We start from the raw sequence: 115,996 nt of genomic DNA, 5'->3' as shown, positions 1-115,996 counted from the left end.
CTTTTAAGTTAATCGATAAAATTAAATCGATTACAAACGGCAATACTATATTCATTCATTTGTAGCAGTGAGTACCTTACTGACAAATAACTCCTAATTCCCATTAGGAGCGATTACATGTGAATGAAATGAATGAGCATGTACAATAGATACGGTCTTTTGTGGCGAGGGCCACTCGGGCCCATTGATAATGTGACCGGCGATAAATCTGTCGCAGCGCGCCGTAACGGGCGCCCGGCCGTCTTGCGCGTGCGCACAATATGTAAATGTCGCCGTATCACTTCACTTGGCAATGACGGAATAGCTTGGAGTTTCGTCTCGTCCCGGCGTCGTGCGATGACGACGTGTATTAATATAGCAAGTTCGCTGTTTTGAATGGATTTCGTTTGACTGATAGTTCTACCCTATATACAGTCAACACGATTTCGATTCACAAATCGTGAAGCAACAAACAACACTACATAGTGAATTGCTGTGTTTTAACTATTCAACACAGGTATTTCATATCACAAAAATATCGTAATAAATCAATTATTACAAGCCTTCTAACCTTTGCTTCACAGTAAATGTTGTTTTGTAACAGTCTCAACGTATTTATAGCGTCTGCTCGATTCGATTTGAAGGAAAGATACGATTAACGGCCGAAAGTACATGACCCTATTTCTATAAGCATGTATTTTGGTATTGAACATAATGTAGGGCTCGAGAAAGTAGAGAACAGCTCAGCACGCGAGCACAGGGAACACAAATCATAAAGGCCGGTACGCCCCGGCTGGCGGCGCGTTGCCAGCCTGTTACCTAACTATTACGTAACATGGATGATGCCATGAAATCAGCTCTAAATTTCACTGAAGTTTAAGAGGAGTTTTGAATATTGTTACAAAAAAAAGGAAGAGCAAAAGTAAACAACAACAACAATAGCAAAAAAATGTTCACCTGTATATATAATAAGTTAATCTTCAAAATAAAAATAAAAGAAGTTAATGAATGCAATTTTAAAGTAGTATAGTATTAATAAATGTAATACCTATGAGCAAATATAAATAGACTATAAAGGTACGAGATTATATTATTTATATAGATCGAGTATTAAATATCAAAAACGTGTCAAAATTTACTCTGCTAATTTGTTTAGTTAACAAATTTTTTTTTTTATATCCAAACAATATTTACTATTTTCAGTGTTGTAACTAATTGAATTAAAAATTTCCCAAATCAGGTCTTTTTTTTTAATTTGAAACTATTTAATAATTTGACTATTTTATTTATACGTTTATTATTCAAAATAACGGCCATTTACAGTGACTTAAAAACGAAAACATATTTTGTATCTATACTTAGATATAAATCATCGTATTCAATAAAGATATGCATCGTTACGAATCATTATGCACTTGCTTAATGCATCTTGTTCTTTAAAATAGATTCGTATAAATTTAGTATCGTTTTTACTTTTCAATTAAATCTTATAAATATCTCCTATATAGTTAAACATAAATACTGGTAACCCGATTTATGCAGACATGGATAAAAAAGTTGACCTGTTTTGTCACTCTATGTATTCGTATTCTAGGTACAAGGCATAACTAGGTTATGAAATACTTGCAATGAGAATGCCTTAGACTTAAATGAATATCTTATAAAATCAAACATTTTCTAATGCATAAATAAAACTACTCATATTTGTAACTGATTTATACGTTCTCAAAATAAAGACAATTTAACAAGACGGCAGTTTGCATATTTGAAGTTTTTTTTTGTCTTATTATTTTGCTTGTATATTTACAGGCATAATGGCCAAATAATGTAAATACGAGTGGTACAGCTTAAATTTATTGATATGAACTTGTAAATTTAACTGTGCGTTTTTAAATAGCAACTTGTCTTATATATTTAACGCCATATTTATTATTTATTACATCTCATTGTGCCTTTAAAGTAAAGGGTTTCGATGATAGTACGGGACCATCGACAACTATGATGTAACATTTATAAGTCAAGGCGATCGCAACGGTCCCGTCAACGCTCCATCGAGAATTATGAGCGATTTATGGTGAGAACTAAATGTTAAACTCTCACAAATGTGAGAAAATGTATTATAATGGAATTGTGTTGGTAATGTAAACGTGCACAGTATGGTTGTTCTGCGGTTTCAGTCGCAGATTTAGTTATTTAATCAAAAGTAAAAATGTTTAAACCACAATACTTCATACATTACACTTGGTACTTAGATTATATAGATAGAGCATCGAGTCTCAAAACCGGGTCAACTTTTTGTCACCTAATTGTCAAATTAGCTGACTCGTTTCTTTATCAGTGTTTTATAAACTTATATACATTATGGATTTTAATTTATCTATATTTAATTATTTAATAAATAAAACATGTATTTACTCATTAAAAAAATGCAAAAAAAAATGCAGAAGTTATAAAGGAAACACTCAATACTGTTTATCACGCAAAATTATATGAATAAGTTGACCCGCTTTTCTTGAAACATTTGTATGGAGATACTATCTATGTTATATAACTAACGCTTGGATGGTGTGTTTATATTTACTATACGTTATTATAAGCTATTTTTGAAAGTTTCTGGAATTACTAATTACTCTGTCAGGACAAATATTCAATAATATAACTTTAAATTATTAAAAAAATATATTGAAACCATAAATATGACCATTTAATTTTAAAAGACTCCAAAAAATAATTCTAAAATATTTTTTTAAATAATAAATATTAACCTGGTAAATATTAGCACTTGATAAAAAAATATTTATTTATTTATTAAAAAAATTACATTGTTGTGAAAAATTTAATTTAGCTTTTCAGATTTTTTTTATTTTTAGATAAATATATTCTCTATTTGTCCTGAATTGAAAACTTGCATAAGATAATTAAGTAGATCACTAAAATAGCGTGTACTCACCGACCAAATACAAAATAGGCAATCATTATAATTTATTCTTTCGAAATTTAAATGATCTCTACCTACACCTTTTCCCGTAATTATAACAAACTGGGAAAATAATCAAGAGCGTGCTCAGAGGTGCATGTGAGCACATAATAATCAAAGCCAAGATTATACCTAACGAAACCCTCGGAACCGGAACACTACAGTTATACCGCTCTTCTCTAAATAACGGTACGGCCATTTGCAGTACTTTTTCTTTGTGCTCGTAGTTGCATAGCTACTGTAGACAACTCGATACTGTATCACGTGGAATTCGAACGTGATTCGAATGAGATTATGAAATCGCATATTAAAGTCGTCCAGATTTCACCGATGCATTATTGAAATGAAACTTCTATAAAGTAAATATGCAATTCTATTGAGCGATATATAAAAATATATTGATGTATTGCGAATGAAACTAATAGATATCTTTATATAATTTTATTCATATGTTAACATTTACTAACTGAATAATAATAATTAAATGTTGTGTTGTGTCTTCAATCGTAACAAAACCAATTATTTTAATTTCAAAACTAAACTGCTGAACCCATTTTGATAAAATTTTACCAATTTGATCAATCTGCAAATTAAAAAAAAAAGATCCAAATCTGTTTGTAACTGATAAGTATAAAGTAACAAACATAAAAAATACAAATGAATTGAGAACCTCCTCCTTTTTGAAGTCGGTTGAAAAAATACTCATTTGAATAATTTAAAAAAAGGATACCTGTATCTGTAATATTAAATACAATCAATATATTATGATACTGACGATGACGTAATAACGGTGAAATGCCACTGCTCAAACAAGTCGGCCCGACCCTTTCACTACACTTTTTCAGAATGACATTTGGAACACCTCTGTATAGCGAGAATATTTTTTTTTATAATAATATCATAAAAAAGTAATCAGTGTGTTTTCATATTCTTCAATCTTGAACTCTCCGGTCAATTTTGTTACTATCATAACAATTACTGATGTATCATTTTGTCGGGTACCAATAAAAACCAATGAGAACGGCTCACTGATTACTAAATGCAATATTATTGTTACAGATTTCGTAAGTACACATTATCCCTAATAGTCCCGATACTAATCGAGCTGTCTCGACCAAATTATACATACATTTAGTCGGTAGTTATTACATTAAAATACAATATTATATTATTTTAATAAAAATATAAATTATATGTTTAAATGGACACAGGCTAGCCGTTCATAGGCTACGGTGACCGCTTACCATCAGGTGGGCCGTATGCTTGTTTACCCTCTTAGTGGTATGAAAAAATATTAAATATGTGATATTTACCGATTTTTATTCGAGTTGCAATGGTAAAGTAAAGCATCATCACTTCGGGTGCATTAACCACGGTGGCTGCCTCCTTGTAAAATAAAATTCATTCTTATCAAATATAACAGCATTCGTTTCAATTCAAAAATACAATAAATATCAATGTAATACAATACATCTAGGTAATAAAGAAAAACATTTATAGAATATTTCCGAAGCAATTTGGAAAATAACATGTTTCTGGTCGATTGTGACTCGATCTGCGGTTTGACCTTAATACAATTTTTATTATAGTTTTGAGCCACAATAGCTCACTTTTGTTAGCAAAAGATTAATAGCGTTATAATAAATCTCAGTCCATTTGTAATTTGCTTCTTAAAAGTAGCAAGGTAACATACGATTACAAATGGTGTAATAAAATATAAAGATTGGCAACACACACGTGATATCCCTAGTGTTGCAGGCGTCTATAAGCTACAGTACCTGTTTACCATCAGACGGGCTGTATGCTTGTTTGCCAGCAAAGGAAGCAAACATTATGGAAATACGGATATCCTAAGAAAAAGAGATTTTGGAATTGCGAATAGTAAATGATTATAGACATTTCTATAAGATAAAATTTTTGAAAATATTATATACCTAGTCAAAATAAACATGCTGGCGCATTCAAAACTAATATCAGTAGAGCCTTTTTTTATTTTCTTTGCCTCCTGAATCTTTCTCTCCTATTATTTTATTATGATTTATGCTATAAAGTATGTTTATGAATATACTTGTATATTATTATGTGCAACAACACTTTGTTATGTTATATTTATTATTTATTTTCTATTTGTCCTCTATGCAAAGTTTATCTAAAAGAGTTTACTTAGTGATAAGCCTTAATTTAGTATGGCATCACCTTAATTGTTTACTGTAAACCTTACATGTGTACCTAGTGAGATTAATTATAAGTCATTTACTTCTTACAAACCTTCTTTGATCGTGTTTTATTTATTGATTGAAGATATAAATCTCTCCTTTCATATGTTTGTCAATACTATATAATTTAAAATTTTCTTACCGACTTCGCTAATAGAATATTACTTTATCAAAGGGATTTATCGATCGTTTATCGACTTACGTTTGACCAATTTTTCCCTTAGATAATATCAGATTGATACCATTTATGTGGTCTAAACATGAAATTAAGTCATTAGTGCTCTCCATGCTGTCCGCTAGAGGTGATTGGATGCCGCCATAAATCAGATTCCTATCATAAAATGTTCAATGAGCCTGGACTACCTACCTGAGTAACTTTACCTTCGTATAATAAAGTATCACTATGTAAAGTGTTGCAGTAATTTATTTTGTTATCAGCGTTTCCGTTCTATTGCTCCAGGGATTCGTAGATCAATAGATGTCCTATAGAGATTCTTTGGCCGATAAACAATTTGCCATGGGAAGACTATACATTTATCTGCATGGGCACCTTAATTCCTTTCTTGTTTCTTCCGCTGTGCAGCTGTGCGTGCGATTTCATTTGTTTAATACGGTTTAGTAGAGAAATTTCCAAATATAGAGACTTAACATATGTTCGTTAGGATTAGTAATTACTTTGCCATTTTTAAGTCCTACAGAATAATTAGCAAAAAAATATTAATTTCAACTAGATGTAATTACAGTAAAGACTTAAATTTGTGAACTTTTTCAAAAATAGAAGAGTAATAGAGTTTGTGTATATATTTAATTAACTGTATCCTGCGTCTTCGCTCGCGTGTAGTAGTACATAAAGTACCCTATATACCTACTAAATTGTAACATAACCTACCCATGTACCAATTTTCATTCAAATGCGTTTAATAGTTTTAGCATAAAAAAGTAACAAACATCCACGTATCCAGCCATCGTTACAAACTTTTACATTTATTATATTAATAGGATTTTGGCAAAAATTAAATTGTTTCTGCATTAGCGTTAATCTCCTTACCAGCATCAGCCTCCTAATTGATTATGCTATTGTAAAATAAGGCAAATTAATAATCGATAGCAGAGTTCGACGAGAAGTAATGGCGCAGTAAAACTTGATTATATCCAACGAGCACATACAAACGAGATCTCGATCAGAACTTATGTTCTGCATGCTTATGCATTGTTTCTAATAATGAAATATTTTATATTAATCCACATTATTTTTATAACAAAACATGTGAATTCTAAAATGGAAGGATTCGTTATGGGCGGTGACTTCACAAAAATACACCAATATCCGCATTCGATATATCTCAATATAGCATGCAAAGCGAGTTTTATATGTGGAGGTTCCATTATCAATCAGGACCTCATTCTAACAGCTGGGCACTGCCTTGAAGAATGCAAGGGACAGGTAGATGAATTTTTACAAGTGAAGTATGGTCACGAACATTTGCATTCAATGAAATCAACGTCAATAAGCAATTTTATAATACATGAGAAGTATGACGAGTTATCCTTACACAATGACATATGTTTAGTGACAACCATGAGGCCGATCGCGATGGGGAAGTTTGTGAAGCGAATAGCCATTATGAGAAGTCCGAACCTCGATAAATGGGCTTACACGGCTGGATGGGGAGTCATGAATGTAAGTTTCTTTTTATTATACTTTAAGTCCATTTATAAATGTACACTAACTGCTACACAACAATACGCATGAATGACAACATTCTGATAAAAAATGATGTAAATATCACAAGAGAAACAGTGGCGTGAAAAAATAGAAATAGAGAGGACTTTTTATCCTATATGCATATTGAGTATTCTATGAGTCAATATAATTAAGAATGAATCCTATTTATTTCTTCAACACTAATCTAATCTTTTATTTGCGTATGGGATCAGCTAAGTCGTTGCACGTCAACCCATCGAGATCTCTTGTGCTTCCTCCAGCCTTATACCATCATTTTATGGATCCTATGTCGACATCCCGCGGTTTAAGATATTCTATAGCTCTCTGGCTCTGGATAAGCCGTTCTCAGTAGACTCATACGCATACATGCCAACGAATCGCAGTCGCTCAGCACTAATAGTCACGTACCGATACTGATGCTCTAAAAAGAAATACAAAATGCTACTACACTAGTATAATATTATTCAATATTACATATTTAAACCTTTGCCTTATACAGTATATTATAATTTTATTCTGTGGATGCAGTTAAAAAAAGATGTATCGACGGTATTGAAACATACCGCACAGAAACTACAACCAGCAAACGTGTGTAGGCTCCTCGGGACTATTCCACCAGGAACCTTTTGCGCTGGACCTATTAAAGGACAAGGAGCGCCTGATCAGTGAGATATAATTTTGTTTCTTATTTTTATTATACATATTCGTTTACTTATTACCTCTTAATACCATATCGACTTAACGACATCAAATTACTATAAAATTTGGTATACTCGTATACGTACTATATAAAATGGAGAAGGACATAAGTTATTTATTAATGTTCTTGCATTATAATAGGAACTTACCTTTACCTTAAAGTCGAACATATACGAGCATATTTATAAAATTATATATTACAATTTTTTCACATAATTTACAATACATTTTTTTTAGAATTAATTTATTCCTTTTTTTAATTTTACATGTTATTCTAATTTTGTTTCTTTGTAATTAATGTAAGTTGTTTATCCTCAGGGGTGATTCAGGCAGCGCGTTGATAATATCCAATTACATTCAAATTGGCATCGTTTCATACAAAATTAAGAGGTACAGCCTAGTCGTGTACACCAACGTCTCTTATCACTACAACTGGATTGTAAGGAATGCTGCAAGACTGATCTGCAGGAGTAGAAATAGAGGATAATGTATAAATAAAGAAATGCGGTTTTATTCAAAACTCAAAACCCCATAAAGTCAAAAAAGGTTCCAATTTTGAATGTCTTATTGTTCACCTTCATTTGTCATTCCTCAAACCTCAGACGGATCTCCTTTGGGGTGAAACGTTTGAATGAAAATAATCATTGGATGCTATAAAAGAATTTAGAAGGTTTCTTCCGAAAATGTAAAAAATCTATACTTAAGGCATAATTCTTTTCGATAACAAAGTTAAGATGCCAGTCGCTTTACTTTTAGGCTGAGTAACCAAATATTAATATTTATTTTCAATACCTTCTGAAAATAAAGTCAACAACGATTCATCTTTTAAGAGCATAGATAAATTTATGCTCTAGATAAATCTAGATATTTATATAGTGAGCATTTACATATAATGATATTTAAGATAATTCATTTATTTCGGGTATAACCCATATGGTGTAACTATGTTAATATGTACAAAAATATGAAGATAGCCAGCCCGCCCGCTTACGAACAGCCTGTGAAAGATAGTTTTTTTTTATAAGTAGTAATGGAATTGTAACCCCGCTCGCGCTATCGGTATACTCTGGCAGAGCGCCAGTGGAAGATGATAGGTGAGAATAAATGCAGGTCAGTTGGCCCACCATGATGAATTCGACAAAAATTAACCATGATGGTATCCAGGGGAAACCGCCTAGAGGTCGAACTTAGAGAGTATATTGCTAGTAATGGGACTATTAGACCTCATTACTAACAATTATTTTTCCCCCATGAAAGATAGGTTCACCTAATGCCACACTGTGGGGCTATCCTCACGTGAAATATTGATGTTTATGACTGTGCTGCCGCTTTCGCACATGCGGCGCAACAGCGAAACAGTCTATACATATTATCGCCTTAAAGCCACCTATGCCTTCAAAAAACCGCTTTCTTTTTGCAAACATCCCTGATGCACTACAACAGTGCGGGAACCCCAACAGTATCCTAAACCAATTATTATATTGTACACGCAGGGCTCTTATGGTCCCAGCATAGAATAGGCCACTCCTTTTCCCGTGAGTGTCATAAGAGTCGACTAAGAGAGGTCGAAGTATAGGCAAAAGCGTCCCTCTTAAAACATCTCCTAAGCCTAATTACGGTTGCCAATCCGCTTGCTAAGCATGGCAACTACTGGCAAAATCCCCCATGGGCTTATGTTCAGCAGTGGACAGTTAAAGGCTGATATGACGATGATGATTATGACCCAGTGTTTACTTTTAAACATTGTTTCAATAAGAGTCTCTATAATCTTCCTTAAAATTGTATCTTGGCAGACTTTTACAATGGTCGTGGCTCTTTTATCACGAAAAAAGAGCTCACAAAGTCTCGAATAACACAATCTCGACCAAACCGTCACCGATGACGAATAATGACCTCGTTAAAATGACAAGCTTCTTGGCTAGAGTATATATACACTCTGTCGGTTGTCATTGTATCTGTTGTTCTTTTCCTCGATATTATTTTTTTTTTCATCTGAAAACTGATTCATCGTATTTCAAGATGCTTGCTTTTAGCGTACTGCTTTAACAAAGCTCGATATTTCTTGACTCGTAGTTCCATTAAGAGAGCATTTACAAAATGATCTCTCTTTTTTTGGAAGAGACGTAGTCCAAGGTTTACATTTAGCACCCTCTTTACCGTATTTCTGCGTAAACTAATTCGCAGTGCTATCAATTTCCTTTATCTAGCGGGATTTCTTCTAATTCGAGCTTTAATTGTCTTGACTACAGCTGAGGTTCGAACAAAGGAAGGTCGACCCGATCTCTTGCTGTCACCGATATTAGACACCTTACGGTATCATTTAATAGTGTGTTAAAGAAATCTACGAGTAATATTTAATTTATTAAAAGTTGAAAAATTATGGCAGAAGAATGTCCACAACTATATAATGTAACATCAGCCACGCTGTCAACACTACAAAAAATTCTATAATATCGATGTTGTAAAAAACAAAAGATAAAAGTTTTCAAAATCATTGTTCGCAATTCAAAATTTGACCTATGCGACAGTGCTTATGTACCGAATAAGTTTGTTTATTTATATCCTGACAAAAGTAAATACATTGTTAGACATAAATAATATTAGATACAGCGATGATAAACTCAATTTATTTTCAATATATTGAAAGACACCTTACTCTTCAAGAATGGCAACACATGAGGGATACTGTAGGTTGAACACAGTAGATTCTGTGATCTTTACGGCGCTGTTTAAGCTTTATTACCAACAATAATAGTTAAAAAAAAAAAACAAGAGTAAAAAAAAAATACGACGGTTACTACTTTTCTATTAGAAGGGCTATCAAATAATCATTTAATATTAGCCATCCCATATTAACCATCGCATACTGTACAAAAAAAAGAAAAATTATGTTCTATCTATAAAATATAACTGTTTGAGGCCTATGCCTATTTTCCATATAATGGTAAAACTGTAATTAAAAATATTCTATCCATTACAATTCACATACAATGTTAATTTCTATCGTAAACCCTAATAACCGTGACCATCGTTCCAACAATCGATAAGCGTAAATCTTTCAAAGTGTACTAGATCATTGTTAACGTGTGGAGTATGTTAATTATTCACCATATTACAATTAATTTTATGTCGATATGTCTTATAAGTTACGTGTACGGAAAAATGGAACCTTTTATTGTAAATGGCGACCATGTCTATATAGAAAAATTTCCGCATTCGGCCTTCCTCAGTGCATACTGTGTGACGAGATACAAAACGACCATTCATATTTGTGGCTCGTCTATCCTGAATCAGGCTATTTTGCTGACGGCAGCACATTGCGTGTATAACTGTAGAAGGAATAGTCATTTTCATGCTGTTGTCGGAAATGAATATAGAGACGTGGGAGAGTCAGGGCATGTATTTTCAGTTTCCAAATCTAAGATACATGATAATTACACAGACACGAACTCTCAGCACGATATAGCACTCCTTAAACTGAAGAAGTCGTTGTTACTAGGTCCAAGGATAGCAAGAGTATCAATTACAAATAACCCACCTAAGAATGTAGTGGCTTTTGTTGCTGGATGGGGTGTAATAGACGTAAGTTGTATTTAAATATCGAAATCAAATTTAATTGTTATTAAGCTAATGTAGAGAAATATGGTTGAGTAGTAGAGAACATCGTCCGGTGTTAAGTCTGCCAAATGTATTGTAACTCTCTTCCGCTGCACATTCGCGAAAGTTAATCACTGAATATTTTCAATATTTTAAAAGAACATCTTTTGTCCTCATAAACTTATTACGTTTTTGTATGTATATGTATGTATTTTGTATATGTGGCGATAATTTTTTATAAATATGTATTATTATATACAGATATGTATGAATTTTGAATGTAAGTATATAAGTTATTTTGTATTTAGGTAAGCACATTTATTTTTTAATAATAGAACTAACCATACTGTTTCCTCTTCTTATAGTACGCACACAGCCTGCTGGTAATTGATGTTTCTTTCCACTCAGGGTTTGCTGGAAGAGAATTCATACAGAATTAAACTCGCCTGTTGTACATCTTTATTTAATATAAATTACTTTATTATACAAAGTAATTTTTTGTGTAAAATAAAGTATAAATAAATATATTACTGTCTATCCTATTTACGAGCTGCGCTCATGTCGGTGGACCTCTTGCCACTCACTACGATTTTCAGCGAGTCTCTTCACTTCTTGATACGACACGACACCAACTCCTTCCTTGATCTGCCTGATGTAACTATGCCTTGGTCTCTTTTCCTCCTTACTTCTATTATAATGTTCGTAAGTTCATCGTGTCGTATCAAGTGTCCCAGCATTTATTCCCTTCTGTACTTAATAAATATATATTATTAATATATTACAAACCACAAAAATTCTAATTTAGGAAACACGTGACTTGAATACGATGTGGTTAATTTCGGCCGCACAGAGAGTTTGGAATAGAAAAGAGTGCATGAAAAAGCTGGGCAAAATCCCTATTGGCACTTTTTGTGCTGGTATTACCGACAGCAACAGTTACCCTGCACCGTAAGTATAATTATATATCTATTTTTTATGATACTTAGCATACATATATGTTGGTCCACCTAATGGAAAGTGGAAATCGTTGCCTATGGACATGAACAGTAACATGGATATTATAGAATGCAATATAATGTTTTCTTGGGGATTATAGCATTGTACCTCTGTACCCGGTAATTCCACTGCCATACTCAGCCCTTCAAACCGAAGCATAGACTTGTAAGCACAACTGCTCCACAGTTCATTTTATTCCATATATTTCAGGGATCGTCAACCGAGCCAAACGCGGCTCTTTTAATGTGAAACTGCGGCTTTTTAGTTCCATACGCAAATATTATTTTACAAAAAAAAAATTAAAAATCATTCTGATTCGGTTAATGACGACTAGTCGTCGTTTAATGCCTAAGCATTAAACTCTACTTATTTTTTAATACCATTTATTGTTAGAAGGAAAAAAATTTCTGACTAAACTTTGAAATTTTGTAAATTTTAATGTTTGACTCTTGTGTCTCAAACAGTTGCCGACATATATAGGAGGTATATTCATGTAGTTTTTTTTTTATCTTATGTTTTAAATTTAGAAATTAACGTTGTGTATCTAATTTTGTATCCCATTACAAAAAGAGTTTGAATGTATTTTTTTTTTCTTTCTTTTTGCTTACACTTATTGTGAACAAATTTTTATAACTTTTTGTTTATCGAAAGAGTTTACTCCAGTGTTAATTTTGTCAAGATTCCAATAGTATTTTTCGGTAATTTTTTTTTTCAAAAAGTAGGATGTAATTTGTATTTCAACTTTAGTTCTCATCTATATTAAGCAAAATACTTCTACCAAATTTAAGCTATATTCTAGCAACTTTATTAGCTGCGTATTATACGCAATTCATATCGTCAATTTTGAAGCACATTTTGGTAATTCCTCATGTAATCGGCTTTATTTAATCTCGTCTACCTTATATCAATTTCATAACTACATTTTAATATAATAATGACCAAATTAACTTACGTGTGTCGTGAAAACTTGACTAGTTTTGGGACTATCCTGGGCCCTTAGTCATGAGAGGCCATGTCGAGCACAAGCGTGACTGCGCGCCTTAGAAAAAACTACTCGAGCTTTGTCGACTAAAATACACGTAATCTAATTCGGTCGTTATTCCATTAAAATATTATGTGTACTTAGGAGTTTTTCGCGAATACAATTTTATGACTGTTTTAAAATCTCAATTGAAGTTTAAAGAAAATATTAAATAAATCTGAAAATCTTAATTATTACATTATTTTCAGGGGTGACTCTGGCAGCGCTCTCATAGTTAACAATTACATACAAATTGGTGTGGTTTCTTATAAACTACCAACAATATCAAATAACATCACTGTATATGCGGACGTCGCTTATTACTACGATTGGATAGAAAAAAACTCTAAAATACTTTATTGTATATAGTATGTTATTTAATAATTTTTTTATAATTAAAATAGTACATTTAAATAACATTTTTGTTACAAATCAGCTTCAAAAATATGATTTATTTTTTGTTAATGTATTACATACCACAAATGTACCATTTTAGAATGATGATGTGATGTATTTTTTTATGTAATTTACATGCCACATAAGTGAACAACCTCGTATAATTAGTAATTTCCATTCATCTCTATCAGTGGAAATAGGTGAAATAAAACTTCATTCTTACCCATCAGTAGGAAAACGTTGGTAGGAGCAAATAGAACTAGCCATATTAGGCCTAAAGATCACTGGCTGCATTCAATGACTTTTCCTGTATGAATCAGTTTATAAATTACTCTTTCTGTTCATATGGTAATATGGCCCATCTGTGTAAATTTCATTCAAATTCATTCAGCCTTTTAACCATTATATTATTTCAGCCCTTAACTGTCCACTGTTGAACATAAGCCTTCCCCATAAGGGGATTCCCATGGGGTGCCAGTAGTTGCCACGCTTGGCAGGTGGGTTAGCAATCGCAATTAGGCTTTTACAGATGTTTTAAGAGGTACACTACTGCCCATCTCTCCACCATAAGCTTCCTTAGTCGCCTCTTACAACACCCACGGGAAAGAAAGGGATGGCCCATTCTATGCCGGAACAGACACGGCGATTTAACCATGGTTGGGAAGAAATATACAATCATTTATTTATTTACACTTTATTGCAATATTTATAAAAATAATAAATAGAGTTAATTTCAATGTGAAGTGATACAAAGTGTCATCAATTTTATGAATTTTGAATATTATCTAGATATCCAGAATTCATAAGAATTTATATTATAAATGTGCCAGAAATTAACTAGAATTTTTGCTACTTTTTTTATCAACCCAAAATTTTTTTTTTGTGATTTTCTTTAGGTGACTTTTTATTTTGTTACGCATTCATATACCTTCATTGTTCAGAAATCCATTTTTATGTATTTTTTTTTTCAAATTAATAAAGACACACAGTATATTGAATAATGGAATCCATTTCTTAAAACTAATGTTGGTATTCATCGATAGAGTATCAAAGAAAGTGTTTAATCCAGCAAAATAAAAGTACCAAATACTTAAATATTAAATAAAATCCTCAAAAACAAAGAACAATCTATATCTGTATCAATACATCCACATAGTACAATGTAGGGAGAAAGGGATTATTAGTAACGCGGACTATTGGCCCCATTACTAGCAAGACCTCCACGCGGTTCCCCCTGGAAACCATTGTGATTAATACTTGTCGCATTCGTCACGATAGGCTAACTGACCTGCTAGATTACGGTCCAATATTATTTTTATTAAAATTTAAGTCTTATTAAGAAAACACAAAAAAAATAAAGTTATATTTCTTCTGCATGCTACAAGATCTGTTTTTACATATGACGAAGGTTGTAAACAAGCATACGTCCCGCCAGATGATAAACGAATTGCTAGTCGACTACCATCTGCTCACAGAGCAAAATTAAGCACGTAAAATAACATTAATTCATAATTTAATTTACTATGCAAATGTTCCTCTCATCTAGCGTGACTGGTTTCTTAATTACCAATCGATTTATATCAAATTCCATCTAATTGGCCCGCGGAAATTCAATTAAACACCCATAAACTTTCCATTACGACCATTTGCAACTTACAATTAAGATTTTCCTATATTAAGATATGAAATATTACATTGTAATAGGAATAATAGCTTATTTACCCCAAACTTTTACAATTTCAAATTCTTCAGAAGTTAAAAACATAACGTCACTTATCTACAAGGGATATGAAATTGGTGTCCATCCATATTCTTATACCGCGTTCGTACATTTCGAAACGACTCAACCATCTTCGTGTGGAGCATCCCTAATTATGGTGCAGGCTATATTAACAGCGACCCATTGTATAGATGAACTTAGATACAATAGAAGAAAAGCGTTCGTATACTTTGATGTATCTGTACCAAAGTACTTGAATATAATACGAGAAGTGGTAAACTATGAAATAAATCCTAAATATAATGAGGTCAATGGACGCAATAACTTGGCTGTTGGGTTTTTGGATGATCGAGTGATATTAAAATATCAAATTAAGAAAATACCAGTAGCAGAAAAGCGCTTATTCTAGATAATGAAGCGTATTCTGTTGGTTGGGGTAAACAATTTGTAAGCAATCATATTAATATTATAAATGGGGGGAAGGGATTGTTAGTAATGAGGATTAGTAATCCTATTGGGCCAGAGTGAGACTTTGTTCAAAAGTCGTTTGCTTGGGCACCTCTGTCTCATTCGTGTTACTACCGTGAAGCAGTTGTGTTTAAGTTTGCAGGATAGGATATGACAGTAAATTTACAGGGTACAGAGAAATAACACCTGAGTCCTTAGAAATAGCATCGCATGGGAGGTGTCATGGGCGAAACAGTACACTCGATTATGTCCATGATACTTATAGGCGATAGTTACCACTTTCCAACAGGTGGGTCGTCAGCTTGTTTGTCATTCTAAGTTGCATAAAAAATATTGCTAGTAATATACCCTATAACATCAGGTGGACATCCTCGCGATTCCCCCTGGAAACTAACGAGATTGATTTATTATTGAATTCATCACAATGTGCTAACTTGCTTCATCCTCACCTATCATCCCCATTGGTGCCTCGCCAGTATATACCGATAGCACAGGCAGAATTACTATTCCATTATCATCCATTAAAAAGAATATTGTAAATGCGAAAGTTTATAACAATGGATGGATGTTTGTTACTTTTTCTCACAAAAACTACTGAACTGATTTGGATGAAATTTAATACATTTGTAGTTTATATCTTAACTTAGTACATAGGATACTTTATGTACATAAAGTATTTAGTAATACACGAAAATATGGACACAGTACACGCAGTGGTACCATTAGTAATAAGTATAGGAGAAAAAGTTCTCATCGAATTATTCAAATTTAACACGAACGACGTCGCTGGCAACCGTTAGTTTTTGTAATCACAAGATCTAATTATGGATCTAGAACTAGAGTACTCGTAGTTATGATTGTACGTGATCTATCGCATCGCTTATTTGTACATATGCTTAACTACCATGGAACAACGGTACCCCTACATTTTATTGTAATTATACGTTTATAAAAACTGCATTAAAGATTGTGTCCCACAAAAACTAACTTCAATTATGACAAAACAAAGTTATTTTGATCTGAAGACTACTAAACTATTCAATCGATTTTTATAAAATTTCTATAATACCAACCTGTATATCCTTTCACTTTCAGATAAAAAAAGGAGTTTTCTAAATTGATTTAGAACTGATGAAGTAATGAGTTAACAAACATAAAAAAACATAACATTTTTTTTATACAACTTAGAATGGCAAACAAACTGACGGCCCACCTGATGGAGAGTGGTAACCGTCGCCTATAAACATGAGCAGTACTATGGATATAACAGATACATTAATTTCTAAATTAGATATTCAGAAATACAATTGTGAGAACCGTATCTAATTCTCTACAGTAATTTTTGCGTGATACCAAAACAAACATACAGATAGACAACATTTCTAACTTTTTTTTATTTTGAGGTCTTATAAAGACCCCTCATTAATTTTCTCAACATTTCCCATGTACAGACATCTTCTAGTTACAATTTTATTATATTAGTGTAAAATATTATCGTGGGTCTAAACCGCTGTATCTAGTTAAACATACCTGGAGTTCCATATGATGACGTAAGTATCTATTGAGAAAGAAGTTTTCAAAATTCCTACAAAGCAAGTATTTAACAGGTTCACAAGCGAAGACGTGTGTAATAGATTGTAAGTAAAAAAAAACATATCGTATTTACTTAAATTATATAGATAGACTCCATAGAAATACGTTGAAAAATAAACGGGTCAACTTTTTCATACAATTTTGCGTGATAAATAGTTGAGTGATTCCTTTATAACTTATATATTTATTTTGTCTTTATTTAAAGCGTAAACCCTCATTTTAAATATTAAATAAGACGTCAAGATAGATTTTATGCGTAAGTATATAGAACACTGAAATACGAGAAAAAAAAAACGAGTCGGCTAATTTGCAAATTAAATGACAAAAAGTTGACCCGTTTTTGAAGCTCGATCTACAATAGTATAATCATAATAATACAATATAATCTAAGCCTATATACAATATATTTTAATATCTTTTTTACCGACAATTTCTTTTACATAGAAATGACGCCGGCAACGGTCTCGTGATAAAGCATCCCTCGTTACTCTTGGTTGGTGTATTGTCCTTCGTGGCCAATGGCATCAGTATCTATACCAATTTAGTCGCGAACAGAGTCTGGACGGCAACCGCCTGTAAATTCCTCTACCTAAAGACCTGTGGAAAAAATAAAAGAGGCAAAAGGAAGTAACACTACGTTAATTGAAATACATACTTGTAATAAAGTTATTTATATAAATTTATCTTTAGCTTATTCCCTTCTCCCTTTTCTAGTCTCATTATTTTTACGCCTTGACCAGACATAATTTTAATTATTCTTCTCTATTCTGCCTGGAAAAGAACACTATTTAGCGATACAGCCACCCATTATTGCCTCTTTATCTTGCTTTTATGTAATTAAGCTTATATAATTAATTATTCATTTTATTTGTGTACATATTGTTAATCTTTATAATCTGTAGCATTCTTTGTCGAGAACAATAAAGTTTCATTCATTCATTCATTGGTTTTTGATTAAAATATATTATATATTACGTCTTTGTAGCTCTAAAATATTGACCTAAATTAGACAGTAGATGCAACTGGAATATAAATATATACAGGGTGTCCGGTAATGAATGGATAACCTTGAAACATCTTATAGTTCAACTTATGGGCGTCCTAAAAAAAAGACAAAACAAAATATATTTTTATTTATTTATTTAACACTTTATTGCACCAACATAACATGATTTGTTAAAACAATTTTCAATACGTATAGTGTAGTACAAAAGGCGATCTTATTGCTAAGCAATCTCTTCCAGACAACCTTTAGGTAGAAGGAATTAAAGCATAAATAGGTAGGTGGCGCGTTAAAAAAGATAGATTTGTAAAAAATAATAATATATTATAAGTAGTACCTTTGTTATTTAAGATAAGATATTTTTAATTATATGAAAATATAATGCAAGTCAGTAACTAACGCGTCACAAATCTATTTTTACTATGTATATTTATGTCTAATACCTACTCTATAGTAATTAATATTAGGAAACCTTTTTAAATTTAGAACATTCAGTAGACACTTCTCTAACTACATAGTACATATGTGGGCACCTTAGTGGGTACATAATCACCCATATCGTATCATGGAACACGTGCGTGGTGATGTCATGCGGAAGGTTCCCCGTGGGCGCCTTTATCGTTTCTTACCAGTAGATGCCCTGATATCTACGCCATTATCCCTTTTTACAAGCTTGCATTTAACTTGCAAATAGTCGGATGTTGTACTTCCGGTTCGGCATATGCATGTTTTTATAATAAACTGTAGAGTTTATAATAAAAAACATGTACTATATAGAAATATGTATATATTCCCTTCAGAATCCCCGATCCCTATATGCGTTGTTTTAAAACATCATACATTGAAATTATCTTTCCACAACTGCCCCTCCTACACCAAATTATTTACAGTGCAAGCTGCATAATCTTTTTACAATTCAATTGAGAGTTGGGTTGGATATAATAGTTATTCTGTTTATATGTGTTGTATGCTCTGTTGACATGACTATTGACCATGTTCCATGGTATGCTCATGTCTACAGGCGACGGTTACTATTTCCATCAGGTGAGCCGTCAGCTTGCTTGCCACTCTAAGTTGTATAAAAAAATATATTTAGTTACTTATATATATATGTAACAAAACAGATTTTTTACAATATATAATTGACAGTTGAGTTAGTTATATATATTAATGTTTCTGTTTATATTTAGTTATTTTATAAACATAAATAAATTTAGTGTATTTATTTAAAGTCTGTTATTAACTATATATCTATTGCCAAAAATGCAATCAGTAATTTTTTTTTCTATCTGTCTGTCTGTATGTTCATTATAGAAACAAATACTGACGGATTTTAACGATGTCAGAGCAGGTCTTTTCATCACGTATGATCAATGGAAACAGTGAACGGAAATGTTGGGAAAACTTCTATTTGAAGCTTCCGTCGGCTACTTTTTAAAATGTAAAAGTGTCCACTCGTGCGAAGCCGGGAGGGGCCGCTAGTAAATAAATAAATGTTCACTAACTGGGACAAAAAGCCTATGTCCTTCTCTATTCCATATATATATATATATATATATATATATAATTTCATATTCATTACAGCATTTAAAGCAAATAAACTCAATGTCACATTTATAATTAATAAGTATTGATTGAATGTCGCCACATACAAAAAATAAATACCAATATGTGCTCGTACTAAAGTATAGCTTTCATAATATACTCAGACTACATTCAGAACTCATTCATTGTGCCGTATTTGTATTCAGTGTCGGCCCCTGGGAGATCGCCGGTGGACACACACAACGGGGAATTGTCCCTTTTGGGAAGGAAAGGAAATACTAACCGGTGCAGCACTTTCTTTTTGGACCTGTCTGAATCCTTATTGATTTAGTCATGCCAAGAAAATTGTGAAACAATAGAGCATCAAATATTATAATCATAATAATACTGTACCGAAAGACGACCTCTGTTAGAGAAGTAATGTTTATCAAATACATATAATAAAATCGTAACTGGTCGCTGTCTGTCTTGGTAGATATATAAGAAAAACTATTATAAGAGGCCCAAAACTATTATGAACCCAAAATAATGATTTTTAGAATTTATTGTCTTTTGTCTGTATCTTTATGCACGCTAATCCCAAAAACGGCTTAACCGAATTGAACACTAATGCGTTGCGGTTTACTACTCTTAACATTTAGTGTTTATTTTATTTCAGTCGGTTCATAAATAAAAAGGAATATATCGATCTAAAAATCATATATAAAATAATTGGTCAGTTGAGTTGGCTGAAACTTTATGAAGGTGTTAGATACGTAATTATCATTTAAGTATATAATACAATATAAGACCGGATTCATAAAGACTTCCAACGGAAATGATACACGGGAAGTATATAGAAGCGGACAATATCACGGGAAATGGCTAGTTATACTAATAAATATAAGAATATGACCCGATGAACTTCGTATCACCTACAACGCCATCTATTAAAAGGAACTGAAGTAGCGATTCCCATACAAAATTACTTATTTTTAATATTTCGATTTTCAACTCAATTTTAGATTATTCTGACCTTTTTTCTTTTACATACCCTATATTATAATGAACAAAAAATATTTTTTTATTGAAAATTTTGATTGAAATTGAAATCGTTCAAGCCGTTTTTAAGTTATTGCAAGACTAATGAACAGCAATTGATTTTATATCTATAGAAGATACTAAGTACAAATATAAAATAAAGTTTTCTTAATTTTTTCAATTGACTTCAAAAAGAAGGAGATTATCAATTTGGTTTTCTTTTTACTTGTTACTTCATAGCTCCATCAGTTGTTATTGTTATTAAATCAAAATAATTAGTTTTGCCACAATTGAAGTTAGTTTTTTGTAGAACATAATTTTAATTTTTGCCTCACGGTGCCTTAGGGGCTCACCCAATCGTCGTGACATTTGGTATATACGTAGTATTTGAAATAAAGAGGGGAAAACAATTCTACTTTTTATTTAAATAATTAGAACAAAGTCAGACACGACTCAAAGTCAGACATGACTAGTAAGCATGGCGATCATTCTTTTTAAAAAATATATTTCATGCCAGTATTTTTTTTTTTTTTTTTACCTTTAAGCGACTAAGGAAACGAAGAATATTTAATATTTAATACGAAGGAAAATTTGAAATAAAACCCAAGACGAATTCGCTTGACCAGCTTAAAGTTAATGAGAAGAAAAAAATATCCTTTTCTTGCCAGAAATTATTCGAAATTTTTTATATATTTCTCAGCATGAATGAAGTTCTGAATTTGATGCTCAATCAGGGCATTTTAGAAAGTTGACTTGATTCGTGTCCGGTTGTTTTCAAAATTTATATGTAATTTACTACAGACCTTGTTTTGAATCTACCTATACAATTGATGTGTTTGTCTGTTCTCTACGATGGCATCGTAATACGATAATGACAATAATTTTATCCCATAATTTTACACACTTCTGTAGGTACAAGTCGCGTTTTGTTTTCTCATGAGTTGATACACCGAATATGAAATGAAGATTACGTCTCACAAAAAATACCAAATTCAGTTACCAGTCATTTTGATTTAAAAATTAAACTACTAATCCATTTGTGATTAAATTTCTATGGGACCATGATAAAGTTATAAGGTAACAAACATAGAAAATAACTTCTTTTTGAAGTCGGTTGACAATTTAAATCTCTTGAAATGCACATTACTGCATCAAATTAAAATCGTTACAACATCATGAAAACGACACGTCTTTTTTTTATTTTTGGTCCAGTATTCCAAGACATAATAAATAGATAGGTACATATATCGATACATATTAAACAGGAATAACAAATACCACGCGGACAAAGTCGCGGACATCAGCTAGTAATAAATAATGTCTTATCAAACGGTGGCCACTACATGTTGACAACACGTGTCTGGAGCGATCTACGAATATAAATGAACGATCGGAACGAAACGACACGAAAGCCCCGAGCTATCGGACTTTCTACCAATATCAGATTTGACCGTGGTCGATTGTCCTGTTTCTCTATCAATAATTGATAGGGGTCTCATTAAGGTCCTCTTAATGGGCCCTTACCTTCTTGCATCGAGCCTTTGATTAATCGCAGGCATACGCGAGTGCCGTAAGTATATTCCGGTTTTAGTCCGCATCATTAACAGTCGCTTATATCTACTATGAATTGATCACGTGGTAGGCTTAAGTATTAAGAAACCATTTTGCTGAGTATTGCGCACCTAAATGAATCCTTTATTTAATTTATTATTCCACTATACCTGCGACGTTGATTGTTAATTATCTCACCTTAATGGATTACAGGAATCAATAACTATTTAAAGAAAAATTTGTTTATCAATACAGGATTGTTACCATTTGTAAAACTGTATTCTCCGTATATAATTTAAATATATTGTATACAGATATAGCTTATATATATTTGTTTACTACCCATAAATTAAATTATCTAGCGATTATATATCTGCTGCAGATTTTCACCATCGTACTACCTGCCATAAACTAAAATTTCATCCCATAATATAATAAAACTGTAACGAAAGATATCTGTACATTGGAGTAATTTAAAAAAATATAGCAAAAGTCTTAGTATGACTAATAGCTGCCAAAACAATAATTTATAGAAAAATCCGTATATCTAATTTTTTTTCTTATACCATGAAGGTGGCAAACAAGTATACAGCCTGTTTCATGGTTTACGGTCACTGTAGCCTATGAACGCCTGCAACACTAGGGGTGTCACATGCACATTACCGACCCTGAAAAAACCGTAATACGCTCTTTTTAAATAGCCTTATACTATAGTCTCTATCGAAAACCCCAGCAAGAAGCTCATTATACAGCCTAAGCGTTCGCGGAAGAAAACTCCTCTAAAACTGAACTGTAAGCGACCACTCAAGTTCTAGCTTGTGAGCGTGGATTTCCTGCCGATGACGAGCAGTGCGCTGTTAAAAGAAAGCTATGGTCTCCATTTCGAAAATTACCTCAAAACATAATTCGTAATACAAGTATAAGTAGTAAACGAATTGGACTGTATTTTGATCAAGCTGATTTTATATGAAATCTAGACATTTACATACAAATACGCCTACATAAATAACAAAATTTTGACAGTATTTAAGTAACAACAAATTGAGACTTAAATAATCTATAATTAACGACGTATTTAACGTCACTGCATTAGGCACACTTTCACCAGAGAAGTGTCTAACTAGGGTTTTTCATTTGTTGCAACTTGCAACATGTTTTGCATGTTCGCCACCCACACGCACAACTGCACCATAACTATCCCTTTACATCTGATCCTTTAGGCGTACATCACACTGTCATATTGTTATATCAGCCGTGAATTGTCCACTGCTAAATATAACCTCCCCCATAAGAGAGGTCTTGCCAGTAATTGCTATATTTGGAAGGCAGGTTGGCAACCGCAGTTTGACTTTTGGTAATCTTTTAAAAGGCTCTTAGTTGCCTCTTATGATACCCACGGGAAAAAAAGCGGTGGTCTATTCTATACCGGGACCTACACACCTACACTGTCATATATATAGAGGGTCATATCTCTTTTTTTATTACGGTGGTAAACAAGTATAAAGCCCGTCTGATGGTAAACAATCACTGTAGCCTATGGACGCCTGCAATACTAGGAGTATCACATGCGCGTTAACGACCCTCATGAAACCTTAATACACCCTTTTTAAAGAACCGTATGCTGTCTCTAGAGAAAACCTCAGCAGTGAACTTATTCTACAGCCTGAGGGTTCGCGGGAGAAAATTCCTTTGAAACCGCACTGTACGTGGACATTATATGAGAATAACATACCATAATAATTACCATATTATATAAGAATATGATTGTCCCTTTAACCCTTCTTTGCATGATTTTTTTTATTGTTGAAATCAAAGTCATATAATCAAAGTGATATAATTCATGTTTAAAATTAAAGAAAAAATGGTTAAAACAATAAATTTGACAGCTATGTTTTTTCTTTCTGCAATGGACATTAAAAAATTATCCAGACACAATCAACTTAAAGTGAACTTCGTCTTTTATATAAGTTTTAGGCATTCAATGTTATGATGGAAATTTCCACCAGTATGCAAAGAAGGGTTAAATGACAATTAAATATATACAAAAATCGAAACGTGACTCTATAATTTTAATAAACTGTACAGTGAAAAAAAGTTCTGAAGTGTTTATATGTGTACAAGCAAAATTAGATGGTGACTGATTGACGACTTCTAAAATGTACCCAGAGATATCTTCAATCGATCCTTTACTTGTTACGATCCTGAGCCATCTGCGTCAATCAGGTTACAGATGGCAATCATTTTTCGCACCTGCGTTCCGTATACTACGTATACGCATGATAGGTAGGTGAAGATGAAGTAAATTGACTCATTGCAGCGAATTTATTAGGAACTGTTAGTACCACTATTACATTAATAAAAGCTACTAGATAGTCTAGTGATTCAATGCGGCCAATTAAAAATTATTAGTAATATACCCTGTTAGATTAACCTCCATGCGTCCCCACTGGAACTACTTGTTCATCATACAGGTTTTTTTTAATCGGTGATAATGGTATGGTAACACCATCTGTGCTATTGGTATACGCTGGCGGGACACTAGTGAGGGATGACAGATGAAGATGAAAGTAGGTCAGTTAGCCCATCCTGACGAATTAAACTAGAATTAGTCACGATGATTTCCAGGGGGAACCATGTGGAGGTCGACCTGACAGGGTATATTGCTAGTAATAAGGCTATTTGACCCCATTACTAACAATACCTTTCCCCCCCATCATACAGGTTGGATAGTGTATTACGGCCCTTAATAACACGGTTACTAACTCAAATAAACTTGTCGTGTTGAATAAAGCCCTCGAGTCTTGAGTAAGTTTGGATTTCAGGCCGGCGAGCACATTGGTGTTAACATATTAGGAATTTGTGTCAAGCGCACCATAGAATAATGATATTCTTGCGTCCGTCGTAGTACTTGTTAGTTTAATATATTGCAATAGAATAAATGCATAATATATTATTTATAGTGATACATTTTCCTACAATTTATTTGAATGGAACTGAATGAAACTAATCAAGTTTTGTTGAATATTGCAGACACATATTCTTAATTATTAAAAATAAAAAAAAACATTCAATTAATGTTTTGTTTTTGATTGCTACTAATATATAATAGTCGTGTAGGTCCCGGCATAGAAAAGGCCACTCATTCTTTTCCCGTGGGTGTCATAAGAGGTGACTAAGGGAAGGCAAGGGATGGGCAACAGCGTCCCTCTTAAAACATTCCAATTTTCACCCGGTTGTTGCCAACCAGGTGGGTTGTGGCCAAGCAGGACAACTACTGGCAACCCCCCACCCCCTTATAGCTATGTTCAGCAGTGGACAGTTAACGGCTGATACAACATCTAATATAATGATGTATTATTCTCAGCAAATGGTCTTATGGGGGGACAAGGATTGTTAGTAGTGAGATCCAACAGACGCATTAATAGCAATATATCCTCACAAGTCAACCTCCACGCGGTTACCTCTGGAAACCATAGTGGTTATTTTTTGATGAATTCATTACGATGAGCCAACTAGTCTGCTTCATCCTTACCTATCATCCCTCACTGGTGCCCCGCCAGCGTATCCCGATAGTGCAGGCGAGATAACCATTCCATTTTCATCAATTAAAAAAAAACTGTCTTATGGTCTATTTAATTATTCCTTTGTTTACATTTATATCAGGGAGCACCCTCATTAAGTTAAACACAACCGTATTCTACCAATAAAATACTTCATACTCAAACGCACTGTTTAAATTTACTTAATAATCAGAATAGTAGATGTTGTAATAGATTATTCTTTTATAATTATGGTGCTGTACAATTGCCAAGTCATTATATATATTTATAGACATTTTTATCAGAAATAAAGATGTCTAATATTGATACGGTTACTATAAATGTTGGCAAATAATTGATTAGATAATAATTTATAACAAAGTTATTGAATAGGTGTTTCCATAGACACCAACTAAAATAACTTGCTTTTACATGAGATCTTAAAATGTTTTGTAATAGAAAAATTGCTTTACGAGACTTGTAATTTTCTTTCATTTAACTTTTTTTAGTAATTGAATTGATGATGAAGATACTAGCTGTAAGACTATCTCTACGTGAGCTAAAATAAAAAAATATATGTATATGTTGATTTAAGATATGTTTCTATCTGTATACCGAATTAATTTAAATCCATTCAATTGTTTAACTATGATTGAGTAACAGCTAAACATATAGTTACCTACAAATTTTACTAACTTTCACATTTATAATGATGTCGTAAGACTTTAATAATAGTTTAGTCATATTATTATCTTACTTTTGTAAGATATAATATTAAACATTTAAACATATTTGAATTAATAAATGAATATACTCGTATTTGTGTTATATAAAACAGGTAAGAAAACACAAATAATGCAGGTATGAAACATGGCATACATTAAAATTTATGTAAATGATCTTTTTGAATTCATGCTACTGAAGTTATAGAATATTTTCAGTGGCTATTGTATGAATTATATTCAATTTAAACTTATTTTCATTAAAATACAGGATAACTTAATCATAGTTATGGAGCAGTTTAATTTATTTACTATTTCCTAAAATATTATTATCTGTTGCCGCTATATAATTAGTACTAAAAGCAATAAGTTGTCGAAGGAGAACAGCGATCGTATCTAAAAATTCTATTTGTAAAATCACTTGACTGCAAAGATTAAATCGACTAATAGAACTGAACACGTCAACTGTCCATTACCAAGATTTTACTTCGACATATTATTACAATAACGATATTATACATACTGTGATTGATACATTTTTTTTATACCACTGAAGTGACAAACAAGCATACGGCCCACCTGATGGTAAGTGGTTACCGTAGCCTATGAACACCTGCAATACCAGAGGTATTACGCCTGAGTTGCCGACCCTGAAGAAACCTCTTTACCCCTCTTTTGAAGAACCCCATGCTGTTGTCTCTTGGGAAAACCTCGGCAGGGAGCTCATTCCACAACCTAAGTGTTCGTGGGAGGAAACATCTTTGAAACCGCACAGTACGCGACCATTGAAACTGTAGAATATGAGGATGAACTCCCTGTCGATGGCGAGCCGTACGGTGGCAGAAAGTGGCTGTGGACATCATATTGAACAATTCCTCTGAGCACAATCCATTTTACAGGCGGTACAAAACGCAGAGTGAGGCAAAATCTTTTTTAAGACTTAAGGGTTCGATACCGCTTGTGAGCTTGGAATCATCGACAATTCTTATAGCTCGTCATTGCAACGAGTCGAAAGGTTCATATTTAGATTCATCTGTCTCTCTATTAGGTACTTTTATAAGTTTCTATAGTACGATACAATATAATATTATATCGTCACGATATAATAGCGGAGCAAATTGTATGCAATTGAATGGGGAATATGAGACACTTTTAAATATTTACCACGATACCGGTAAAGTGTGCGTATTCTCGATATCATCACGGAATATAAAAAAAACTTTTTCATATGATTGCATATATTTTGCATTCTTTTATAATCTACTATATAAACATAATATAAATCAATTGTTGGATGTATAAAAACGCATCATTTCAGAACGACTTTACTTATTCGGGAAATTCTTTTTGTGTGTTTCTAATTAACAAGGCAAGGATTGTATGGAAGAAAGAAAGAAAGAAATCTTTTTATTCAAGTAAACTTCGATTTAAGCATTTTTTAATAGTATTTTTTTATGATTCTACAGACCATTAGATAGAAAATATTTAAATAATCTTATGAGAAAGAGAAAAATTTTGGATTAAAACGTCTTATTATAAAAAAGTGAGTGAATAAGAAGTTCGCTGTCATTTTCTTTATTAGTACCTCCACACGAGACCGAAACGGATGGCTAGTAAATAATATATAGTTATATACATTTATACGTGTTAAATAGCGTCATTTAATCCCAAACTAAGCTGAGCTTATACTGTGATTTCTAGCCAACTAATAGAAATACTTTTTTTTATGAATACATATTGTACATAAAAAATACCTAGATCAATACAAACAGACATACTAATGAATACAAATGTTTGTATTATGCGGAGATCGAATCCTCGATCATCGGAAGCTAAGACGCTGTAAAATGGCAGCAGTTTAACACACCATGGTATTCCAATTATATTGTCCATAATATCATCGTGAAAAATAAAAGTGTCTGCATACATTCCGTACTCGTATTATATCGTAACGATAAAATCGTACGATGAAGTACGATATATGTCGTGCTACGGTAAATTATAAAAAATGGTCATTACATGTAAGCCTGCAGCACAATATCGAGTACTCGCTGTAGGTATTTGATGGCTACATTTGTAATCGGTAACGCTGTCAAACAACTAGACATATAATATGAGTAATTTGACAGGCCACCGGTACATAAACATAATTATTTAAATTATTACCGCTCTTGTATTTTCAACAGTCGTTATCTCAAAGTAGGGAGACCATCTATATGGGTTTTCTTGTTTGAATTGAAATAATGTACGAGAACAGCAAATAAAAGTATCGTGTATGTTAACAATGGTACTAAGTTATTAATGCAACAATTTCGTCAAAATCTGTAGTTTTTTTTTGCGTGATAACTACATAGAAAAAATATTTTTTTATTATAGATTACCTATTAATTAAACGTATTTTTAACACGTCCATATTTATTGTCCCTTCCCTTGGTGGGTCAGACTCCATGACACTGTCTATGTATGTGTAGGCATATCTTTGTCGTATATTTTCTTGTAATATAGGTAGTAAATATAATATCTATATAACATATTTTAGACCATCAGTTTTTTATGATAGTAATGAATTTTAGATATATGTTATTTATATAATTATGTCTATATTAAACGTTTTTTTTTTTATACAACTTAGAATGGCAATCAAGCTGACGGCCCACCTGATGGAAAGTGGTAACCGTCGCCTATAGACATGAGCAGTACCATGGACATAACAGAGTATACTGTTTCGCCCATGATACCCCCATGCGTTGCCATTCCTGAGGACTCAGGTGTTATTCCTCTGTACCTAGTAAATTCACGCCATATCCCACCCTTCGAACCGAAACACAGTCATGTAAACAAAACTGCTTTACGGTTGAAACACGAATCGCATGTGGACTAACGTATTTCACGCGACATCTCCGCCTAATTTTTATTTTTGCGATGAACAATGTTTATTGACATCAAATACTTCACTTATATATTACTTATATTTATATATAATATGTGCTTGCATCTTAGTCCTGTACTAATTTTCTCCCAATTGCAGTTACTTTTTATAGAACAAAATCTTAAATTATTAAATTTGAATGTCCTAATTTGTTTTAGATTTTATAGATGGTAACCTGCAGCAATTTAATTGCTACAGCGCTGATCTGTGGTGCCCATACGTGACATTACGAACGACGACAGCAAACATACGCATATATATATATACATATATATATATATATATATATGTATATATATATATATATATATATATATATATATATATGCGTATGTTTGCTGATTGATATTTTACAGATGGTAACCCTATTTCATGATGTTTACCAATGTATTTAAACGGTAACCGACTCAAATAAGAACACAACCATTGTGGTTAACCATGATCCGACAAAAAGAGCGCAGTCAGATGAAATTATAACGGTGTCTAACATCAGTCGTGTCATTGAATCGAGGGATCTTGAGAAAGACAGTATCTTTTTACCAGCATCGATTTCTGTAAGACACGCAAAAAAGTAATCGATTCAAAAAACAGTACGACCAAAGAAATAGACGCAAACTGTCGCCGTGATTGTCAAATTACATGCAAAAAAATGTTGAACAATGAAATCACTATGTTAAAAAGTTTAAATAAAAACTTTGTGAAGTTTCTAAATCGTAATTTGTACATTTTTGTACGAATTTATTGTAAATTCTAGTTCATTGCCTATGTACAGTTTTTCTTGAATAATTTTTTTAATCAAGTTATATATTTTAATACTTAAAACAATTTAAATAATGTAAGGATTATTATAAGGATTTTTCTATAATCTTTATATGTATAAATATTCAAAATTTACTAACTGCATTTATTTATTTTTTTTAATTTTTATCATTGACATATCCAATAGATTTTTAGACCATTAGTGATATTTCGATGTACCTTTGGGCCTAAACCCTAGATATATTGAAAATAAATCCATACCAATTTTCATTACTACTCATATTTGTAATTAAATAAATTTACTTTATGAAGTAATATAGTATTTAACGAGAGTTGAGTTCTGTTGTCAAAGATACAGGTTTTATAACCTAATTCAGATACAGATGTATAAGTTGAACCAAATGTACATATGAATTTAAGTACTTACTATTACTTTATTACTTTTTATTGTAACTACTAAGTACTACTAACTACTAGTATATATGTGTGTGTATATATATATATATATATATATGTGTGTGTGTGTGTATGTGTGTGTGTGTGTGTGTGTGTGTGTGTGTGTGTGTGTGTGTGTGTGTGTGTGTGTGTATTATATTATATAATTATAAATATATACACTTGCGTGAAAGATTTTAACATTTTGCACGACGATTACAGAATCGTATAAAGAGATATTAGTCGACAGATTATTGTACGAAAAAATGTGTACGCTTCATAAAAACAGCTTTCTACGTTATATGTGGGACAGCTCGGTTATAAGCATGTAATTGAAGAAATCTCTCCACGCCACAGCCTACATTCGTATACAATCATTGAAAAGTAACTAAGTGTAAGTCGAATCTATTTTTTCTTGGAATATTTATTTTCTAAAAATTTGAGTCAATTCTCTCTCGTATTTTTCTTTTTTGAAATTTTTTTCAAATGGAAAATGAACGTGATAGCAAATTTCCTAGTTTTGCTTTTCAATACCCTAAAATTTGCTACCATTCTAAAAAACTTGCCACGTGGTCCCGGCATAAAATAGGCCAACCCTTACTTTCCCGTGGATGTTGTAAGAGACGACTAGAGGGCGAGTAATGAGCAGTAGTATCCTTCGTAAAACATCTCCAAAGCTTAACTGCGATTGCCAATCCACCTGCCAAGCGTGGCAAGTACTGGCAAAACCCCCCAAGCTTATATTCAGCAGTGGACAGTTAAGGGCTGACATGATGATGATGATTCTAAAAAGCTGTTATACTTGTACATGAATAGTAAAAATTTATATAGATATATCAGAAGTCCACAATGCTATTATCTATGCAACATGAAAATAGTTCAAACAATAAGTAACCAGAGGGAGACTTTGTACAAAAGTCGATTGCTTGGGTACCTCTGTCCCATTCGTGTTTCAACCGTGACGCAGCTGCGTTTGCATGGCTGTGTTTCGGTTTGAAGGGTGGGATATGGCGTGAATTTACTGGGTACAGAGGAATAACACCTGAGTCCTCAGGAATGGCAACGCATGGGAGGTATCATGGGCGAAACAGTATAGTCTGTTATGTCCATGGTACTGTTCATGTCTATAGGCGACGGTTACCACTTTCCATCAGGTGGGCCGTCAGCTTGTTTGCCATTCTAAGTTGTATAAAAAAAAACTAAAAATGTTTTAATTAAGTATATTTATTTAATTATTCATTATAAGAAAAAAACAACAGCTATAAAATTAGATTATAAAAAACAACAAAAAAGGCAAAAGAAAGATTTCAAAAATAAAAACAAGTTTTAACTAAATGATAAAATAATCATCTAAATCAAACTTGAACTAACAAGTACAAACATTGGAGATAGGCAGTTACGAGTGTTTATTTTATTTATTACAAAAATCCGTATATTTTGTAATTATCAAACTATGAAGCTGTTTATTGGTAAGATGAAAGGCTCGTTTATATCAGTTCATAGCTTACTATCTGTATCACGCGGCTTTGCTTAAAGTAGCCTGTGTAAATATAGAATTCTAGCGGCCCGGTACGTGCTTCGCTACGTATAAAGTGCAATAATAAAAAAAAATTTAACATCAAATTCATTCTATTTCAAACAAAAAATATTTTATTAATTGCTAGCTATTTGTGAATGACCGCATGAATGACATAACAACATGTTTGTACTGTCAACATTGAAAAAAGTTTCAATTTGACAGCACAATCCCCATCTTAAAAAGTTTGAATTTGACACAAAAATCCTTATTAACAAAATTATCCGCCATTTATTGAATTCATTTGTTACAAAAAATGTAATAAATGAAGAACCGCTCGACCGATTTTGTGCAAACTTCACATAAACCATCTACTAAATAGTCCGAAGAAAGCCTAAAGATTTGGTTTGGATAGGTGAGCCCGTTCTTAAGTTATAAAATGACAACGAAAAGTGGCATTAATTTATATATATATATATATATATATATATATATATATATATATATATATATATATATATATATACCTAACCTACCATGAATTTTCTTCGAATACATTCAGCGCTAGAACGTTTTTAAATGTAATTTAATAACAAACAACTAAACGTCTTTACAAACTTTTATATTAATATATGCTATGTAATTTCATAGGATATTACATACATATATGTATATGTATATATTATTAGAGGACACCAAATATTCCCTACTAGCTTTTACAAGTGACTTTGTCACGTGACCGGGATATGTTTAATACCCGCAATTAAAAGTAGTCTATATCCTTCTCCAACTCATATATTGTAGTACATATTTAACAAATTTCATAGCCATTGATTCAGCCGTTAAGGCGCTATATTGTATCAAACCAACACGGGAGGAAGGGATTGTTAGTAATGGGAAGGTTAATCTCCATTGCTATCAATATACCCTACCTTTGGGGGGAAAGGGATTGTTAGTAATGGAGACTGAGAATCCCATTGCTAGCAATATACCCAACCAGGTCGATCTCCTCGCGGTTCTCCCTGGAAACTATCATGGTCGATTCCTGATGAATTCACCTTGATGGGCTAACTGGCCTGTTTTCATTCTCATCTATCACCCTTCACTGGTGCTCCACCGGCGTATCCCGATAGCACGAGCTGAGTCACCATACCATTTTGACCAATCAAAAAAAAACAATATATACCCTACCAGGTCGACCTCCACGCGGTTCTCCCTAGAAACCATCGTGACTAATTTATTGTTGAATTCGTCACGATGGGCTAACTGATTTGCCTTTTCATCTTTATCAATCATCCCGCATTGGTGCTCCACCAGTGTATACCGATAGCACATGCGGGGTCACATAAAAAAAAATGAAAAAACCCTTTCATATTTATACTATTATAGTAAGAATACTAAATGCAATTTAGTGATATTAAAAATAAAAGTCAATAAATAGTTTCCTATTCAATTCAATTCATCAATCAAATAAACAATGCTCTTTTTCAATTTTGAATTAAAACAATACCAAAATGTATTAAGCGTTTTACACTTAATACTAAATATTTCGACTCCACTTTCATTGCTTGATTTTCTCTTCTTGACAAAATTGTAGTATCGCCCACCACCAGTGATGCCACTAAGAGACCACGGGATTGTTTAATTAAACCCGTGAATTCTTCCAGTGCCATTGCCTGTGTATGGTGCGAGTTTTTCATTCTTCTAACCTCGTCGATACAATCTTCTGAGTTTCTTGTTTCTATTGCCCGTGTATCTTGTTAATTCTTCTTTCTTCTTCTCTCGAGGATATAATTAGTCTTCCAAAAAGTTTTCTGCTGTTTTTTCTTATACTACATTAACCTATATTAATACTACAAAGAAAAACGATTTGTTTTTTTTTTGTTTGTAATGGATAAACTCAAAAACTAGCAATCTTAAAAATTCAACCAGTTTTAAAAATTCTTTCACCAATAGAAAACTACATTATTATCATGTAACATAGGTTATATATTATTTTCAAAATTCTATCTACATAAGCAAAGCCACGCCAGATCACTAGTTAATTTATATATATACAAATTGATTTATCGCCCTTTTTGATTAATGGCTGTTGATACTGAAGTCTTTTAGAATATGTATTGTTTTTTAAATTTGTTCTATGTCAATCTTTTATTTATTTGTTTTATTGAAAAAATTATAAAATATGTGAAATTGAAAATAAAAAGAATATACCTAATATCAAGAATTTATGAACATATGATAATATGAAAATTCAAAAGAAAAACTATCGATAAAAAGTTTTGCATATATGTTGGTAACTGAGTAACAGGTAGGTACAACACAAAATACTCGATAAATGTAAGAATACTGTTTACACTTAAATAAAGAACAAATCTTTTTAGCAGTAGCATAAAGATACGTTTACGATGTACAAGAACTACGCACGGTGCGAGCAATAAATATGCGGTGGTCGCTGCGGTTTCATTAGACGATGGCAATCGTACGCGAGCACCGCGCAATTAAAATTAATGAATAGCACGAAAGTGACTCGGCACGTACTAGTATCGGATACTATGTGATTTTATTAACGTGATACTAGTTCCATGTCACTTATGGAACGAGATGTTAATGTCAGCGAATCTATACACAGATAGTCAATTTAAGATTAAAATTCAAATGGATGGGTCGCCATTAAAAACTTATAAGTTAGATGAAGCTATTAAACTAGCACTCCTAGATGTCGCTGATTTCTATATAACGTTATAATAATCTTGTCCAATGATGTATGTATCGATACTCGTTAAATAAGCAATAACATCTGCTTATTTGATTCAAACTTGATTCAAACTTTATGTAGTTTATTTGTATGAATAATTTCATTTTCCTATATGTATTGTAGAGTAGAGTATAAGAAATTAAACATCTATTTTATTAGAATATCATAGGTGTGTATAAATATTAATTAAATGCTGTTCAATGGTAAATGAATCACTCGAAAACGGATGGTTCGGTTTGGCTATTATTTTAAAAATGGCTTCAAAACAGTCCCATTAAAGTTTTTAAGGAATAAAAAAATAAAGGAATTTTGACAGAACACCGTCTGTGTGATTGTAAATATTGTTGTTATTTATTTAAAATCCGCATTTTTATGGTTTTTAGTTTTACTAGCTAACTGTCGCATTTTATCATAGAAAATATGTTTTTGGTAATCTACTCTGATGGAAAAAATTTCGGGAAAATTATTTTGCATAAATGCCCTATTAATTTGTTTTAAATTTATATTATGTGTTTAACAAAAGGGCAATGAATATATTGTAAAATGTACGTACAATGCACACTACGAATATTCATTAATTTTATTGATTTAATGTTTCTACATATATGGTTGCATAGATTCATTTTCCAGTTTCGTCAATATAAGGGCGATGTCGACTCTCATATACTCTAAAATAACAAACTGATTACTTATTTAGCGTACTAAACATCATTAATGTGCAGGTAAAAATCCACTGAAACGATCAGCGTAACTGAAAGCGACTAATTAAAACGTCCATGTGGAATAAGCATCACGTCCGAGTTCCGATGCTTAGAAGATCGTGATTAAAAATTTCTTCCAACTAAAATAACTACACGCAACAAAATGTAACATCGCCAACATGCACAACGCGGATGAGTTATTCAATAAATTATAATCTATTCAATGCATTTCAATATCGTGTATTACTAAGGATAACTCACTTACACGTCATAAATCTGCGGGCAGCTGCGACACGTGACAACTTCACAGCCTTTGAGCAATCATTGGTGATAATTATTGGCTTTCAATTCTCTGTCTTCAGAGTGCATATAAATAAATACAAGTGACAGTATCGATAAATTAACTTGTAGTTTCTATTTGTTATATTAATTAACATCGTTATTTCGCGAATTGAATCTACCATTCGTGGCGAGTGGTGCTCGTTTATAGAGATGAGAATGAGCGAGTTTGCTGAGTGAAATCAGATCGAGTATTAATGATAAGGCTTCATATTTCGTTTGACACTGTTGAATCATTCTATGTTGAATTAGAGCTGGCTAGACTATCCGACTGCTTCTCATTATCTACCATCAGATCTCCACAACATGTAATTGGGTCTCAATTCTATCTATTTATTTAATAATACACTTTGGTTTCCGCCGACAGCATCTAGAGAGATCGATCTGAGAAATGCAAATGGCCCATTTGGTGTTAGAGAAAATTTACCTCGCAATCTTAGCAATTTATATGACTGACAAACATTTCTGTGGAGTCGTATTTATGAATTCATGAATTAATCATTTATGACGCTGTATGATAACAAGAGGGCTCATTCATTCTATGGAAATAATAAACATTTACATACGTATTTATTATACATTACAGTATTTATCATTTATTAAATTCAAAATTGAGGAAGATCTCGATTTGCGTGTAATTGTTTTGTATGTTACGTCCTAGATTATATAGATAGAGCATCGAGCCTAAAAGACGGGTCAACTTTTTGTCAGCTAATTGTCAAATTAGCTGACTCGTTTTTTTGTCAGTGTTTTATTTCGCACACAATGTATCTAGACGTATCTATATTTAATTATTTAATAAATAAAATTAATTTTTATACCTTAAAAAGAACCAAAAATTATGAAACAAAATAAATATAGAAATTAGAAAGGACCCACATATACATGAATAGTTCATCACGCAAAATTGTATAAAAAAATTGACCCGCTTTTCTCGAAGCATTTGTATGGAGACTGGAATCTAAGGTTACGACATATCTTCGTCTATTTTACAGCGATTTTGACAATATTTTTTACAACCGATGAGGGTCTACTGACCGACTGATTTTGCTAGTCAATAGTACTTTTGACTGGTTAAAAGTTTTAACTGCAACATTTACATAGTTTAAAAGTAAGTCGCTTTGTACTTATATTACTGTTAAAAAAATCATTAAGATTTTTAATGCCTTATCTACTTGTAGAAAATTAAAAAATGATTCTAATGATTGATTGAATAATTAAGAAAAAAAATTAAAATTCCAATGAAAATTGAATCTTTTTCTCAAAACAAAGTTGATTAAAAAATTATAGAAAGGCATAGCATTTTTTTTGTATTAATAATTTCCAATAGATTACAATGACAACGTAATAACCCATTATCGCCACCATACAACAATTTATCATAACACACTTTATGACTGATTATAAATGAATTTATTACCTCAATCTAAATTCAAAGACAACAAAGCCATAACATCCAAAACAATTACAAGTGATCGAAATAATTTCAAATAGTGCGATGGGAATCGACATACCGTCAGATCCCATCAGACCGTCCGCTCTCAGCTGAGGTTTCACAATCTCCAGTCATGCCGAGCTATAACGCTCTGCCTCCCGGCCCCCGCCTCGCCGATACTCACGACTTATGCCCAAATATCGTCTTGCTATACTAAAACCTATTATGCAAGCAATCAAATTGCCTACAGGAGTCATTATCTAATTATGTTGTTGTTGGGTATATTTTTAAAAATATTTTCATACATATAATATCAGACACACGCTTTTACCCACAACTTCGTTCACGTGACCGCGATATGTTCATTGACCGGAATAAAAAATAATCTAAGTCCTTCTTCATGACATATAGTATGTATATACTAGATTTCATAGTAATTGATTTAATCGTTAAAGCGCTAAGAGGACAAATAAACAAACTCACTTTCACACATTTATTAAAGTAAGGATTCTCACATATACGAGTATTTTTTATAAAGTGGAGGACAAAAAAAAAAAAGATACATGTGGATGAATAATTAAGATTGTGTTCCACAAAAGAAAAACTAGTTCAATTGTGACAAAACTAGTTATTAACTAGTTATTGTAACATCTATACACTTACCACGTTTCTTGTAAATAAATAAATTATCATTTAAAAACTACTCAATTGATTTTAATAAAATTCTATTCTATGGGACCATTCTAACCTTTAGATAAAATGTTTAATCCTTTCAAATTTTCCAAATAAATTTACAACTGACAAAGTTATGAGGTAATAAACATAAAAAAAAAACAAGCTAAATGAGAACCTCTTTCTTTAAAAAGTCGATTCATGAGGTGTGAGCCCAAGTTAATAGCTGAAAAAAAATTATGAAACAACCAAACATACTGTGCTCGTAGTCCTCAAAGACATGATAATAGATAATTTATAATAATTTTAATTATTAAAGAGAGAGTTATAGTGCAATAAAATATATAATTCACTGTCACTACACATATGTATATATATTTAGTAAAATAATAGTATCGTAAATAATAGACAATTTTTATAAACGCAAAACGTATCATCTCTGATATGTTCTGATACAGGATGACTTCCCAAACCACATATATATTTATTTAAATATACATATATACTTATATCACTGTTTACTTTTTAATTTTTATTTTTTTAATATAACTATAGACAATTTTAGTTGACATAACAGAGAACAGCTATAACGACAATCGTATTCCACAACAAAATGTAACTCACACAAAAACAGACTAACGAACGGTGGGAAAAAACAAAGCGCCAACTCGATTGGATAGCAATAACTAAGTGCGAATTTGCATTGTACCGAGTTGTCTCCGATAGTTATAAATAGTCGGCGATCGTAATAAATAAGTGTTCCAGATAGTGTATCGACGAATTGAACGGTGATAAATCTGGGAAGTATCTGATAATGGTCGTATTTATCTCTATACCTGGTTATCATTCATAATATCATTAGTTTATAATTTGAATAAGCTACAAAACTATAATTGCTCGTCATTAATCCTATATGAATGATTCTAGTCCTTTGCCTGTCAACTGTGGGAAAATAGTACTCATAAATATAAATCGTACTCAGGTACTATAAATACTAAAAATTGGGGGGAATGGATTGCTAGTGATACGTACTACCAATCCCATTGCTAGCAATATACTCTATCAGGTCGATCTTCACGTTGTTCCCCATGGAAACCATTGTGCTGCATTCCAGGTGTACTCATCACGATGGACTAACTGACCTGCCTTTTCATTGTCACCTATCATCCCTCATTGGTGCCATGCTAGCGTATACCGTTAGTGCCAGCAAAGTTACCAGTCCATTGTCATCTATTAAAAAAACCAACAACAAACAAAAGTAGTCTAGCAAAGTTTAAAAAATTATCACTTATATAAGGTTTTATTTACAACAAGACGCTATGCGTTTACCTCATTACGTGAACTGTACACGACGGCGTTTGTCACGATTGTAAAATATTCACAATGTAAACAACCACGTTTCCTGATATGTTTAAAATTATAGAAGAACTTTATTCGTAATAAACAAGACGCGAAATTGTGCACGCGCCCCATGTAGGCACAAGTATAGTAAGGTTAAGAGCGTTCTTAACATTTGCTTACGCATTAGCAACGTCACGTTTATCTGTCAATTGTCAAGAACAATTGAACAGTGTTCAATGTTTTTAATTGATTATTTAAAAATGCTCTGCTAGCGAACTAAAACGTTAATGCAGAATTGTTTTATACAACTACGGTAGCAAACAAGCATACAGCCCGTCTGATGGTAAGCAGGGTTATCGTAGCCTATGAACGCCTGTAACATCAAGAATGTCACTCGCGCATTACCGAGTCTTAAGAAACCTTAATACGCTCTTTTTGAAAAACCTCATGTTGTAATCTTTAGGGAAAACCTTGGCAGGAAGATCATTACACAATCTGAATGTTCGCGGGAGGAAGCTCCTCTGAAACTGCACTGTTTGTGACCATTCTAGTTCTGAGGTATGAAGATGGACTCCCTGCTGATGGCGAACATATGTTGTATATAAATCTAAAAACTTTGCACTCACTTCATATGTTACTTCGAAATATTTCAAATACATTTTTGCTATTAAAATCCAAATTTTCATTGACAACTTAATAAGAATATTATTGCATGATTAACGTTTCAGTTCACTATCAGAGTACTTTTTAAATAGTAAATCCAGAAATATTGGAAAATTTTCACTTGTTATCGAAAAAATTGACATTTAATTACGACACAGCCATACTTTGTTACGAACGCTCTTAACAAAAGTGGTAGTTCCACGATGTGTAAAGAGTATTCGCTCATATCAATACATATTCGTAAAGCTGGATGTGTTTGCATAATTTTCTAATACATAATAACATGTAAAATATTACAATATACTTACCAGATAGGTAATTCAATACTTTAAAAGAATAGTCAAATGATTTTAGCTTACCAGTTTGTTAAAGTCGCTACTCGCTATGCATCGTTGACTTTGACAACTCGAGAAATAGAATGCAAAAAGCATTATTAAAACATAACAAATATCTGTAATATTCATTAATTAATGGTTATTATAAAACTCTATTGAGTGTAACGATATTTATATGAATTATTATTATATTATTTATTACATTAAACGACGCAAAAATTATGTCTCTCTACTTAAATATCAATATCTAGCCTAAAGTTACAACAATTTAATTATCTAACAATTTATAACAAAAATTAAAAATCAAACCACACAGTATTTGCCATTTATGTCTAAAAATAATTATTAAAATTAAAATGCTCCATACCACATTGTCAAATTGAAGAAAATCTCAAGCGATTAAAATATTAAAGTACCTACATGGAATAATTTCACAATACATTCATATAAAACTTACACTGTTTCTAGCAATAATACTTAATTAAATTTAATACAGAAGGAAGGTTCAAAGGCATAATGTAAAGTCGTTTTAAATAATAAGTCGAATTTATTATTACGACCAAGGGAAATTGCTCTCACCAGGCCACTTGATTCTTGTGGTAGGCTCTATAAGAAATCTTAGCTGTTCCGCGGCTTCCTCCTAGTGGGCCCGTTATCTCCCGTTCTCGTGTGAATTTACATAGTATAAAACAAAGTCGCTGTCGCTGTCTGTCCGTCCCTATGTATGCTTAAATCTTTAAAACTACGCAAACGGATTTTGAAGCGACTTTTTTAAATAGATAGAGTGATTCAAGAGGAAGGTTTATATGTATAATAACGTATAATATAGTAAAGAAACACTGATAATTTTAGAGGTTTCTAATTTGATGTGATGTAATGTGCACCCGTGCGAAGCCGTGGCGAGTCGCTAGTGTTAAATAATACAATAACATGTAGATATTATTTATACACTTTCTACACAAATAAATATTTTATGTTAAATACCTGACCGGTTTCTCCGTTTAGGGCATTTTTAGAAAGATAATTTTTTGCACTAGTTTCTCTCTGTGCAATCAATAGAAAAATGGCTGGAACTTAATGGAAATAAATGAAATAAAAATAACTTATTTTTATGTTTGTTACCTCAGATCTCCGTCATTTTTATGCGTTTTATGTACACACAAGTTTTTCGACTATAAGTATACATTAATATTTGATATTATACATAATTCAGAAATCTCGCTAGGGCTGACTTCTGGTTTTAAATTATTGTGTACTCGAATACCAAAGCTTTAACTCCCGTGCCATTGGGACGCTGCAATCAATTCAACGCGCCAACATATTTTAACACTTTCATTTTGTAAATTATTAAACATATTATTATTATAACTTATGGAATAATATTTTAGAACTTTAACTATCCATAGTACGTCTGAGACAGATTTATGTTCATTGTACTTTGCCTCAATGGCTTACTGTACTTGTTATAAATAATTACAAATAAATGTATATTTCAAAGCTTACCGAAGTGTAGCATAATTTTTAAAAACTATTAAACAAATTTTAATATTTCTGATGGTTTTCTTTTTTAAAAAAGTACTCTTAATAGCAAAATAAAATGTTAATAATAGAATAACTGAAACATAAATTTACCCTTTAGTCAAATTTCATATATTTCTCAACCGACTTAAAAAAGAAGGAAGTTATTAATTCGATTGTATTTTTTATATTTATTACGTCGCAGCTCTGTCAGTTCTACCAATATGGACAATTATTTTTTTATCTAAAACATTACTTAAAAATGGGTCCTATAGATAGTTTTATTAAAATCAGTTCAGTAGTTTACTTCTTAAATCAAAATAACAATTTTTTTTTACAATTGATTTCGGTTTTTGTGGGATACAAATTTAATTATTCTTGGTAAATAAAGTCACTTAATAAATTCAAAAATATTTTAAATTTTAAGAACCCTGAACTACATATTAGCAGGTTAAAAATTTACTCCCTGATAACCCCATCGTATCGGCTAGTTCCACTTGTCCTTACCAACGTTTCCCCTTGGGTTCATCGGATAGAAAATTCTTTATACATAATTCATATTTCAATCCAACTAAATAAACAAAATAATAATACCTACTCCACCCGTGTAGTATATTTTATATAAATCTATCCATACATTTAAACGTGATTAGGTAAAAACACGCAAACATGTTTACAAACTTTCACATTTATAATGACAGTAAAATTATTATTACTAGAGATTTTCTTTCCATAACATTGTACCATAATTGAAGCCCTAAATGAGGTGTTTATTCGCTAACCGGCTCCCGTCCTACGCACCGACAACCGACAAATACCTTCCTTACTTCTATATATCTCTTAACTAACGACCCACTCCGGCTTCGGTCGAGTACATTTCGTTTCTTACATACATAGTTACATACATTGTTACTGCATATAAATATTTTATTTTTTTCTGTGCGGTTATTTAATAATTAATAATTAAATATAAACCTGACTACAATTTCTCTATAAGGATCATCGTACATTATTGAACAATATGTACCTATTTAATTGTAAAATACTTAATATAATTCTACCAATATTGGTAGAATGGGAGCCGCTAGTCCCTATTACTAACAATCCCTTTCTTCTCATTCAGATAAGGTTATCATTCCAATATTATCCATTAAAAAATTATCAATTCAAATAATTTAATTATAATTCACATCTTCTTTACAACACTTTTTAAGTTAAAATAATACAACCACTACCTTAACTTTACAAAAATAAGAGAAACGTTAAGTCTAAATTATTCACCAATTATTCACTATAATCACATTACCAAACCTGAAGCGCATAACATCGACTTACCATATTATCGTGTAGGCGGTCTTGTCAAGTGAAGGGCCCATTAATCGCATGTCGGCTCCTGGACTACGCGACACCGGCGCTAATCGCAATGTCGCACGTATATCGTCCACGAGTCCAGTACGTATAGCGATGAGGGATATTAATCGATACCAACGAATAATCGATATTAAGGATCAAAATATCGACATTTTAATACCGACATTTGAATCTTTAAATTTACCATATTGTAATCAAATATTGATATTCTGCAGCAGGGAAACAGTAATTGTAGCATAATTATTGGTGGTGGCGTGGTACTTTTTTTGTACAATCTGATGGTTAAAAAATAATGTTAAGATTTCTAGACGTAAAGTTTTTTTGTTAAAAAATATCGTATTTCATAATTTGAGAAATATCAATATTCCACTTACAATAATATCAAATTTGCGATATTAAGGTAACGATTATAATTTTGATACCAATATCGATATTGTAATAATATCGCTCATCCCTAGACAGTACTAAATGGACTCGGGGACTGACAGTAACTAATATAGAGAGATAAGGCCACTAATCTTTGCATTGGATATTTGAGCATAGTGGTGCACGGCGAAAGATATCGGTGTTTTAACCTGATTGCTGTAGCATTAGACACAATTGATCAACCTGTGTTTGTATCTTCTTTTATGATAACCTAAATATAAAAGAGGACAACTATTCCTTCTATTACTTAAAATATCATTGAGTCTTCTCCCACTTATTTTTGCAGTTATTAATAGAATTCTACGTCTATTCAAAATTTTTTGTATTTATTTATTTCATCAATTGGGTGAGCTTTACAGTCTCTCAATACGCTTACTCAAGAAAGCCTCAGAACAACAACACATATGTATAATTAAAAAGAATAACTTTAATAAGATTTAACTTGCATAACAATGATAAAAATAACATTAAAAATTATATTAAGTATAATGATTATCTCAATTCTATACTTTGTAGCAGTTCTTATTCAAATTATTTCCTTATTAGAGTCTTTTAAATATACGCAGCAGGGTTTTTTTTCACATATGCAAAATTATAAAATAAATATATTTTTGTTAATTTTAAATTTATATTAATTACCGAATTATATAATTATAGTCTACACGAATCATTATAAAATATTTTGACCTGAGAACGATTATTAATTTATTTTTCATTTAAATATTCAAGAAAAATGTTTCCCTGCATTTATTCTAATTAGAAATATAACAATTATATAAATAGGAATAATAATATAAATGTCTGTTTATTATAAATCCAATATCCGACTAATCAAAACAAACTGCGACTCGAGCCGGGCCCTTCATTACTGAACTTAATTCCACGTCCAATCCCCTACAATCGCAATACTTATGGACATTGATTGGAAATTATTGCAGCAAGATGTTTACATACGAGATATCAAAACAGTTGTCGACGTCAGTTATATTTATGGAGACGTAAAGTGTACCGTTTTAATAGTTCTCTGATGATGCCACAGTTTCATGAAGTTACGAAATTCTATATGTATTTAGATGCATTATACATTCTGATTGCATTAACTACTTATTTACATATGCTGCAAATATAAATACAAATTTAAAAAACCCTTACAAACCTTATAGATGTAAACGTGAATTCGTTTTTTTACCTTTTTGCGCCTTAAGGACTCGATCGATTGACATGAGAATTAATATTACACGTAATATTTAAGATAAAAAAGGGCAGGAATTGCTTTTAATTTCAGTTAATCGCTACATCCTGATTAAACAAATTCGTAACTTTAAATATATATATTAAATATACAAATAAATATGACAGCAGTACAATTGTATCACTTATAAAAATACTAGCTTTTACCTGCTACTTAGTCCGCGTGACCGGGATATGTTTTTTTTTTTTGTATATTCTATGTATTTTTATTGACCAGGAAAAAAGTCCTTCTCCATCCCATATAAAACGTGTATAACAAATTTAAATATCAAAAATGCTTAAATTTAAATTTACTTCATTAAAAATATTTCTTTCATCATTCTTTCCTTCATAATGATTGGTTAAGTCGTAAAGACGCTATAAGATAACAAACAATCGTACATAAGATAAAGAAACAAGATATTTTAAAGAGATATTCTACCAAAGAAATGACAAATGGACGCGCGGTGTTAATATGGAAAACTCAAAACCTTTTATAGTTTTCCACCCACCTTTTCTTTTCGACTTTTGCACAAAGTCTCCCCCTTTATGTACAATACTTATAGATAACGTTGCTAATTATTTCTATTTCCTATCAATTGACTTATTCTTGTAAAAAACCAACATTTCTTAAGTCATCTTTAACCAAAACTTTGATGTCGCTTACATCCAAATTATGCCGTTGACCAAGAACATGAAAGACGACCAAGTAGGCAATTTACCATTTACGGGAAGGCCTGCCTACTCAAAAAAAATTATGAGGCATCACTCTATATCTAAAATGTAATCAAGTTTAATCGTGTTAGTCTACAAATAAAAACAAAATTATCCTTTGCTTTCTACTGACTACATAACGCAGGGCTAAATATTTCGTAAGTACCCATGTCTTATTGGTCATTTAATATATATGAAAATTTATTCATACCATCTATAAATGGTTAGCAGCGGAGTGCAATCGAAGCTTTTCCTAGATTCCAAACGTCGTGTGCGAACATTTAAGACAGTTTTAGCTGCAAGCGTGACTCTAGAAGCAATTCCAATGTCGATATACCGTGGGATAACCACTTGTAAACGGCAAACAAATAATCAATACAGTTTGGAAAGGAAATTGGTAATATATTGCCCGACAGATAGATAATTTTAAATAGATACTTTCATGTCTAAGTAGAGAACAAATTCCGCGACTTAGCTCGCACCGAACTTTTCTGTCGACAATTTAAAAAAAAAACTTTATTTTTAAAGATTTTTGCGTTGTATATATAACAATTTTATACTTTAAAAAAGTATAAAGCTAAACTACCAATAAATATAATTCGCAAAATTCCTTAAAAAAATACGTCTTGAAGTCGTCAAAATATAATAAGAATATCTACTTGATTTACACAAGTAAAGCCGCGGAATATAACTGATATAACAAAAATTATTAATAAAGTACCTAATACGTGAAAGCAATTCAAGAATCATTATTTTCGAGCCATAAAACAAGTGATTGCCAAGTATTAAACCCACAATGTCTATTCACGCTATCACAAAGGGATTTTGCTTTAAAAAAAAACTTTAAAGTAAAATTCTTACACTATACCACCTGTGAATACTAAAAACTGAACATCGTATATTTAATGCAGCCATAAAATTATACATCGATGCCTCTTAAATATTATTATACTCTGTTCGCGCACCATTACTTCGATATTAGTTTGTATGTTTCAATGCGATTCGAAATTATCGAATCACATCAGAAGTAAATGGGATGCGTTATTACATTTTAGATTAGCAACTTGTAATTTAATTTTAATCAAATGAACGCTTATACTTATTAAATAATGTTATATTTTTTCCCCTTTATTCATAAAAACTAAAACCTTTTTTTACCCATTACACTGTTTTGTCACTTTCATTCAAATTAAGAATTTGGCATAATTTGAATAAAAGAAAGAAACAAAACAGTTATATGGCAAACTATATTCCTTTTTAAAAGGCCGGCACCACACCTGCAATGCCGCTGGTGTTGTAGGTGATCATGAGCGGCGGTAGTCACTTACCATCAGGTGAGCCGCATGCTCGTTTGCCCCCTGTGTTGTAAAAAAAAATAGGTTTCTAATCTAATCGTTATTTATTGCAATACGTATAATTTAATAATCTGTTATGTGTTAATAAAAAAAACACATTAGATAGATTCAGCTGAAATGATGATGAGGATTTGATACATCACTTTAGATATCATTCATTTATCAAAATAAACTTCAGTTAATAATTAATATCATAAGAGACAAATAAGCTTATATTATCAGCAAGTCATTAAACTATTGAAATCGAACTTATTACAAACTATAAACATTTCATCTCCACTCGAAGCAACATGACACATCCGCAAACTACTTTATTGAAGAGGACAATCGCCATTCTATATTGTGTTGAATACTGAATCTTTCTCTATTGCTGACCATTGAAGACTTGTCCATAAACTCATAGACTATGACAGTAGTGTTGTCTAATAATCGATTTGTCAATTAATCGACGGTGTTAGAATAATCTAAACATTGATAAGTGAATCGATAGTATCGCAACTATCGATTAAATGGATATAAAGATTTATAAAATCTAATCGATTATAATACAGTATAATACATCGTGATATTGACTTCAAAACAATATTAATAATTATACACAAGGTAAAATCGAAATGTGCAGTTTCACAGGTAGAATACAGCTTACAGGTACAATAAAAGATTCTAATTACTGCAATTTTATCCTGTATATAACCAATAGTAATATTTCAGTGTTTACTATCGATACAATCGACTATAGTGATTAATTGATCATATCGATAGTCAATTATAACTGATTATCAATATATAGTCTTATCAATTTTATTATTGATTATTAAATATTTTCTGGGACTAATGGAACTATCGATTAATAAATAATCGGTACTGTGCGATTATTAGGCACCACTAATAGACGGGTTCCACAGGTTGGTCGGAGTCGGAACTGGTTTGAATATTCATAGAGTACTCGTGCCAATGGCCGCCTCACTATGCCGATGACATAATGATTCCGAATAGATTTATTGAATCTAGCCGATATCATGTTTATTGTGATACAGTTTTATGGGCGCTTTATTTGAGTTTATAGATTTGAAACTGTTTCACTGTTGTTTTTGTTGTGATTAAGATAAACTGATAATGTGCAATTTAGAACATGTTGTAGAGGACTTCTTTTTTTAAACTTTCCTAATTTTTTATCGACTATTTTTTGCTGTTATCGAATTAAACATAGTAGACAGAGTGGACAAATCATAAAACAATTCGTATATTAAAACAAGATTATTTTTTGTTATACAATAGTTTTGCCCCATGAATGAAAAAATAAATAAGTAAAAAAAATATTATATTACGAATAGTGGCAGTAGAGTCTTAATATTATTTTTCATACCTACACTTTAAGTGTATTTTTATACTTGACACATTCAAATAATTTATTCGCAAAAAATAACAAGTAAAAACATTTTTTTTTTATTATTTTTATGCTACTATTTTTCATATATATATATAAAACTAATGTTAGTTTTATACATATAAAATGCCATAATTTGTATTCAACAAGATAGTTTACTATCCAATTAAACACGATATAACAACTGTTAATAAGGTATCTAATATTAAATGAACAATTTTACACGAAGTTATAAATATTAAGAAATTAATATAATATTAATATACATATATCATAATATAAACATATAATTGATATATGACAGAGCAGATTTTGCACCTTACACAGAATCATTTAATTTAAACTTTATTCTATAAGACGTAAAGCTGAATAACCAGAATAATAAGTACCTACAAATAATTTAAGTAATTACATATTTTCACATATTCCCCCATTCCCATCAGCCATTAATTGTTACTGCTGAACATAGGCCTCCCCCATAAGAGGGAATTGCGACTAGATACCTGGTGGCTGGCGGGTTGCCAACCACAGTTAGGCTTTGGTGATATTTTAATCCCTTAACCATTATTCATTTCCAAATATTATGATTATTATATAGCCAATGCTGTGTACATCTTTAACTGGTGTACATATATTGCCATGTTTATATTAAGTGTTGTATTCTAACGAACTATGTTATATGTAACACTATCGATGTGCCAATAAATATATAAATAAACCAATAACTCAGTTACAATCCTTTTTTTTTTCATTTTAGATACAATAATATTATATCTCGTATATATATATATATATATATATATATATATATATATATATATATATATATATATATATATATATGAGAGGCGCTAGAAAAAAAAACAATAATATTTAAAAAAAAAGTATGTTGTATACATTTATATTGTAAAGAAATCCAAAATATATTTCATATATATATAGTAAAGATATGCCTAAAAAAACTACGTAATCTTAACTAGCTTTTCAATATACTAATAGTTATTTGTGAAATTGACAATTTGTTACTAAATTAAATGTAAAGAAAGATTGTAATATGATAACATGCTTATAATCATCAAATTAAAACAATACGTGACCTTTTATGTTCCACTGAATCGACATTATACAATTCACAAAAATATTTCATGGTATTTATGCAATAATATATAATGCAAGAAAAGACTTTATTTGGAAATATCTAATGATTTTATTTATTTATTTCGAATTAGGCACACCACCAGTATACATATTATACATAAATTAAATAACATTTTTTGTGTAGTATGCTGATATGCATACCTATAGCAGGCGTACGTGTAGTCAATGTCGTGACTACAGATCACATGCATATAAATGTCATAATATAATTAATATAATAAATTAAATTTATAATTACATATTATTTATCGAGCAAGAATGAATGGAGATGTCGGTAGGGGCCGCCCTAGACGGACGTATGTCGACCAAATAGGCGACGTGCTGAAGAAGGGCCAAATTAAAAGTACCCGTAACCGGCGAGCGTGTATGAAAAGATTGATGAATGTGGAAGAAGCGAAAGAGGTTTGTTTGAATCGAAGCATTTGGCGTTCCATTGTTTCTGCCTACCCTAATGGGAGACAGGCGTGACAGATATGTATGTATATATGTATTTATTACAAAATTCAATTAAATATAAAACAAGACTGGGCAATACCATCAAATCTACTTCTTCAGTATCTAACTGATTTTATATAATATTTAAAATATTTTGTTTTATCGTATTAGTAAAATTATACAAATTTCCGTATTTTCTATTAATGTTATAAACATGTCATTATATAGAAACAGGTATATTTCCTCTTTGGAAAAATTGTTTATACCATATTTAAATCGTTCTATTTATATTATAAACGAACACTTTATTACTCGTGTACATTATGTCTACTGCTAAATGGTTACCATAGGTTATGGAGGCCGGCCACACTTGAACGTTACCAAGTTGCCAACCTTGAAAATGGATCATGATAACGATGGCACCATAATGGCTACGCAAGCGTGAGTAACGTTTTGTCCGCGAACAACATACTACGACTGTAGAAGCTTCGCTGACGAGTGATATTTAAGAGGACAGACAATCCTTTATGCAAACTTTTGTCAAGACGTAATTAAATTCCCATAATTAATGATTGATTCCTACAAAAAGAAACTGGCTTAAATTGTAACAAAACTAGTCCGTTTGGCCTAAAAATTGTAAACATTATTTGTATGGAATTTTGATAAAATCAAGGATCTTAAGGATTTCTAAGTATATCCTTTTAAATGAATAAGAGAATTTTCTAAATCGGTTTAGAACTGACGGAGTTATGAGGTAACAAACATAAAAAATATACAACCGAATTGAGAACCTTTATTTTGAAGTGAACTAAAAATTAAACACCGTAATGCACGTAAACATTGAACACTGAACATCGTTTACGCAAAAGAAAAATTTTATCCGCAGATTTTTCATAGTCTTTACATATTTTAAGAACGGAATATTTGCCGTGATTTATTTTATTTGGCAGGGTATGTAAATATTTATCTACAAGTCTGTCTACTCACTTTTTAACGCCCTTATTCATAAAAACGTCAAACATCTCATAAACTTAGTTTGTTATTGAACTGTTTTATCTTTTTCTTTAGTGCGAAAATATCCGTATAAAACAAACGCTGTAATAGTTAACCCTTCTTTGCATGATTTTATTTTATTATTAAAATAAATCAAAGTGATATGATTCATGTTTAAAATTAAAAATGGAAAAAAAAAATTTGTCAGCTATTTTTTTTTCTGCAATAGACATTAAAAAGTTATCCACACACGATCAAAAATGTGAATGTGAAAAAGTGTACTTGGTCTTTTATATAAGTTTTAGGCATTCAATGTTATGATGGAAATTTCCACCATTATGCAAAGAAGGGTTAAAATAGTTTTGTCAGAGGTTTTAGTTTTTATGAATAAAATGATAACCTCCTTAGTATAAAAATTATAAAAACATCAAACGTCTCGTAAACCTATTTTAACTATTCAATTGTTTTGTCTCTCTCTTTTGTCCTAAATTCTCAGTTTAAAAAAAAGCGATAGAACACTGTAATAGTTAAGTTAGATTTGTAGGAAGTTTCAGTTATTATGATTAAGTGAGTCTTTCCTACACGCGAGCTCACTCAAAAGTCACGGCAAAATAGAATAACAGCAGTCAACCCGTGACCAGGACAGTGTCAAAATATCAGGAGCCCATAAATCGCGGTAAATATCTTATAAAATGTATAAAGTTGTAAGTAACCGTGATGTAAATTTAAAACAACATTTTCATAGTAGTTTAGGAAGAAAATTGATATGCATAATCCCAACACAAGACCAATCCGCCCTAGTACTATTCTACCCATCTCTCCAATTATTTACTAGAAACATATACCAATCAGAGGTTTCTAAACTTACACCCTATTACCTTTGCAACAAATCTTTATTTGCGTTGATCTATCGTTCTAGCGTTGATCACGTTTCGGCTGCAATTCATTTCTGGTTCCGCAGACGGACCAGTTTGTTACAGCGGACGCGCGAACCGAGTATGACTCATGCGCACATGGTTCGGTGGAGAACGATTTTTTAATAGGACACCTACTTGTTTTTCTGACCCTGCACAGTATTCAAGGTCTATTCAAGCGAGTGCCTGTTAATTAGAGTCTAACATACAAATAGATAAAATATAACTAACTTCATTACTTTAAAATAATATTGTCTCTATCCTTATAATGTACTAATATTATAAAAGAAAAAGTTTGTAAAGATGTTTGTCATCACACTTTATCTATTTTAATTTTTTTTTATAATACCCAAGTGGCATTTGTATGCCACATACAGCCCGTCTTATGGTTACTGTAGTCTATATACGACTGCGGAACTAGGGGTGTCCCGTGCGCATTGCCGACCCTGATGAAACCTTAACATACACTTTAATAAAAAGGAATTATATCCAAATTGTCTGTTAAGAATTGCTTACAGAGATAAGACCGCCTTTTGTATTTGCACATTCTGTATCAATATTCTTTGTATGCATCTATTTTGTGCACAATATAAAGTTTATTGTTATTTAATAAAATGTTGGTAGTATACTGGAACCTTGAACTGGTGATGTACCTCATCATCATCATCATTTTAGGGGTTATTTACTGCAAAACTTAAGATAGCCGAATAATAACTTAAGAACCGGTCCCAAGGCATCTACACCTACCAATTAACACATAGGAGACATTAATCCTAATTCAAACAAAGAAACTCGCAAAATATATCTAGTTACAAAATTTCGGTAAATTAAAAGATTTTGATTAACATTTTTTAATTTTTAAAATAACACAATTTACATGAAAAGATTTTGCTAGAAGAAATCTCTAATTAGAGATAAGCTCGCCTTTGTACGTACGTTGTGTGTTTCAAATGAATTGTGATTAACATTATATTTTGTGTATAATAAAGAATAAAGAAAAAGTAGCACAAATACATTTAAATAATTATGTATTTAAAATTAAGTAAATATGCAATAATATTTTTTATTAGATACATTAACTTATACCCGTTACTTCGTTTGCATAACCGGGATATATTTACTGACCGGCATTAAAAGGAGCCTATGTCCTCCGTCCCATATAGTACTTCTATACCTTTCATACTGATTGGTTATGCTGTTAAGGCGATAAGAGGTAACAACAAACAAACTCACTTTGATCTATAATATTGGTAAAGATCTGTTATTTTTTTTAATATATTAATATAAACATGAGAAAATGATTAATAAAAACTATTAGATTTCGTTTACAGTAGGTGAAAGAAGAACTATAGAAAAAGATTGAACTAGTTGTATTCCGTGACTTCGCCTGTGGTAGGTACGAGTATATTAATGAAGAAATTAAATGATCGACTTAACAGAGAAAATTTAAAGCATTTATATAGAATGGCCACCCCCGCGCCCACTGCGAGATATAATTCACCGAGCTGTCGCGACAGGTTATTCAAGTTCATTTCCCTCCCGAACACCGAACAAGTATCGCTAGGGTTCCGTAGCTCAATATTGAAAGGTCCGAAATGAGGTCACCGGGAAACGATATAGTAGAGGCACATATCGTGTGTAATTGACGCTTACAAAACCTATTATATTAAAATCCACATAATATCCTTTTAACAGACTTCAAAAAAGGTAGAAATCAATACTAATTTGAGTTTGTTTATTTAAACATCCTAATCTCTGGAAATAACAATCGGATTTAAAAAAAATTCCTTGTGTTTGATGTCCCATTTCTTTAGGAAGGTTATAAGCTATCCTCAATTACGAAATATACCACAGGTGAAATCCACGCAATACTCGTACAATTAATTCTCAATATTTTTTTATAGTTCTTTCATCTTCTTTGAACGAGTTTTAATAGTTTTTACTAATAGTTTTATCTCATATTTATATTAATCATCATAAAATTAGGCTACGGAAAATGTATTCTGTTACATATATGTACATACATACATGAGAGAGAGAAAGAAACATCGTTAAAAATAAACATAACTATTAAAGTAATTAAAGATAATAAAAAATCTAATTGTGAAAAAACTTGCTGTTTCGATTTTAAAACTAAACAACTAAATTTTGACAATATGTTGTCTATAGGCCCGATCTGTAAGTATATCTTGTCAGATAAAAAAAATCCAAATCGATTTATAAATAACAGAGTTCTGAAATAACAAACATAAAAAAAAACTTATAACCGAATTAAGAACCTCTTTCATTTTAAAATCGTTTGAAAATAGAATGTCCTGTATCGTGTATATTGTAATAAACGATTTCTATCCTATTCTGTAATGTTGTTTGTAGCTAAATATAAATCCTGACATAGGCTAATTGAGTTTACCAACGGCCATCATCATAAATCGTTGTAATGTTCCACCAAACGGTACCCCGCTGAGGGGAAGCGAGAACAAATTTGTTTAGAATTTTTCACAACATCAGTATTAGGCGGTTAGTAATTTAATACTCATAAATTAAACACATTATATATTATTTTAAAACAAATAAAAAAAGCAGTATATATACTGTACTGCCTTCTTTATTCGTTGCAGAGTAAACAAATGTAAAATGTAATATGATTAAACTAATTGTGATTGATATTTAATTAATTAATGTTTGCATTATTTATTGTAGTAAAATAATTAAATAATAATATTTATTGCACTCAAATTATCTCGAAAAGATATCTTCCAGTTAACCTATTATTGACAATATTGCTGTGGTTTTCAATAGTATTTGTTTGTTTAATTTTGTTTATATTTGTTTAATTTTGTTTTATTTTAGTATTGTCTAATTTTGTGTTTCGTTTACTTGTATTTTATTTTGTGCAAATTCTAATGGGTACCAAATTACTATTTAAGTATATAATTATGTATTATTTTAGCTGTTTGTTTGCCTTAAATAAATAAATAAATAAACCTAACAAATTGGAATTTATATACATATATTGTACATTTAAATAATATAAAGGTCTGTCAAAGTTATAAAAGTGTTCTGGAATGCGAGAAAGAGAAGGCCAGTTAGCAACCCCTGATGTCCCTAACAATGCTTCAGTTCTGGTCTGACCGCAAAATACGCCATCTGTGAAGTTACCTCTTAACGAAACCCCGTCGGCATGGAGCCCGCTTCCGTTGAAGAGCATCACGTCGTTAATTTCTCTCGTTTAACTCGGCAAGAATGGCCGTGAAAGCAAAGAGTGGAAGACATCCGGGGAACCACGAACAAAAAAATCAAGAAAATCCCGCTCAAATGTCAAGACAATGTTGATTGTTTTTTTCGATGTTCGGGGGATTGTCCATCAAGAATTCGTCCCTCCAGGCCAGACAGTTGATGGAAAATTCTACGTCGATGTGCTCAGACGCCTCAAAGCTCGTGTGGCACGAGTTCGTCCAGAATTGGCGCGAGAGGGGCGTTGGATTCTTCACCACGACAATGCCCCTGCCCACACCTCTCTTGTTGTCCGTGAGTTTTTGAGTAAAAATTCCATTACGGTGACCGAACAAATGTATTCGTAAATTTGGCCCCGTTGACTTCTTCTTGTTCCCAAAAACAAAATTGGTACTTCGGGGGCGGCTTTTGGGGGACATAAATGAGATAAAAAAAGCTACGACGGGGCAGCTGAGAAACCTACAACCAGAGAGACTTTCAAGGAGCCTTCTCACATATATTTGGCACAAGTGCATTATGTCACAGGGGGAGTACTTTGAAGGGGATAAAATTGATTTACCTGAATAATTGTAAAATAAAATTTTTAAAAAACTTTTATACGTACTTTCCGGACAAACCTCGTAAATACATATTATATTACCGGAGGGAAAGGAACTGTTAGTAATTAGGTCTAACTGATCGATTGCTAGCAAAATACCCTATCTAGTCGCCCTCCACGTGATTTCCCCTAAAAACCATCATTATTAATTCCTGATTAATTCGACACGATGAGCAAACTGTCCTGACTTATCCACACCTGTTATACGTTCACTGGTGCCCCACCAGCATATACAGATAACACGGGAGGTGTTACTATTCCATCATCACTTAAAAAATGTATAAATGTTACCTTTACACCTATATTACGTAATACGTACATAACCACGTATCTATGTTTGTTACCATATATTTTATAGTTTTTACTTTATTTTTGTGTATTGATAAATTAAAAATTTATATTAAGGAACCACTACTTCGAAGAGAGATTTGACCCCGTCGCTTTGGGCCTGTGAATACGCCGTATAATTTTCATAAATTGTTTCGAGCACCAGTAAAGACACAAAGACTATTGCAACAAATTATATGCAGTTTTCATAACTGAATAAGGTCTAACTCAAAATCTAGCGTATCTTAACACTTTGCTGACGTGTAAACTCGTGTTTTCACTAGCGTGTAGGTACGTCCTCCTACCACGACGGGCAACACCGTTTGGATTACAAAGCGTTCATAACCAAAAAAATACTTTTCCTTGTATTTAGATTTTTATCCTAATTTTAGTTTATTTCAAAAATTTCAACCACGCCGGAATTCCGGGTCAATAAAGTGTTAATACGCCATCTGAAAGTATGTTTCATTAATTTTGCCACGCATACAAAGTATTGGACAAAAAGCTAGTATAATATATAAACAAGCACGATAAACTACGATTTCTGAAGTAATAACAATAAGTAACGTAAGATAACAATCAATTGAAAAAAATTACACTTCATGAATGGAGTAACAAGTTGGAACGTTACGCTGCGGGGCCAGAGGTCACCGTTACGAGGTTATAAATTCTTCTTGTCATCTTATAACCGTAGGTGAACAATTTAACAAGCATATAAGCACCTAAAGTGTGGGATATAACGCTCAGTTTACAATAGAAGCAATTGGTTCCTACATTTTGTGAATAAAATTTACTTATGCTATCTCACACGTGGAAACCGTGGCAACAAGCAGTAGCGATATGTATTTTTTTTATTAAAAATTGAATATTCTGTTAAAATAAGTCATAAATAGCAGTGTTACATAAATTTGTCCGTTTTTATTTATTATTCAATATTGGACACGCTGCAAAAATAAGGTGTTATTCAAAAAGTTACATACCTAATTATTCGATCCAGGACTAAACTCTCACCATTACCTGTAAAGATAAAATTTCATTAAATTAGTAATTTATTAAAGTTTAATCTTAACATAGATTAATTTTTTTACTACATGAATGACTTAGATGTCTTTTTGAATTAATATAAGATATGGCTCTTGAGGCATTCGAAATGTGGACATGGAGAAGAATGGAAAGGATAAGCTGGACAGAAAAACTAACGATTGAAGAAGTCTTGAAAAGAGTGAACGAGAAAAGAACATTAATTAAAATAATAGATATAGAAGGGGCAAAATGCTAGGCTACCTTATACGACATGACAATTTTTAATATTAGAAGGAAAAATAGAATATTATAAAAGAAACACTTGTCATGTCGTATTTAGGGAGGTTAAGAATATATATAGAACTGGCTGGAGGAAGATGCATGAATTAGTTGCACCGACAAGAGGAAACTCTTAAATGAAAAAAAACATGAATCTCTACTGGATAACATTCAAATCCGTTCACTCACCTAAACACTATTAAATAAGAAACTTCCAAACTTCACATTTATAATATTAAATAGTATATTATTTTATTTATTTAAGTTTAAAAATATATAATCATAAAACGTATTTTAAACATATATATATATATTATATATATATATATATATATATATATATATATATATATATATATATATATATATATATATATATATATATATATATATATATATTCATCGCGGTAAACCACCTGACCTTTCTTCGTCCTCACCTATCATCCCTCATTGGTATTTCGGCAATACATACTCTTAGCGCAGGCGGAGTTACCATTTTATTATCAACCATTATAAAAAAAAATACAAAGACGTTCACCGTGGAGTCAGAGGTCACATATGTGAATCTTTTTTTAAAAGCTAACCAATAATTGTCAATGGACAGTTTGACAAGCAGAAAGCAGCGTGGGCGGATGTCTCTTCCTACGCAACGTTTCCTAACTTCATTTATAATTTAATCCTTTTGTTGTTGTGATTTGTTTTGCTGTACATTTTTCATTAATATTCTAATATTAGTACTGACTCAAATCTATTATAATTACTTCAACCGAAGCAAAATCAGTTGTTTCGATTTAAAAACTAAACTACTTAACCGATGTTAATAAAATATCTATAGGATAAATCCGAAAGTACATCTTTTCAAGCAAAAAAAAAAGAGTTTTTCCAAATCAATTTATAAATGACGGAATTCTGAGGTAACAAACACAAAAAAACAATATACAACCAATTTGAGGATCTCCTCCTTTTTTTGAAGTCGGTTGAAAATAATTTTTTGAGGTTTAAAAACCGATTTACACAAGAATAAACTATAATAATAATAAGTGATAATAGAAGTCGGATATGAAAAATTCTTCTTACATTTGACACGTCACTTCTTGATTAAAGTTATAAGATATTCATTATCACAATACAACCACGGGAAAATCCGCAGGATACAGCTAGTAAAGAATAAACTCTTGTGTAAAATACAACAGAGCATTATCTGTGGGCACATAGTTACTCAATATTTCTAACAATAAGTTATGTTATTAAATTGATATAGGTATAGTTTGATTATAACAACTTTGATATATTTATTGTAATTTGAAAGACTGGCCTTTTTTATTAATTTTTAAATCTAATAAATATTTAAAGGTACCAAAATGAAGTTGATTTGTAGGTTGAGTTAAAAAAAAAAAAACAAATACAAAGCTGTTAAAAACTGGAATCATGACACTATCTACGGATAGCTATAAAATATGTTAAAAACAGTACTAAGTCGCATTTTGTTAGAATAATTTCCCCGAATAGGTAGTGTAGTGACTAGAACAAGCGTGAGAAGCACCGAACACAAAATTATTCACACCATATTACATTTGTTACACACTGTTCTTATAAATATGTTAGTTAGATATTTATTTATATTTTTAGAAAAAATACGAAACTTTCTAATCGAATTGTTACAATATTGGTTTTTTAGACATTACTCTTTACATCTTTATTTGAAAATAATATAATAGTTTTAGTTGCGACTCCGTCTGCGGCCTGAGGATATATTCAATGTTTTTTTTTATACAACTTAGAATGGCAAACAAGCTGACGGCCCACCTGATGGAGAATGGTAACCGTCGCCTATAGACATGAGCAGTACTATGGACATAACAGAGTATACTGTTTCGCCCATGATACCCCCCATGCGTTGCCATTCCTGAGGACTCAGGTGTTATTCCTCTGTACCCAGTAAATTCACGCCATATCCCACCCTTCAAACCGAAACACAGACATGCAAACACAACTGCTTCACGGTTGAAACACGAATAGGACAGAGGTACCCAAGCAATCGACTTTTGTACAAAGTCTCCCTCTGGTAAATATATATGAGTTATTTAACTTTAAAAACAATTATTATTAACTAATATTGTTTTTAAACCTTAACGGATATTATCTACAGGCATTATAATCCTCAATTCTCTTCACTGAGTGAATAGTGTAAACACGAATTGTTAAAATAAACAAAACAAATCTTAAGAAAGATTAATATTATTAACCGTTACGTATATGCTGCAGGTAAATGAACTCATCATAGGTAACTTGTCAGATGTAAATACACATGGTGGAAAATTCTGATTTATTTGTTATTAAATCCTAATTAACATATTGTTAATAAGGATTAATCCGTAGTGAACAACAAACAAGTATTTATTGTTCACCATAAAATTGCAATGGAGGAGATAGGCCATTTTCACACTTCGTAGATGAAGTCGCAACAAATTTTTTTTTAATAAAATTGAAATTTGTTTTCTTTTGTTGCTCAATTATGAAATTGGGCATAATATTGCAGGATTGATTATTTGTTATTGATTTTTATTGATTGATTATATCATAAAAAACATATGATTTTGATTTGATTTTATTGTACCAGAGGGAGACTTTGTACAAAAGTCGATTGCTTGGGTACCTCTGTCCTATTCGTGTTTCAACCGTGAAGCAGTTGTGTTTGCATGCCTGTGTTTCGGTTTGAAGGGTGGGATATGGCGTGAATTTACTGGGTATAGAAGAATAACACCTGAGTCCTCAGGAATGGCAACGCATGGGGGTATCATGGGCGAAACAGTATACTCTGTTATGTCCATGGTACTACTCATGTCTACAGGCGACGGTTACCACTTTCCATCAGGTGGGCCATCAGCTTGTTTGCTATTCTAAGTTGTATAAAAATATATATATATATATATATATATATATATATATATATATATATATATATATATATATATATATATATATATATATATATATATATATATATATATATAATAAGGCCTTATTCCTATGTCTCACAATAAGAATAAATAGCTCACTTAGAATATCTCTATCTCCTACCTCCCTCCGCTTATAAATAGTTAAGCATATATATATAAAAATAAATAATATTAAATAGTACTAGCCGACCCAGCAAAATATGTTCTGCTATATAAATATTTTTTTACAGGAAAGGGACACTAATCACCTAGTGATATGAAATATACATGACGACATATTCTCAAACCTACCAAATATGCATAAAAATTTCATAAAAATCAGTTTCGGAGGAGTTCGACCACAAACACTGTGGCACGAATTTTTATATATAAGATTACCAATTATTTACCTATAATACCATATCATACCGATAACTATATAGTTACTAATAATGTATTATTTATCGTATTATTTTTGCGCCATTTATGTTATTGTTTTATATACAAACCCTATAGATACTTTCTTCATTTTAGTTCTCAAGATTGACAGGTAGAAATCCCTTTAATAGATAAGTCCGCCTCTGTACATTTTGGTTATAACCTAATATCTATATTATAAATGAACGTACAAAAGCATATTAATAAATAAATACTATTCTCTAACAACTTTATAGATATTAACAATAAATTTTCAACTTAATTTTCCATAACATGTGAAAGAATATCTTATAAATAATAAATTATATTACAGTGGCTACAAACTAACAACTAATTAAGCTATGAACAGAACCGTTGCTTGTTAAAACTTATTACTTTAATAGAGAATAGTTAAGAGGAGATTAAAGGTCAACAAACTGTACTATTAAAGTCACATGCACGTGACTTCTAAATATGCAGCTCCATCGTTTTCCGCACTTCTGCATATATCTGCATAAAATGCATACCTATATTAACTATTGCTTGCGTTTTTACTTATTTTAATAATGTTCTTATACATATTTATAATTCATTTAAATTAGCATTTTTTTATTTGTATATGAAGATAGATAATATTTTTACTGAATAATAAACTTTTTTTTTTTTTTTTATTTGAAATGAGTACTCGCTCTCAATTTTCTTCAAAATTCATTTTCGTTTTACAGCATTTGTCGTTTGGTGCGGCATAAAATAAACCACTCCTTCCTTTACTTAGGGTGTCGTAAGAGGCGATTAAGGGAACTTAATGATCGAGAGAAAGACAGCGGCGTCACTCTTTAAACATTATCAAAGCATAACTGTGGATGCCAGTCCGCCTGTCAGGGGTGGCAAATACTGACAAAAATTTCCCTTATGGGGAAGGCATGTGTTCAGCAATGGACAGTTGACGACTGATATGATGATAAAACAATAATAAACGCATTACTAACTCGATTAAATGAAAATATATATAATATTATGAAAATATTTATACATTAATTATTAAATAATATAATTAATAAAAAAATACTAGGACCTATATATAACATTACACAGCTTCACCGTTACACGTTCCATTACGAGTATTTCCCATTTCAAAAGCCGTTTCTATGTAAAGTTTTCAAAACTAATAGTTTTCCTTTACTTTGATAGATCATTTAGTACGTTGACAGACATTTTTAATTAACATGTTTTAATGGTTTATCCAGTGGGCGTAGGCTGTTGCTGGCACGAAAGCGGTTAGTCGCGATCGTTCCGGAAACCATGAACTTGCAATAGCAGGACTGGTCCACGTCCGGTCCCCGCCGGAACATCCTAATCTGAACATCCACCCGACAACATGTTTGAAGCACTTATCACCATCACGGAGACATGGTATTAAATAACTTTTAATTGGAATGCTGAAAGCAATTTCCAACAACGACAAATAAATGTGCAAGTGTGCACTGTACATACATAAAAGTGTCATGCCCCACCCTCAAACACACATAATATAGATACAATCTACTGATTGTAAATTAAGTATACTTATTTAATTTTCACGCACATAAGATATATATTTTTAAACGTTATCTGTTAAAAATTAAACAAAATTTTACATTAAAATGTCACAGTTTGAAAGTTTTTAGCGAATTTAAATTGGCAATCGGAAAGCTTTTTAAGTTTCACACGTTTATCGAAATAAGCATTTTATTATACAAATAAACATTATATAACCTTTCACTTAACGATTTATAATTTCGAAATACATCATTATACCAATAAAAATAGACGACACCGAACATGACGAATGAAAGTATTATGAATGTGATTATATTAATGATCTGACGCATATGTGTGTGTGCATACACTTAATCCTGAGCCCAGTCTCGCAAAGGTCAGGTCAATCAAAAAACTGTGTGGGATAACCACAATTACAACCTACGCGACCATTTGATCGAGGTACAGGGAAAAATTGTTCATGAATGGCAACGGTACAATGACTCATAGGATTCTGAAATCGTTAAAAATAGTTGTAAGTACACACAGTACAACAGCATGTAATTCTGCCACCCTAGTAACTCTACCCCGTCGTTTGTTCTACACAAACTTTCCCATGATCTCTCTATTACCTCGACAGTATAGCTAACACAATGCCTCGCATTCTGGTAGTAGCTGGTTCAATCCCTACACAATACATACAATTTGTTTCAGTGTTTGCTTGTATTAGTCTAAATGTTTTCTATATTATAATATTTAAAAATATTTGAGTATGTTTATAAGTTATTTAATACTATAGTACAACCACTGCATTCTTTTATAATTATTTTAAACATTTTCGTTCTTTAAATCGAAATATACATAGTAAACTCTGCTATGTCCATAGTACTGTTCATGTCTATAGGCGATGATTACCACTTCCCGTCAGGTGGGCCGTCAGCTGTCATTGTAAGTACAATAAAAAATAACTATAACAAATAATTATTATAGAAAATATTTGCAATTAGAAATTATTGAAATATAATAAATATTAAAATATAAATTTCTTTAAATTTAATAAAAAAAATACTCTAAAACAATAAAATAATTCCTGCGACACATCTGAAGTCCGGTTGCAATAAAGACATAAAGGCGATGGCTCGGTAATTTAGGTACTTCGTGTATTTACATACAGTAGCTTCATTTCTTAGAACAGGCACATTAGTCGTTTCATTCCCACGTGTGTATAAGTGTATGCGTACACGCATAGAAATGCACAGGTCGTGAACTTAACGTGTGTTTTTACTTCACTCTGTACACAAACGCCTACACATAGAAAGTTGGGAACAGTTACAGTTTTAAATTCATCCCCTTATTTCTAATAGCATAAGGAACAATATTGAATGAGAAAAATAATGGATGACAATTCAATAAGAGTTCGTATATGCAAATGTTTACCTATTTTACAAATAAACGTTACTTTGTCGTCAACATGGATAATGACTTGAATAGATAATAATAGTTTACATACGAAGCGTGCTCAAAAGTAGAAAGTGGAGCAGTTTGTTTTTTTTTTTTTTACTTTTAAATAAAGTCAGTAACAAATTAAAATATTAATACAAAATTCAATTATTTATTTGTAATATATTATAGTTATACAGACTGTCTGATAATAACGTGGATTAGTCGTTTGTTTACATTTTTAATAAGTTCCGTTGAAACAAATTACACCTATGCTCATTGCTAGAATAATTACTAAAATTCATTATTAATGTTATAACAATATAATTGTTCAATGAACATGAATATTAAATATGGAAAGTTGAGAAGTTGATGCTCCAGACCACAGTCTAGCGTTATTCAAATAACGTGTCACAGTTTAAAAACAAACTTCCCATAGTGGGCAGTCGTTTAAAAGTTATTAATTCATTCAACAGACGATGGTAAGTTCACCTCACAGCACGTGCTATACTGCGAAAACCCCCATAAAATCTCATGATCATATCTTTTTTATTATATAAAAACAGATATAGATGTTTCATTCATAATTGGCGGTTATTTTTTGTTTATTCACTAAATCATGTAATCGATAGTCGATTACTACTCAATAACTAGAGGCTCGGCTATTGTACAAAAGCCTCGAGCGCTAAAATTACAAGCTATTATCACGTACATAAATAGATATGTACCAAAATTGCAAACAGATTATATTATGTTTGTATTCCTACCATAAAGTAGGTAATTATTTAAATTGGGTCTATGGTATAATAACATACCCTTAGGCAAATAGATAATATTTACCAATTACTTTAGTAATATTATGAATTGTAAAAGTTTATAAAGATGTATGGACGTTTTTTGTTTTGATGGGTGAAAATAGTATGGTAACACCGCCTGCGCTAACGGGATACGCTGGCGGAGCACCAGTGAAGGGTGATAGATGAGAATGAAAACAGGCCAGTTAGCCCATCATGATGAATTCATCAGGAATTAACCATGATAGTTTTCAGGAAGAATCGCGAGGAGGTCGACCTGGTTGGGTATATTGCTAGCAATGCGATTCTCAGTCTCCATTATAAACAATCCCTTTCCCCCCGATGTTTGGACGTTTGTTATTCAATTACACCTAAACTACTGAACGGGTTTGAATTTATGTTAGTACATAGATTGGCCGTGTGGTCCCGGCATAGAATAGGCCACTCCTTCCTTTCACGTGGGTGCCGTAAGAGGCGACTAAGAGAAAGCCAGGAATGGGCAGCAGCGTCCCTCTTAAAGCAACTCTTAAAGTCTTACTGCGGTTGCCAATACGCCTGTCAAGCGTAGCAACTACTGGCAAAATCCCTCAATAGGTGAGCCCTTTGTTCAGAAGTAGACAGTTAACAGCTAATATGACGATGACGATGATGATAAACGATGATAGTACAAGTTATATAAAAGCGATTGTTATAACAAGATTTTATCTAGCCACCAGTGCATCTAAAAGTATAGGTAAGTACTATTAAAGTCGTGAAACACAAAGAATATAGATAGACATATAAAATTATTTATTAAATTATTATTATTACCATTACTATAATTTGTAATAGCTGTATCCTTTAAAAACGAATAGCCGTTGTAAATATTAGCAGCACTAGACAAGCAGACAATTGTAAATAGTGTTTATAATGGCTACTTTATTCTGTTATGTAAATCAACCTGAACACGACTTGGTTTAATGGATAAGCACTGTTACATTACATTAAATCGTTTTGTCATTTGTATTATTGTTACTAATGTCAGTAATATCCTTTATTTAATCACTCTTGTACCCGCAATGTAAACGATGTCCACATAAATCATTAAAGATAGTGTTGCAAAAAAAACCGACTAATTGTAACGAAATCAGTTAGTTTGATCCAAAAAATTAAACAACAATACCGATTTTGATAAAATTTCTATGCGACCAATCCTTTTAGATAAAAAATATGCAAATCGGTTTTAAATGGATTAGTCAGTTATGAGGTGAGATAACAAATATAAAAAAAAACAATCGAATTGGAAACATCCTTAATTATTAAAGAAGAAGGAACTGCTAGTTAACTATTTTAATTTACATAAAAATAAAAATATCTGTGCCTCTAGTGAGAAAGGGTTCAATTCAAAATGGTCACTTTTCAGGAGAGCCAAAAAACTATTTTAAATAAAGAAAAAAAATTCTGCTGCTTTTATTATTTGCTAATTGAACAAGTCAATGATTGCATTTATAGTAATTTTTTCTCCTCTTTCTTATGAAATTGTCGGTTTTTGTGTAAAACCTATAGTTTTAAAAATAATTCTATTATACCTAATCACACTTAACAAAAATATTAAAATTATGATGTGAAAATTATTCAAAAACCATTATTTTCTTGTCGCTTATAATAAACATATCTAATAAATATTATATACTTACTTTTTTTTTTTCAATAATTTAATATACAGTTCTAACCTTGTTTTAATTTTTTATATGTTGGTACTCAGCAGATACTATAGATGGACGTGAAACAGTTTTCGAAAATAGTTTGATAGATCTAATTTCGATAGCAATTGAGCGTGCTCATCAAATGTCGACCATGTTCCCGTCAAACTGTTAAACTGGGTTGCCAGATACGATTTTTATTTTTTCCCCTAAACGATTTATATTTTTCTCGTATTTGAATGTAATACTATATTATGAAGAATAATAAATAATTCTGCATAATATTACGATGTTGTTTAATTTAACCTAAAAAGAAAATTTTATGAGAAATAACCTCTACACTACAAGTCAGTAATTTGCCCAAAATATAGGATTTTTGGGCAAATTACCATGGCAATTATTATGGATATTAATCTAAAATTCTTATCTACATAACTAATCCGCTTTTGTAATGTTTCATTAAATACGAATAATTTTCAAAATGAATTATTTTTCAGAGTTCTTAATGATTATTAATTTCTTTTCTCCAAACTTTATTCCAACTCATAAATTTTTCTATGTGAAAATCTATAACCAAAACTATAAAGAACATACCCAATCTGGCAACACTGAAATAAGAAACATTAAAAAAACGTAATATAATGCAAATCAAGGTTACGAACTGATCTTTTTTTATGGTCCCTCGCACACGAAGTACGGTATCCCAGGCGTTTGGCTCTTCAATAACATAACAGTACCTGCCAATTAATTTTATTAATCAAACATCTGCCGCCGAGTGAGATAACATGTTCATATTCGATACCCAAAGCTGGCGCAACGTTATGATTTTTTTAATTTATTGACTGGTAATAAATTTAAAAATGAACAGATTTATGCATTTTTAATGAGGCTTGCCATCCTATTAAAATTATAAATGTGAAAGATTATAAATATATTTGGGACTTGGTTACGCAATTATGATTAAAATTTTGGATATAAATAGATCGATTTCTACATCTATACTGATTGTAGACGATCAAAATTGGCCGTGCCAACGTTGAATAAACGACTATCTGAACGTTTATTATATCTAGACAGGAAAAAAACCTTAAAATCATGATAGGGACAATAACAGACCATTGCCCGTTAAACAAACATTTATACACAATAGGAACCACAGACAGCCCTTTATTCGAGGTTGTTTTGACGCCAAAGAAACGGCTGTTCACGTAATCCTGGAATGTGACGTTGTAGCCTCTAAACGCTTAGTAATCCTCGGAACAGTGAGGTTGCTCCATAAGCCCTGTGAAGGTCCCAGGGACCTTCTGTGCTTCTGGGAGAAGCTGGGCAGGCTGTACTAGCCACGACTCATACGCACAACGGCCCAAATGGGAGGCTAAGCACGGAAAAGAGAGTCCAATTTATATTACATTACATAAATCGAATTCTAGGAATGCTGCCAGTTACGTTATAAATACCGTTAAAGTTTGATGACGAATCAGTAGCAAATTACCAATGTTTTGCTTTAAATACTCGTTTTACAAGTTATTTATTCAAGCGAGATAAACAAGTCCAAATTCCATGAAAGGAACAACAATGGACACGAAATACTTGAAATTCCAAATCCTGCACAATTTATTAAGTCTAAAACTAAAGTCCAAACGATTTCCTTTGCTATATTTGGTTACATTTTTACTTTTAAAAAATACTCTACTCCCAAATAATAAATAACATGATGTAAGAGTGAACCTTTTGGGTTTTGACAGTGAGATTTGGTTCGAGATGGAAACTATAAGGGAGATACCCTACCAATTGAAAGAGGAAGAAAACCGGTGAATATTCATTCGTTTACAAAACAAAAAGTAAATCGAGCAAACAAACAAAAGTATATCGAGAACTCGTCATCGACATACTTCAAAGTGATACAATAAGAATCTGTTACGAGAACACTTAGGTATTTAGGAAGTGAACTGTGTGGTTATAATTATGTTCAGAATGCGTGTAATTTATATATATCTAAACTAATATTATAAAGAGGAAAGATTTGATTATTTATTTGTAATAAATAAACTCAACAAATACTGAACCGATTTTAAAATTTCTTTTATCTATAGAAAGCTATATTATCAGCGAAAAACATGAGCTATATTTTATTTAAAAAAAAAGTGTCAAGGTGGTGTAGGTCGTTAGTATATGTATAAATTAATAAACAAATCTGAATCAACTACATTGCCAATTTCAGGCGTGATCATGATTTTTAATATTCCCATTTTGAGACAATGCGTCATGTTTGCGCTTGTAATGTTTCAATGTGGGCGTAGACCATACCATGTTTCTTTAATTATTCAACTTAATAAGTTTACTTCTGATTAAAATAGAGATGATTGTATTGTTCAACACTTTTTTAAAACAACTAATATTAATTAATAACTTAAAATAAGTCTTAACCGACAAAATAGGCTCAGAACGAAGTACATTGCAATTGTTAATACTTTTCATAGAGCAAATAATCGCTACGTTATTTAAGAGTCGGCACTGCACTTATATTGACGAAACTGCAAAATAAATCTATGCAACCACTTTTGAGTAACAAATTAAGAAAATAGATTATTAGTGTTGTACAAATATTTAAAATATACTAATGTCTAAAATATCGATATTGATAGATATCATGAAAGACTTAACTAATTTATAACGTAAAATTTTCAAATTCACAGAGAATTTAAATATTTAACAGTATAAACTAGCTATCTAGACTGGTTTTATAGATTTCATGCAGACATTTTTTTCGAAGTGACATACTTTTTTATCTTTAAATTATTATGCCTACCATATATATTTAATTACCAATAAAAGTACCTGTCTGATTCTATAGTAAACAAAAAACTTGATTGACTTTTACAGTTACTTGAAACATGTCTAATGAAACTTCTAAATATTTATAGTGTTACCTCATAGTCGTTTAGGTGGCGGCGTTTGTTATTCGCTATAAACTATATGATAGTAAATGAATAATAAACACTTGGATCATGTCACTAAAAGTCTCACGTACAATTACCTACACATAAAATTGCCATGTGCAATACGGAGAATAAGCGCCAGTGTTATGCGGCTGTCATAATGATTGCAGGAATTTTTAAATCTTCCACGAAATCCTAAAAACTCGTATTACATTAAATTGAAACGAATTATAATTATAACGCGCTCATATAAAGTATACAGGCATCATTATTAACAAATTTAAAACTAGTACAGTCATGGTAAAAAGTAACAAGATTCTCTAACCATTATGTCATAGACAATTTAAGTGCATAGACAAAAGTGTTATTCGTAAAAATATTAACACCAATATAACACGTTTATTATTTTTACATGTATTTTTAAATTTTCCCAGAAGTCTTAAAAACTCATGATATTAGTCTTACTAATATATATTTAACTAGCTGTATGTCGCGGTTTTTATCTATGTGCTAAATTGGAATATAAAATACCGGTGTACCAAATTTTATTTAAATTTATTTAGTAATTTTTGCATGAAGGTGTAACAAACATTCATTCATCCATATCCATCGTTATAAACTTTCGCATTTGGGTATATTATTAATAGGACACATAGAAAGAAATTGCAATTATAATACTAGTATTCAAAAGAAGGTTAAACAATCACAGTAACACTGATACTGAACTCAGTACGCCATAGACAGTCTATTTATATATATAAACATATAAAAATGAATAAAATATACATATAATATTACATATGTATATTATAATAAATATTATTTTAAATTTACAAAAAAATCCTATTACATTGAACTGAAACAAATTGTAACAAAACCATAAAGTAATAGACAATACCTATTTATATTCTAAAGAAGCTTAAAACTAGTATAATGGCGGTAAAAAGTAACAGGATCCGCTGCGCTTGCACTATAGACAACTCAAATGTATAGACAAAAGTATAATCTGTTCATTCTAAGTTCCTAGCGTATTCGGTCGATCAATCACGCCGCTTGAGCCTTCTACACGGTAATCTGCCTGAGCGTGTGAACGCGGTCACAGACTCGCAGCCTCACCGTCAAATCGCAGCCGACTGGTCTATATTTTATGGACATCTAATATTGCAGTTCCATGGGAATATACGAAAAGATGAATGATTAAGGCCAGTACTGTATTTAAATGCTGTTCTATTCCGTATTCGCTATATAATTGAGCTAAATCATAAAATGCAAACCGTTATTATGATTGTTCAAAACGACGTTTCGATACTTTGCGTTTCTTTAACAAAATTTTATAGTCCGTATTTGAAGATTAATTTAAAAATTTAAAAGTCAGTATTGTTTTTTTATGTCAGAAATATGTTTTATCAAGCTCGACAAGCAAATCCAGCGAAAATTATATTAAGAATATAAAGCAGATAATAGGTTAGTTCTTGTGATCTTACTGTAAAGATTAATACCAAAATCCACTAAATGTCAACAGAATAATAAGCAGACATTAGATATTTAGCGTTTTTATAAGGGGTTTAAATTAGTCTTCACTGATACGGGGGATATTAGAAACTTTTTGTAAAGTTTACAAAATGTCAACCAAATTTAAAACTGCCGGATAATTTACCAGTGATGCTATATTTACATCAAAACTTACTTTTATTTGAAAGTATTAGCTGGAGCTTCGCAACAAGGGATAGTGCGTGCAAATATCTGCATTGCATCCCATCGTGAACCCAGCATAGACTAACTGACGTACGACCTCTCAGGAACACGGATACAAGGCGAGGCGAGAACATACATTTTGACTGGTGTGGGTACAAGTACATTCTCGCTTCAGTCACGTCCTTAAACGAATGAGAATCGGAGACCATTTTGCTTCTTAAATGAGTTCGTTCACACGGCAAGTTCACGGTCGAGCTTAGTCTGACTATTAAGAATGCTAATTTATGTATGTAGGATGTAATAACATATATCTATGAGAACATGCGCCTGTACATTGTTGCAGCCCAAATGCAGAGAGTAAGGACCGATAGAGGTGGAGTCACCTTGTCCAATAATGTTCATTACCATAATCATAATATTGAAATGTGAGTTTAAAAGGTGATCGTACACTTGTCTGCACTGCACATGTTGTTAATGATGAATTACAAAACTTTTTATATAAAATCTCAAACATATTAGCAACGACTCAAGCAAATCGCCAGAAAAATTTGTAAAGGTAAGTTCTGGTTCGGGTAAATATATGATCACCTCACAGGATATTAGCGTGCATACGTTTTTAAACTTGTAACAGGTAATTGTTGCCGTACATTAGTTAAGTTCGAATGTTTGACCAAACGCTTTATGTTTAAATAAAACCTTAAATACCATTGACACTAGAGTACTCCACCCTCATATTAGTAGTAGTTATCATCAAAATCTATTTACTAACTAGGAATGGATACTAAACAGCATATTCTAGTTACAATATCGATATATTGGGTCAATAAAAAATATATTAAATATCAGTCATCCATATATATATAAAATAAGTATAGATATCATCAATATTAAAATGGGCAATGGTCTTTTTTCCACCGTCAGTATCCGAAAGAACCCAATATATAGATATCCAAACGATATTCATAATGGGTAATATCAATATCGCTTGGATATCTATACTGTTAATAACGTATACGTGGTATATATACAGACAAGTTTTAGTTGCAATTCTAATACTCACACTCACATCATTATATAGGACATATGCCGAACAAAATATAAACACTCTATATGAGAATAACATCCCGCTTGCTACCATAGCAACTAGTATCCCACGGGTCCCACGATTTCATGCCAGTTACCAAGGTTCCAGCCACAGAGTTCGCTCTCCCCATTGTATTAGATTCTCACGCCAAGCGTCAACGAGACAACTGGCTCTAATTTAAATCAATTTATGTTTTTTTTCAGAAAAGTTTTGCTGCCATTTAAATGAGTTTGTATATGATAAGTAAATATTTATTATTATAGGTTATAGTATTTCATTAACTCCTTTTTAGGCAAATGAATTTGTTACACGTTTAGTTTTCTCTCTGATATAACGGAGAAATGTCCTCCTTATGAACTATTTGTCCCTATAATAGTGATGTTAGACCTAATCTTTGTTACGTACTCGTATTAGTTGCCCTACAATTTTTTGTTTAGTGTAAACCTTTACTCACGTCTAGTTATAGAGAGTAGCAGCCATTAATGTTACATTGATAATAATGTAGAATTGTATTTGACATTTGATATGTAATGAAGAAAAAATCGATTCTATTGCAAAATAAATAGAAATTATAGATCGTACAAACCAATAAAGATATTTCATAAGATTCTATTTGTAATAGAAATTCGAATATAATCGAATACGTAGGTTGTAATCGATACGTTCTATAAATAATCGAAGCTTTAGTCACGCTTTAGCCTATTATTTCCTCGTTTGTCAAGTACGAATGTTTATTTGTCGAGTCTATTTGTTCGGTAATCGATACAACTTTACATCACGGGTATCGAAATATTCAAATATTCGACTTCTGCTTGCTCAGTATGTGAACCAATGAAAATAAATCATTTGAACAATAAATTATTTTATGCTATGACCATATATTACATAGATATTTATTTATTGACATCTGTCACAGCTCTATTAAGGTAGACAGATATTTGATAAAAAATTATGTTTACTTGTGTAACGATTTTATTTACAGTCCAGAGGGAGCCTTAATTCAAAATATCTTCCTAATACTTAATAAGTGAAGGTTTGTTCTACAAGTAATTACTGCGAAGGTTTCAACAGATCTAATCCATGTTTACAATCTATTCTCCAAAAAGTCGATTGCTTGGGTACCTCTGTCCCATTCATGTTTCAACCTTAAAGCAGTTGTGTTTGCATGGCTGTGTTTCGGTTTGAAGAGTGGGATATGGCGTAAATTTACAGGGTACAGAGGAATAACACCTGAGTCCTCAGGAATGGCAACGCATGGCGGGTATCATGGACGAAACAGTATACTCTATTATGTCCATGGTACTGCTCATGTCTATAGGCGACGGCTACCACTTTCCATTAGATGGGCCGTCAGCTTGTTTGCCATTCTAAATTGTATAAAAAAAATTTTACGTCTCCGGAATTTAAAAACTTAACTGCGAGTCTCAACTCCAAAATTTTAATAACATTACAATTTTTAGAAAATCACCGTCTCGCAGTTTAAATTAATACAACAACCGATAGTTACTATATCGCTTTAAATCTTGTTTCATAAATGCGCTAATTCCTTACACTCTTTGTGTTAGAAATTAGCATATTTGTTCCCAGTCAGAGACCAAACAGCGGCTACTAAAAGAATCAGCAGACAAAAGTGCTAACTAGTGAGCATTGTTGGACTAAAACAAGTAGATATTCCGTTTTATACCTTATCTACAAAGACATAAAGCTCATAAAGATACTACTGAGGCAAATGTAATCTGGCCACACACGACAAATCGGTTCGGACGGTCAATACGCTGTACTATTCCGGAGCAAACAGCATTGTTGTCGATTCATACTGTTTAAACATAATACAATTGAATGCTTGGAATTCGATGTAATAGAATGATGGTGAGCTCTTAGTTTTACATTATATACGGAATATATAATAATCGTAAAATTTCATTGTTTTTAGGGATTTTCTAGTCAATATAAAAAAAGGTTAAGCATGCTGTAGCAATGGGCTGGTCACATAGCTCGAAGAACCGACAACCGATGGAGAAGAAAGGTTCTTAAATGGCGATCCCGTACGAGCAAACGCAGTGTAGGACGACCACTAGATGGAGTGGAGACCTTAAATGTGTTGCAGAGAGTCAATGGATACAGGTGGCTCTCTGCAGTATTGAAAAAACATTTGCAAACTGCCAAGATGACAATTACCAAGACAGTATAAATTACTGAGATCTATCCTTAATCTATGGGTGATGGCGACCCTTATTTATTTATACTTTAGTACAATACACGTATACAAAATGGTCTTAATTCTAAAAGCATTATTATCTCCCAGTCAACCTTAAAAGAATGACAGAGAACTCAACACCCATATTTGAACTGCTTACTATAAGGTATAGTATTATATTATCTGTGCTATAAGGTAGCTACTGTACAAATAAAGATTATGTTTTACAAAAATCCAATTTCAATTGTGGTATAACCTGTTATTTTGATTTCAAATCTAAAGTACTGAATAAATTATGATGAAGTTTTTATAGTACTAATCTGTAAATATACACTTTCAGATAAAAAAAATCTGTTTAGAACTGACGGAGCTATGAGGTAACAAACAAAAAAATGCAACCGAATTGGGAATCTCTTTCTTTTTGAAGCCAATTAAAAAGAAAGAAAATAGATACAATCGCGTTATATTGACATATTGGTATTTAGCAAATATGACTCATTCATTTTAAAACAAAATTGTTTTGGTGTAAACGAGAGATATTTAGGAATCCGCCGCGCCCTCGCGCGGAGTTTGTTGAACCTAACTTATTATGTCGATGACTTACATTTTTTTTTTATCTATAGTTGTTATCTGCATTCCATGTATATTAATATTAAGTCGTGTAATAACACTTTTTATTGACATAAAATTTTTAAATACCTTTCAAGAACACGCTTGAAACTAACTTTAAAATACTTTTACATTTATTAATATTTCTATATGAATATTAATTGATTTTGTGAACACAAATGATATATCCATTTACTAAAATTTTTACGATTAGATTAGAGTAAGAAATCATTATAGTAATATACCATGTGATACTTTTAATGATTTATTTTACATATTTCTTTTATATATAATATTAACATAATTTATTTATGTATATATAAATAAATAAATAAATAATCTTTATTTCACTCTTTGTTACAATATACTAGTAGTTTGAAGTCGCTAACTCCCGAGGTAGGTATGAAAAAACCTGTTTCAGAAGTATATATATATATATATATATATATATATATATATATATATATATATATATATATATATATATATATATATATATATATATATATATAAAAGTAAATTATAAAAAAATATATTGATATTATAGAAAAGTTATAGTATGTATTAACCAAATATTAAACTGTAATCAATATTTTTAATATGTTATAAATATGCAATGTCTAATCAATGCAAGCAGATTATAGTCAAAAGTTCAACCTGGATTTATTTAAATATTATAAATGATAAAACTGTTGATTTGCCTTTCATATCGGTTAGTATCTGTAAATACATGATGATTAAATATAAACATAACTGTATGATAGTTAAACATTTAATTTTTATTGATTATTATATTATTTAAATATTGTTGCACTTTCCTTTGTTTAGTCATAAACAGATGTCAGACACGCTTTTGTAGTAGATATAAGACGTCTAAACGTGTACTGAATACCTGTTTATCAAAACTTTACTTTTTTGTAGTAAGACGATTAGATTTTTATGACATAAAGTTAAGGAATATATGAGTTTAGAGATTTCAGTACTAGTAATCTATCACTAATAGTACTATTAGTTATACTATAAATAATATACACTTTTATAATGATTTTACCTATTAATCGATTATCAAATTAATCGATAATTGGATTGATTCCTCTATATCGATATAATAGTTAATACACATAGTTTATAGTTTGCAATACTATCGACAATATAAATTGTATCCAATAATAAAAAGAATTAAAAACATTATATCAATTCGATTACGAATACATAACCAATCGTATTTTCCCAATTTCTTACTACAAAAATTATCGATATTATCGTATTATTGATTACATAATTGATTGTTGGATTATTTTTATCCCCAATCAAACTATCGATTAATAATAGAAGATACCCAACATATAAAAAATAAAATAAAAAGTCTCAAATTCTTTTTTTTTTTATTTTAGCGATTATTGTTAAATAATAATTGTGGAACGTAGAATATATTTACTCATCACAATCTCACTTGAAATTCACTATTCGAGTATATTTTACGTAAACAAAAGTTACGCAAATGAAAACCCAGAATGCACTCGATTTTTTCGAATAATTAATGTAATTGAGGTGGTCCGACTCGATTCATAATCGAATCACGTCCGGTCTCCGTGTCGCACACGTCGCTTATCCGTCAACGAGTGACGTGATTGGTCTCACAACTACAATATTGACATATAACGCGCGTATCAATGTTTAGTCATAGAAAAAAGAAAACTAGGAAGTATTTATCATCATTTTATCTATAATCTAGTAGAAATAAGAATCACTTACCTAAACCGAGGTCATTTTAAATGAAATCATTGAGGTACACGATGGTAGAGTTCCTTTGCTTTGATTTTATTGCGATCTGAAACAATAAGCGATAAATATATATTAAATAATTGTAAATATTTTAAAATGTATCCTACGTATTAATACAATATGTGATTCATGTGTGTACGAAATATCGTTCATGTAGTTAAACGTGATTAAATGACAAACAACCAATCACTTGCAGGTGTCATAAGACCGTTCTTTTTGACAGTCTATGGGGAAGACCTATGTATAACATTGGACATATAATACCTTAGATGATTGATAATCCAATTACTTAAACATCTAAATTCATTTTAACACATTTAGTAAAATTAAATTTGTCGAAAACTAAATATGAACCTTATATCATTACACATAAAGCTACCTTCTTATTTTAACATACGAATTACGAACTACGTCAAATTACTATAAACTTATTCCTAGAAGTAATCACGTTTAGTCATAGATTACTTAATAATTGTTATGTTTGTGCAGACAATTACAGTTGTTATGTTCGGGTAATATAATAATTATTATTATTATCAAATTAGCTGTAATATTTAATTTTCTTTCAATTAACAACTTATTATTAATTGAATTGTCACGAGTATCTTATATTCCCTTTCTTTTCCCCATAATACTTGCAATTTGTATTACAATATACTGAAATTCACCTCCAAGAAAGTGTATGAATGTGAATGTGAATGTGAAAAAGACTATTTTCCGCGCTTAGCCTCTCATTTGGGCCATTGTGCGTATGAATCGTGGCTCATCGTCCAAAAAAGTGTAAAACCTCCTTCATGTATTTTATATAAAGTAACCAGTGTAGTATGTTTAGAAACCTACTCATTTATTTATTCAGTAGCCTCAAATCATTATAATCTTCAGGTATTTTATTTAAATTTAAAAAACAAATTACAACCAACGTTAAAAAAGCGAACAATAAAAAGTACCTACACAGAAACAAAAGCTATTCGACAGGTTTTAACTTTTACTCCAGTTGGACTAGCTTACTCGTTCTAATCCGTGCTCATTAATACAAGAATAGATTAATATAGACTTGTTACTTAGAATGAAATTAATCTGGCTTTACTCTATGTTTATTAATAAGCGAGTACCTATATGTAATATAACATGAGACTAGTTATGAAAGAGGATAAAGCAATAGATTTATGTAGTATGGACCTTTGGCACTCGTCTCTCTCTGGTAGACGTTCTCTCTCTCTCTCTCTCTCTCTCTCTCAAACAAATATCTTTCAAGCAATAATTACATAACTATCGATATCAAGGGTACTATATATGATCAATTCTTAAATTATTTTTGTTTTATACAATTTAGAATAGCAAACAACGGCCCACCTGATGGAAAGTGGTAACCGTCGCCTATAAACATGAGCAATACCATGGACATAACAGAGTATACAGTTTCGCCCATGATACCCCCCCATGCGTTGCCATTTCTGAGGACTCAGGTTTTATTCCTCTGTACCCAGTAAATTCACGCCATATCCCACCCTTCAAACCGAAACACAGTCATGCAAACAACTGCTTCACGGTTGAAATACGAATGGGACAGAGGTACCCAAGCAATCGACTTTTGTACAAAGTCTCCCTTTGGTATAATTGTGTTGCAGTTATAAGGTATTTTAAGAAATATCATTTGACATTAATTAATAAAACTTATTTGACATAATTTGTACTAGGTTAATTTGTAATAGGTTTTAATGATGTTTTAAGAAGGGCATTGCTACTTAACTCTCGACCATTAAGTTCCCTTAGTCGCCTTCTACGACACTCACGGAAAAATAGGGTGGCACATTCTATGCCGGGACCAAACGACGATACTACCTAGGTATATCTATGGTTTTTTTTTTATTGGATGAAAATGGTATGGTACCCCGCCTACGCTAACGAGATACGCTGGCGGGGCACCAGTGAATGGTGATCGATGAGGATGAAAACAGGCCAGTTAGCCCATCATGATGAATTCATCTGGAATTAACCATGATAGTTTCCAGGGGGAACCGCGAGGAGGTCGACCTGGTTGGGTATATTGCTAGCAATGGGATTCTCAGTCTCCATTACTAACAATCCCTTTCCCCCTTATATCTATGGGTTATTCGATGACTACGAGTATATTTTATGACTATAGACAGTTTTAACAGCCAGTGGGTTACGTTAGTTAGTCATAAGAAGTTGCATTACCGCAGGTGCGCCGCCGCTGAACCGTTAAAATGTCGTAAAAGCTACAGTCTTTATTAATTACAGTGTTTAATTAGTTGTAAATATGATAAAGGAGATTGAACAATAAAGACCGACGCTATGATTCGCATTTATTGTATGACCATATTACTTGCAGTCATATGATTTTTTTTAATTATTTTAAACAAAAGTATATTATGATATACACGTAATAAATTCAAATATCTCGATTAATCGGCGGTAATCTATATATAATATATAAATGATAATGCCACTTTTCATTGTAATTTTATAACTCAAGAACGAGCTCAGCTATCCAAACCAAATGTTTAGGCTTTGTTCGAACTATTTAATAGATGGTTTATGTGAAGTTTGCACAAAATCAGTCGAGCGGTTATTCATTTATCATATTTTTTGTAACAAATGAATTCAATAAATGGCGGATCATTTGAAAATAGAATTTTTTGTGTCAAGTTCAAACTTTTTAAGATGGGGATTGTGCTTTCAAATTGAAACTTTTTTCAGTGTTGACAGTACAAACATGTTGTTGTCATTCATGCGATCATTCACAAATATTATATATAAAATATTTTTTTGTTTGAATAAATGAATTTATTGTTAAATTTTTATTTTATTATTTCACTTTATACGTACCGGGCCGCTAGTATATATATATATATATATATATATATATATATATATATATATATATATATATATATATATATATATATACTAAGATTTGTTTCTTAGTGTTGATGTTTCCAAATATACCACTTCCAAAGTTAAAAACGATGCTAACTTTAATCTCTTTTCATATCAAGGGTAATATTATAAAAAGGCAAGATTTGATTTTATGTTTGTAATGAATAAACACAAAAATACTTAATTGATATTAAAATTCTTTCGCCTATAAAAAGCTACGTTATCATCAAGTATTATGGGCTGTATTTTATCAAAAAAGACATGTCTTTTTTTTGTATGCCTCACATGCGAGGTAGAGACAGCAAGCTAAGGTATGTCGCTTGATTGACCATCAGGCAATAGACAGCGTCGGCAAGGCGATATTTCCCGTTACGCAACAAAAGGCACGAGGCAGTTGGCCGGCGGGTGTGGCGCCACCTGCAGCGGCACATGTGGCCGCACCTTTCGCGAGCACGTGCTCCTATAGGGCTGGCAGTTAGTTAGCGAGCATTGAGCAATAGGGTTAGCAATGAGACAGGCAGTATTGAGCAAACAGGTTTTTTGCTATACTTACTAAACATAAGCAGCAATTTTGTTTTGAATTAAAAAAAGGAATTGTATTTATTTATTTATTTATTTAACACTTTATTGCACCAACATAACATGATTTGTTAAAACAATTTTCAATACGTATAGTGTAGTACAAAAGGCGGTTTTATTGCTAAGCAATCTCTTCCAGACAACCTTTGGGTAGAAAGAATTAAAGCATAAGTAGGTAGGTGGCACGTTTAGGAATATGTTTCGACTGTATTTTTATATCACAATCTCGTCCCTAATTACGAAGAATTTGGTCCACTAAAATTTTTTACTAAAATCGGGACAAAATAAACCCTGACAATTGCAAAACGAATCATCGAAATTAGTACAGTATTAGTCTAAGTATTGCATTTTATCTAGGGTACTTGTAAAAAAATTCACTCAATCTGAAAAAAGGGATTTTTTTTTTAAATCGGTTAATTAATAAACATAATGCCTAAAGAATAATGTAAATGGTTACTGCCATAACTTAATATAACATGCAATGCCATAACTTTACACTTAACTAGACAAATGCACTTTTTATCTTCCATTTATAGAGAATTTAATTATAAAACTTTTTTCTGATGTAAGTAGGGTCGTATCTTAATCGTTTAAGGTTTATAATTCTATAAGGCGTAAGTCACATTCAAGACATAAGTACCATTCTTTTTTTACATTTGACATTAAGAAGTGTAAATAAAAAGCAAACAGCGCCATCTACTTCCAAACTAACCAAGTCTTATATAGAAAGCTAATACATAAAAAATAGAAATTCCACACTAATACAAATAGACATACTCATGAATACAAATGTTTGTTTTGTGCGGGGATCGAACCCGGAACCTTCAGATGGTGAGTTAATGTGGATAACCGCTATACCGCCAAGGTCGTATACAAAACAATTCAGCACCGTCTGGTCTTCTAATACAATTTTATTTTCAAACTAATTTATATGCACGATCCAGGATTTGTCATAGGATTTAAACCTATTGATGTATTTTCTAGAAGATGGGGGAGGGGGTTATTGGCAAAAAACTTCCTTTACTCGCTCCTAAAGTTCGTCAAGCCATTCCTCTATACCATCTAATCCCAAGGAAAGTTAACGTCAGGCAGGCGGCCAGTGGTAAAATTATAAGCTAAAACCTTGGGTAATATGGATAAAATCATATCACCCCAACCCCAAATGAGTGGCATAAGACGATGATGATGATGAGGCAAGAAGATGATGATAAATAATGACAAAGCATTCGACATAGAATATTTGATAAGATATATCTATGTTTATGCAAATAAATTAAGGATTGACCATATAAATATCATTTATAGAAACTCATCAGTCTAATAACCATATTATAAAAATATCTTTGAAATATAAAAGCCTGGTTTGACGCGTGTTTCCTTTGATTACTTGATCGCTTGTTAGTCGACGAGTCAGTTTAATATAATTAGTTTCACTACGCAACTAACGAGTGAATTACAGCATACACGTGCGCTCAAGTGCGGTGTAAGGTCGACCATCATCGATGTCATTGTTAATCATTAATAGGTATAGTATATTTCGATGGAACTTGAATAAACAAATGAATAATGACCCGACCATATGTGATCTTCAATAGTATATAAAATAAAAATAGATTAATATATTGAATCACTTCAATTTGTTATTAATTTCATTTAGAGAGTGTATCTTTGGTAACTTCGACTAAAATTAGTTGTCTGTTTAGGTCTTTGTTGAGTTCTATTAAAATTAAGTACTTGCAAAATAATGTCAAAATTAAGTGTGTTTTGTATTGACTCTATATGGACCAATACTGAAGTAAAACCTTTTATTTGCAGAAAAAAAATACACATTTAGCGAAAATATTATGTAATATAGGTTAAATCAAACCAAATCAATTAATCTATTTTTAGCCATCTTCAAAAAGAAGGAGTATCTCAATTTGAATTTATTTTTTATTTATACTACTATTGGTCAACAAACTGTCTTATTATAATTATTTGTTTGTTTATATTTTTATTAAGTTCTATTGAAACTTGAGTAACTTTCTTTTAAATTTTTAGTGAACTAAAGAATTTAGAGCAATAAGTAAATAACAATAAAAATGGAAATGGAAATGGAATCACGCTTACTTAAAAACATAATTTATTTCATCAAATATTCCTGTAACACAATAGGCATTTTAAAATCACTTAAGCTTTAATTTTACATTATTTCACAAATATAAAATAATAAAACGAATATTTTATATTGCATTTGGCGTAACCACCGACATATAAAATTAGCAAAATTATAAACACCAAAGATATTATCGACGCATTTTCATTTATTAACGCCAATTCTACACCTCGACAGCGCGATATGCTTGTATGACACCGAATAAATGACAGTTTTAAATGATAATTTAAAACAAGATTCGGAATCTTTCTTATGTCGTGGATATCATTTTTAAGAAAATTAATTATATCCAATATTTAATTTTGTTTATTTAAATCAACTCACCGTTTTACTACACCCGACGTACAAGATATTACAAGTTGTTGATGTTCAGATACTAATAACAATTTATTAATATAATAGATAACGATAAAAAAATTATAGAATATTTTTATATATTTCTTTTTTCTTTATCCTAACTTGAACATTTTGAATAAGTCTTAGCCTAAGTAGCTAAGAAAAGTACAGATAAATTTAGAACTTCATCATTTTAATTGTCAAAAAAAATCTATTCTAATTTTATTAGAGATAAATATGATAAAACTGCCCATACTATGTTAGTTACGATCACATATTTACGAATTAAAATTATCATTTTTCATCATGTGAACCATAAGGTTTTTTGCCCTTTCTAGTATTTTAATTTTGGCAATACATTGCAATTGTAATTTTCTCGTAAAAACAAATCAAACTTTTTAACAATTTGAGTTATGTGAGTACTTATTTAAGAAATCATAGTAGACATACAGCAATTGTCATTTACTCCAAACAAATTAGAAATTTAACATTTCTACTCATGTGCGTTCTTATTTAAGTAATCACCACGATAAGAGATCCAACAATTATTATTTTCACTTAAGAACTAAAATTTATCAACATTTTATGTTCATTCAATTTTGCTTTTGTAACTTGTAAGTACGTATATAAGAAATCATATTCAATACTGATATAGTTAATACCATGTACTCTAAACAAATCAGATATACAAATTTCTACTCCTGAGCGTTCCTATTTAACAAATCACTGATAGTAGAAATAGAGCAATTGTAATTTATGTCAAACAAATTAATCAGTTTCTGTTTACCTAATTTTGTTCCTCTACGATCTATAATCCATTAATATATTCTAATGGTGACCATGAGTTAGTTTGTGAGTGTTGATTGACATGCTTTATTTTATTTTCAACTTTATTGACGATTTTATTGTATGATTGTAAAATATTGTATGCCCGATGTATAGGTAGGCTGTTTTCCTTTAAGACGTTAATAACATCTTACAAAAAATTGTAATAATTAATATTTATTCTACTGTATTCTATTCATATTTAATAAAACACATCAAGTGCAGATACAACTAATGATAACTACTCAAATCAAATAATCAACATTTCTACTCCTGTGCGTTCCTATTTAAGAAATCACAGTGAGTAGATGAGACAACGACCCCACACAGAAACAGCATATCAAATGTCGGGCGGGAAGTGCGCGGGCGCCGGTACGGTGGACCCGGTGTCCACTTACTTTTAAGCTTTCCTTATTAGCAGTAAGTATTGATAAGAAACGTCCGTCCGCTATTAAATTATTGAATATTGAATAAATTTTTCCTTTAATTTATGTGTGAATGCCGCAAAATATTTGCATACTTTTTAAATTCCAAATCAACCCTAATTTAAAATTTAACATGTTCGTGTCATTATAAAATTAAAATAAAAATTAATTTACATTCTAAAACGCATTAAAAATGTTTTTGGATACCAATATAGTACCTATATATAATCACTACAGTATAAATAACTTACGCTGTGTTATAACTATTTACTAAACCTTTCAAAATAAATAACTAAAATATTAACTAATTGGAAAGCAACAAAATTTTTAAATTCACAGTAGAGTTAATATTTGTATAGATTGACTTCCAATTTCCTAGCGCTTTACTCATAACTGTGTATAAAAAAAAAAACTAAAAAATATTTAAGAAGAAAAATCTGTTTATGTCTTTCGTACAATATTAACGAATTTAATATATTAAAATGTCTCAGTTACCAAATAACTCTACGCTTTTATCGAAAATGGGTAATACTTAAGGTAGTTACTTATTTTAATATATTTCTTTTATAGATTAGAATGCATCCAATAAAGATAAAAAATATACACACTATTATTTGTAGATTAAGATCTATGCGACAAGGGACATAAAGAATTTATTTTAATTTATACCAAAATATTAAACAGTTATCTAGTTGAGTACATTCCTAAATGCCTGCTTATATTGAAAACATTGTCTAGGCCATTATAAATTCAGATCACTACAACATACAATATACAGCACAATATATGTGCTAATTCAACAATAAAATGTGACACGTAACATACTGTATGATTTCAAGAGTTGACTGCAAAATTAGTACTTTACAATAAACTATATATAAATATTATATGCAGTTACAGAATACACAAAATTACAAATACATCATATAAATTCTCTGAAATAATTATAATAAATTTTTGTACCCGTAACCGGCGAGCGTGTATGAAAAGATTGATGAATGTGGAAGAAGCGAAAGAGGTTTGTTTGAATCGAAGCATTTGGCGATCCATTGTTTCTGCCTACCCTAATGGGAGACAGGCGTGACAGATATGTATGTATGTATGTATGTCTGTAAATTTTTGAATAAATTTCTTTTTTTTTTTAATTTCACATAAAATCTCGTTTCATTTTACAGTACGCAAACATGAGTTTATTTTCGTTAACCCCAACAGATGGGAGTTAATAAACTTTTTAAATCTTTTACGAATATTTCTTACCATTCGACCAATGACACTGTACTATTTTCTCAATACGCATGTGTATTGAATACCTATTAAACTTTATCTAGTAGACGAATTTAATTATTCACCTAATTCGTATAAAGCAATTCCTTTATAATTAACTAATAAACTTATAGCACTGTAACCCCTCCATTTCATGTAATATTCGAAATAAATAATTCTCGATTAATTTTTGACCCTTTTTAATGGATAGATAAGAAAATTATAACAATTCTGTTTTTGGCTAAAGATCATTTGACAAACACTGAAGCTTCTTTACAAAATTTTTCATTACATTCATGCATATATACGATGCAGATATATGTAAGGTAAGGGACCCTTTATTAATTACTGCTTATAATTTGTGCCTTTAATATACTAGAAAAAAAAAATAAAAGAAAAGAACCAAAATTAAAAATTTTAACAATAATACATTATGTATCTACAAATGTAATGAATAATTTATTAAGTAACACAACAATATAAATAAAAATTTTATTTAATTAGATAACTAAGAAAATCAATATCTATATATCAAGTTAAAATAAAGTGAAACTAGATTTTTAAATCCTCTAACATAACTATGAGTCCACTTACTGAAACGAATGACACGCCGAAAGACCTTGGACTTCGACTATCACCACCTGCACTTTTTTCCACTACAATACATTTGATATAATCTAAACTGGTGTAATCCATTGCAACACAACATAACACTAGTCACAAGCACGGCCAACTAAACTGAACAATGTATCCGCGTTTAGGTAAAGGTACGCGTTCCGTATCGTAACTCGACCGCGCCGTGGTAGGGGCAACCATCGTTGCGTGTCGGCTGGTACCTATTCGAAAACGTCATGGTAATTACCATGTTCCTCGATTATCATTCTCTACAGAGCATTATCTAAAAATGTATATTCCTTTATTCGGTGTTTAGGTCCACAATCGCTTGGAGCTAAATCTTGAATACCAACTTTTGGTGAACCGTCTACCCAATTAATTTCTAAAAATGAGACCAAAAATATTTTATTTTACAATATAAAATTATGAAATGTTCTGTAATAAAAATTTCTGTAATGCAGTCTCATGGAAAATATAAAACATAAGAATTTTAAATAAACTCAGATGGCAACGCATGGGGGGTATCATGGGCGAAACAGTATACTCTATTATGTCCATGATACTGTTCATGTCTATAGGCGATGGAAACCACTTTTCATCAGGTGGGCATTTCATATTTGGATTAAAGACTTTATATATTAATTTTATTACTTGCAGTTTTAATGTACCTACCTATTTGTTAAGAATGTGAAAATTAGATGTAAGTACCTAGTAATGTAAATTGGACTTTGCTCGCTGTTTCATTTTGATTACGTTTCGAATTTTAAACATGAAAAAGCAATTTTAATGTATACAGCCAGCATTTATGTGTTCGCTTTTTCTACTTCAGCAACTATAGTGGTTAGCAGCCAGATATGAAATTACCTAGGGGCAATATAACAAGAAAAAAACGCCCGCATATACCTTCATGACGACACAAGATAATAAGTACAATGCTTTTTTACTGTGACATTTTAAAAGACATTAAATTAGTTTACTTATAAATTACAATTACAATAAATTACTAATTACTTACCAAAATCTTAATAATTCCATATAACCATTGAAATCCTCGATTAAATATATCTGTAACAAAATTTATAGAAAAGTCAGTCGATTGTTACAGTTTCATATCTGTATTACCAAGCATATATATCTAATATATTATACCAGAGGGAGACTTTGTACAGAAGTCGATTGCTTGGGTACCTCTGTCTTATTCGCGTTTGTACCGTGAAGCAGTTGTGTTAGCATGGCTGTGTTTCGGTTTGAAGGGTGGGATATGGCGTGAATTTACTAGGTACAGAGGAATAACACCTGAGTCCACAGGAATGGCAACGCATGGGGGGTATCATGGGCGAAACAATATACTCTGTTATGTCCATGCTACTGCTCATGTCTATAGGCGACGGTTACCACTTTCTATCAGGTGGACCGTTAGCTTGTTTGCTTGTTGTTGTTGTATAAAAAAAATTCTAATAATATTACGGCCATGGGTTATAGTGAGCGTTTACCATCAGACGGGCTGTATACTTGCCACCTTTGTGGTAGAAAAACAATAACTCACAAAATGATCAAAAGCGATTTTAGCTTTAATAAATAAAATAAAAGACATTTTAAATATATATAAAGAAGCCTACATATAAAATATACAGTTGCCAGTCACAACAACCCACGCGTCATGAAGTCAAATATTATACAAATACTGTCGATGTTTTATAAATATTGAATTTTAAGTATGCTTAATTTGTATTACAATACCTACTTCATACTTAATTCTTTCAGTAATCTCTCTACCTAGTATCTCCTTTAAAATATACTAATTAACCATAACAATAAAACTTTAATAACAAAAGATCGTGTGCCATAAAAAAAACTACTTTAATTGTGACAGAATCAAATTTTGATAATAATAATATATATATATATATATATATATATATATATATATATATATATATATATATATATATATATATATATATATATATATATAAATTAAACTACCGAACCGATTTAAAATAAATTTTCTATGGGGCCAATCAATAAGTATATCCATTCAAATAAAAAAAAATACAATTTTCGCCAATGTTTAGAACTGACAGAATGAGACAACAAACATAAAAAAATTAAATTATTGAGAACCTATCAGTGAAAAACTCAGACAACCCCTACACAGACAAGTCTTCGAGGTTTATTTTTATAACTAGTTAACCGCCTATAACATTCAAAATAAAGGGGGAAAGGGATTGTTAGCAATGGAGTTTAACAGCTCCATTGTTAGCAATATGCCCTATCAGGTCGACCTACACGTGGTTCCGCCTGGAAATCATCGTGAACAATTCTTGTTGAATTCGTCACGATGGGCTAACTGGCCTGCTTCATCCTCACCTATCATCTTTCACTGGTGCCTCGCCGCGTGGGGTTACCATTCCATTATCACCCATAAAAAAAACATTCAAAATAAAGATACGGAACTAAAAGTATCGCGTTCTTACAGTAAAAAAATCCTCACGAAAAGATCTTTGACAACTGTGCTTCTTATGCTCAGCCTCTCATGTAGCATTGTCTATATACAGTAATAATCTTTAAATTCACCCAAGCGTTGAACCAGATTTATATCTAGCTAGTAGACAGACCACTAAAACGAAACCTAATCTCCTTTAATGTAAGCAATAGTCGTACATCATTAATTCAGTATTGAAATTTATGGGTCCATTATCACTTTAATATCTTTGGCTACGCCGAGAGCACATACTTCACAGTTAGGCCCTATTGTGCTGCACTCGCCACCTCGTTTGAGCTATTGTTGTACTGCAGAAAGATCTAGTGATACCGAGCCAGTGCCTACATCAGCCTCCAGTTATATCTACAGTCTCTGCCTACACTGTTTTGTCTTTATCTAATGGTCTACAAATCATTTTAAGTTAATATACTAATCAATAATTGAACTTAATATCGATGTATCTCTTAATTTTTTTTTCTTTGTAATATAGTCATTATAGAACGAATCCCAAGATGACAAGTACAACACAGTACATTCAGTTTAGATTTAAAAATAATATATATAATAAACATTCCAGCTCTCGTGAACTCCACCAGAAAACATGTAAAGAGATGTCACACTTTTCGAAATTTTATTTCATTTATAAGATAATTGTAGAAACAAATTTAATCTTGCTTTAGACACAGCAAATAATATGTGGCGTCTAGTATGTATTATAATAATAGATAACATATTTTACAATATAAACTGTTCAATAATTAATTTGTGAATCGCCATCGTAATTTTAGCCATTATCCACTGCTAAACATGAGTCCATACATTGTCACATGGAACGGTAATATACCTGCTGCACTCATTGTCTTTCACACTATCAATTATCATTTATCATTCTCAAATATATTACACATTTCAGGTTGTCAGTTTCCTTATTCCGTAACTAGCTCAATGAAATTAACAAAACAGATAATAAATCATAATTCATAAGAAATTGAACTTGCAATTAATTTATATATATTTATACAGTCGCCAGTTAAATTAATTAATCCAATCAGTGTAATTTGTTGGCTTTTAATATTCATTATACTTGTTTTGGTTAATAAATTTGAAGTTCATTAGGCGTTGAAATGTGTTTAGGAGTGCGCGAACGCTAGCAGTAAATCCTTCGCAACCGTGGCCCGGAGCCATGGGCCGAGTGCTACGATGCTTTCAACTGATACCACATTGTTACACGTATAAAAGAATAACTGTACTGTGTAACAACGGATTTGACTCATAAATTGTCTTATCCATCGTAGGTCCACTAAGAAATATAATTACGTAATGGTCGGTGAATTATTCTAGATGATTTAGAAGCCATTTCTTTGTCTGAACTTATGAATATATACAATTTGTTTTTAACATTTAACAAAATGAAACGCATTAGCGTATATTAAGATTACTTTCCCGAGGTCGCCTGGCCCCTTAAAAAAGATCATATGTACATACTTGTACTTTTAAACATTTTAAACATGCGAATTTTTTCCTGGTATTTTGGAATGGGCACCAGACAATTCTGTGGTGGGCATGGCCAAACTGGCCCCCTCTAAATACGCCTGTAATGAAACGCAACCTTAGTATGATTGAAACGTAATCAACTAATAGTTATTAATCAAAACTGTATTCTATATACTAGTGTTAAATTACCCCGAAATAAAAACTTAAATGTCAATTTAAAGTTCGGGCTAGTTCTCATTTTATGAAGAACCGAATTAAAAAGTAAAATTAAGATTAAAAAGTGATCAATATAAAGAATCAATGCCAATACCTTCTCTACATGACATTCTCGACATGTTAAACATGTTCCAGTTAGTATCAAATAGAATCTACATAATTACACGTTTAAATGAAATTACATATCTTAACTTTCACTCAAATATAATCAGCTAAATATATAGACAACTAAAAGTAAAATAACATCAGCATTACAATAAATCAGTGCAGCAGGATGCGTTTGTTACGACAAGCAGCCAATTAAAAAAGTGCAATGCTAAAGATGTTCAGAATACTATGCGTTTGTGCTGTATCAAATGACTTCGCGCCATTTTTTCTTTTTCTAATTTAAGCACTGTTCTCGTGTGACCTTTCCGTTGAAGCTACTGAACTGAACAAGCCCCGGTTTTTGCACAAAAATGAATGCCGTGGATAGAAATCTTTCTCACGACAAACGCCATGGGAAGAGTCGCGATCGTGGTTTTAATTTGAGTTAGTGTTAACATCGTTTTGCGACTACTCTAAAGGCGGATTTATATCTAATACCTATGCTATTTGTGATAATCATTGTATTGATACATACATATATATATATATATATATATATATATATATATATATATATATATATATATATATATATATATATATATATATATATATATATATATATATATATATATATATATATATATATATATATATATATATTTTATTTGTAAAATGTAACAACTTAAAAAGTCAATTTGTCTTTCGTATTCTCTAAGCTAAAATTGCATTCCGAATTGGGCGGTACATTCATAAAATATACTATTCAAAACTGCTTATAATTAAGTTTACGTAAACAATTTCTTTTGTATTTCTAACCAATAGATTCCTCTTTCTTTCAATTATATCTCACCCAATGTTTGATGAATAGTTACGAATAAATTAACAGCTTTCTAATTAGTTGACCAACTGCGATCGTTGTTTTTTTAATTTTATACGTTATTCTTAAGCTAATATTTTAATCTAAATATACCTGGTTCTAATTCCTGCTCTGTGATCTTTGTTTAGTATAAACCCACCTTAATAGAAAATGTTCCTACAATCAGTTATCTTGCGATCCAGTCCATCGGAAACGTGTCTTTATGTCATTTTAAATGTATTGTTAAGTTGAACATGACTTACTATCGACCATCTATCTTACTTTACTCTTGTGTAAAGTCAGTGATTGATCTAATATACTGCATTGAATGCATTTCCTTCAACTCTGTCACAATAGCGTTTCCGCTTAATATAAGAAGTTTAGAAATAAACATTTTTTTATTATAAAAAACTATTCTAAAACTTAACCGCAACGAAGCATAAACATGGTTACGCGGTTAGAGAGGGGGGAGGATAATTAGGCTGAGTAGGGGGGGGGCGAGGTCATCGACCGCTCTTCCGCGAAGCCTCCGTCCGTCCGTCGTTCAGCCATCACTACACGACCAAATGTCGTCACCGACTTGGCCGGTAGGCGGGAGTTTTTTGCACACATTATCTATCTTGGATAACTTATTAGGTACCATACTATAGTGTATTAGTGACATAATTGACAAGATGATTTCAACAGCTAAAACTGTATGCTACAACAAGACCTATTGGCTCTTACTATTTTTATATTTATTTATTTATTAATTATAATTAATTAATTAATTAATAATAATTAATCAATTATAATTAATAATTAACTAATTATTTTATTAACAGTAAAGCCAATAAATACCTTGTTCTACTTTCTTCTCAATATTAAGCTGTAATTCAGTCATTAAGCAATGTCGAAATATGAAAAAAAAACTTTCATAGGTACTCAAATTATAAGACATAATCACGGGGCGACAAGTGATTTAGTGTGGAAAATTAATAAATGTAAATATGATTATAATTAAATTTCAAATTAAATTAAACAACAAAATTTATCGACAAATAAGTGTTAAAGCAGTTATAACTAATTCAATTGATTTAAAATCAAATTCCACGTTTATTTAAATGCAAATATACAAAACTTATAAAGCCAAGTTATGAATTATTTTCCATACTCATGCTTAGATACTTCTAGATAAATTTTAACGGACTCTTAACAGTAAACTAGCATACGAGATTTATTGTAGACAGGTTAAACTGAAAGTATTTGAATTTAGAACACGCAGTGGTATATCTCCAATTAGATTTTAATATATAATAGTATACAGTTACGTAAATTTTTTTAAAGACATGTATACAATTATAATTAAAAACACCCAGACTAAAGTAAACTGTACTGTGTGGGAATCGAACCTGCGACCATCGGAAGCAAAGTGAGGCATAATATTAAACCGTTACACCACTACGATCCTCATCATCTTCAAATAGCTGACGCCATTTAAAAAATAATTATCACGTCCATTGTGTCCACTGTGGTCCCTATAGAGGTAACGTCAACTCATAAACGAAAGTTGATTGCAATCATAGTTCGGTTGATAGCGCTCCATCTAACAATAGGGCGATAAAAAGCCCAGTTTCAATCCGCTTGTAATTCTGTTTGATTATCATTATACGGCGCTTATTGAGCCAATTATGATCGAAGACTGATAGATAACGTCTATTGTAAACGCCTATTAACGCGAAGTTTACGTCATACTCACCGGCAGCGTCCAGCGTGGGAAAGTTGCATACATTAGGTTGCATAGTAATGGAGACTAAGAATCCCATTACTAGCAATATACCCAACCAAGTCGACCTCCTCGCGGTTCCCTCTAGAAACTATCATGATTAATTCCAGATGAATTCATCATGATGGGCTAACTGGCCTGTTTTGATCCTCATAGATCATCCTTCACTGGTGCCCTGCCAGCGTATCGCGTTAGCGCAGGCGGGTTTACCATTCCATTTTCATCCAATAAAAAAAATACTAGCTTTGGGAGGGGGGAAAGATTGTTAGCAACGCGAGCTACCAGTCCCATTGCTAGCGATATACTCTGTCAGAGTGACCTCCACGTGGTCCCCCCCGATAACCATCGCGCTAATTTCCAGGTGTATTCATCATGATAGGTCAACTGACCTGTCTTTTCATTCCCACCTATCATCCCTCACTGGTGCCTTGTCAGCGACTCTAACTCATATAGTACGTGTGTACCAAATTTCATAATGATTGGATGAGCCGTTAAGGCGACCAGAGGCAACAAACAAACTCACTTTCACATTTATAATATTAGTAAGGATTTCATTGCAGATTTGATTAATGGATAGTATTATTTATAATACTTATAATGACAAACAAACTGACGGCCAACCTGAGGGAAAGTGGTGACCAACGCCTATAGACATGAACAGTAAGTACCACTGACTTCACAGTATACACAGTGTTCAGTCTCTCTCCAGTGTGTGTATTTAGGAACGTACAACTTTGGTCGACAAATTGCTTCGTGGCCTGAAGCCGGTAAATATTTTATCACGTGTCTAACTACAGAAATTCGTGTGTCCCTAATGACACAAAACGTCCGTCTCCGCGGGCAGCGTATGTAATGAATATTTAATTGCATGGAAATATTTTTAGACCGCTACATACAAGTGGTTCGCCTAGCTCACTTGATTCACAATTACCGTGGCGATTACGGGGCGCAGACGGGGACGTATCCAACTAACTGATTATATCTCGACGAAAAATTTTATTGAGTTTTAAGTAAATAAAATAAACAATTAAGTGGCTCAAATTTGCAACGTTTTTTCTTAGATATTTAAGTATTAAAGATGAATATTTTTCTCTTTTAATAAAATTATTCATATAAACTAAAACCAACTACGTGTTTTGTTACTTTAATACAAATTACAAATTTAGTGCAAAATGTAAAGAAGGAACACTTCATTAAATAAGTTTATTAAACATTTATTGTTTTTAAGAATATGATTTGTATTGTTAAAAGATTCGTAAGAACATATATTTTAATGCAATGACGAGTGGATTAATTTACGTGTACTTTAGACAAAAAATCTCGACTAATTGCAAGACCCTTCCAAACGTTAGTCATGAGTAGACGTTACAGACACTAGTCGAGCTTCTCGCAAGTTAATATAATTTTTACTGACATAAAATTAAATTTCGTGTACATAAATATAATAATAAAATATAAAAAATATAATAATTAAATATAAAAAATAATACTAATATTATTTGGAATCCTATAATTTATTAGCATAGAACCAAAATATGTGGGCGACAAAAAAATCAGGATTGGAAATGTATGTATATTATAAAAAGGAACTTAGAAGACTAGGACCATGATGGGGAGCCAGAAAAGAACAATAGAAAGGTCAATTTTAAATTTGGCAAATAATAATATAAAAATTATAAATAATATACGCAGCCAGTACTCGACATAATTAGGCGAATTTTTGATACTTTGAGTTACACTACTATAATTTTCGTAGGGATCTCAACTATTTTTAATATACTATATAACCTATATTACTCGCTAATAATGTAGCATTCTATAGGTGAAAGAAATTTTACTAAGGAATAAAAAAAACAAAATTAAATCTTTCCTCTTAATAATAATAGATAAGTAGATGTTTAATTATATAAATGAAAAAGTCAAGAACAAATAAAAGGCGCTGGTCTATAAAAAAATACACTTGTAAGATTTGATTCATAAGTGACTACTTTAACATTAAAATAACGAAGATTTAAGAAATCAGTAACAGATTGCAATTCAATAGAATTATTTATATTATTAAGTATATACGTACAAGTAGACGTGTTACAGAAAGGTACTATCCGGAGGCGGATGGATCAAGTCTGCCATTGCATTAACGGTAAACCAAATGGATAGTATGACTATGCATCATTTTCTTATAATTGAGAACTAAATATATAGACTCGTACAAATGCCTTTGTGCTAGATAATCATATAAGAAAGCATAATAATAAAATTATATCTGAAACACTCGCAAGATACTATTTTGTCTCATAAAACTAGAACTCATAAAGAGTTGCCGACACGATCTCTCTGTTCTTATAATTACTATCAAGACATGATCGCGCTGAAGTATAAATTTAATGATCTGAGTAATCAACAGATAGGATATTCCAACTACAATTATTTTTACACATTAATTTTTTTATACAACTTAGAATGGCAAACAAGCTAACGGCCCACCTGATGGAAAGTGGTAACCGTCGCCTATAGACATGAGCAGTATCATGGACATAACAGAGTGTGTGTTTCGCCCATGATACCCTCCATGCGTTGCCATTCCTGAGGACTCAGGTGTTATTCCTCTGTATCCTGTAAATTCACGCCATATCCCACCCTTCAAACCGAAACACAGCCATGCAAACACAACTGCTTCACGGTAGAAACACGAATGGGACAGAGGTAGCCAAGCAATCGACTTTTGTACAAAGTCTCCCTCTTGTCAGTATAATAAAAATGTATGCAGCCTATGTATGTACATTAAGATAAATTGATTGATTATTAACTTCAAAAAGTAACAGAAGCTAAAACATTAATTTTTGAAAACTTTCTCTGCCTGTCTCTATGTTTGTTCCGATATCACGCAAAAATTGCAAGACCAAATTGGATGCGGTTTTCCCAATTGTGTTTCTGAAGTGTTGTAAACTGTTGTACATTTTATCTCTACAAATAGAATATAGTCGGATAATTTCTATTTAAATATAACTAATCGATTACTTCCGGATAAATAATTACAAAGGATGAAGGAGTATATTATATAAATACATGCTTGATCTTCCATAGTTACATTTGTAAAAAGTTAATAAGTATTTTATGAGAATTGATATAAACAGCCTCAATGAACATTTCTTGTTGAATTCGTCACGATGGGCCAATTGTGGACCAATGCTTCATCCTCACCTATCATCCTTCACTGGTGCCCCGCCAGCGTATCCCGATAGCGCGGGCGGGGTTACCATTCCATTATCACCCATTAAATATATATATATAACCGCTTGTAAACAATAACATAAACACTTATTAAGTTTGATTTTGTTCGTCTTAAAATCTTAATAGCATTTATCTCTGACAGATATTAAATACCATCACGTTTTCTTCATAAGACTTATGAACATATAATAATACAAAGCAAGAGCAAAAAAATAAATTATCTACATAGATTCATACATTATTTAAGTAAGCTTATAAATAAATATTCGTTTATCATCACAGCTGTCTTACGTCTCAATGAGGACAACATCATTAAAAAAAACTTCGGTTAGTTTATGGCAAAGGAACATCTCCATACAGCCGTATACGTTTAGGCCGTGTTTACATGTCACGACTATGCAGCATGACCAAAACAAAACTACATAAATGGACATTGCTAATGTACCCTCAAAGATACTGTTTAAATTAATGAGAAATATAGAACATACTATACATTTCTATCTATCTATTATAGGATATAGGCCTTCACCAAAGCCGTCCACCAGGTGCAATCCTCCATTTTTCGCATCCATCCTCTTCCTTAAAATATTTATAGTAATCCATAAAATAAATTAATAAATGATATTAGATAAAATTGTTTAAAATAGCAATAATTGAATTGAATTTAAAATTTCTTTCATTTCCATCATAAAGTAGTTCTATACCATATAACTATAACATTTAGTTCCAAAATTGTACTTAAACAACAGTAAATCATATTATTATCGTGAAAGCTAACCCATTCCGTTTGCACATAAGCATATCTCACCGCAACTTGACCAAGAAAATTCAAGCATTTTATATTATAACTAAATTGAACACGGATTAACTCTCTAAACTACGTCAGAAATAGAGGTAAATCCAAAACTCATTACAAACCATGAATCGTTTTGATATGGTCAAGTTGCACAGTGATCGATTACATTAATGCTGCCAAAGAATTTTGAACTTTATAGCTAATCGAATGAGGGTTATAAATAGAGAGATAGTGAATCCAAATTGTTTTATAATAGCCATATTCTCTACTTTCTATATGCAACAATTAGATTCATAACATGCGTACTCCAGTTTAGTTAATGTTCATACAAATTTTTAAGTGACTATTAAAAGAAGGAAGTTCTCAAATTTTTGTACATATGTTACGCGATATATTCACTAATTCTGGAGTATAAACGCACTCGTTATTTTCTAATGCCTTTACAATATTACCATATACGTATTTCATATAATATTATTATGCAACTGTTGTAACTGTAAAGTGTAATTTCTCACTTTCCTTAGAATTTATCTCAAAAGGAAGACAAAATTTAAATATCTAAAATGGATTAATAACATATATGACGTCATTAAGGAAAACAATATAAACTCTCTCCTTTACAATAAATACATACTCGTCACATACAATGTAAAGTAAGTTAACAAAATTGTCACAGAAAAAACAAAAGCATTCAGAACTAAGTATTATAGTTAGTCGTCGACACAATACGAATATGTTGTCCCAATTCAATTTTGTTGTAAGCACATTTTAATATCATATACTAAAATATATTTTGAATGAAACCATCTCACAAGCACAAGAATAGTGAATCCGTGGGAATAAAATATCTAGCCATGTTTTATGGCAACTTGCATTTGAATCAGTTCCAATTTTACTTGCCAAAGCAATACCTCGTATTCACAAAACGTGACATGCATTTTCCATAAAAATTTTATAGCAGATAAAATATGGTCGACGGTAATGGCAAAATGTATATTCTGCACAATTTTGTGATTTAATACAGTTGTTATGGTTGGAACTCAATATGATAAAAACGTCATTTGCAACTCGTGGATCGCTTATCAGCTCAATGATAAACAGCGTTGCCAGAATGGGTATTTTTCCCCAATTTTGGGTAAAAATTTAAGGAACTTTGTATTTCAGAGACTTGGAGAATATTTTGTATAACGTCAATAATATTTTAAATGACTTATTTGAGAGTTTGTCATTTGTAAATCTTATATGTAGTAATGTCATATAGCATTAAAGATTTATTTTATTATATATTAAACGTAAATTTAATTACATCAAAAAGTAAGATGACATGATTGTCGCAATGGGCAATATTTATTTTCATCGCTCGTGTTGTAGTTAGCTACAAGTACTATGAATAATGTAATTAATTTCAGACTCTGACTTACCCAAAGCACAAGTAAAATATTGACATTTTATCCAAAGAAATAAAAAAATATAAAAATAAAACAAACAAATATTATTTAGGAATGAAATTAAAATTAATTGTAACACAAAATTTCAATAATGACGTTACGGGGACTACCTGAAATTTCATACAGTGATTAATACCACTATTTGTGAAGCGACTTATCTGGAATGACGTATGATTTGACGTAAAATATGAAATTTCATTTGTGACATATAAAATATGCCAAGCCTAATCGCTGCTTATAAGTATTTTCATCAACTTCGCTTCTTAACAGAGTTATTCAGGGACTAAACAAATGCTTATGAAAATTTAAGGTAAACTACATGCTTCATTTTACGGTTTTCGGTCTACAGATTTACGTGTCCATGTACCATATATTCACGCCAAGTCCTTTGACAAATAGGTAAAGGTAACTAAGTGCGAAAGTCCTAACCTTATATACATCTCTATACTCATCCATAAATATATACACGCAAGTTCTGGATATGTTGACTTATATGGGAACAAAAAAAAACATTAAATTAATTTGTATTTTAATTAGCATTTAATTATATTGATGAAATTGAATTATTTAATTATTGAAATCTTTATAAAAATTTAAGAATCGACACCCTCCTCGCTTCTAATTGCTGTGCCCGACAGGGTCTACAATGTAGTGTATCAATTATTAACATCTTTTACAATAATATTTTAATAATAAATTGAATTGAATTAAAAACTTCCGAAAAGTGTCGTATATATCAGAGAGATACTTTCAAACATAAGCGCATTTTAGGCGTCCCCTTCTCAGAATTATATAGTGCCCATCTCAGGATCAGAAGCGAAGCTTTAGTTATGAGTAAAAACAAGGAGTGCATATAGGCCTCTTTTAAGGGGCCAGGCCCCGTGGAAAATAATCCTAAACAAACCAATGCCAAGTTCTGACCCTGGACTAACCAGGACATAGTTACACATTATATATAATGTGAATACGATAAAACGATATTCACGTGGCCTCAATGTATTATTGAACAGTTTTGATTTGGTGTGACTATGTAAATTGATAACACACCGATTCTAATACAACGCTGCCACCAATTCACCTACATATATGTACATTAGACTTGTAAAAGAACCAGTTCGGAAAATGCTCTGAATAATGATATACCTACATAGTGATATTTTTTAGACATAAAGATACCATGACATAACAAACTTAATCTACGCCCGGAAATCAAACTCCGACTTATCTTTATTGTAATAATTAAAATTTTGAAATCTGTTTAATGCCTTTTACATCACAGTAGAAGATAGGAAATGTATTTTATTTAAATTAATTCGAATCTGATCGGATCGGATATTTTAGTTCTGCTTGAAATTTTATCTGGCGTATGATAGGTATATGAAGTAGTAATCTTTTAAATTATTCTTTTAGATTATACATCTATATTTAAATTGAATATCAAGTATCAAAAACGTACCAAAAAATGGTTAACATAACTAGGAAGCGTGGGTAATATATAGCAATAACTATATATTGCAGTTACAGTATATATATCTATATATTTGCCAAATAATGGCTATATTAAACATCGATAATCTAATATATAATATCGATCGTATTTACTACAGATATCAGACTGGTATGATCGATATCGAAATGGGTAATGACCTTTTTTCACCATCAATGTTTAGAAACCCAATATATAGATATCAGAGCGCTACAAACATTACGCATGCCTAATAACTAGTAATAATTTATTTATAGTCCAAATAATTATACATAATGAGACTCTGATATTTCGAGTTATTTTGTCATATAGTGCATACTTTCACGTGTTACAATTCGGAATTAGAACTTTTTTTTTAAACTAATATTCTGAATTTTGAAAGACGTTTGTAGAGATTATTATTCATTTTTTTTTTATTCAACTTGGAATGGCAAACAAGCTGACGGCCCACATGATGGAAAGTGGTAACCGTCGCCTATAGACATGAGCAGTACCATGGACACGACAGAGTATACTGTTTCGCCCGTGATACCCCCATGCGTTGCCATTCCTGAGGACTCAGTTGTTATTCCTCTGTACCCTGTAAATTCACGCCATATCCTACCCTTCCGAAACCGAAACACAGCCATGAAAACACAACTGCTTTACGGTTGAAACACGAATGGGACAGAGGTACCCGAGAAAACGACTTTTGTACAAAGTCTCCCTCTGTTATGTGAGATTAAGCGAAATTAACGGTTATAACAGCATTGTTTAGACGATGTGAAAATTGCTTTCGCGAGATTACTAACTCCACATACAGAAACATTAACTAGAGTGGATCGATAAGAGCTTAATAACTAAGTCGAGTCGAGACTGCAAACTACCATCTATACATTGTAGATCAATGTCGAAGCTCCTACAGCGGAAGGCTTCGCTGAAATCACTGATATCGTCAATCTCTGATACACACAACACCTTAAGCCATAATAAACACATAAAGCCATTACACCTCAGTATGTGTCTATAGTATCTACAAGTATATATCTATAAGTATGTTTTTTCTCGTCCTAAGATTATAAATATGAATGTTTGTATGTTTGTTACTCAATCACGCTGAAAAAGCTAATTAAATTTAAACTCAGATAAACCATATCGTAGTTTAGCAGATTACTATATTATAGATTATTTTATATAATGAATGACATGTAATACTGTCGATGTACCAATAAATAAATAATAGTTCATCTGAGCAAAGCCGCGAAATTCAACTAGTAATGAATAAAAAAGAAACTAAACTACTACTATTAAATCTACATGTAACCAAAACAATATGACGTGTCAACTAAATAGCAATTAGGATTTTGCATAATCATTCGTTAGATCAGTGTTTTTCAATCTTTTTCATGTCACGAACCCCTTAGTATAGGTGGGGAAAGGGATTGTTAGCATTGGAGTTTGAGAACCCCATTGCTAGCAATATGGCCTATTAGGTTGACCTCCACGTGATTCCCCCTGGAAACCATTGTGAACAATTCTTGTTGAATTCGTCACGATGGGCTAACTGACCTCCTTCATCCTCACCTGTCATCCTTCACTGGCGCCCTACTGGTGTATACCGATAGCGCGGGTGGAGTTACCACTCCATTATCACTCATTAAAAAGAAAACCCCTTAGTACGTAAAAATATTTTGCGACTCCCTACCCCCCACGGTTTCTAACCTGTATATATTTTATTATATTACAAATATTTAATTCGTACATTTGTATTCATACTTAGGTATAGGTTCAATAAACAATACATAATTAAATATCTAAAACAAATATTAATTACTTCTTGTGAAACCGTTGTTTTTTTACGGCTTGCTACCCTAGTAGGGTATATTAAAATGGTGAAAATTAGCAATAATATGACACGATAGTTACGATAGTTTACAAACGGCCGAACCGATTTGAATAAACATTAATACACGAGTAGGTTATATCCTAATTTAACATATAGGATATGTACTTTGCATACTAAACGTGAGTAAAGTCGCAGAAAATAGCTTATATATATATAACACGCTATTTTATAATTTTCTCACGAAAAAAGATAACGAGCACTGCGCGGGGCAATTCCGCAGGAAACGCCTATAAAGGTATCCAGTATATGTATGTGTTACTTTACAAAAGCATATTTATGTAAATGTATTAAAACTTCGCTACACAATAGAACTGGTCTCTATTATTTTCTGAAACTAAACCAGCCTATAGCCAGTTATAAAATCAATTAAAATATCATTATTTGTAAATAAGCCTCAGTAAAATACATCGTCACTTTAAATTCTAATTCTGTAAAAACTAAATACTTCAATCCTTACTAATAATACGTGGATTCAGGCTGATTTTTATCCTGATCAACAAAATTTATATCAATTTCACGGGCGAAGTCGCGGGAAAAGATTAATATTGTCACGTTTTATTATTTTTTTATGTAAATTCCAACTTTCTAAAGAGTTAATAACATTCCAATTCTGTACATAAGTAGATAGTAATAAAATTAAGTAATAATAGTAAACTTACATTGATAATACCAAGTTTAACAAATTACACATTCTACATAATCATATGCTGATGCATTGATGCCACAGTAGTCATGATATAACCATAAAAAAATATAACTAGATCTTAAAGTACTAATTACATTGGATTCTAATCATAGCATAAATTTTTCTAACTGCAGTAGCGGGCTTTAGCTCGTTACAAAATGCCCAAGGCGATATTTCGAATCCTGAGCTATTCGAATTTAATAAACAAACTACCGGGCTTATCGCTGAATTGTAATTTCGATTGATTGTCTATGGTTGTAATTTTAAAATCAACCCATAAATAACCATATAACAAAATATTGATATATTTTTAAATTCAGTAATATTTAAAAAAAACACAATCACGCTATTTGATAAATAATTAATTAATTACACATGTAATATCAAATAATGTAAAGAGGTTTACATATCGATTTTTTTTTATTTTTTATTTTTTTTTATTTAAGAGTTTCCTCTTGTTAGACCACTAACTCATGTATTCTCTTCAGCCAGCTCTATTCCAGGCCATGTTTTCACCTCACTATATGACATGACACCTAGTGCTTCTGTTATTTGTCCCGTGTATCATTTCTCAGTCTTCTCCCTTTCTCTTCTGTCCTCTATTTTTGCCTTCTAATATGCAATTTATTATTAGCAACCAAAAAAACATATTTAGTCTAAATTAATACGTATAAATTAGTTGCCTACCGTTATATATAATTTATTATATATTTATGATATATTTACATTAAAGCTAATATGATAAAATGATTTATCAGTTAAAATCAAATTGACAATCAGTACTATACCATTTCACCATGAAATATAATTTAATGTCTATACACAATTCGTAATTAAGTTCCCTTCTTAATGGTATTGACTTCTTAATAAATGAATGCCCTGTTGAGATATAAATATTGAATTGAAATGCCAATTTATTATAAACTGCTACTGTAATACCAATCTAATCGATCGATATTTTTAGAGTTCCGTAACGTAGTGATCAAAACGAAAAACTTGCAATATTTGTTGTAGTGAATTAAAGTGAAATAAAGGATTTTTGCGTCTATTATATGATTTTAATGATAAAACAGATCTTTATTTATCAATAACGATAATTAGTAGACACATATTAAAATGAGATTATCAAAGACAAACAGTAAAAAAAAATATTTTCTATTTTTGTCGTGTGCCACTTATTTGTATTGTGATGCAGACAACGCCTTAATTTATGCATTTTAAATCTTTATAATAATACAGTAAAAAAATTGTAACTCAAATATAAAATTACGTTATTGTAATAAATTTTGTTTCATTATATTATTTTTTATTTATTTTATTTCCTACCAAGCGCGGTAACTACTGGCAAAATCTCACAATAGGGTAAGGCCTAATTTTGGCAGTGGATCATCATCATAACAGCTGATGTTATGATGATGATTAAATTTTATCAAGCTTTTTATATTCAACTGCATTTTAGATATGATTAAAAATCTAAAATAAGAAAGTTGCAAATGATAATAACAAAACATGCAACGGAACCCTATGAATATTTATATGACACAATCATGGCCAATTTATTTTATTTCTAGCTATCCATTCTATCCGTTTCCATATCCCGATCATGACAATAATTTATTTGCAAACAATTGCAAAGTGATTAATGTTTAATTTCAATTATAAAGTAATTCATTTGTTACTTGTTACAGTCCATAAAAAGCTTATTATGGTTACTTATCATATATATTCAGTTACCAATTTTAATAAAAAACAGATCAAGCGACTACATCCAAAAAAGAATTAATAACAGTAAAAAATAATCGAGTATAAAGTAAACAAAAAATATTACTTTATGCAGATAAAGTTAGAAATATCTTTGACATAAAGACGTTTGCGAATTACCTCGGTTTCCCCCATTGAACTCACAGTACTCGCGTTAACTTCTGTAAGTGGATCTGCGATGTGCAGGTTGTATTGCAACATATTACATACTACAATTGCATCTAAGGAAATATCTATAACTAATAATGCAATAATAAGTCACAGAATATATAATCGTCCGCTTGGATAAGTTGTTCAACTTATCCCGATCATTCAATCGGGATTAAAAGTAGCCTAAATTTTTCTCCGTTCCATAGATTACATGTATATCAAATTTCATAAAAATTAGTTAAGTCGTTAAGGTGTTATGAAGCAACAAACAAACTCACTTTCACATTAATAATATTTGTAAGTATTATTGTTTAAGGTTACATTTAGTAACTTCGTATTAGTAAAAAAAATCTTAAAGGATTTTATATCTATTTTATCATTTTGCAAATTTATGGACTTTATAATCAGCTGATCATCCCTAATTACCATTTATCTCCGAGACAATCTAAATTTGATTACTGAAATAGAAACTCTGTTATAGTTAACGTAGAGATACATATATAGCGGAAATCCTTCATGCCACCTTTTGGCTTCATTATCAGATCAGTACTTAAATATGAGTTTTATTTAACTGTAATACATTTTAGTCAATTCTGATAACGGAAATTTTAACTTTAACAAGATATCTCTAATTTTACAAACAAAAAAAATGCTTGTTCCACCATATAGATATTTAAATTCATCTATGGGTTTTATTCCATTTTCTAGATTGAATTTTTTATATGTTTCATTTTATATCTCTATTTCAACTAATTACACATATAAATTGGTTGACTGGTAGAGAACACCGTCCGGTGTTAAGTCTGCCATATGTACATAGAATTTCACTGTGCATTAAAGTTTAAATAAATTTATAAAAAAATATGAGTTCCCTAAAAACCGCTATAATTCTTTCATATTTTACCATTCACCAGCTTTAAAATTATTCCACCGTCCACAATTTGCAATTAAAACAAATCAGAAACTTAAAACATTACCAACTATTATACCCTATTAGTAACTAAACTGAAACAATAGTTTAAATTTGATAAATATAATACAATAAAGTCGAAGTACTGTAATCAATTTTAGCGCTCGCTCCACGGTTTCTAGTTTCGAGCGGGCCACGTTCGTGGCTGCAAAATAAAATATTGCCTCAGCCGCCGTTTTATTGTTCCGTTGATTAGAAAGCCTGAAACCGAGCGAGTGAGCGTTTAAGAAATTAATTAAGTTAATTGTGTTACACGGCAGACGCGTGTCGAACTGAAAAATATCTATCGAATGTTATAAATGAAATTGAGTTAGTAGAAAATTCTAATAATGATGAAGACAATTCAATAGAATCGATTTCGTGTTCATTACATTTGAATAAATATAGACTTTTTCTAATTTATGCCAATATTTCTGTATTTTATACTGTAATATAAATATCTTGTTTCAATTTTAAAATATTACAATAACCTCACATAAATCTGAGAGAGATATATTAAGTTTCCGTTGTGGAGTCGTCTATACATGTTACTTGAAATAATGCTTTTGCTTTATCTTTAGAAACAATTAGCAATAAAAGAAATATTAAGAAGATATCTAAAATTACACAATGTATTATTAGTTTTTCTTATAACTTCTGCGTACCTACTTCCGTGTGAACTCATTTTACGGCACCAAATGAGGAGATCCGATCGCCAACGTTACCTTCAATTAAGCTCAACAATACACAATATCAAGAGGTTCTTATATAAAAATATAATTGTTGCCTGCGAAAGTGGCCTACGCAATATCCACCAAAGAAAAAATAGCCCATCACTCAAACAATCATCACCCAGACAAAAGGGCCGAAACAGTTAGACTTTGTATTGCAACAGACCGTCGACCGTGTCATTATGACGCGACAAACTAAGCTAGAGCTTCCTCACCGCTCTTAGCCGTCATCGATAGTACGCTGAAGGGGAAGGAAGATATGTTTTGAGGGATCATCGTTGGTTGGTTGGGAACGCTAAATCTCAAGCATTTGTGGTGGCCGCGTAGTTTCTCCCAATTACATCGTCTCTAGCCGGCGATTGGCCGCCACGAGGAATCCGGCCTGTCGTGACTGTGATAAAAAAAACTGACGCAAATTGCCGATACGCCTCGTGCACACAATTTCATGCTTCGACTTCTTATAAAACTGTTCAAATTCGTCATATTTTCAGTAACATTTGATTTGAAGTGAGTGGATCTTTCGCTGAACGTATTTATAAAATCGTCATTGGAGTCATAATTGGAATTGCTGGAATACCAATTGTCATTAATCGAAGATACAACAAATTAAATATATATACTCAACAGAGTGATAAATTATTTTCATTTTTAAATATATTATTAAATCAAGAATCTCTACTTACAATTGATTCACGTATAAAACATTAAGCTCTAGACATCGTATTATTTTATAGATCAACTGATGAGAGTGAGACCGCGAGGCTTCCGTTCCTAGAATCCTTTTTATAAACCATACGATTTCTTCTTAGAACGACTCTCGCCTTCTGTTCGCTTTGTCACAAAGACATTGATTAATAATTATTACAAATAATTCAATAACAAAAGAGCAAATTAGTTTGTGATTTATTGTTATTAAATTATTCACTAGTCTTACAATGAAAATCTCAAGGCTCATCCAAATCTCATCTTTACAAATGTGAATGAAACGAAAATTAATTATTATCACCTCAGAGTCAGCTAATGGCTATTTAATGTTGTAAAATAGTTGGGACATAGTTGAATTGTATTATTAAATAGTTGGGTTCTCGATTGTAAATAGATATATAGATACTCTTTATTGTTTCCTCCAAAAGATTACAATAGTAAACTTATTATATTGTTCTAATTGTAGTTTTTGTGTGTATTTATCATCGACACTAACACTGATCTTGACTTGTACATTTGTCTCGAAAGGTTATGAGAACGATGCTATTTGTAAGCTCCGCCTGTTGTCTGCTCGCTTCTTACCCACCTCTGATCGCTATCGACTTTAGCTAGAGCGGTGGCGATCATAAAACGAATTGCATTTTATTCTAAGCTTTCATTTGTGAAAAACCAATCAGATCTAGAGACTTGCAAGGAGTCATTAATGATTAGTTTTAGATACAAATTGACGTTGCGAAGATATTACGAAAGTACACCAACTGACATGAAAGGAAAGGTTTAATTTATTTAAAGAATATATTGATCAAATGAGATCATGCTAAATGCTTTATAATGATTGTGTATAAGTTCGTAATCAATTAAGTTGATTATTAAAAATTCAAAATTTCTGACTGAATGATCAGCTTTCTAGAAGAAAAAAGGAAATCACTGTTTCTGAGATTGCGAATTAATTTCGAAGGAAATCCGCTCGTGCTCGTTGTTAATTGTTATCTCGAACTATAGATATAATAATATCTTTACATGACGTACTGAAATAAAAAACTACCTGTAAATGTATATATAAACCAAACCGACAACGGAAATCCATAAAATAATATTTTTAATAAACCCTAATTAAACCTTTTCGTAAGAGTAAGCTAATGTCTTCCTAAATAAAAAAAATACCCGTGTTCAACAGTGAGACAGTTACAATATTACATTTAATGTAATATTGTTAAAAGTAATTATATTCTTTGTTTTACTGTCTTTTATAAAAAAATAATAATAATGGGAACACAAATAAAGCTTTTAATACTTTATCTAATCTAAATCTAAACAATATATATTGGTTGTCTAATCTGACACTATTTTAAATGGTGAAACTAATCTAATAGTTTGTCTATGGTAACCCTTTAATAGTGGGGGGAAAGGGATTATTAGTAATGGAGACTGAGAATCCCATTGCTATCAATATACCCAACCAGGTCGACCTCCTCGCAGTTCCCCCTAAAAACTATTATGATAAATTCCAGATGAATTCATCATGATGGGCTAACTGGCCTGATTTCATCCTCATCGATCACCCTTCACTGGTACCCCGCCAGCGTATCCCGTTACCCCAGGCGGGGTTACCATTCCATTTTCATCCAATAAAAAAAATCCTTTAATAGTCAATTTATCTTTAAACTGTTCTGATTTACTGATATTTTAGACTACCAAAAAATTACATTGCAAACCATAGAAAAATAACTATAGAAACAATGTTAAACATGGTGGAAAACCAATGTCAATTGATTGACGTTAGTTGGGGCAATGACATATGAAGAACGCTTAATACCTGTCAAACTTATAGGGTTTCTTATGACACAAAAATATGTTTATAAATGAAAACAATCACTTATAAACATATTTTCGTGCCTTATATCTTTTTTCTTCTAAAATCCCTTTACAGTTTAAACAATAAATTACATAGCAGAAATTATTGCTACATGCAAAAAAATTACTATTTATATTTTAAATAGTATAATAACTCTATATATAATAATATATTTATTTACTAAAATAAATATTAATAAATTAACTTATACTTAAAAAAAAATAATAAATGACTATAAAAGCGTAATAGTTATGATTGTAAATATAATAATTTATATGATTATTATACCTAAGGACGTAATGTAATAAACAGAAAAAACAGTTGAAAATATTTTTGTGTCAATATACTACTCAATTTATTATTGAAAAAAAAATTAATTCTCAAATTAATATTGAAAAAAATTGACTCAGTCTATTGCTTTTACCCTATATTTCCATTAACGTTAGAAGTTGCTTCTATTTTTTTAAGATTCTGTACATTTACAGAGTCCAAACAAACTTTTTTCCTTTCACGAAGAAGGAACAACCTATCCAAATATTTAAAATCTGTAACCTCACTCGATCAGTACACGAATTTCTTTCTAAAATCGCTTGATATATACATAATTGGAACACACACACGCATTTTTTTTACATATTTAGATGAGTATACCAGTGTCTACATAAGCTAAAGAACACACACAGTATTGGAAACGGTAGTTAAGTGTATTTACCAATAAACGATCATTAAATGAGGTAGTATTCACGATGATGATTTAATTTTAAACCTAGGAAAATAACATCAACCACTTATTAGCATCTAATACATATTAATAGGATCTTATTAAAAATGTCCCGAATGCGAACCAGTAGAGAGCGATGTCAATGACCTTGCAAGTGGAAATCCACAAGTTCAAAGTTTTAGGAGACGAGTTCGACAAGGTCGACAGATTCGATAGGTGCTAGTTGAGCAAAGGTCATGATAGGTAATACAGTTCAACTACACTCATACGAAAACTTGAATATTTGAAGACGTTTCTATAGAGATTGTTTAAACAAAATTAGCGAGGTTAATTACTGTACTAATAACTAGTAGTTTTGTGTTATTTTTTCAGTACTAATGTTGGTGAAACTTATGTTGATAAAAATACCAATTTTGATATTCGTGTCAACGTTTTGTGAAGAGGACTTGCCACCAGTAGTAAAGACTCTACTGTTAGTAAAGATTAACCCTCCTCTGTTACTATGAATGTCTATATACTGTTAGAAAAAAATAATAAAACGATGATACTAATGATGGGAATAATCCTTAACACAACGGTGAATAGTCGAATATAACACTAATTCAATCGCTACTGAGTTTTGTATTAAACAAAATTGTTTTAACTAAATCTGGTACTAGTACCTTTATTTTCTGGTACTAGTACACATTATTTAACATAATTAGAAAAAAAAAATATTGCAAAGCAACTTTAATGCAAATTAATATTAAAATATTATGGTAAATTTTACTGCCACTATCATTTTTATATTTTTGTCTATGATTAGTTTTAGTATCTACCGTCGGCTTTACTAAAAATGTAATATATCTTGAAACTAAAAATTCCATTCGAGTTTAAATTCAAATTCAGAATTCCATTTCAACGACAAATTATTCACATAATTCTGACTTTTTATAGTCAAACATGCTATTACTGGGTCGTAATACTGAATATAACTTACCATCCCATACAAGGAAGGTCTAGATCTAACCTCTCTTGAAGGCCGTGATAATGAATCTAATAAAACGTGCGCTCACAATTAGTCTTTGCATTACTATTCAATATTTTTCTAGTTGCATATATGGTAATGATGTAATTTACTAATAGCATGATTTTGCGATCTATTGTATATAAAGGAGTCTACAGTTATTTTAAAAATAATAAAAAAAAATCTTTCTTTTCACCATTTTTCACGGGAAAATTTGATTGAAATTCAGTTTTTGATTTGTGTGTGTTTTTAATTCTGTAAAGCTGGTATAGGTACTAGTACTATAGGCGCCTGCAACACTAGTGCGATGCCGACCCTGAAGAAACCTTAATACACTATTTTTGAAAAATCTCATACTGTAGTCTCTAGGAAAAACCTCGGCACTGCCTGTCCATACATTCCACAGTTCTAGCGTGTGAGTATGAAATCCCTGTCTATGTCAATGATAAAAGGTGGCGCGCAGTCTTATGAAAAATATTCTATATTATATAAAAAATATTATAATAGTAATTAAAATGAAATAAAAAGTTGTGATACTAACTTTAATCGTTCAATTTGACAGAAATAAATCGATAGAGACAAAGTCTCAAACCCAAAGCGAACGAGTCGTCATAAACGTTTCATTTGTAATCACGACAAAAATATATACAATGGCTGAACAAATCACAGAATGAGGAAAACTAGTTGATCAGGTTCTAGAATTTTTTCAGCGTTCATACAAAAATTTCGTATTGTCACGCAGTACCAACCCGCGGGCGACGAAGCGAGGCGGCGCGGCGGGAAAAAACAACCTATTCATATACTATAATAGCTTCTACATGAACGCAGGCAGGAGTTACTAAGCTCACGGATAAGGTATCTAGGATGCCTACTATCATATATGCACTCGTATGACATCTATTTAAATAAAATTATGAATTAAAGATGAAGAATCCTTTATTCTGTGTCATACTAAGAATTATCTACTATATTTCTTTATTTCGCAGAACATAGAGTGCATTGTAGCAAAGGCCTCCTTCAATTCTTTCCAATAGTTTCTATCCCGTGCGGCTCTACTCCAGTTTAGACCTGCTGTTTAGTTTAGATCATCTTCCCAGCGTCTCTGAGGACGGCGTCTTTTTCTTTTAGTATCCCATGGGCATCTAACCCGTATGATATATTAGTAATGGAGACTGAGAATCCCATTGCTAGCAATATACCCAACCAGGTCGACCTCCTCGCGGTTCCCCCTGGAAACTATCATGGTTAATTCCTGATGAATTCATCATGATGTTTCCATTCTCATCTATCACCCTTTACTGGTGCCTCGCCAGCGTATCCCGTTAGCGCAGGCGGGGTTACCATACCATTTTCACACATAAAGAAAAATAAAACCGTATGATATCTAATTATGAATTAGTATATATTTATTTATAATTATATTTTCCTTATTGCTCTAATAAACTCATAATAATAAATTACCAATTAACTTATTTACCTTTTATGGAATTGTCTTTAGTATAATTATAATTAACATCACTACCAAATTTATTTGATCATTAAAATCAAATCATAAATGTATTATATTAACTTTAGGGTTGACAACTATTAAACGACACAGTTCTTTCATTATTTATTTATTTATTTATATGCGCGATATACCGTGAAGTCCCGGTATAGAATAGGCCACCCCTTCCTTTCCAGTGTCGTAAGAGGCGGCTAAAAGAAAGCCAGGGATGGGCAGCAGCGTCCCTCTTTAAACATCTCTAAAGCCTAACTGCGGTTGCCAATCCGTCTGCCAACATTGGCAACAACTAGCAACCCCCTTATAAAGGCTTATATTCAGCAGTGAACAGTTAAAGGCTGATATAATGATAATAATGATGCACGATATATCGTATTCAAATAGCCAATCTCTTGCAATGTTAAAATAAAATAATAAACGACTAAATTCTACTGACTCTTTTACTACTAAACAATTTTTAATAAGTGCATTTCGTTATAATATTATTATTATTGTTTCGCATATTTTTACATTTTTAAATCACGTTATCATTTGAGAGAAATTTTAAATAAAAGAACATATTAGCCAAACTATGTGTCGATACAGTTGTGGAATTACTAAATACTCTACCATTTTACTCTTTTCCATGCCCATTGTTCTTTATACCTCATGGTTATTTTATCTCACATTTGCTCGATATTATTTTAGATAGACGATCCTGCACGCATCTAATCGATTAGATACGATTCCGGAGAGCTCTTGATAATTGTATTGATCCAAATAGCTGTATAACTGAATGGAACATCTATGTTTATTAGATATCTACATTGCTTTTCTCTCTTAGATGCATTTCGCTATATAAGAAATAAATTTATAACAATTTATTTATTATATTGCAGGTACTGTCGCGTCATATTCAATTTCAGTATGAAATGCCTCCTTTACAAGTTTATAAGTTAGTGGTATTACATACATTGTAAAGGTGCTCCACTGTAGGTACTTGTAATATCACATCTATTGTTGATAAGTAAATATTGAAAGTTGAAATGACGCGAATTATTTATTCTTCTTACAACTGCATAGCTCTTGTTTGAAGTTATCAAATTCACTTAGAAAATGCAGATAGAAAAAAAATGTATGTGAAAAACACAGTAACTGAAATATACGAAATACAAAAGAACAATGACCCAGATCCAGCGGTGATAACTATCGGCGTGACGCATATGTGGAATCGATAACAGTGAGTGTGTAACATGCACGCACCGGCGGACGTTATCGCGCCAATATTTACCGAATCAACAGCAACACGCGAAATGACGCGCTCGCGACCGTGTGAACGGGCCGGATACTACGGCACACTAATTGTATTAGGACCCTTAACACGCCATATATCTCGTGTTATAGCCACCGAAAGGGCGACCTCTTTCAAAAGAACACCAGGACGTGTTGAGAAAATATAAAAACTTCATTATACCTACCTATTCAAAGGCCGGCAGCTGCATCGAAACGGAACGGCAGATGCGCGTGAGCAACCGACGCTGTTATTACAGAAACGACAAAAACCAGCCGGTCTCAAAGTTGGAAAGCGTTTCACTAAGAGTTGGACGACTTACCAGCGGCTGAACATCGTGATGACTGTGGCAGCGGTGGCGCACTCACAAACAGCACACGTGCACGAACGCCGCGGTCGCGCACCTGTCGCGGAATGACTGGCCATTTCCATATTTGATTCTATTTATCAACGGGCGAGGCGCGCGCGCAGCCCGACGCCTCGAGGTGGACTGGCAGCCGCCGCGCGCGCTACCTGCGATCACCTGTCCCCCTCCCCACTACCAGGAACCGGATGGTATTCCAAAAACAAAACGGCCAACAAAGGACGTGCCGCGAATGTTCGCGCCGCCACCGGTCGGATCTACTGAGGGCCGCCGGGGGCTCGCCGGCCGGACCCCTGTTTAAACAGATACAGTGACACCTGACACATTCGCCGAAGCTGCCCCCACTAATAGCTTGAATGATTTACGAGTATCCGATAATATGTCTTCGGACAATTTTGACTCAGCAGTTCGATGCACTCACAACGAATACCGTATACATATTGTTGGGATTAACGATAATACGAAAAACAATCGATTTGATGACCCACAAAAGGTACTCGATCATCGATTGACAACACAAGTATAAAGAATGATTGCACAATCGATTTATTGAAACACATATAAACACAAACAATGGCATCCGAACGAATTGATTTCGTTTGTTACTAATAACAGTGATTTGGTTTCATTTATTTACACGTTGGATCCTGTTGTAAAACGGATGAATGATAGACGACTGGCGGTGCTTTTCAACGTTATCAACAAAATTCTATCGGTACTCCACTATTGATATGCTATCGATTCGTTCAATAAGGTTATAATTAAATTTTACTATCGTGATTTCGTCTCTAGGTTTTATTTTATTTATACATTCATGCTCTATGTGTTTACCAATTTCTTCTTTTTAAGCTCTTTCGATAATTTATCATCACATCAGCAGTTAACTGTCCACTGCTGAACATAGGCCTCCTCCAAAAGCTGGGTTTTTTTTTCAATTGTTGTCACGCTTGACAGAAATGTTGGCAACCGCAGTTAGGCTTTTGGTGATGTTTAAAGCATCCCTACTGTCCATCACACGACCACTAGTTTCCTTAGTCGCTTCTACGATACCCACGGGAAATAAAAAGGTGGCCTATTCTATGCCTGGACCACACGGCGACCTTTCTACACTTCCTATTACACGTACCTACTCATCACTAATCAATCGTCTTCATTACTGTAATGTTAATTAAAAAAGTCACTTGTGAAATAAATTACGTAAACACAATTTCTCTATGTCAAAGTCCACATTTCTACCAAACTGCAAACTCTTCGAAATTCCGTACAAGACACGGTTTGGTCTGCATTAGAAAATAAAAAATTATGTCATTTCAACAAATAATTTGCAATTCACGAAACGTCTATAAATGTGTCATGCACTAAACTAAAAATAAACAAAAGTAATCATTTGTTATTTTATTTATTTATTAATAAAATGTTCACTTTCTTTATTACTCAATCTGATGACCGAATGAGAATAGATTGAAGTCACAGCTCCTTTTCGTTCCCAGGGCGTCGTGAAAAGTAATTAAACGAACAAAGCATGATGAATAAAACAGTATCACCATATGCCAGTGCAAAATGAGAAAAACTCGAAATAATATCCCAAACCAAAATGCCTAGTGGTAATAGTAAACTAGTATTTTTTTCTCTTATGGAAAAAATGGTTCTCCTCTAATGGTCTGTCCAGTTCTAGAGTTAGGACATACGAGTAAGCATCCTCAGTTTCCAGAGACATTACAGTTTCTGACAAGTATACCCACCTCAACTGCAGTGTGCTAATTCTTTCTATTCCCCATAAATCAATTATTCCTTTTTACTAACTTCCTTTACTCATTCTCAATGTCCTTTTTGCTTAATCCTTTTCTCCATACCCGCTACCTTCAGTATGAGTTTACTCGTATTGGTGGTCTAATACGGATAAATGCATTCCCAAGAAAAGTTGACGTCAGCCAAGCGGCTGGTCGTAAATTCAGAAGCCAAAAACCTTGTGTAATATAAATAAAATCACCAACCCCAAATCATTCAGATAAAGACAGGAAGATGATGATGATGGAAAGTGATATGCATTAATAGTAATAGAACGTTTTTTTTTTTTTTTTTTTTTTTTTTTTTTTATACTACTTAATAGAACGATGGAAAGTAGTAACATAGACATGAGCAGTACCATGGACATTGAGAGATACTTTCTTAAAAATGTAATAAACCTACACCGAAAAAAAAGTGAAAAAAGGAAATAATGTCATTAATAAAAAATAATATTTTTATAGTTGTCATTTTCGAAATCTTGGGAACTAAAAAATATGAACAATGCTGGAGGTGTGCTCTATTTTCCAAACAAAAGAAACTACAACTAGAGATTTTTCCTTTTTTAATACATCTAAATCATATATTAAAAACTTTTTCTTTTAAAACCTTACAAATATAAAATTTACAACTATCATAAACAGACAGTGAGTTTTAAGAATTACGTTGACATGGCATAAAGCGAATCGCGATAAACGCAAGAGGTGAGCTGTCGCAACCGATAGCCACCACGTCACGGCGCAGCCTGATAACAATGTTACATTCTAAAACTATTTTTATACGTCTTTCTTATTGTATTACAATTTTTCAGCGACTTTTCAGTACAACTTACACTTTTATACGTATAGAATAAACATTCTATAACGAAAATCTTTATAACATTTACACTTAGAAATAATTAACAAGTATTTTTACTTGAAAGTGTTTCCTCACTCAAATGGAGTTAG

At 31.6% G+C, this 115,996-nt stretch overlaps 1 protein-coding gene, 1 long non-coding RNA gene and 1 pseudogene across 4 annotated transcripts; 2 read left to right on the top strand and 1 right to left on the bottom strand.

Annotated features, from left to right (window-relative positions):
• The first annotated feature begins 6,390 nt into the window (after positions 1-6,390).
• On the top strand, positions 6,391-13,580 carry LOC113516861 (hypodermin-A-like). Of its 2 annotated transcripts, XM_052902637.1 has the most exons (4): positions 6,391-6,853; positions 7,427-7,563; positions 7,916-8,143; positions 12,000-12,122. In XM_052902637.1, the coding sequence occupies exons 1-3, from the start codon at positions 6,395-6,397 to the stop codon at positions 8,082-8,084; spliced, it is 765 nt and encodes a 254-aa protein (XP_052758597.1). In that variant the 5' UTR covers positions 6,391-6,394; the 3' UTR covers positions 8,085-8,143; positions 12,000-12,122. The 2 variants fall into 2 exon arrangements, with proteins under 2 accessions (XP_052758597.1, XP_052758596.1); XM_052902636.1 differs by lacking the exons at positions 6,391-6,853; positions 7,427-7,563; positions 7,916-8,143 and adding exons at positions 10,615-11,179; positions 13,421-13,580 and having other exon boundaries at positions 12,000-12,142.
• Positions 13,581-15,289: 1,709 nt separating this feature from the next.
• LOC116412762 (uncharacterized) lies at positions 15,290-18,019 on the top strand (annotated as a pseudogene).
• A 38,606-nt stretch (positions 18,020-56,625) lies between these two features.
• Positions 56,626-113,895, bottom strand: LOC128202412 (uncharacterized). 2 transcript variants are annotated; one of them, XR_008253763.1, is made up of 4 exons: positions 113,088-113,895; positions 86,827-86,876; positions 76,683-76,758; positions 56,626-57,328 (listed from the first exon to the last, which is right to left on the bottom strand). It is a non-coding gene; the product is annotated as an uncharacterized LOC128202412 (long non-coding RNA). The 2 variants fall into 2 exon arrangements; XR_008253762.1 differs by having other exon boundaries at positions 113,223-113,895.
• Between the last annotated feature and the right edge of the window lie 2,101 nt (positions 113,896-115,996).

The sequence above is a fragment of the Galleria mellonella genome, unplaced genomic scaffold (assembly GCF_026898425.1).
Source record: "Galleria mellonella isolate WM207_F2 unplaced genomic scaffold, CSIRO_AGI_GalMel_v1 utg93, whole genome shotgun sequence".
Lineage (NCBI taxonomy): Eukaryota > Metazoa > Arthropoda > Insecta > Lepidoptera > Pyralidae > Galleria > Galleria mellonella.
The sequence above is the reverse complement of the archived record's forward strand: the minus strand, read 5'-3'. Positions and strand labels throughout refer to the sequence as shown.

Coding starts and splice junctions, on each gene's coding strand:
- LOC113516861 (XM_052902636.1), top strand. CDS start 10,691: ATGTTAATTATTCACCATATTACAATTAATTTTATGTCGATATGTCTT. Junction 11,180..11,999: donor CTGGATGGGGTGTAATAGAC/GTAAGTTGTATT, acceptor ATTCTAATTTAG/GAAACACGTGACTTGAATAC. Junction 12,143..13,420: donor AGCAACAGTTACCCTGCACC/GTAAGTATAATT, acceptor CATTATTTTCAG/GGGTGACTCTGGCAGCGCTC.